The sequence below is a fragment of the Oreochromis niloticus genome, linkage group LG4 (genome assembly GCF_001858045.2).
Source record: "Oreochromis niloticus isolate F11D_XX linkage group LG4, O_niloticus_UMD_NMBU, whole genome shotgun sequence".
NCBI lineage: Eukaryota > Metazoa > Chordata > Actinopteri > Cichliformes > Cichlidae > Oreochromis > Oreochromis niloticus.
The window spans coordinates 32,479,639-32,618,547 of NC_031969.2; the positions used below are offsets into that span (position 1 = coordinate 32,479,639).

General features: G+C 42.5%; 11 protein-coding genes across 20 annotated transcripts; 6 read left to right on the forward strand and 5 right to left on the reverse strand.

Moving 5' to 3' along the window:
* Positions 1 to 15,429: 15,429 nt before the first annotated feature.
* Positions 15,430 to 24,781, reverse strand: si:ch211-76l23.4 (probable basic-leucine zipper transcription factor H). 5 transcript variants are annotated; one of them, XM_013269827.3, is made up of 5 exons: positions 24,649 to 24,781; positions 23,903 to 24,073; positions 18,394 to 18,525; positions 17,941 to 18,070; positions 15,430 to 16,811 (listed from the first exon to the last, which is right to left on the reverse strand). In XM_013269827.3, the coding sequence occupies exons 3-5, from the start codon at positions 18,509 to 18,511 to the stop codon at positions 16,523 to 16,525; spliced, it is 537 nt and encodes a 178-aa protein (XP_013125281.1). In that variant the 5' UTR covers positions 18,512 to 18,525; positions 23,903 to 24,073; positions 24,649 to 24,781; the 3' UTR covers positions 15,430 to 16,522. The 5 variants fall into 5 exon arrangements, with proteins under 5 accessions (XP_013125281.1, XP_013125279.1, XP_013125278.2 ...); XM_013269825.3 differs by lacking the exons at positions 23,903 to 24,073; positions 24,649 to 24,781 and adding an exon at positions 23,689 to 23,831; XM_013269824.3 differs by lacking the exons at positions 23,903 to 24,073; positions 24,649 to 24,781 and adding an exon at positions 23,669 to 23,831 and having other exon boundaries at positions 18,394 to 18,549.
* Positions 24,715 to 44,454, forward strand: ift70 (intraflagellar transport 70). Of its 2 annotated transcripts, XM_005469093.4 has the most exons (20): positions 24,715 to 24,857; positions 25,215 to 25,280; positions 26,024 to 26,233; positions 28,754 to 28,810; positions 28,940 to 29,075; positions 29,600 to 29,704; positions 29,798 to 29,926; positions 33,422 to 33,471; positions 34,915 to 35,067; positions 36,480 to 36,545; positions 36,679 to 36,732; positions 38,489 to 38,554; positions 38,812 to 38,888; positions 38,999 to 39,206; positions 39,312 to 39,359; positions 40,098 to 40,169; positions 41,017 to 41,120; positions 41,366 to 41,444; positions 43,163 to 43,292; positions 43,918 to 44,454. In XM_005469093.4, the coding sequence occupies exons 1-20, from the start codon at positions 24,810 to 24,812 to the stop codon at positions 44,052 to 44,054; spliced, it is 1,995 nt and encodes a 664-aa protein (XP_005469150.1). In that variant the 5' UTR covers positions 24,715 to 24,809; the 3' UTR covers positions 44,055 to 44,454. The 2 variants fall into 2 exon arrangements, with proteins under 2 accessions (XP_005469150.1, XP_003442525.1); XM_003442477.5 differs by lacking the exon at positions 39,312 to 39,359.
* lg4h16orf89 (linkage group 4 C16orf89 homolog) lies at positions 44,230 to 52,859 on the reverse strand. Its single transcript, XM_005469092.3, has 8 exons — positions 52,585 to 52,859; positions 50,540 to 50,692; positions 49,808 to 49,958; positions 49,402 to 49,519; positions 48,598 to 48,757; positions 48,121 to 48,225; positions 47,121 to 47,210; positions 44,230 to 45,864 (listed from the first exon to the last, which is right to left on the reverse strand). Exons 1-8 carry the CDS (start codon positions 52,763 to 52,765, stop codon positions 45,761 to 45,763), a joined length of 1,062 nt encoding a protein of 353 aa, XP_005469149.1. The 5' UTR covers positions 52,766 to 52,859; the 3' UTR covers positions 44,230 to 45,760.
* Positions 52,860 to 54,277: 1,418 nt separating this feature from the next.
* alg1 (ALG1 chitobiosyldiphosphodolichol beta-mannosyltransferase) lies at positions 54,278 to 60,695 on the forward strand. Its single transcript, XM_005469095.3, has 13 exons — positions 54,278 to 54,614; positions 56,071 to 56,148; positions 56,239 to 56,342; positions 56,634 to 56,782; positions 56,952 to 57,041; positions 57,526 to 57,639; positions 57,868 to 57,977; positions 58,663 to 58,701; positions 58,786 to 58,845; positions 58,952 to 59,062; positions 59,167 to 59,281; positions 59,437 to 59,512; positions 60,176 to 60,695. Exons 1-13 carry the CDS (start codon positions 54,323 to 54,325, stop codon positions 60,308 to 60,310), a joined length of 1,473 nt encoding a protein of 490 aa, XP_005469152.1. The 5' UTR covers positions 54,278 to 54,322; the 3' UTR covers positions 60,311 to 60,695.
* Positions 60,185 to 63,307, reverse strand: eef2kmt (eukaryotic elongation factor 2 lysine methyltransferase). 2 transcript variants are annotated; one of them, XR_002061797.2, is made up of 8 exons: positions 63,140 to 63,307; positions 62,703 to 62,765; positions 62,543 to 62,623; positions 62,319 to 62,420; positions 62,011 to 62,144; positions 61,689 to 61,933; positions 61,417 to 61,595; positions 60,185 to 60,860 (listed from the first exon to the last, which is right to left on the reverse strand). XR_002061797.2 is itself a non-coding variant. In XM_003442474.5 (8 exons), exons 1-8 carry the CDS (start codon positions 63,245 to 63,247, stop codon positions 60,760 to 60,762), a joined length of 984 nt encoding a protein of 327 aa, XP_003442522.1. In that variant the 5' UTR covers positions 63,248 to 63,305; the 3' UTR covers positions 60,185 to 60,759. The 2 variants fall into 2 exon arrangements, 1 of the variants encoding a protein (XP_003442522.1); XM_003442474.5 differs by having other exon boundaries at positions 61,417 to 61,566; positions 63,140 to 63,305.
* Positions 63,308 to 64,178: 871 nt separating this feature from the next.
* On the forward strand, positions 64,179 to 77,609 carry pigq (phosphatidylinositol glycan anchor biosynthesis, class Q). 2 transcript variants are annotated; one of them, XM_025906470.1, is made up of 14 exons: positions 64,179 to 64,258; positions 66,094 to 66,284; positions 66,475 to 66,661; positions 67,035 to 67,198; positions 67,331 to 67,527; positions 68,607 to 68,738; positions 68,845 to 68,965; positions 69,760 to 69,886; positions 70,011 to 70,164; positions 73,338 to 73,449; positions 74,232 to 74,312; positions 74,982 to 75,096; positions 75,191 to 75,252; positions 76,191 to 77,609. In XM_025906470.1, exons 2-14 carry the CDS (start codon positions 66,132 to 66,134, stop codon positions 76,341 to 76,343), a joined length of 1,758 nt encoding a protein of 585 aa, XP_025762255.1. In that variant the 5' UTR covers positions 64,179 to 64,258; positions 66,094 to 66,131; the 3' UTR covers positions 76,344 to 77,609. The 2 variants fall into 2 exon arrangements, with proteins under 2 accessions (XP_025762255.1, XP_003442626.1); XM_003442578.4 differs by lacking the exon at positions 64,179 to 64,258 and adding an exon at positions 65,008 to 65,136.
* Positions 77,610 to 80,437: 2,828 nt separating this feature from the next.
* Positions 80,438 to 106,134, forward strand: rab40c (RAB40c, member RAS oncogene family). Of its 2 annotated transcripts, XM_003442576.5 has the most exons (7): positions 80,439 to 80,749; positions 81,492 to 81,673; positions 91,417 to 91,477; positions 95,157 to 95,217; positions 95,291 to 95,368; positions 99,121 to 99,343; positions 100,088 to 106,134. In XM_003442576.5, exons 2-7 carry the CDS (start codon positions 81,532 to 81,534, stop codon positions 100,360 to 100,362), a joined length of 840 nt encoding a protein of 279 aa, XP_003442624.1. In that variant the 5' UTR covers positions 80,439 to 80,749; positions 81,492 to 81,531; the 3' UTR covers positions 100,363 to 106,134. The 2 variants fall into 2 exon arrangements, with proteins under 2 accessions (XP_025762256.1, XP_003442624.1); XM_025906471.1 differs by having other exon boundaries at positions 80,438 to 81,673.
* A 1,314-nt stretch (positions 106,135 to 107,448) lies between these two features.
* LOC102077529 (gastrula zinc finger protein XlCGF57.1) lies at positions 107,449 to 112,787 on the forward strand. The gene is made up of 2 exons (XM_005469097.4): positions 107,449 to 107,917; positions 109,875 to 112,787. Exons 1-2 carry the CDS (start codon positions 107,722 to 107,724, stop codon positions 111,374 to 111,376), a joined length of 1,698 nt encoding a protein of 565 aa, XP_005469154.1. The 5' UTR covers positions 107,449 to 107,721; the 3' UTR covers positions 111,377 to 112,787.
* Positions 112,788 to 115,904: 3,117 nt separating this feature from the next.
* Positions 115,905 to 121,298, forward strand: LOC100704144 (dynein light chain 1, axonemal). 2 transcript variants are annotated; one of them, XM_005469098.4, is made up of 8 exons: positions 115,905 to 115,980; positions 116,414 to 116,452; positions 117,057 to 117,166; positions 117,354 to 117,409; positions 117,511 to 117,566; positions 118,183 to 118,309; positions 119,896 to 120,036; positions 120,115 to 121,298. In XM_005469098.4, exons 1-8 carry the CDS (start codon positions 115,978 to 115,980, stop codon positions 120,162 to 120,164), a joined length of 582 nt encoding a protein of 193 aa, XP_005469155.1. In that variant the 5' UTR covers positions 115,905 to 115,977; the 3' UTR covers positions 120,165 to 121,298. The 2 variants fall into 2 exon arrangements, with proteins under 2 accessions (XP_005469155.1, XP_019213147.1); XM_019357602.1 differs by having other exon boundaries at positions 115,974 to 116,248.
* Positions 121,299 to 123,987: 2,689 nt separating this feature from the next.
* LOC109201766 (uncharacterized) lies at positions 123,988 to 136,493 on the reverse strand. The gene is made up of 6 exons (XM_025906661.1): positions 136,345 to 136,493; positions 133,833 to 134,346; positions 130,960 to 131,142; positions 130,789 to 130,872; positions 130,480 to 130,638; positions 123,988 to 124,604 (listed from the first exon to the last, which is right to left on the reverse strand). Exons 2-6 carry the CDS (start codon positions 134,313 to 134,315, stop codon positions 124,116 to 124,118), a joined length of 1,398 nt encoding a protein of 465 aa, XP_025762446.1. The 5' UTR covers positions 134,316 to 134,346; positions 136,345 to 136,493; the 3' UTR covers positions 123,988 to 124,115.
* On the reverse strand, positions 130,299 to 132,411 carry LOC109201877 (uncharacterized). The gene is made up of 3 exons (XM_019357600.2): positions 131,697 to 132,411; positions 131,270 to 131,552; positions 130,299 to 131,142 (listed from the first exon to the last, which is right to left on the reverse strand). The coding sequence occupies exons 1-3, from the start codon at positions 132,032 to 132,034 to the stop codon at positions 130,471 to 130,473; spliced, it is 1,293 nt and encodes a 430-aa protein (XP_019213145.2). The 5' UTR covers positions 132,035 to 132,411; the 3' UTR covers positions 130,299 to 130,470.
* Positions 136,494 to 138,909: the final 2,416 nt, after the last annotated feature.

Consider the following 138,909-nt stretch of genomic DNA (forward strand, 5'->3'; position numbering starts at 1 on the left):
TCGAGAAAATGGAGCCGCCACCGTCTCGGGCTCCTAATCAACCTAACCAGCCTGTCTGTGTGGCCAATTTGGCTTCTGAAGGGTCTCTGCATCCTGCGCATTGTTGTCCTCCAGATTTCCTGCGACAGATACGCCACCCCGCTGAAAGACAGCCTGCGACCTGCTGTCACCGAGGCCACTGTAAATGTCAGCACAGCCGTCAAGGGCCAAAGATCCCAATGGGAAACACATGACATACGCCTTCTCTATTCCCCTTCTCTGTTTTTGGGCTAGCATTTTAAGGTGTCTGCCGTTGAAAAGAGGCTCCTCGGTGCTCTTGGCCTTTACCGCTCTCATCTGACATTTCTCCTGAGTGTCCTGTGAAAGGCGTCCTGTGTGTTTAGCATTTAGAGACCGGCCTGTCAATTCATAAAACGCTTTGGGAGGAAAATTAAAACTGCGTGAAGTGTTGTTTCAACTCTGATCATGAAATCCATGATTACAATCCCAAATTCATCCAGGGTCAGTTTTTCTCAGAGCACTCAGAGAGCCCCAAAGGGCCAAGGCTATACTAACCTTAAAGCATTACATACTGAAATGGTGTGTTATATCTTTGCCTGTGTGATTGGAGCAGAACTGGCTGAAATCTTTGGCTTCTATAAGCTGCAAAACTTTACATTTTAAGATGTAGATGAATGATGTTCATGAATGTTGTGTAATTTTGTGACGACGTATTGAAAAGATAAAGTGTGTCGTACAGCTCCCTCCAGGACTTTTTGTGTGATATGTTATTTGATGTGGTTTCTTTTTTCTAGGTCAACTTTGACCTTGGGAGCTAAAAATGACAGTAAAGGTCAAACGCTTAGCCAACCTAGGCTCTCATGTCCCTGAAGGCCTGGTATGTTGTTGTGAGGTTTTAAGAAGAAAATCAATAAAATATTGCAGGTAATAGTGTGACCTTTAGTGTCACCTTGACCTTATTCCCACCAAAATTAAACCTGTTAGAAACCTGTGGATTCTTCCAAAGCTGTAGCTTCAATAATCTGACCTGTTGCCTTTTAGTTTTTTCAGCTTCAATTTCCAATAAAAATTAATCTTTTAATCTTTTAATGAGCATTTCTTTTTAAAAACTCTTTATACGCTCCACCTTCTTAAGATCAGCTATCTGTTGGTTGTAAAGACATAACGATTTAAGGACTGAAGAAAAATGTTCCATGGAGACCAAACTGGTTTTGCATCAGGCTGTAAAATGTTTATTTCTGCTGTAAAGTTTGACATTTTAACTTTTCACTTTAGGAGCCAGCATCGAGTGGATGTGGAACAAGGTTTTTGGTACTTTTTTGGCACTGGCTTTGTTTTTCTGCAGCTTGAGGAACACAAACAATACGACTGTTTAGTTGGAGGATAACAGCAACAGTTTTCCAGCAAAGATACTTAAACTGTAAGATAAACAAAAACATCTGAATATGGATAATAAGGCACAAGTAAACTCAATCAAGACAAAAATCAAGTGTCTGAAAGGGAAACGGGGATGAAAGTGAGGACCGAATCCTACATAAGGACCTAACCTGTTTGTTTTGATCCCTTTTAGTTTACTTCCTCTTTTATTTACGTTAGTTTTCTTATATATAGACTGAATGCACATGAGGGATAATAAGGCACAGGTGAAGTCAGTCATGACACGAGAGATCTGAAGGGTGATTAAAAAAAGACTGAGGGGGAACACAAAGTAGGACCCAGGTAAGGTAAAAAACACAGATTGCTACATGAAATAAACTATAAATATTGAACACAGACAGGAAAACATGACTGGCTCCTTTCATATTACCCAGTTGGAGTCATTTAATCAGGTGGAAAAGGTTGACTAAGGATGAACCGAGCCGTGTACAGCATCTCTCACACTCTGGTTTGTCTGCTTGTTTTCCACGACTACGATTTATTTGGCCTGATGGTGTGCCAGCTCCTTTACCAGTTTAAAAATGAAAGTGAGCCATTAGGAGGTCTGATGTGCTGCAACACCTTCTGCTGTTTGTGACTCAAATCAGAAAAGTCTGCAGAGTCTCCAAACAAATTAACAAGATGCTCCCCGATTCCAGCTGTTTCCTGCTTTGTTTCCAAACAAAATCCGTCTTTGTGTTTGTGTGAACTGAGTGCAGCGACCTAACACACACACACACACACACACACACACACACACACACACACACTAGTTGGCTGAGGAGCCTGGGGCATCTGGGACTTGGATTAGAAGCCATGACAGGGGGATGGAGGAGGGATTACTCTGCCTGCCTCATTTCAGCTTTCCTGCCTCAGTTTGTTTGCGTTAGCGTGAAGAAGAAGAAAAAAGATGTAATGAGTCTGAGAGTGCTGCTCTGCTACTAGAAGACGACAAGCAAACAAAGACAGAAGTGTATATGATCAGCCAGGGAAACAGCACAGTCTCTAAATCTCCTGACAGCTGTTGGAAAGTGTTCACAAACCAGAAAGTTTGGATATTGTGTTTTAATTATTCCCTTTATTAGGCACACCTTGGAAGTCCCAGGTCAGACCCCCTTTTGAGTTGCCTTAATTTTCCATGACTCAGATTCAATAAGGTGCTGGAAATGTTCCTCAGAGATTTCGTCCATATTGACATCACCGCATCACTCAGATGGTACAGATTTATCAGCTGCATGTTCACGAGCACGACCAATAAAATCACAATCATCACAACCTGACAGGATGGTATCCAATGTTTGGTGAAGCAATATTTCAACATCGAGCATCTGATGTAAATGATGGCAGGGTCCTAACAGTGGCATCATGGTTAGGACATTATTAAGACCAATAAACCTAATGATGACATTTATGCAAAGGGGAAGATGCAAGACCAGTTACCAATATCCATCCATCCATCCATCCTTATGGTGATGGATGGGAGGCTGGATGGACATGATCTCATCAGTCCTTCAGTCAAATGAGCGGATAAAAACACTTGCACTTGGAAATTAAAAATCAAGTTGAGGGATCGCCATTTTGACACGCTGGTTGAGATTTTGTGATTTTACAAGTACAACAGGATATAACAGGTCCATAGACAAGACTGTGATCTTAAATTGGAGATAACTCAAATATAAATAAAGTAAGATATTGGGGTTTTTTCCTATGGACCTGTTCTCTCAACTTTTTGATCAGACCTTGTATGATATTCTGTGCACATTCAGACAGTCCACTGTAATCCTGAGCTTAACCATCTTACTTCAGTGTGGCAGGAAACTGATTGGGTCTTAATAAGTGAGAAGACTGAAAACTGGCAGATTTCAGACTTCTGACTCAGATGAAACTAAAGTTGTGTGAAAAAACTTTTCACAGGACTTTTTCCAGACAGTCAGCTTGGGGTCTGGACACCTTGACTCTCTTCTTTTTCAGCCGTTCTGTTTTAGATTTTCTGCTGAGCTCAGGATCTTTGTCCTGTTGATGTTTTGGTTTGCTTTAAGCTCTAGCTGTAGGACAGACGGCCTGACTCTCGAACACTTACTTTGGTATAAAGACAAGTTCAGTGACTGCAAGGTGCCCAAATCATTGTCCCTCCACCTCCGTGCCCACGGCTGGTCTGAGGTGTTTGTGCTGACATGCTGTATTCAGTTTTGTGCATTATGGACAAACATCTGCTCAACAAGTCTTGTGCTTTGTTCAGCTTTTTAAACCTGGGTCATGCTGCCATGTTCTTTTTACATAGAAGAGACTTTCTCCTGCAACCCTTCCAAACAAACCAAACTGCAGTATTTTTCTAACAACGTTGTCATGAACTTTAACCTTTAACCTGCTAACTGAGGCCTGTAGAGTCTGAGACGGAGCGCTCTGACCTTGGGCTGAATTTGCTGGGACTCCCGCTCCTGGGAAGACTGTGGCATTGAGTTAAGACCTGAATACTCCGGACCAGCAAACTGACAACATTTCTGCTTTTATAGAGGTGCTCACACTTGTTAAAGATCACTTGATCATCTGCACAGAGTCTTTTTATTTGACTGTAACAGTTTAGACAAACGCACCTTTGTTTCACCATATTCTCTAATTCATGCAACTTTCTGACTTTACAAAGTCCTGAACCGTTCTGGCATCATTTTTAACACCTCAGCTTAAAATTATTAATTCCAACTATTAGTGGTCTATTCAGACTCTGATAATCCTTTCTGCTTTGTAGGTTAGCTTATTGATCTATTCCATTACTCGGTATGGATCATCAGGGGGTCCGAAAACATTAAAATGTTTGCAAAGTCTTTGCACACATTTTTTTAAAATCTCATCTTCAGAAATGCATTTTTCACTTTCAGTCTGCTTTCAGCAAATATTGAATGAATCTCATTTCACTCACTTTGTTAGGTTTAATAAAGCCGGCTGTTATTACTGTGTTTCACTGTTTAATCAAGCAGCAGAGATTTCTCTTTTTTTCTCTAAGAAAACGTGAAAGTTAATATTTGCAAATGTTTCATTATAACAGCTACAGTCCTTTAGGATACTTCAGTTCTGCAATTTTGTGAGTAATAAATAAAAAAAGAGGGTGAGGCTGTTTGAATCAGGCTCCTGTTCATCATTTAATTACTTTCCAGTCTGGTGAATAAATATTTTGCCCGGTGCCTACGGGGCATGAGCGGCTGGGGATGCGTTTCCTGATCAGAAAAGTAGTCACTGTCTTGGAGAACTTGGATTTAGGTTCTTTCTGCAGTTACTAACATTTCACTTTTATAAATGTTGCAGCAAATATGCCACTTTATTTCACAGGCAGCACTTTGAGTCCCTCTGAGTTACCTTTCAGAACAAAATAAAATCAATCAGTTCTTTTATTTTTTGTTACAAAAACTGAGGTTGTTCATCTTTCACTGTGGGTTTTATTGTTCGGATGTTATTGCTTCTTTTTGGTGAGAGCTTCCCAGCATAGTAACGCAAAGAAAGCCTATGAGGGATCACATCGGACGCTTGTATCTGTGAATTCAGACAGTAAAGATAACTGCAGATCAGCACCTGCTAAATAATGAAATCAGAGCAGGATTTCTGTGTCTGCAGATGAGACTTTGGAGGCTTTACAAGCAGCAGTAGTAATGGATATGTGGTGTCCTGTCATTTGAGACATCCCATTCAAAATGTTGAATGGGAACACAAAGCTAATACATAAACGAGTGAATATTTAAATGAATATCTGTTAAAAGAGGGAAAAGAACACCAAAGTGACTTAAACTACAGTGTTTATTAAAAATAGTAATAACTGACCACATTTTTTAGGGTTAAATTAAACTAGTGGACAGTAATGCGGTGCTGGCCGGACAGTCGGTAGAGTATTTCATTCGTTTATTGAGCGAAAGCTGTTAGATTCTCACCGAGTGCGGTGAATTTAAATGAACCCTCCTCTGCTGCCTTTGATGCTGTGCAGCGTCTGCTTCTAAAGTGAAAAGACAGCAGAGCAAGAAAGTTCAGGGAAAGAGAAAGACACTCCGGCGCTCAATGGAAGCAGCCTGATTAGAAAAGATCAGAGAAAGGAGTCACTGACATGTAAATGATTAGAGTGGGTGTGGTAGCTCACAAAGTTCAGCTGTTTCAGCGGCGAAGTTTAGAGATCAGCAGAGATGGTTAAGCAGCTATACGACATTCAGTTTCAACCTAGCATGATTAAAAGCAGGAGCGTGGGTAAAAGCTGGCTTTGAGTGTGTCTACTCGACGCCTCTGACATCTAAAGGGTGCTCTAAAAAGTGTGTTTGCCATCAATGTGATTACGAAATTAAAGTGAGGCACACAGGGGTCTGGGCTTTTTGAGGGAAAAACTGTGACGTGTTATAATATAAATAATGTTGAATTAAACAACAAAATTCAGTTTAAGCTTTTGTTCTAATTATTACAAGTATTAGATTGGATAGCCATAGTTTGTTTTTATGTGAAATCAGAGCTACTGGGACACTCCCACCTGGAGGGCAAAACCAGTACTGCTGTCCTTACCCTCCAGTCATCCTTTGAACATCTTTTAACTTATTAAAAGGTAAAACCATCACTGCCTGAACACGCTGTCCCTCAGGGGCCTGTTCTAGGTCCTCTTTTATTTTCATTGCACTGTGGCAGCACGGTGACATGGTGGTTAGCACTGTTACCGCACAGCAAGAAGGAGTTCAATTCCACCACCCCGTGTTTGCGTTGTTGCGGGTCCGAAATTGAGGACGAGAGTAAAACAACGATGGTCCAGAAGAGGTCGGTCAAACAATTGATTTTAATGAATACACGCAGCGTGGGGAGACGTACACTGGAAAACATCAGTTGTAAATCCCCGTCCAAAAATACACTTCAGATTGCCTTTATAACATCAGGGTATTATGACGCCCCCTCTTGCGTTTACAAGCACATAATTTGCATCTTAAGAACATTCTTTGCCTCTTCTACAGACAATAATCAATTTTAAGAGATAAATGCAGGCACAGAAGTTCCCCTTTCTGGCATCCATCCAAATATGGTGATGAGGTCCCCATGGACTTGTCCTCTCCTGTCACCTGTTGTCAAGTAAACTCTAGTGCAATATATTGCTGAATACATTCAGGCCTTTGCTCAGCTACTATTTTACTGTAACAATATACTCAGCATATAAGCTTTTAAGATTATAGATTTAACGCAACGATTTAAAGTGATTATAACTGCACCTGTAATAAACATGTTAATATTTGATTATGATAACCCCTGTAATACAAATTATAACATAATGCCAGCAACTTCAATAAATGCTTGGATGAAATGATAATTAATGCAATAATAAAGATGATGAATAAAGATTATGTGAAATAATCCCTGTAATTCTACAGCGTGGGTTCCCTCTGGTACTCCGGCTTCTTCCCACAGTCCAAAGACATACAGTTAGTGGGGATAGGTTAATTGGTTAATCTAAATTGTTCATAGGTGTGAATGTGAGCATGAATGGTTGTCTGTCTCTGTGTGTTAGACTGGCGACCTGTCCAGGGTGCACCCTGCCTCTCGCCCAATGACAGCTAGGATAGGTTCCAGCAACCCTGAAAAGGATAAATGGATGGATATATTATATACCACATATTATAGTTTCCTTGGTTAGTAACTGCTTTTGATGTCTTGTAATGATGTGTTACTGCACACGATTCACATATTTGTGTTTATTTGCCTGTACTCTGCTATATTTTTCTTTATTCGTTAGGTTTGTTGTAATTTCTGCTGCTCCCTCTGTGCAGACGACATCCAGCTATTCTAAGCCCCAACACGTGTCTAAATTATAGATGTGATGGAAACTCTAAGTGTTGACACATCTGTCAAAGTGGTCACATCCCCAATTTTAAGCCTCAGCATAATCCAAATTGATGGCTTGTAAAGAAATTCAAACCCATGCAGTTTTAGGACAAAAAGTAACAATAGAGACCAAAAACGTTTTTGCGTCAGGTTTTAAACGTGTTTATTTCTGATGTAAAGTCTGACATTTTTTGGGAGTCCATGGGAATGACTCACTGCTGGAGCCTTAAGTGGACATTAGAGGAACAGCAGTTTTCTTGCTTACCAGGGGAACAAAAGTCTTAATAAAAAAGATGGTTGTGCGTTTTCATAACTGTTGATTAGTGACTGACGTGAGGCCGGACTCTAGTTATGAACGTGAAGAGCATCTGATGAGCTGATAATTCAAAAGAAAGCAGAATCAGGGTTACCCAGTTTATTAACCTTCTTTCTTCCATTCAGATTTCGCATACACACACGAGGGAGTTTGTAAAGCAACTGATACAGATTAATATCTTAAAATTAAGGGGAGGAGGCAGCTCATCACATCCTTCACCCCCAGGGGCCTTGGGAGGTTTGCCCTCTAATTTGAATGTTGTCTAAAGCTGCAGACTCTCTGTCAGTCTGATATTGCCTCTCGCTGTGGAGGGCGAAGCATCAGAACGGTCACTGCAGAAATAAAACAAAGTGGCAGCCGCCCTTTTTCCTGACTTTAATTTATTCATGCAACGCTTTGCTTGAATTGAACCTTTCAGAAACCCAGCGCACTTTAGGAAAAATGACATCTGTGTCTAATATTACATCCCGCTGCATGGCGTAGACGGCCCTCACTGCTGACTAATCGACCTCCGGTGCAATGTTCCCCCGCCAGAGTTTATGAGCGTTCATTCTCATCTTTCACTTGCTTTTTTCAGTTAAGTCACACCACAAGCTGTTGAGAAAATTCACCATTGAGCTATATGTAATAAAAGTCTGTTTACTTTATTGGCTAAGGGATCTCTTCTTAAATCCAGAAAATGATGTAAACGGCCCCAGGAGGTCACGTCACCAGGGAAAAATGATGCAATCATCCCATCTCCTGCAGGACAGGTAAGACTGAAAGCATGCTGGTGTTTTACAGCCAGCCGTTCAAATGCTGCATATATCATCAGTGCAAAAGAAATTCAAGTGCCCGAGCATGTACGACTACACAAACAGGTAGGTTTTTGAAGTGCAGATTTTTAGTTTAAATTTTTTATGAAAGAAGAAATTGTGAGTGCGTCATTGCAGCCGATGCAGTTTGAGATACGAGAGACCGATAAGAGCTAACGGGGTGTGAAGAGCCAGCACAAGCCAAAAGCAGCTACGTGGACATGGTGAAAGTTTTATTTGTAGAATTATGAAAATGTGGTTCATATGATCAATAACAGCTTTGTTGTCATGCTGTAAGGCTACTGGGTTAATGGTAAAGATATTAGAGGACACAGAAAAGTCTAACATCACTGTAGTGCACCTCGACGCTGTGAAAGCTACGAGTCCTTTGGAAAACATTTTACCAAGAGAAGCAAAAACATTTACTTGAAAAAAACATCACACTGAGATTTTTAGGTGGAATTCGTCTTAAAATCATCTCTATGGAAGTTATGAAGTCGCAGTGGTCATCACTCTGGGGCTGGTTGTCTCAAAATCCACCTGTCCTGTCACAACGATAAGATCAGGTAAATCAGGTATTATATATAAATGCCCCTCTCGCCCCTGCAGTCTTTATCCTTCAAGCTCGGGTCCTCTACCAGAGACCTGGGAGCTTGAGGGCCTGTTGGAGTATCTTTGCTGTTCCCAGGACTGCGCTCTTCTGGACAGAGATCTCCGATGTTGTTCCCGGGATCTGCTGGAGCCACTCGCCTAGCTTGGGGGTCAGTGCACCTAGTGCTCTGATTACCACGGGGACCACCGTTACCTTCATCCTCCACATCTTTCTCCATATTTCTCCAGCTTCTCGTGTTTCTTCTTCCTGATGTTGCTTTTATTCAGTCTGGCTACATCTATCACTACGGCCGGCTTCCTCTGCTTGTCCACATCACCTCACCTTAGCTCAGTCATTCTACACCACCTTAGGGGGCATCTCCCCTTTTGACCTTGGGGCTTCCAGGCCATATTCGGCACAGATGTTTCTGTACACTATGCTGGACACTTCTTATGGCGTTCCATGTTTGCCCTGCCTGCTAACATCTTGCTGTTACATGCTGGATTGTCTCAGGGGCATCTTTACACAACCACTGGTAGGATTTCTGGATGTCAGCCACCTCTGCCCGTGGTACATACCATGCAGGGGCCTGTCCTTCCATGATGGCTCCTCCTCTTTCTTGGCTTTCTGCTGTCTGAGGTATTCACTGAGCACATGGTCAGTAGTGGCCATCTTCCTGATACACTCATGTATGTTTGTTGTCTCGACCTGGACCATGGTTGTGACACTCACTACTCCTCTGCCTCCTTCCTTCTGCCTAGCGTACACTCTCAGGGTGCTCTGCTGGAATAAATCCTTTAATTTTCTCCTTTTTTAAAGCTATGGTAGTTTTTACACTGATACTACCTGCTGGTGCGCAATTGCAGCTTAACAAGCCACGGAGGGATCTGGGTAGATTTGGAACAGGACCAGGATCACCCCCCAGGCAGTGTCATCTCTACTTTTACAGGCGAGCAAGCGCTGACAGTGAAAGCTCATTTCTGCTGCACCATAGACTGTTTCAAGTAGCACAAAAAAATCAGAGGGGAGATTTCCCCCGAGCAAAATCCTTCATGTTCCTGAGTCTTGTTTGTTGTTTTCTGCCAGTGTTTTGGACTTCTTTGCTGTTGAACGTTGTTACGGGTTTTTGTAGTCTCTCCCTTTTTCAGGATTGTTTTTAATGTTATGTTTCACCGAGTAATTAAAGTACCTTTTTATCCCTTTACTGCCCTGCCAGTCCTTCTGTGTTTTATCTGCACCTGGGTCCACTTTATTTGTTTCATTGCACACGCGACAAAAACACTAGCATGCCAAGTAAAACGACTGTAATATAATGAAAATGACTACAAAGAGAAACAAAAATACCACAAACGGATGCAAAAGACATATTTTGTCAGAATGCAGAGATGACACGCTCTGCTGCTCACGTTCAGCAGCCGACTCCAGGTGACGACTGAAGGCTCGTGGCTGATTTAAGAGGATGCACTCTTCTCAGATGGAGGTGATGCCTCACTCTGACCTCAACATTAAGTCAAGGCCGGACTGAGAGATGAGCTGTAAAATCAATAGTCACATCTGATTCAGAGAGATTTGTGACGCACAGTAAAATGTGACTGCCTTTCAAATGAGGTGTCAAAGGTCAAAGTGCATTTACAGCAGCAGAGAGGAAAAGGATAAAGAGGATTTCCTGCTCTGAGCTGGATGAAAATAATAATAAGAAAAACAAAAATCACGTTTTATCCTTGCAGATGTCTCAGGAGAAAGTTTCAGTGAGAGCGATGATTTTCCTTCAGCCATACTGACACCAGTGCAGTGTGTCGCTGACACCATAAGGCATGAAATGTGGTATTGATCTGGAGCTTCTTTGACACTGAATTATATGTAGGACAGCTGAAGAGCTGCAGCCAGTCAATCCACTCATGAACTGATCAAGTGAAGCAAAGCAATAACTCCGTGTGACCACGAATTACAGCATGAAAGTGAGTGCTGGGCTGGAGTTTTTCTTTCCAGCACCTGCTCTCATGTTGTATTCATCAGCTGATTCACTCGGTTCAGCCAGCTGTCAGCGAAGCGAGTGAATCTGGAGTTCAGGGCTTTTCTTTGGAGCCGCCTCAAAACAGGAAATCCCAGCGTGTTTGTTTTATATCGATCCAAACATAAAATCATTTCAATTAATGCACAATTACGGTGAGCTTAATTATTTCTACATGTTATTCCTGTGAGATGATTTGCAAATTCTGAACACACTTTAATGACCACCACATAAATCACTGTGATTTTTGCTTTCCACAATAATCAGCAAACGCTTTCTGCTTTTCATAGATTTTGAATTTGGGTTTTTATAGAGACCTGGAATCTAAATGTGCTTCTTCTAAAAACACTTTGGGCCAGCTTATGTTTTAAATGTGTTATATGATAAAACAGTTGTGCACAATATTAACTGGTGGTTCTAAGTTTACTGCAGGTGTGCAGGGTCGTCTGTGTTGGCCTCTCGCCCTATGGCAGCTGCACATCAGTCATGACCAGTGTTGGTCAAGTTACTTGAAAATAGTAATTAATTACTAATTACTGATTACTTCTCCAAGAAGTAATCCAGTTACTTTACTGATAACACTTAAACCTATGTTCTGCATATTCCAGCAGATAAAATAAAATATTGTTTTGTGTTTACACTCATTCAAATAGATGAAAGTAAAACACAGCAGAAAATTAATAAAATCAAAGATTCAGCAGCTCTGAGTCCTGTCGCTCTTAAATCTATTGTCACCTGTTTCGCAGGAGTGGGGCGGGTGGAGGTTTGCCCACAGCGGTCGTGTCATTGGGAGGATCCGGGGGTTTCTCTGTGAGTGTCACATTCCCGTGGCGGCGTGCTCGCTGCTCAAAGTTGAAGTTTAATTCTTTGCTGTAGAAAGAAGTTTTCTTCCCACGCAGAGTGAACAGCAGACGCTGATGTTTTTGTCACTTTTTACAGAATCAAACTCAAAGTAATGTGATTACTTCCACGCTTTAAACGCTGCATGGTCGTACTCTCTCCATCACTCCATGTTATCCACGGTTGATCTGCACACGTCTGTTGCTGCCACAGACATCGCACACACTCGTACATCATTGTCATGAGACACTCTCACAAACAAAATCACGGTTTAATAATGCGAAAGTAATGGTAATCTAATTACTTTTTTGCAATCTTAATCTCTTACTTTACTCGTTACTTGAAAAAAGTAATTGGATTACATTAACCCATCTCTGGTCATGACTGAAACATTACTGTCATCAGTATATGAGCTACCTGGTTATTCTTTACCTCTATGAAAGGACTGCTACAATGACCTCTGACCTCTGTGCTGAGTCTGGGGGATTTCCTTCCTCCTCTCTTCGTTTCTTTCCCTGCTCGTTTTTTCTGCTTGGTTTCCTGTCGTTATATAAGTTGGTGATGTTGCCACAGCAGAGAATCTCCTTCCAAAACTCATCACTGCTTGTGGTGTTTTCATCTACAGATTTGAGCACTTCTACACGATGCTGCCACATTATGAGCTCATCAGTGCCGTGGCCGGACGGGCCAACAAGTACTCGGTTAAATTTAAGCATTTTAATGTTTTCTCACTCTGGGACATCAAACCCTGTGTGTCATAATTGCACACAAAGCTCTGAGCTAAGACTTCAGTGTGTACAGATACACAGTAAACAGAAATACAGAAACCTTAAATGACATTCTGCTATTTAACCCGAGTGCCAAAAGGCTTTCTGCAGGTTCTTATTTATCTTCTACTAGAATGGAGCATTTCAGCTATTTTCATAAGCAGCAAAGAGGACACGGAGTCAAAGGAAGTATTATAAGAGCGCTAAAACATTCATTTGTAAGTGCTGCAGTTTATATTTTATGTTCTAAGTGGCTGACAGCCACCACAGTTGTGTCACCCTTTAATGTTCCTTTCACACAGTTTCACCTCCTCTGTTGCCTCCCTGTGTGATGCTTCCCACATCGTCTCCTGCAGTGAATCAGAATTGAGAGCAACCACAGATTACACACAGTATGTTATAGTACGTGGGATTACTGAAGCCTCTCTCCGTGGCTCTGATGTAATGCATATGTGGGTCACGGCTCAGAGACCCAGTTACAGCCGAGTTTTAGTGTTTTGTTGCAAACACTTTTGAACTGAAGCCTCTGATGGATTACACTTCATGGCCTCAGATGTTTAAATTTTAAGTTAGGTGGGAGTTTGGAAAGACTAAAACAGCAATGAGAATACAGAAGACTGTCCTGCACTGTTATACTGCACTGTTGCATGTACTGTATGTCATATATGTTACACAGCAGCTGCATTTTTACAGTTTACACACTGTTTACATGAACGTATAAGTATAATGAACCTGATGCATGGTGTGTAGCTTAGTAACAGCTGGCATTAATTCTATTTTTAAGCTAAGCTTGTGTTGCTCAATAAAAGAGACATTTCACAGGAACTCTGTCAAAGGTAAAATCATAAAAACATGTAATTTAAAAGTAAATTATATTATATTATCATTATAAGCCAGACAAATCAAAACTTTTCAAATAGCCAAATTAAGATTGCATTCAATTAAAATTGTTACAAAAATTCTGAAGAAACAAACATATTAATAAAATAAAATAGAATTCTATCAAATTAAAATACCGTACACAATATAAAGCAGATATGTAGATCTAACTACGAAGACTGACCCTGATGAAGACTTCAATACACGTCAGTCTGTTCTGCTTGTTTAATTGCTCCTAAAATTAAATATTTTATGGTTTTACCTTTAACAGGGTGCCTGGTGGAAAAGCCTTAGAGCCTCCACTTTAATCTTTATGGAACCAGCTTCCAGTTTGGATTCAGGAGACAGACACTATCTCTACTTTCAAGATTAGGCTTCAAACTTTCCTTTTTGCTAAAGCATATAGTTAGGGCTGGACCAGGTGACCCTGAATCCTCCCTTAGTTATGCTGCAATAGGTGTAGGCTGCCGGGGATTCCCATGATGCACTGGGTGTTTCCTCTTCACTCACTGTATGTTTAAACACCTCTCTGCACTGAATCATCCTTGTTATTAATCTCTGTCTCTCTTCCACAGCATGTCTTTATCCTGTCTTCCTTCTCTCACTCCAAACAGTCGCAGCAGATAGCCCCGCCCCTTCCTGCGCCTGGTTCTGCTGGAGGTTTCTTCCTGTTAAAAGGGAGTTTTTCCTTCCCACTGTCGCCAAAGTGCTTGCTCATAGGGGGTCATATGATTGTTGTTTGTTTCTCTGTATCTATTATTGTAGGGTCTATAAAGCGCCTTGAGGCAACTGTTGTTGTGATTTCACGCTGTATAAATAAAATTGAATTGAACTGAATCTTTTATTTGTTTGCTCATGTTGGACGCTGGGAGTGAGCGCGGTCCAGACATCTTTTAGATTTTAACAGAAAATGCTCTTTTAGAAATCAGTCTAAAGGCTGTTAGAGGCAACTGAGAGATTTGAAAAACACTTAAATTCTTTTAAAGTTGCGATAAAGTCCTTTTAAACATCAGACTTGAAAAGTATGTAAAATATATATTTTAAAAAGTTACTTAACACATATTTAAGCATTTACGTGTCCTACCCAAACAGTTTTCTCTGCAGGGCATCACAAACAGGTTTGAGATCCACACGAAGGTTGGAGTTTTCTGCACCACATAAAGCTGCCATGATGTTGTTCACTCAAAAGCAAGGCAGAGATAGACGCCAACAGGTAATAAGAGAGAAAACACACTGAAAACAACCAGTCGCAAAACAACCCAAAAGATCACACTGTCACATTCTGAAAGCTGCTCTTTGAAAGCAAAGGCATAAAGATTTTCTTTGACTGCTGATGTGTGGCGACAGCTAAGATAACAGCCTTATCTGAGGTAACGTAGCAGCCGCCCTACGACCCAGAAATATTTTAAACTACCAGCAAAACCCATCTGACTGGCAGTTCTTTGTTTTGCATGTTTGTGCTGTTTAGAAGGATAGGGTAAACATGCACATATTAACATACGTATGCTACCATCAGTATTATAAGATAAATTAGCAGTGCCTTCATATTTTCTGAAATGTTGCTGAAGTTCATGGTTTTCTGTCTTCCAGCTGCTTCCACGCAGTGTCGGCTCTGTGACCTCAGCTCCTTGTTGCTCCTCCCACTGTGGAAAACTCAAAGAACCTTCTCCGTCCTCGTCATTTGTACCATTGTGTCATTTTACAACAAAACAGCTTTCTAATGTCTACATGGAACTTTTAAACCCCAAAAAGACTGTCTCTGTACAGTCCATGCATACATCTCAGGCTTGCAGAACCGTCCCCATAATGCATTGCGTTAGTGACGTCACAATGACCAGTTCTATTCAAACTTCACTGATTCTTTGCTTTAAGACTATTACAGGAAATCTACTGTCATGCAGTTAAGACCAAAGCTTTATTCTGAGCTTTGCTCCTCGGATCAAACTAACCTCGTTTCTAAAGAAGTCCACAGCAGAACTCTCGACTGAATGCAATAAGTGAGTTTATTTGCAGGTTATACAATGCAGCAATAGGCACAAACCAGTAAGCATGTTTGTACAATAAGCAAGCAGAGTGCAGACAGAGCAAGGCTTGAATAAGGCAGCCTTATCTTGATGATTTTGGGGGGGTTAGACTTTTGTTTCCAATCGTTGATGATATTTTAGTAAAATGCTAAAATTCCTGAGTATTCAGTTTATTCATTCAAACCTGATCCTAACCTGTGCAGAACAGGTTAGGCACAGACATGGGCTGATACTCGGAGTTGCTCCGGATCTGAAAACAGGAATTTTAGGAGGGTTCTTTATCATGGCAAGAAAGGACAGTCGTTATCAATACAAAATAAAAAGTGGAAGGTGTTGTTGTGATGTTCTCAAAGACAAAAACTGATCTAGATCCAGGTATCCTTCTGGATCTCGAGATTCTGCTTTCAGGTGAGCTTTGCTTTTTCTTTCATTTTAAAAATAATCTACACAAAGAAAACCTCCACCACCTGCAAGCAACCGTTACTTTCACTGTCATCAGGTCAGGCCATTGTGTTCTTTTATAATGTGTTTGAAAACAGCCCATTTTTGTTCTTTAGACACCAGAATAACACGTGAAGAAGCAGCTATCTGGTCATCTATTTGAGTTTTGCTTTAATTTGACATGTGAGCTCTGCTTGGCTTTGAGGAAATTAGAAAACTGACAGGTATAATGGAGGTGAGCAGAAAGCTCCAGGCCGAGGGCTCCGGGGACTCTAAAGGGGTTAATACACCCATGCAGGTGAGATCTCACCTGATGATAAAGATGATAAAGAGGTTCTGAATAAAATAAAATTTAAAAATCAGTGCATAGAGCACATTTGTTTAGTTTCTCTGTCGACTAATTGCATTGATTAGCGAATAATGGCTGATTTGGCATTTTTCTGAATTTTAAAATGAGAGTGAGAGATGTTGGATCTCCCTATAAAAAGCTGAGCTATGCAGAAGCTCATAATATTGTATACCCTGCTAAAAAGAATAAAGGAAGATTAGCTTCAGACACAATCAGCCTGAGAAGCAAACGTCAGAGAGGAAAAGCCTCGTTGTAGCCGTCTGGTTAGGACGAGGCGGGGGCCTTTTTCCTCATCACCCGCCTCTGTCTGACGACTGGAGCCCCAGCAGCGCCAGTGTTGGGGTTGGTGCTGGTGCTGGTGTTAGGGTTCGGGTTGGTGTTGGCGTTGGTGTTGGTGCTGGCGCTGGAGCTGGAGCTGGTTGCGCGGCTGGTTTTGACCTCATCAATGAAAGTTTCTATGGCGGTGAACTTATCGGTCAGATCGCCCAGACGAGTCTTGAGGGCGTTGAACTCTTTGAAGAGGTCGTCTAAGGCCTCAGACAGCGGCTGGATCCTGAACACAGTGAAGACAATTCAAATCAAACACACAAGCAAAGCTTTAGTTTCCTCTTCATCCTGTGCTGTTCGCCACACACATAACTTTCACTTTTTGCTGTTCGAATGATCCGTTTGACTCACTAAAAGTCTTTTTTGGTCACGCATGTGATCCTCGCTGCAGTTAGTGTCCCTGTCCTAGTTTAAAAGTCTTTTTCTTGCAGGTTTTACCTGACGTGTAATTTATGTTCATGTCTAGTTACCCAGAAATATAGGCTACAAAATCTTCTTTCTTTATACTCCTGTTGCAAACTGCACCCTCTCTTCTCTCATTGTGGGTGGGTGTGTTCCTTAATGTAGACATTTGTAAACCATGTATGAAAGTGACCAACAGTCCAAGATCAATAACAACATCACAACATCAAACTGTGGGTTAAAGTAAGATGACAAACACGGCATCAAACCATAAAAAACTGAACTGAAAGAATTTATGTAAGAAAAATGAGAATTTGAGAGAGAAACATGCAGCTGTGCTTATGTAAGTTCTGGACCACAGTCTCGTCTGCTGAGCTGCGGTGAGCGGCAGGAAGCTGCAGAGTTCCCCTCTGGAAAACTGGAGCTCGTTTCGGTCAGTTTCTATTTTGATGTTTAAATTGCAGTTTGAGCTGCAGCTTCCTCTGACGACATCGGCCGCAGAGCGTACCCAGTAAACCCCCCGACTTCATTTTCAGCCCGACGGCTAAACCACATTCCTGTGGTGCCTCTCAGAGACTGTTTCACCTCACTGACGGGGAAGAGTTCGTTCGTTCGTTTTACACTCTTCTGTTACTGTCATGGATTTATGCAGTGAGAAAAGATCTAAATATATGCTTTCTATTTCAGCCTCTGTTTGTCTTGATGACAGCTTTGCACACAGTTGTCAGTGTACCGGCCAGCTTCATGAGCTCGTGCTGGATTTCTGGACTTCTTTGTGCACCTATCAGCTGTGCAAATGGCAAAATTCAGCTACTGCATTAGTCGTATTATGGCAGGAACACTCAGCTAAAAGGAACACAGTAGATCTGAACTGTAAGGCACGTCAGAGGTTTGTTTGTGTGCCGTGGGATTTTGTGACATCATAAACGAATAAATGAGACCCTCTCTCATACCTGGCGTAGTCCGGCAGGAGAGACTGGTGGTCATTCTGCAGGAGCCCTTTCATCTGGCTGATGATGTCGAACCGCCAGTTGTCCAGAACCTCGGTCAGGTTGGCCACATTGCGCATGTTCACCCTGTCAGCTGGGACAGAAAGTCACAGCACACACTTCACTGTTAATTTTCAGCCATCTTCACTTTCTAACGATTAGTGAGAACACACCATAATAAGCCCCAGAGGTCCTGTTTACTGCAAAATAAATTCAGATTCAAGGAAACTCCTTTTTGAGCCTCTTAAAGGAATATTTCATATTTTAAGACACAAGCTTGGAACCTGCATTTACTGATTTAACAGGCAGGATTTCTCTGAGCAGTGTGATCTTTCACCTCTAGCTTTGACCTCATCATGATGGGCCCTGAACTTGACCTTTGACCCAGAGTAAACAGAGAGTAATCTGGGTGCTCACAGCCTTCCTTGTAGTTCCATTCGTCGGTGGCTTTGGACGCCGGGCGTCGCCTCTGGGCCAGCACCGTCACGGCAGAGACAGTCAGTACCAGCAGCAGCACGCTCAGCTTGGAGGCCATGATCGCACTCGCACCTGCAGGCAGAAGCAGCAGATGATCTGATGATGAAGAAGAGTAATTTCAGTCCATCTCAGTCCCACTTTGATCCCTCAATTTTAACATTATCACCCTGTTAAATCGATGAATAACTGTTGTCCACCCCAGCGCAGAGGTTGAAACATATTTAACCCAAAACATGATGGTTACATAAATCCAACCAAGTTAAAATGGAAATACTGAACAGATCTCAGCCCTCTGTAGTCTCATCAGCGTTGCCATCATTAGAAGCATCCTGTCTCAGAGACTAGCACACTGATCTGTTACTGCGAGGTTGGTCTCTTTACAATCACGCCACGAAAAGTCTTCAGTTTTACGGTATTAGCTTCTTTCTCAATAAGTGAATTTAAAGTCCTTCTCCAACACACCGTCTTGAATAATCAGGCCCCGTGTGGTCTTAAAGACCTCGTTCTACCATCTTATCCTAACAGAGCACTTGAAGCTGAACTGGGGCCAGAGCCTCCAGCTGGGTGAAATTTCTGATCAGACAGTTCTGATAAACATGCTGGTTGTCTTGTGCGAACTTGTTTTTATCATCTGTTGAACACCTCAGTTGTTCGTCAGTCCTCTGCCTGAGCACATCCTCTCTTATAAACAGTGTAGGAAGTGACTGCGAGGCTTCTCACAGGTCCTCTCAGAGGTCCCACTGTGACACTGTCCTCTTTACTCCGGCTCTACATAAAGTTTAGGGTTCAATTTAAAAATCTGGTGATCACACACAGAGTTATTGATGACGAGAACTTCTACAGCCATAAATAAGTCCTGGATCTCTGAGGTCAGCTGATCAGTGCTGGTTAAGGACAAAAGCAGACGTGCGTTTGAGGTTGTGGAACTGTTGTTACACTTTCAGAAAAACACTTTTAGTTTTTTAACCTTTTTTTATCTCATAAAACATTTTTTTAATTTTGCTCCTGTAAAGCAGTTTATTTACATATAAACTTTAAACTTTTGGGCCCAGTAGGCAGACACACTCTCTACTTTTAAGATTGGACTTTCTTTTTAGATAAAGCATACAGTTAGAGCTGGATCACGTAACCCTGACTTTGCCCTAATTATGTTTTTCATGTCCCTCTTATTAGCATGTTTTTTTCTACAGATATGTAGACATATGAAAAGTTACTGTTTATCATTAACTGACTGGAGCCTTTCTCTGTGGCGTTGTTGTTGCCTGTATGCTTTCAGAATCAGAATACTTTATTGATCCCAGAGGAAATTATGCTTTTTATGGGTTCTCCTGGGACACTGGTTCCTGCCCAGTCAAAAAACATCCATGTTAGGGTTAACTGGTGATTCTAAGCTAGCTGTTAGTGTGAATAAGAGTGTGAATGATTACCTGTCTCTCTGAGTTGGCCCTGTGATAGATTGGCGACTTGTCCCAGCTGCTCTCTGTTACTATAAAGCTTTAAATGCCACTCTGTTCCTCTAGAATAAACAGTTGCGTTACTTTTCATTAGTTCCTAACATATAAATACAGTGCTCAAACAGAGGATTCGGTATCCTCTAAACATTCACTTTCAGAGATTTCCCACCTACTTTGGCCCCTGTATATTGCCTTAGAGGGTTTTTTTACAACTATAGTTCGTTTACTCTGGTCCAAATCAGTTGATCAGTTTGTAAACTGTTTTTCCTGATTTTGTTTCTTTTCACACAGAAAAATCCAAGCGAACTCCAATCGAGCCAAAATGCATCCCTACAAACCACGTATCGAATCTTCAGTCTGCTGATTGGCCAGATGTGTCTGAGGCGGGAGCAACAAAAGTCAATACAGGAAGAAGATGCTGCACTCTCAAATGTTGGAGAGCACAGAGAATTAACATTCATTTCACGGATAGTTGCCACCCCTTACAGTTCAGATCGAAGTCAGATCACTTTCACACGTTAAACAAACCATCTCCTCCAAAGCGTTTCAGTGCAGTTGTGTTGCTCCATTCACACCTGCACAAATAAACAGGTGTGAACAGGCTAAACACAGCAGGTCTCCCTCAGAACAGAAGCCCCGCCCACATTCTGTTTATGAGGAGCAGCTAATCAAAAGAAAGCTGGCTTAAAGGGGGAGGAGCTAAAACTGGGTCAGACAGAGGATGAAGTGAGGGGCCCCAGTACGAGATAAAGAAGGATTATTTTGAACTGTGACTCATGCAAAGCTGCTCTAAAAATTGAAAATGAGAAGAACGGGTCCTTTCGAATCTTCCCCTTGTGTTTCTTTGTCTTATTTAAATCATTTAAATGTTGACATGTGTCCCACTTGTCTCTTTTAATCCTTGTTTATTGCCTGCCTTGCTTTGCTTATTTGCTGGCTTTACATGCAGACACTGCTTTTTTTTTACACCTCGTTTTTTATTGAGCACTTTAAATAATTTTGCTGTGTAAATATTGATTCTTTGACTGGGTGATTGATTGATTTAGAAATAATTGGCAACAATAGTTTAACGAAGGCACTCTAGCAATTTAATTGAATCACCAGCAAACCACCAACGGCTCAGCATCACACCCAAACGACTCAGACATGTCGATAGGTTTGGTTGTTTGCATGACATTAAAATAATTGAATCGTATATTCAAGCTGCTTCTTTGTGCTCAGCCTTATGAAATGCAGATTGCCTCCTGCTGAACTGCACAATATCTGTCTGGAAACATTGCTCTGTACAGCTGAAGCGAATTTGCTCTAGAGATTTGATTATTCCTCAGCACTGTGTAAGGCCTTGTGTGGCTTTACTACCACTGTGGCTATCAGTCCTAATAAAGCAGAGAAAGGAAATCTAACTTCTGGGTGTACAAACTTCTAAGTCTTACGGGCTTGTCAGGGGTGGAACATAGGAAGAAGCCCCAGGGCGATAAACTCTCAGCTCCTGCAGTCAGCTCGCATTAAAAAGCGAGTCCGAGCCCGAGTCAGAGTGCCGATGCACAAACCATACCTGACAGAGCGACTTAGAGGAGAGCTGCAGAGACACGCCGAGTAGAGACTACCTCAGCAGCTTTGTGTTTGTCCCGCACATGCCTGCAAAAATACACAGAGGCAGCAGCAGACTATACAGCCGGTCTTCCTGCACACGTGTGTTTAAACAGAAATAAACCTGCCGTTAAGCTCAAAGTGAAGCGGACGGGGCTTGAAGCCATTTCAAGGATAATTCTGGTTCATTTCAACCAGCGATGTTTTCCATTGCTGCCTCTGTTTTGGCTCTCTCTGAGAAGACCTGTTGGATAACAAAGTTTTTTTGTTTTACAGCTGTAGTTGTCTTTTGAAAATACGTGTCTGTACTTATCATTTGAGTCTCTTTTGAATCATTCATAAACATAGCATCCCGGGGAGTTCGTAGTCAAGCAATAACTTCTAGTGCTGAAAAATGATCAAGTGCCAAGAAACTGCAGTTCCTCCCACGTTCACCAGGGGCTCCAGCAGTGAGTCAGTCCCCATAGACTCCCATGTAAACATGTTTACAGTCTGATACAGAAACTGCTGTTCTGAGCGAACTGAAGTGGTTTTCATGTCTTCTTCATGAGGCTGTGGGACAGGAAGCTTTACTGTTTACTTTACCGCTTTGTGCACAAAATTACCAGATGAATGATTTTCTGCAGCATTAATTTGTGTTATTTGCAACAGTTTTGCATTTTACGGTTAGAATTTTTAATTTCAGTCTAATTTTTATAAATTTTTTTTCATTTTAATTTTTATACGTAACCTGTAAAATGTTCCCTTTTTGGCTGAGCATCATCAGAGCTTGAAGCAGAAACCTTAACAGACAAAGCTGATAACTGTTCTCTCCAGCAGGAGTTTTGGTTTTAGAAAGACCGGCTCTGTTGAACTTCTGATGACCTGTTAAACAAACTACGTTTGTGCCTTTGGAGCATTTTTAATGAAATAACCTGAACAATAATATGGCTGCTGTCTGAGCTCCAGTTTTGGTGAAATCCTAGGATTTTATTTGGATGATGTTAGCATTTATTAACAGCTATCTGTGTCTGTGTGATGCTCCCATACAAATTATAAATACTTCTTATATGTACAGTCTGTGGATCCATCCTTTACATACAGTCTGTGCACAAAAAGCAAAAAGTTTCCAAATTGTTAAAATTAGAGGGCAGACCAATTTTTCTTGACCATCAACAGTAATGAGCGATTCTAGTCTCACGTTTCAGGTTTTCAGAATGGATCGCAAAACTATCCCATCAGTTTAAAATCACTGGTTTTTGGACTGTCGAAGGAAACCAGAGGCCCTAGAGTAACTCCACACAAACTCCAAATAAAGGCAACATACTCTGCACATATTATACATAATCATAAAAATCACCAGCAGGACTCATAATTAATGGCCTGTTGTTGAGCGATGCCAAAATATGCTTTCCAAAACCTTTATTGATTTTTGTACTTGCACATTGGAGCACCATCCAGCGATAATAAGAAGAACTGCATCTTTAAATAAACTCTGTGTCATCAGAGGGGAAAAAACACTTATATAACCAATGTTTTTATTAACTATGACCCAGTCTTTCTCCATCTTTGAGCTGCCCAATCATAGCCACACAGACTGAGTGCCTTCAGTACAACAGTTCCTTAAGTTACCTTGAAATTTCTCTGAAGGTCTACCAGATTATTTTCATGCAAACCCATCACTTACTTAGGACTCAAACATATCCTTAAACCAATGGAACACACTTGACCACCCATAGTGAAAGTATACACACTCCCACAGGATCCAAAGAAGATAAACAACACACACAAACAAACACATCTTTTTGCCTTCGTCTCTGCTGCAGTTTTTCTCCTCAACATCATTTTAACCCACCAAAATCTCATCAGCTCCAACCAGTCTCAATCTGGGAACCATGAAATAAGTTTGGCCTCGCAGTGAAGAAAGTCACATGGAAACATTCCCAACAGTTTTTCAATATTAAAACGGCAGATGCCAGATTTATGTACATGCTCTGCATTAATAAAGAACCTCAGTCAGGTGCATCTCAAGTATGCATTAGACTTATGGAGCTCGAGCTTTCATGCAGCACAAATACAATAAGTGTTTTCTTGCCAAGCAAAGTAGCAATGCAACAGTTTTTAACAAAATAACGCTGAACCAGCAAGCTATAAAATAAATGTCAGTTAATGATGGATATTTCTGCACATACCTGCTAATGTTAATATGTACCTGTTGTTTTGCAGCTCCTCTGCTGCAGATCTTTTCACTCGTCCCAACAGAAGTGAGTGACAGGCATGCAAGAAGTGCAGAAAGTACCAGAAGGAGAGAACGCGAGCATAAAACACACCCCTGCTACACACAAGCATGCATGCACATGCATATAAACACTAAAAAAAAAACTCTTCACGTTCTGAAACTCTCTCACACACAGTCAGCATCAAACCTTTCCTCCGTCATTATGGAGGCCCGGTGGTCAGCACACTGTGGTTTGGGTTTGAGGCGACACTCCAGGTTTCATCTGTTTTAGCCACTGTTTGGTGAGTATATTTCCTTCTCCTGAATCCTTCAGCTATGAGATCATCTGTGGATTTTACCAGCCTGTGCTTGTGCTTTGCTGCAGGATAAGAAGGAAAGAGAAAAACAGAGAGAGTTTAAGAGAGACAAAACTAGAGACATTAAGTTATAAACGTGTAGAAGAACAGCCCTACAAAGCACAGGCCCAGGAGCACAAAGGAACAGAGATCCCTGGTCAGTGATGATTTCTTGCTGATAAGGAAATCACAAAGAGACAAAACACCAACAGATAGATAGAAAATTTAAAAGTGAAGCAAAATAAAACAAAAGTTATAAAACAAAAGTTACAAAACCAAGTTAAACAAAGAAAAAAGACATTCAAAATTCTTTAAAAGAGATTTAAAGAAACTCATAAAGAGAAGAAAGTAATTAAAGACAAACAAATAAAAAACACACAAAAAACACATGCAAAACCAATGCAAGCGTGAAGACAATGACTGCAAAGTCACACTAAAGACCACAAAGAGACTCAAATCTATTAACGAAGAAGAAACTTAAAGACAGTAGGAAAGTTTTATATTTTCTACGGGACGGTGACTGTCTTTGTCCAACAAGTAAATAAAGGTTCTAGAAAAAAAATAAGTTCAAACTGTAAGGTGATTGGTTGTTACATACGCCAGGCAAACGTCCCTTTCCGCTCTCCTCCGTTGCTAAGTAACAGCTCCTATGCTCTCCGTGCTTCGGAAAGCACAGCTAGCTAAATGCTGCGACCCAGATTTTGAGAAAACCCGAAGCCACAAGTAGTGTGTGTTTGATGAGAGTGCAGATTTGAAGCAATGACCGCTATAAAAGACGGAGAGTACACGGCTACGATCTACAAACTGGTGAGAATATAGCCAATTAGTTAGGGTTCTTAGCTTGTTGAGCTAGCAGCTACACAGCGTGAACCAAACTCCATTCACAAATCGTTTATTTTAGTGTCTCATCCTTAATGAAGTACTTATACAAGACTAATTATATTTTTCTAGAATTGAGATGCAATTTCCGTAAATTCGGCTTAAGTTTAAACTCATAACAAACATACAGAAAATGTCAACTGCAGTGTTTGAAGGTTTGTAACGGTAGTTAATCTTTGAAGTTCTCATCACTATAGTCCCTGTAATTTACTACAAGTGATTGGATAAAGGGAACGAGCGTTAATCAGTCAAGCTGTTCACAATAAATATGTGTCTGCGTTGTAGATTAAAGATGGTCAGTATGTGGATGCCATTCACATCCTGAACGGGCAGCTCCAAAAACACACCAAGGTAAGTCTGCCAATCTTCAAGGGGAGAAAGGAGCTATGCAACCCGTGATGTAAGACTTATAGAAACAGTAATCCTCTCTCTCTTCCTGTCTCTACTCAACAGTGCACACACAGAGCTCTGAAACATTACAACTTGATTTTCTTGTTTGTTTGTTACATGGGCTTTTTTTGGTGTGAAAAGCTATTGCATACATGTTTGTCCAAATACAGCAATTAATGGGGCTCATTTTCAAGACTTCTTTGTTGGATCCATACGATTAATTTTATTATAGTGTCTTGTCATTGATCTGAATTGCTTTACTGTTACTGTGATTACTATATTACTTTGGGTAGTAAATTATTAGCTCCCTCATCTGAGACACTGCTAATTTGTTCTGCTCTCAGTACGTTACTTTGATTATGACTGAAATTAACTGGCTACATCTTTCTTTTTAAATTAGCACATTGTCAGTGCATTTTTGCATACTGCACCTCGGTAAATCTGGCGCACTTTCAGTTGTAGGGATTACTGAACTGCTGCGAGACATCATTTCAGCTTTGTTCTTTCTTAATTTTTATTTATTGAGATCTTAAAACGGAAACAATTTTTAAAATACAGCAAAGAAAATCTTAAAATGCAGCAGGAACCCTGGTGGGCTGAGGATGTCTGCATTTTGTGCTCAGACATCCTCAGGTGAGGTGTGTGTTTTTCTCTACAGATGTGCCTCAGCTGGTCACTCTCTCTTCCTTTCACCTGTGTCTTAGTCCAGGGCGGCGCTGTCTCTGCTTGGTTTCTGCTACTATCACATCCAGGACTTCACCAACGCCGCCGAGTGCTACGAACAGCTCACGCAGCTGCACCCGGAGGTGGAGGAGTACAAAGTGTACTACGCCCAGTCCCTGTACAAAGCTGGTGCTTATCCCGAGGCCACCAAGGCTTCATTTGCACTCGACAACCCCAGCAGCCAAACCAAGGTACAACACACACACACACTGAGCCCAGCTGTGTGTGCATGTGTGTGTCATTTAAATAAATAAACGAAGAGCTGGAAGTGTTGTGGTCCAGGTGTTTCATCATTGCATCAAATTTGGCAGTTTATGAACAATTCCACTTTATTTGTATAGAATTTTTTTAACACCATCTGTTAGACGATCTCCATCACGAGGAGCATTTGTTCACCAGACGTGTTCTAGCGAATGCATATGGCCCATAAATGCACAATAAATGAACAAAGGCAACCAAAAATGTTTGTACTTCAGCAACAAGGGCCACACTTTTTATCAAAGTTACAACAAGGTGGCCTGTGCATCAGAGTCAACCCTCTGAACCCCCAAACCAGGAAAAGTGTCATATTTTTACAAAAAAATCACAAAAATAACACCATCAGAGCCAGAAGGTGAAACAGATGTAACAAGAAGCACTCGCAGCGCACAAACCTCCATCAAGGCAGCTCACTCTCTGGGTAATATTTACTCTGAAGAGAATACTGCTGTGTTTTCTATAGATACATTTTATATTCTTTGTTCTTTTAAATCTACTTTAAGAACTTAAAGACTTTAGGAAGTTTGTAGTGCAGTAAAAATTAGATACAGGTATCATGAAAGACGTTTACCTTGATTACACAAAAGAACTCGGTAATGAATTATAGGCACAGATTTGTAAATAACTGGAAATTAATTACTTGAGCTTATTGTGTAATATTGCTACAGTAATATAACTCTGTGTTCCTAACAGCTCGTTCTCTTTCTCCTGACAATACTTTATTTAAAGATATATCACATTGGGGTCAATTTGACAGGAACGCAGATGTGAAATGTAAAAGTGAGGTCAAAGGTCAACCGTGACCTGATGTTTGGATGCAAACTCTAATGTGATATTTAGAATCCTCGTACACCAGAATCATTTCCTAACTGTTACCAATACAAACAAAGGAAGTAGAATTGTAAGCATAATTCTGCAGATAAAAGAGATTTGACAAGTTTGACCATGAAAATGAGGTCAGAGGTCCAAAGTAACGTGATATTTAGAATCCCCACATATCATTCCCTAAATGTCTTTATGTTGTCAGTACGAACAATGGCAATGAGAAACATGGAATTACTTTGACTTTTGGATCCAACTTTTGACCTTGAAGAAAAGGTCAGAGGTCAGATGTGATATTATGTTTATAATGATATTAGACCAATAAATCATGAAGTTGACCTTGACAACCTCGGTGGGTGTAAGCCAAATTTTAATGGATTGTTAACATGACTCCACTTTACACCCATACAAAGTTTTATTAGAATCTACTCAAAAGCTTTCGTGTTTACAGACGGATGCAAATGCTACCAAAAACATAACCTCATTGGCTATTCCGTCATAGATTTTTAACTTTGCAAAGGTCTAATGGAGGGAAAACGGAGCTAAAATGACATTATCTAATTAAATCAAATTCAAAATTTGGTCTGAAGAGATAGTTAGCCTGCTCCCTCCATCTTCCTCCAGGAGATAGTTGAAGAGTCAGTGATAAAGCAGGTTCTGAAATCACCAAATATATACACCACAAGGGTCAACGCCCTCATTGTACCTTCAGTGGCTCTAATATGCTGTTGAAAAGGTGCAGGGTAACAACTTGTAAGTTAATCAGTGCAAATTTTCTTTAGCACCATTATAAATCATTGAATGATAATAAGTCAAGCTACGAGTGTGTGTTTGTGTGTATGAATTTAAAACAGCATCATAAATGCTGTTTTATGTGGCGCGTCTTCCTCACTTGTCCAAGACAAACTTCTGTCAAGGCAGAGAAGGCTAATCTATAATCTATGCCTAATAATGTGGCATTTTGTGAAAATTAATTTAGTCAGCGTGTCACTTTTAAAGCAAAAATAAATTGTTTTCACTAACCAGTCCTGAGAAGCTAAGACTGAGTCGGCTAGGAGCCGTAGTCACGTAACAACAATTCAGCCATTTGTTGGGGCTGAATCTTTTTTTTTATTCCCACACATACTCCCAAATATATTTGACAGGCACAGAAATTATAAGTTTAAATTTGTAAATTTGCAAGAAAAAATCTCCTGATCTCCTATTTGTAAAAAAACCTAAAACCTACAAGAAAAAATTGGAAACATTTATGATGAAAGCTGGTGACAAATTTTCATGTATTTAACTGTAACTGGGTTAGATTTCTCTTGTAAATTTACAAATTTACAACATAAATTTTTGCCGTCCTGTTATGTGAATTATTTTTATTCTGATGGCCCACTCTATCCTCTCTTCCTTTCTACCTGCCTGTGGCCGGTTTGTGACATTATACCTTCAGTGGAGCTAATGCACGATTGTAAAAATTCGAGCAGAGTAAAAATATCATCTAGAGTCTTTGGATGACAGCTTTCATTACAGATTACACTTTGTACTGGCTCTTAATTTTTTTTGGCCCCATATTAAAATTAGCACTTGGCTGCAGTTGCCGTGTCCCTGTTTTACCTTCGGTTTATTGTCTCTCTCTGGCACAGATGGTCAAGCTGCAGGCCTGCATCAAATATTGTGAGGAAGATTATTCCGCTGCCAAGGTGAGGAGCTTTAACACGTCATCTGTTAACACACGATACCATTTCTGTTCAGTATAGCATCAGATTAATCCTTATTATGCGCAGCCAGACACGCCTTCATTAGCGTCACTTTCTGCTGTGTTTTTGTAGTCGCTGTTGGAGCAGCTGCCGCCGGACGACCCGGACTACGTCTACAATATGGGCTGTTTGCTTTACCAGGACGGCAAGTATGAGGAGGCCTGCAGGAAGTTCATGTCCGCCATGCAAGTGCTGGGATACGTGCCAGGTGATCAGTTAAAAAGTTAATGCACTGATCTGAAATCAAAATACAATTTATTTACTGTCACTGGATTGTTTCTGGAAACCCAAAAATATTCACCCGTAACAGCCAATAAGACGACGCTGTCTAAACGCTGGAAGGACGTTCCAGTAACATATCTTCATCTGCTCCGTGCTCAGACTCTATAAAAAAGCATGTTGACCCAAACAGCTCCTCCTGCAGAAATAATCTTGTCCTTCATTTCTTATCGGGAGAATCCACAGTCTGTGGGAGAATATCGGCTGTCTCTGGGTTTTTGTAATCAACTCCTCACTATTTTTTACAGTGGAAAGGGTTTATTTTTCAGGTTAACCGAAAATATTTGCAGATGAGATGAGTTTCTATTTCTGTTAAACAAAAAGAACCAGAACAGAAACAGGACATGACTTGAATTCATCCTAAATTTAAATAAAATTGATTGGGATAAAATGATTGTATATGAAAAGTACACCTCTGGGTTTTTTGTGTCATTTTTTTCTCTTATTTTTCAGCGTTGTCCTACAACATCGCCCTGACTTATTACAGCCTGAAGAACCACAATCAGGCCCTCAAGTATATCGGGGAGATCATAGACCGTGGAATCAAGGAACATCCAGGTAAAAATAGCTGTGATTTTCTCCTCTTTTAGATATTTATTATTTTTAGATCATGTTTTTGATCAGTATGAGGGGTTTTTTTCTGCATACCAGAGCTGAGTGTTGGAATGACGACCGAAGGCATCGACATCCACAGCGTGGGAAACACGCTGGTCCTGCATCAGTCGGCCCTGATCGAAGCCTTTAACCTCAAAGCTGCAATCAATTATGAGCTGAAGAACTGTAAGAACCTCCATTTGTTTCCAACACGTCACTTAGGGAGGTAGTGAGGTGGCAGACGAGCCCGCGTAAAAAACAATATTGATGACAACTGTGGCTGTAAAGTGAACCACAGTCGGTATTCAGACACCAACCACACAAAAGCTGAGGAACATCACAAACCTATCCATGCTGTGTAACCACAGCTTGTTGGCCAATCATAGCTATCTAAATCCTCTGTGAAGACACATGGGTGTGCTGAGAGCTGGTCTTTGGTTTCTGACTAACCTGACGTTAGCGGCTGTTTCTCACTGTTTATGTTATAAAGGATGGACGTGGGTCCTGGGTCTGATAAGAAAAGCCATCATAACAGCTCCTTATTTATTATTGATTCAAATGAGCCAGACTTGTATATTCTCCAGCTTTCTGAAGGTCTTTCAAAGTTCTTATTTGGACAAGAAACAGGAAATGCAGCAAAGATAAGTGTCTGACTGGCAATAGTTTGATTTACTGCCAATGCAGTAAAAGCATAAATGGATAGAAACCATCGGTCATGGATTGGCCTCCCAGGAGCCCGAACCTCAACATTATTGATGCAGAGAATGAAACAAAGAAGAGCTTTGAATGTCCTTCAAAAGCCCTGGAGAATCCTTCCTGAACACCAAGAGAAGAAAGAAACTACAGACGGTTTCCTAAGAGAGTTCAGACTTTCAAGCTCTTCAGAGGTGTACAAACTCTGTTTTTGCTGGAAACACTGGATTTCTGTGTGTCTGCATGTCTTTCAATAAATTGTTGCATCTACTTCCCATTTTCTTTGCAAGATATAAAAAAAATGAGGGGTGGCTCAAAACTTTTGCACATTACTGTAACTTAGTTTACATTTAGCTAAAAAGAATTTTCTTACATGAAAACTTTCCCTAAAGCTGGAGTTTGTAGAGCGTTGGTGTTTTACGAGGGCTGGATGCCTCGACGATATTCAGAGTCACTGCTTCCAGCAGCCATTTGTGGTGTAGCAACAAAAATAGAAAAAAATTATATATTTACCCTGTAGCCTAAAAATATTTTTGCATAGGCCGCAATTATCAAGAAGAGGTCTGTAAAACTGTTTATGCTCGCTGTGGTTTCACATGTGTAAAACCTCACCAGTGCAGAGAAAACAGGGTCTACGACAAGAAACAGATCCAGAAGTCTTCCACTGAGGTGAGTCTGGTGGCCAGTGCTCCTTAATGTTTTACACCTTAAGACATTTTGTGAAAGATGCAACATGTCAACATTCATCAAAAAATACTCTGCAAAGCAATGACTAAATGACAACTGCACACCATATTCTGCTATTCAGAGGATCTGTAATAACATTAACAGAGCTCAAAGTGCAGTTTCAGTCTGTCTGTTAAGCATCAGGTACTACTGTAAGCAAGCTAATGCAAAACTTATGCATGTGATTAAACACACTGAAAAAGCCTTTGAAGAAGGAGCATGTACACTTTTACATTCAATGCTAAAAGTGAGCGTTTAACTTTGTTGGCCAAAAAGGTTAGAACCGAGGGACTCGAACCATAAACCTGTCAGTGTTGATGACCTGGGTCTTTTTCAGTCCTTTGAATTTTTAACTGATGAACGTGTTGGGACTGTGTGTTTTCTTACTTGGCTGCAGGCTCAGTGCTTGCGTCCTAAACCAGGTCACAGCCGTAAAACTTTTCCCTGTTCATAAGAGGAACAGAAACCGATAGAAAGAGATGAAAATCGTCTGCAAGAGAACTTGCAAAGCTTCCTTTAATCTTCAAAAGCAGGGTTGTCGTCCTTTCTTTCTCCACCCTCTGACACATTATCAGACCAAAGCTTTAAAGAACAGTGATCAGAGGACGACATGCAGGAAGGAAGCCCACATCAAACGGCCGGCTCTGTCAGACGGACGGAGAGCCGCGTCACCTGCTGCATGAAACGGATGGAAAGATGAGGTGCTGAACCCAGGCTGCAGGGATGAGCTCAGAAAATTTTTTAGGGGACATCCTGAGCATGTTTTGGCTATTAGACATTTCTTATTAACCTCATCAACACCATTGGTGGTGATTTGATCTCAGGGTCCTGCTGTGTGCGTGTTGAAGTGTGCTTCAGGAAGATATGAACCCCAAATAAGAGCCACCACGTCACCGGAAAACCACTGTGAGAGAGGGTTAGGGTTAGGGTAAACACTCCTAGTTTCAGAAACTAGACGTTACCCTTTAAAACAACTTGCTTAAAGACATGTCAGCCTTACAGGTTTTTGTTAAAAGATTTCCAGCTGGGAGTGCCAAACAGGAGAAAATCATTTTAAAGGGGTAGGTAGAACCTAACACTAAGCCCTCTGGAGGTCAAAAGGCATCACTGGTTACGACAGGAACAAATGTTTTATGGCATAGAAATCATTGGCTTGCCTGGATTCAGACCTCACATTACCTCTCAACCTCTGCACGTCTCAGGTCACCTGATGGGAGGCAACAGTTGCTGTCAAGCTGAGAACGACTGTCAGACAGATTTGTGAAGCTTTGCCAGCAATTTCTGACTGATTGCCAAAATGTTGCAATCGTTATGAGTCAGTCTGCACCGATGAGCGTGACTCGTCTCTTTGAGACAGGAGACTGAAAGCAAGGATGGAGACTGCCTCTGACTTGCATGCAGCGACTACGTCACTATTTGTGTTTCAGATCTATGAGGTTCAGGCTGGACTCTGAGTGTAAGCAGTCAGTGTGAATTTCTGTGTTGACAGTACACGTTTTGTGATTTTTGCTGATTTATCACAGTTAATCACCATATTGTCACAAACAGACTGCAAGTAATTGCCACCCGGACCCCATTCAGTCACAGACTGGTAGCACTGTTTCCGTCTTATTGCCGTTTTACCACCAAACTTGCTCTGAAGTAGCCAACTGCCTGCGAGTGGTCAAAGACCTGTCTGTTCAGGTTTGCAGGGTCAATAATGTTGATCAGTCTCCAGCCACTGTTTTATCTAGTGTGACTGCAGGAAAGCATGTCTTAGGCATGTTTGGGGGTTACTTATGGAAATTAAATGATAATTCAGACTAATGTTTTTGTGACGCCCCCGATGTAGACGGTGGTCTGGAGAGCTCTGCAGAGGACCAGTGCAATACTTTTAGTCCAGTAAGAAGTGATCAGAACTTTGTTTTTTCAGAAAAAACACTTTTTGTAGAAAAGGTGTAAATGCTTTGTGGCATATGTTACAGTTTTGATTTTATTAGATATTGAGCGTTAAATGACAGGTAGGTAAGGAGAGAGAGTGAGGATGAAAATCAGCTTTGCTCATGTTTGAGGAATTGACTCAGTACATCTGAAAACAGTTCCACGGGGCGCCTGCAGATGATGATTATCGATTTTCCTTATGAAGTTGTCAAGACTGCTCTGTTTAAGTTTCCCAGGTTCATAAAGTTCATCTCTCAAAGAGAAATTTCTCAGAGAAAATCCTCTATGTGCACTGAAACGACCTGTTTTCTTCTCTGTTGTGTTCCATGTGGATTCCTGCAGTGAAAACAGCTCAGGAGGCTCTGACGGACATGCCCCCGAGATCGGATGAGGTAAGGACCTGAAACTGTTTGCACAATCATGTTTGGAGGTCCCCATGAACACAAATTCATTACTGTTAGGGTGAAGACTTCAGTTGGGGTTATAGGCACGTAGGGATTATAAAGGAAGGAAGGAAATGAATGTTTCTGTGTTGTTATTCAGTAGTTGTCTGAATTAAGGCTGCCTGGGCTCGCTGAGCCTGACAGCCTGTAGATAACAGAGATTAATTCAAGATTAGAATGGAGACGTGGGTGTGAAGGCTTACATGGAGGTAATGATGGTATTTTTATCATCCTAAGATGACTTCATTAAAATTAATGTACAGATGGGACACTGTCCTTGGTCCAGCCTGTCACTGCCTCTGAGTCATGGCTTATGAGAGAACAACTAGTGCCCCCTAGTGGAAATCCATGCAAAGTGCACTGAGTCGGAAACACTAGGAAGTGAAGTTTTACCCAAATTTTTTAAGCCTGAAATTAATGGGACCACAACAGCAACACTCAAACGAAATGGATCCAGAGTGTATAAAATACAAAGTATCTATTTTATTTATTCTAGTCATTTAGATGATTTAAAGTGTTTGTTTTTTGTGAATTAAGTAATCGGTGGAACAAAACGTAAACACCATCTTTTTACAGTTTATGACTATAGACAACCACTCATTTGGGGGGGGGGGGGGGCTCATCTTTTCTCTAACCTGTGCCTCCTTGTCTCCTCTGTCCTCCTGACTGTAACCTGCAACTCAGTCTCAGTATGCCAGTTTGAAAGATGTCTCTGTTCCTAATATGACAAAGGGAGAATCAGGGTGCTCATCCTCCTTAATCCCTCCCACCTGAGATGTGAGCAGAGGAGGTGAGGAGGAGATTTGAGGAGAGAGGAGACGAGACAAACACCGTCTAACAAAATGAGCCATCCTCGACTCTGAGCATCATTTTAAATGATGTCAATTAAATATGATGTTTGACACCGCATCATCATAAACTGTTCTGTTGTAGCCACAGCAGTTTTTCATGATCTCAGGTGTAATGGTGCTCGTGACATTTTTATAGTCTCGGCCACTTTTAATTAAATTCACCACGAGGAGCAAAGTGACCGTTTTCAGACCTGGTGTTTTTGCTCATACACAGAAACAATGAAGGAGAAAAAGCTTCATCATCGTTAAAAACTGAAACAAGAATTTAAACAGGCTGTTCAAAGAGTCCTTCTCCCTGCATGGTTTGTACCTCCAGCTGTGCCTCTTTTTTTATACACTAACAATAAAAAGGAACAAAATGAACAACTGAAAACTCACAAACGATGAAAGTTTGTATTTCTGTTGAAGTCTGTACAACTTGTCTTTTATCTGGTTCATTATAAAAGCAATCAGCCCCACTTCAATTCGAAAAAGTGCAGTTATTCTTGTTCACTCAGTGCACATTATGTACTTCATATCCTATATTATGTGTATTTTTCAGGAACTGGACCCAGTGACACTCCACAACCAGGCTCTGTTGAACATGGACACGAAGCCGTCGGAGGGCTTCGAGAAGCTGGCCTTCCTCCTGCAGCAGCCCTCCTTCCCCCCCGTCACCTTTGGAAACCTGCTGCTGCTCTACTGCAAACACGAGGTACGCAGCAGTATTTTATCTGAAGGAGACCAACTACAGCAGCAAAGACTCACACTGACCTGCTAAACCTCAGGTCAAATATGCTTTTCTTGATTTTCTGTCATTTATCTCATGTTCCAGTGGTGGATGTTCATATTAAACATAAGCAAAGTTTCTGATAAAGTCAGTGTAGCGTATGTACAAGTACTCACTGTGGGCCAGAAGCTCAGGCTGCTTTAAACACTCAGTTTTTGTTTCTACTCTTGGCCCTGTGACAGTATATTTCCTTACTATGATCATCACACGCAGCTGCTGTTATAACCTGGTGTTTCTGAGGGTCAGTCAATCAGAAGCAGGTTGTCTTAAATGGCACTAAAAACAGCTTGTGTTTCAGAGAGATGATGAGCTAAGAGGCTCAGTAAAAGGTACATTTTAATAAAAACAAAAATATGTGCATGGAAATTAGAACAATAGGATCCTGGTAATTGTTCCTGTTGCTGTAGCAAACCTGCTGAAGGCTTTTATTCTGCTATAGAAACACATCAATATGAAACGTGCTGTGTTTAGCACTATTTGGACTTTCAGACAGGCTCTTGCTGTGATCCAGCAAACAGTGTGGAAAATAATTTGTCCCACTCCAGCGTGGCTTTAAAGGCTCGTAACAGCTCAGATTAGTTCAGGTAATTAGGTAACTGAAACAAGCAGTTTTAGTTTACAAAAGTTCAGAAAAAAAAACATTTTAAAAAACGTCCACATGGCCAAACAACGCAGGAATCTCAGAAACACGAAGGAGCACGAGGAGGGAAACCAGGTGGAATAACCAAAAACTGAGAAGAAGAAGACACAGCTGAAAATTATCGGGGTGTGGCAAAAAGTTACAGAGGAAGGGAAACAGACAACGACAGGAAGTAGCTGCTGCAGATTACCAAAATAAGACAGAAAGTAACAACAAAGATAATAAATCTCAAGAGAAATTAACCAAGAGAAATCTTTCACAAAAGCATCTGCCAGTTTAAATAAGGAGATGATGAAAGTTTCTGACTTTAAGCATCGATACACAGATCTACTGCTCCAAGACAACAGTTTTACAATTAATGTCTAATTGTAAAATTTCTTTTTCCTCCGTAAATTAAAATTTTCCATTCAGTTAGTTTTAATTGGCAGCCCTATAAACTCTAAACAGCTCCTCTCCCTGACTGCGCTCACGCTGACCTCATTATTCAGAGATTTATTGTGCTGTTCTCCATAAACACCACGACGCCTCTCTGTAGCATGTCAGCAGTTTCCACCAGTGAGCATCCACGCAGGGAGTAACACTGTTTGCAAAGGGATTTGGACTCGTGTGGTGTGAGTTCCAGTGGAAAGAGCTGAAAACAAAGAGCTGCAAGTCTTTCATTAAGATGGCATTAACTTCTCTGCTGGACTTCTCACAGTACTTTGACCTGGCAGCTGATGTCCTGGCAGAAAACGCACATCTCACCTACAAGTTCCTCTCCCCGGTGAGTAACGAGTATCCACAAGAGACCAGCCAGTTGATTTTATTCTAATTAGCACATCTGGTGTAGTGTGGTCTGCACAAATATGACTAGTAATAACAAAAACAATCGTCATCTGTTTCTTTTTCTTTTTCAGTACATGTACGAGTTTCTTGATGCTTTGTTGACCTGCCAGACGGCACCAGAGGAGGTACGGCATAAAACACCTGACACCTTATTAATAGGAAGCTATTTTTAATGCTCTGTATAAAATAAACCAACTGTCCACATGATATGAAACTTTCAGGGCCAAAAAATATATTTAAGCTCTGTTAAAACTCTTCTCATTGTAGAGTTGGATGTCTTGAGACCACTTTTACATGGTCTTGGTCTTGTCTTGGTCTTGCTGTCTCGGTCTTGCTGTCTCAGATCAACATAGTGGTCGGGAGATTTGGAGTCAACAGTATCCATGACACACAACGTAACGTTCAATAATGTGTCATGCGCAAAGCATCAGCTCTAAGAGCCGTGCTTAGAGAGCGCTTTGTAATGAATCAGAAGTGTCGACTCCCATTGAGCGAGAGCCGGCTCATCACTTAATTTCCTTTGGCTGCTCAGCTCTCACACAGTGGCTCAGCTGTGCTCCAATCCCTCCATATTGTGGCCAATCACATGCAAGGATATAGGATAATATCATTATGTGAAAAACAGAGAGGGTGATGGACGCGACAGTCAAGTGGAGCGTGCGTCTGTCCTCTCAGTACGTGAGTCAGACAGTAGACAGCGGTGAGGAGGGCTGTGCGAGTGCATCGCAAAAACACATAAATATGCCTGACACCCGTAAACGAGGCAGCATCTGGCTGCAGTTTAAAGACTTTTTTTGTCTCGGTCTCGTCTCGACTTTGTCTTGGTCTTGACTCGGTCTGTCTTGGTCTTGGTCTTGGTCTTGGTCTTGGTCTTGTCTTGGTCTCGATACCCTCTGGTCTTGTATTGTCTTGGTCTTGGTTTAGGCGGTCTTGTCTACAAGTCTGTCTCATTGAAATGTCGACTTCCAGCTTGCACTTGGATTCATGTGCAAGATTTTTTTGAGTCTCTTTTTAATGACTGTAAATGAAACAGATTGTTTTGGTGAAGTGGTTGAAATGAGAATTAGCACCTTTACACCTGAGCTGGAAAACAAAGAGAGTGCAAACTCCAGGACGGGGAATGAGTTTCAGTTATGTGAGGGTGTTGTTCACAAGTGAGGTGAAAGGTCAGAGAGGAGACTGACAGATGGACCAATGAGGACGCTGTAGCGGTCCGTTATGGTAAAGAGGAACTGTTTATGGCTCAGTCTACATTCCCTCACCACGAGCTCGGCGTTTTGACTGAAGGCAGCATTGAAGATACATCAGCTTCCTCTGAGGGGTTTCTCGACTCAGCCATAGATGGGATGAGGATATCGGTCATTCAGTTGAGCTGCTGCTCCACATCGAAAGGAGTCAGTCAGGTGATTCAGGCCTCTGACTAGGATAACTCCTGGACCCTTTCTAGGTGCTTCAGGGATATCTAACTGGGAGGAGACCCTAGAGCAGAACCAGGACACTCTAGAGAGGTTTTGTAATTTGGCTGGTTTAGGAACACTTAACCAGCCTCCTAGAAGAACTGGAGGAGGTGGCTGGGAGGGGGAGGTCTTAACACCTATGCTTAGACTGCTGCTGCCACAACCCAGACCTGGACAATCGGCAGAGAATGTATAAAAGGATGAAATTACAAAATAATACTCGTTAGTGCGAGTCCTAGAAACATGAACCATAAATTTCTCAATCTGGAAAGAGTACATTAACCTGCTGAGCTAACCAGTCAACACTGTGAATGAAACACAACTAATGCTGTGGATGACAGTTGGCTGGAAAAGACAGTTTGATGGTTCAGCATCAGATTTGTTTTTGTGTCCGTCATGTTTCATTACCTGCATTCTTTTTCAGGCTTTCAGGAAGTTTGAAGAGATGAACGGAAAACTGGCGGAACAGCTACGCAAGCTAACAAAGCAGGTTGTTTACCTCACGCTTCTCTTTCTGTCTTACTGCACACAGCATTTTCACACTGCCTGTATTTTATTTTGTGGGGTTATATATCAGACATGCTTTTGCTATAGGAGTGGCGCTGTGGGTTAAGTCAGAACCATGAAAAGTGGTTTGGAGGCTGGTTGCAAAGGAGCTTGCAGGATTGCAGCTGATCTTGACGATTTCTTGCAGGACAGGATTGAATACAAATAAAATGTCTGTGTGAATCACTCATCTTCTTCAAGCTGCAGGAAACCAGGCTGGCTCGAGATGAGGAACTGCAGAAGAAAGCTGTGCAGGACTTCGAACTGATGCAGGAAAAGTGAGGACACGCAAACATAAACACACTAAGTCATGTTTTCATTTCCTCAATGGAAACAAAGCAAAGTCAGTAACAGAGGATTACTTTTTGATTGGCCGCATCTCTCACAGGTACATCGTGGTCCTCATGGCTCAGGCTAAGATCTACTGGAACCGCGAGAACTTCCAGATGGTGGAGAAGATTTTCCGGAAGTCGGTGGAGTACTGCAACGATAACGACACCTGGAAGCTGAACGTGGCTCATGTGCTCTTCATGCAGAACAAGTACAAGGAGGCTATCGGCTTCTACGAGCCCATCGTCAAGAAGCACTACGACAATGTGAGTGCTTTAGGGCGGATTATTACCTGCCTGTTCACCTGTGGGCACCAAATGATGACAGTGTGACGTCAGCGCTAAAAGCTGACAGTGTGCCTTTTTGTCCAGGTGGAGCAGTGTAACATACAGGAGTGTCCCTGCAAGTGCAAACCATCGGTAAACAAAAAACAGACCAAACACCTGTTTCTCTGCCTCTGCAGTTTCTATCTGTGCATGAATCTGCTGTTTAGTATGATGGTTTGCAGTGGTGTTTCTGATGTTGTACAACTTCAGATAGTCACATGGCTGAAGGTCTGGAGTGTTTAACAGAGCACACTAACACTGGGGAATAAAGAGGTTTTTAGGGTGTTTTCACACCTGTGCTTTTTAGTCCGTTCAATTCAAACTCTTGTTCGTTTTGGTGCGGTTGGTTTGTGCAGGTGTGAACGCAGTAATTGCACCAGTGTTGACCAAAGAGCATTTGTTTTATGGTGTGAACATGATCCAACCTCGATCTGAGCCAAAACTAGCTGTACATTGTAGGTTTTAGCTAAAAACTTCTCCATGCTCCGTTCAGTAGTCCAGAGCAAAGCACCTTCTTCCTGTATTTACTTTTGTTTCTCTCACCTCAGACACATCTGGCCAATCAGTAGACTGAACATTCTCATGTGGTTTGTAGTGACGCAAGAAAAGAAACCAAACCCTGAAAAAAAGCTACAAGTTTACCAACCCAGCTGATTCGGACCAGAGTAAACGGACTATAGCTGTGAAAACACCCGCAGTTTTCTTATATGTTCCAGTTCAGATTTAAACTCACATCAGTGGGATAATTTAAAGGTTCTGCTGCTGACTGAAAAGATTTCCTGTGAAATCAGTGGTCGAGCCTCTGATCCATGTTTGTGTTTGCTTCTGTAGATCCTGAACGTGAGCGCCGTGGTCCTAGCCAACCTGTGCGTGTCCTACATCATGACGAGCCAAAACGAAGAGGTAACGTACAGACAGGGTCACTGTCAGCCCAAAGCTGTTTCTATATGATTTCTATCCAGAAGAACACGTTTATAACACATATGAAAGAAATGAAACTTACAAAAAGCATTGCTTTAAAAAGCAGAGACACTCAGATGAGACAAAAGAGGTCAAAACTTCCATTAGAAATAGTAATGTCTATGAAATAAATTAATTACCCTATTCCAGTTTAATGTCCCTTCCCACTGTAGAGAAAAACGATGAAGCAGCATTTATATGCTGATAGAAGACTGAATTAATGTCCACTGGGATGTCCTCCTAAAGAGAGAGGGAGCACAGAGTCTGCATAAAACTGAAGCATATCTGTTCAGACACATGCACACATATAGTTATTGTACTCATCCTGTGTGATGGCCACTGTCACTGTTGATTCTTTGTTATATAGTAAAGCCACAGCAGAAACTATTTTATCTCCAGACTGATGGTGATAGAATAAACAAAAAGCCGGGCATGGAAACATGTTGAAATCCAGCAGTGCTGTTAGACTGCCTGAACGTTCAGAGCTCCAGCTCCAGCCTTTCCCTGCTGGGAGTCTGATCAGGTCCCTGTGTGAGACTTTCATCCAAACTCTAGCTTCACTATCCAGGATGGATGACTTTTTTGGGGGGAGCTTTTAGCCTTTGTTGTGATTAAAGGCTCATTATTATGACGGACAGTCTGAGAGTAGACAGGTAAGGTGTAAGGAAGAGCAGCAAATGGCCCAGGCCAGAATCGAGTATCTGCAATAGCAGGACAGCATCTCTCGGCTAACACAGTCTTCTAACTTCTCTGACTCTGATGAGCTCTGCATGTCGTCCCGGTTTAACAGGCTGAAGAGCTGATGAGGAAGATTGAGAAAGAAGAGGAGCAGATCTCCTACGACGACCCCGACAAAAAGGTCTTTCACCTCTGCATCGTCAACCTGGTCATCGGGTGAGTCCCACACTCGGATCCTGATTACACAGGAAGAGCTTTATGGGGACAGTCAGCAGGTATTTACTGTATTCTTCAGTTGCAATGAAAGGGCGTTACTATGCAATCAGAAATCAGTCCTAAGTATTTTATTTTGTATCATTTCTGATGTGAAGGTTAGAGAGGAAGAAGAAAAAAGTCCTGCTATCATCAGTAAGATCATCTCTGTGAAACCTTTTTTTGCACACTTGTGTTTTGTCTTTCAGGACGCTGTACTGTGCAAAGGGAAACTACGACTTTGGTATCTCCCGTGTCATCAAGAGCCTGGAGCCTTACAACAAGAAGGTCAGACATTTTTCCACCGATTGTATCAGTCAGATACAAAAGATCACAGAGTCCTTTGGGTCACCAAGGCAGACCCCAACGTCATCTCCTACTGCCCAGTTTAATGCCCCTGATGTTTGACTGGCTCCCAGTGCCTACAGCTAAGAAAAGAAAATCAAGCAGGTCACCCTGGTGATCCTCACACTGTGAATACAACACTCAGAAGATTTTGGCTTAGTCCAGCTGCAAGATTCCAGTACTTTTGTAATCACGATGATGATTCAACCGAGCGATCAGCTTCAGTGAGAGAAGAGGGGCCGACTGTGCTTCCGCTCAGGAACACTTTAAGTCCCCCTCCGCAGTCCTGCTTCTTGGACTGCAGCTGATTGGCCATCTGTTGGGAGAGTGAGCCTCCAATCAGAGCCTGGTGTTGGTGTAAGGGCTGGGGCTCTGACTGAACTTTCAGATTAGTAACGACGGGCTCATCTGAGTAAATCAGTGCTGGATGGCATTGTTCTTACAGATGGATGAAAAAAAAAAAGAAAACTAAAATCTTGTTTCTTGATGATTTTTCCTTTTCCCACACAAAAACGAGCAGGGCTCGTACAGACCACGTACTTCTGTGTCATTTAACACTGGAAGGACACACAGCAAAATAAACAGAGTGCAAGCCTTTAATGGCTTTGATGGAAAAACACAGCCACAGTGAGCATGCTTGGTGGCCCGGGCCCAAACCAGCCCCACCTTTCTGTGAACCCACCAGCTGCAGGAGGAGCAGCAGGAGGCACAGGAACAAACAAGCTTCATGGAGGTTTTTTAATATGCTTAACACCCGGACAGTCTTCTTCGCTTCCATGTCCACGTTCATGGTTATAGATTAGAGACTCATGCATGTAGTTTTAGATTAAGACTTAAAAAGAGAACCATGCACATGCACAGTTTTATCAAAAGCAGTCCTATGAACATTTCATCCTTCATGGTTTAGTTTTATTCATAAATCTGCAGCTTCTGTGAAATCTGACTCCACTTACAGCTTGTTTGTACAGTCTGATGAAATCTAACCATGCTTTAGCTTAATTTAATATTAAATGGAGATAATCCCAATTGCAGTGTTCGGATTTTGTGTCCAAAGATTAAAAAATATCTGAACAACAAATAGTCCTGCAGGACTCTGTTTCCGAGCACCTTCTCCGAGGCCGAGCTGCTTTTTTTGGGAACCTTTTGATCCCGTTCAGTCACAACATCAGCAGAGTCCAGCTGCAGCTGAGTCCACTAAAATCCAGCTGAGAACACAAGCCGTCATCCTGAGCATCTCGTCTCTCATCCCCTCCAACAATCACCATCCAGTCACATCCACAGTAAAAGCAGAGAGCACTACAGGAATGTGAAACCTGGCACGATGCACGCCGGCTTCTCGTCTCTGGTTACTTAATTTTAATTTATTTATTTAAAAGGGACAGTGCAGTTTAACATAGTTCAAGTGCAAGACATGAGACTGATGTACCGCACATAGGTTTATAGCTACTGCTAATTTTCAACAATTGTCCCTTGTTGGGCTTACAGTCTAAATAAATACATATTACAAATCATTCACTTCAAATCATTTTATACAGGAAACCGTCCTGTGTGGTTAAACTGTCATGACTACAGCTTACAATCTTCACTAAACAAATACTGCTGGCAGGAGCTGAGACGTTCAGTCTGGTTATATGTTGTTCATCTGTTTTGTTTATGTGTAGCTGGGAACGGACACATGGTTCTACGCCAAGCGCTGTTTCCTGTCCCTGCTGGAGAACATGTCCAAACACATGGTCATGCTGAGGGACACCGTGGTACAGGAGTGCATTCAGTTCCTGGAGCACTGCGAGGGTGAGCAGCCGTCACAAACACGCCTGCAGAAATATCTCGAGAACACACCAGTGTGACGACACACTTAATGGGTTTACTCTGTTTTTTCAGATTAAAATGTTCGTGTACAGGTTCCAGTTTTTAGTGATTGTTAAAGTTTTGGTGATAGCTTAGTATCTTTAGACTCTTCACACAGTTGGAAACTGACCACAGCTCCAGTCCTCTTCAGCTCTGAGAAAGCAACATGGTGGCAACTTAAACTGCTAATGTTGATGCTTAGGGTTATAAAAAGTCCAGAAGTCAGCAGGTGCTCCATTCAGCCACCTGCTGATATGAGCCTCTGACGTTTATCCAAAACACACTTTTTGAAGTTTTCCTGAGTGAATTATCAGGAATCGGATCACATTCAGGGTGTCACTGCTTGTTTCTGGTCCTCTGCGTCACAGACATTTAACTGCTGCACATTATTCAAACTGTGATCGATCCATCACAGTCACGCTGGGACTTTAGGTTGTTTAGCTGGAGTGTAAAATTGTTTGCAGTGTTTCCATTTTAAATGTTCATGTTGATACTTCCTGTACTGTGGTAAAAAAGTAATTTTGTACTCCGAATGCTCTGACCGACTGTTTTCTTCGCTTTCCTGCAGTTTACGGGAAGGAGGTGCCGGCCATCATCGAGCAGCCTCTGGAGGAGGTCCGCATTCACATCGGCAAGAACACCGTCACCTACGAGGCTCGGCTTCTCAAGGCCCTGTTCTATGAGGTGATTGGTTGGAACAAGTGACATCACAAAGGTGTTACCGGCTGAGTTATGACAGTTTAATAAGTTCCACAGAAACTTGGTTTAAAAGACGGTCAGAACACAGTGACGTGTTTCTGTGGAGCCTTCGTCTGGCTTCTCTGCGCTGGGACGTGATCTCAGTGAGCAGATCTGATATAATCACAGTTAATGGACTGCATTTATCATCACTATGAACACAACGGTTTGTAGAACAGACCTTAGTTTTATTGGTTATGTTTATTTCACTAACATAAACATACATGATGACAGTAATGTAAGTTCATCTCCATGCATTGGGTTCATGCAGGTCCTCTGCAGCCGGTGCTCCCGACTCTGTTTGTCGATTAAATACGTGTGAAAAACAATATGATTTAAAGTAAATAAAGATATTTTTAGAACTAAATCTCAAGCTTTCCACCAGGAAAACAACCTGGGCGGACTCTGATGTTTTTTCTTAAAGTAAATGTAAATATGTGATTTAAATAGAGATGCTCCAATCAGCGTTTTTAGCTTTATATAGACTTTAAAAAACATCCTGCAGATTCGAACATCAAAGATCCTCGAATCTCTGACCACACCACGCTGCGTCCTCTGTGTTTTTCACTCACTGCAACTACAAGTTTCTCCTAAAGAGGCTACAGCAAAGAAAAAACACTGTTTTGTGGCCACAATGTCGCTGATGCACAGGGGTTAGAGTGGGATTTGGCTGGTGGAGGGGTATATTTCCTGGGTCTTTACCGTACAATATAAAGCGCCTCTTGTTGTGATTTGGCCCTATAAATTTATATATATAAAACTGCATTGAATTAAATTAATTCAATGCAAAAAAATAATTAAACTCACCACTTCATAACTCAGGGCAAACCTTTGGGCTCTTTTGTATAAAAACTTTTAGCTGTGTATTTTCAGTTCCCAAACTCTGAACATAAAACATAAAGACAAAGCATTTTTTTCCTGCTGTGCTCTCAGCTGAAAACATCGGGACCAGCTCTGCCCTCGTCACCGTTACAGCTCAGTGTGGGACTTACAATATCAGCACTGTAAATTTCAGACAGCACTTTCTGTGGACTCCCCTCCTGTAGTGATGGCTAAATGCTGAAGTATTAAGATTCCAGTCCTATTGTGTGCATGAACTCTGACACAAATGGAAGGATTGAAGGCTCAGAGCGCTCGCAGCCGTGTGTCACCTTCTGATCGGTTGAGGTGGGAGCAGCTGGAAGCAAAGCCGATCTGCATTAAAAATGAACTCACTTGATATTAAAAGCTGCCGATCAGATGTAATCACTCATTAACTGGAGGTGGGCTTTCAGGATCCCCGTGGCCCACTTTAACCCCTGGAGCCAGAAAATATTTTGTGATGACCTTGAAAAGTCTAATGAATCCAAATCTCATCCTCCAAAACCCTCATTTACATTTTACCATGGTCCTACTCATCGAGTACGCCATCCTTTTTTATGATTGGAGCATCACTACTGTTTAGGTTTGATAATAATAATAGTAAAAAATCAGCTTTATTGTTATAGTCACAAAATCCAACATGACTGAAAATAAAGCTTTAGTTTCCACATCCCAGCTTTGCATTAGGCGTTTTCATCATGTTAACACTACGTTCTTAAAGCAACATGTGGTGTGGAGAGTCTGCCTCATTTCACCAATGACGAAAGTCTCTACCTGATGATCTACAGTGTTTTGTCTCGTGTGTGCGCCCCTCAGGAGAGCGGCCTCTTCGTAATGTCCTGTTCTGTCAGGTAGTAGTTCAGGTATCCTCCCAGAGCACCGACCGCCACCGCCGTCATGTGACTGGAACAGCCGTCTGGCAGATGAAAAATAACAGAGTTTATTAGACAATAACAAAACCCCCAAACTAAATCAGATGAAGTACTTTTCAAATTTTCAGCATATGAGCTCCAAGAGCTCTGCATCCAACTGCATTTTTAATCTGACCTCCGCTGAATTCACAACAGCAACGTTGTTCAGATTTCCTCCAAACCTACAAAACGAAGCTGAGAAACTGTTTCCTGTAACAAGCTTCTTTAGCCACAGTGGCTGAAGATGAGCTGATGTGATTGTTACGATCCTGTCATGGTTCTGGGTCATTTGATCCAGCTCTGAGTTTATTGTGTTTTTGTGATTCCTGAGATGTTATGATTGAGTTTTCTATCGTTTAGTATTGCGTTTAGTCCTTTCCATGTCACTGAGTTATTGCTCATTTCTGGTTTATGTTCTCTGGTCTGTCAAGTCCCTTTTGTGCCTTTGTCGTCTTGTCTCCTGTGAGAATCTGTCTTGTCGTCTGTGTTTGCGTTTCGGTGTCTATCGCTCCCTCGCCCTCTGTGTATGTCTTAGTCGGGTCGTTGTTTTTCGTCTCCCTTCCACATGTTCCCCTCCTTGTGTTTCACTCCACGTCTCCCCTGTCAGTCGTGTGCGTCCATGTTTGTTGTCCCCAGCCTGTCTTGTCTCTCGCCCTCTCGGTGTCTCTCACTTCCTCTCTCTCTCCCTCCATGTCTCATCTCCGTTAACTGTTTGTGTCTCGTCCCATTGTCTCCCTAGTCTGTCTTGGTCCCATGTGCGTTCCTTCCTCCCAGCCCGTGTCATGCTGCATGTTTTAGTCTGCGTCTTAGTGTGTTTCCTGTTTTATTTTGACAGTTTGCTTTCCTGTGTTCAGTGTGTTCAGGTTTGCTTCCTCCCTGTCTCGTCACGCCTAATTCGTCCCAGCTGTGTTCCCCGTGTGTTTCTGCTTCTCCTAATCACCCTCGTGTGTGTGTGTGTGCATATATATTGTGTCAGGTTCCTCTAGTCTCTTGTCCAGTTATTCCTCTTCTCTTTCCATGTCCAAGTTCTTAGTTTCATGTTCGTGGTTCATGTTTAAGGTTCCCTGTGTTTAGTTTTCCCAGTTAGTCTAGCTAGTTTAGTTCTATCTCCGTTCGCCTTTTGCTTCTGTTTTTGTGCAGCCTATGAATAAAGTGGCTCGTTTTTTGTTAAGTCTGCATTTGGGACCGCCTCATCATCACTTCACACGTTCTGCAGCTGCAGGCCATGAAAGATCCTCAGCTGAGAAAAATTTAAACGGACCTGGAAGTATCTTCTCCCTCCTCTTCACTCTCCTGTGAGGCTGCAGCTGTTCCAGCAGCTCGTCTCCAATGATCTGTGAGATGATGCTCTCTGAGGAGAACAACAGAGAATGAACTGCCCATCCATCCGTTCACAATCACTGCCCAGAAATCAGTAATTTACTACAGATAAATACAGATAATTGATTCTTATGTAATCCACATCAGTAATTAGGAGGTGATTTTTTTTTTAAACTAATTTCTTTCAAAATACATCAAATGGCAAATGGGTTAATACATCAGTACAGTGCATATAAAAAGTTTATTATTCATTGTATTTAAATAGATATTTAAATATATTTATTATGTATCTTATTACATAATTACTACTTGCTGAACTTAAGTGATTTAATGGTTCAGGGCAGCTGAAATATGGTGTTCCTCAAGGAAGTATTCTAGGTCTTCTTCAGTTTTTATTATGCATACTCTTGGGCAGCATTATTATTCACCAGCATGTAAAATTATCAGTGGTATGCAGATGACAACATGAAATCCCAGATCCCTGACTACCACTTCACACATTATTTTTATTAAAAGTTTTCATGAAAAACAAGCAAAAAATTCTATTTGCAGTCTTTGTTTCCTGGTCTGTCCAAAGAAATCAAGAAATAAATAATAAAAAAAATTTTAGAAACTGTATTTCTGGAGTGCTGAAATATGCTTCTATAACAAATTATTGTAATTCGTCAATTGCTTTATTTCTCAAGAAATCTGCAGGTAATTCAGATCCCGTGCAGGTTTTTCACTGATATAACATCAGACAGAGATCCACTCACCCCATTACTTGTATGAATGCACAGTCAACACATAAAAAACCTGCATATTCTTGCATCAGTGGCCATCTTTGTTTCATTAAGACCTCTAAGATACACCGTTGCTATATTTCTGAGGTCTGACATATTTGGTCTTTTTGACTAAGAACATACATTTCAGCAGACTGTAGCAGGTTTTATGGTACTCACTGTCTCTCCCAAAGCAGCCCACCTCCTCGTCCTGCAGCCTCAGAATGTGCTGCAGCCAGTCGGCTTTGTGGAAGTCAGAGAATCCAGACAGTCCACAAATCAGGACTGCCAACACAGAGAGGAAACTCAGAAACAAATTTATTTACAGTTGACTGCTCATGATTTATAATCATCAAATGTTTAAGAAATGTAAATATTTTTAGTTTATCTCTTCCAAAAGGAGACATCAATATTTGACAATATGGTTTTCACATAACCATATATAACCATATCATCACCGTTTTCGATCATTTTTATGAGTTTATCATAATTAGTCATTTATATTTATAAATTAATTAATTTTTGAGCTTTTTTGAAAGCATGAAAATATAAAAATATGAGTAAAGACATTTTTTTAAATATGGGAATTCACTTTGCTTCATGATGCTTAAATTGCGTGCTGGAATAACAATGGATCAGGAAAATGTCGATACTCACTGTTTTCGATGAAGATGTCGACCATCTGTTCAGTCAGACCGTTTTTGATGTCCTGGTTGGTCTTCATCATGTTGGAGCAGAAGATCCTCTGGTAGTTCTGTTCAGTCATGTTTGCTCTGGATGCTCGTGTGTCACCTTTCAGCAGATTAGTGCAGCCTTTCTGAAATGGAAATACCAAACGGTCAAACTGTGAAGCTCATAAATTCCCCTCATACTGAAATCTGTAATGGTCCTCGCTACTTTAGATAATCAAATATTTCTAACAGTAGTTTTGCCACCTGCGGTGTTCCCCAAGGCTCTGTCTTAGGCTCTCTACTGGTCTCCCTTTAAGAGAGCTTTTTATTGATTGGCTGCCCATTATAAACAGAATATTTTGAAGAGCGGGTGGGTGGGGCTTCTGTGCTCACAGCTATGGCTCTACAGCCCAGTGTTTAGAGCAGTCTACAGCCTGAGCTTTTGGCTCAGTATTTTACTGGGAAAAACATACAAATGTAAAGACTCTTAATGAAAATTCTTAATGAAAATGTAATGAGTCTTACCAGGAAGTAAAAGATTTAAAATACAGTTTGGGCAGCGATAGGCAGCATTTATCTGGTATTTTGATTTAAACCAGAGGTTCTGCAGATTGAGCCGATATGCAAACTCCACACAGGAGGATCATATCTGGATTTGAGCCCCTCCTTCTGTGAGGCTTCCTAAAATGAGGTCGTTTCTTTCTCCAAAATGCTTTCCATTTGTGAGTGTTACACACATCTATGGGTCTTTGAATGGTTTTACATGTTGTTTCCATCTTTGTTTGCTCACCATTTTTCCGATCATGAAGTAGAGAAGCTGGTGGGACAGAGAGTAGTGTGGACACCCAAAACGAGTCATGGTGTCCCGGCAGGGCTTGGTGACGATGCATGGCGTCCCATTCATCTTCCTGTCCGAACACACACACACGTCTCAGGCAGGTGAGTGTCCTCACCTCAGCTAACAGGTGTTATTACCTTCATACATAATTGCACAGCAGTGAAAAACAATCCAAACTACTGGCAGTTACAGTGAGATAAAGAACCTTATTTTTAGTGTAAATCAGCATATTTAAAGTTAAAAAACAGGCTGAGGCCAGTGAGTAATTGGCACAGTCCAACAACCCAAATGTAGGGGAACCAGCACAGTAAAGAGCCTCTGAAGCCGGACTCTTTGGGGTGTTGGTGTGGGTTCATACCAGGTTCCCAGCAGCAGGGTCAGACATTTGTCACTGAGCTGCTCGTCGTAACACTCAGTTGTCATGGTGGAGGGATAAACCAGGCTGGGATCTGTGGTGTACCATTCCTGAGGAATCAGCCAGAAACTCCACGACAACAGGGGCTCGAACTCTTGAGAGGAGAATGCAAGAAACGCACAACTGTTAAAATCTGCCAGGATCTCAACAAACCTCACCTGCACGTCTGTGCAGCACCTGTCTGCTCATTTCTCTCAAGTCAGATATTTAAATAATGTAATTAAACCTTAATCAACACATCGTGATGATTAAAAACATAATTAAATACAAATCTAACTCAAAAAACAGCCCCTATAAGTTCAAACAGTCTTTAAATAAGCTCCTCCTCTTTCAGCAAACACCTACAGAAGATGTCACAGCAGTGAAACTGAAATTTGTCTCTTAGCCTTCTGACTGTTTGTTGTGTCTGTTCTCGATGTTGTGTTCACTCACCTGTAGTGTGTTTCAGTGTCACTTTTGAAAAACAACTTTTTAACATCACTGACACTTTTACCTTCATAAATATGAGGTGTGATAATAAAAAATAAATATCTGAGACTGCCCTGAGCCTTTTCATGTTTTAATATCTGAAAAAATTTCTTCCACATAAAGACCATAACAGCTCCAAGAATTAACCACTAAATGGATCAGCATTGTACCTGCAGACTTTTGGGACATGGAGTCTGAAAGTCTCACCTCTGTAGTATTTTGGGTCGTCCTGTTCCAGTGCAGCGTTAGCCTTCTCCAGACTTTGGTCGAGACGTCTGACCAGAGCGACGGCGGTGGTTCTCTGAGCCCAGCTGACCGGGTCGGTGTGAGGCCACGTCCGGACCGCCTCCTTCAGCTCAGCTGAGACAAGAACAGGAAGAAAGAGTTCATTCGTAAAATAAAAGAATCACTTGAATATTTTTATTTGTCTGAAAGGATATAAGTGTACTTTTATTATGGTTTTAATTTCCTCTGCCTGTGTCCTCCGGTGGATGGACCCTCTTTCGGTTTACTTCCTGTTTTATTTTGAAAGGTAGGCCCTTATTTGGTTTTCTGCTCTGTTACTATCTTCCTTTGTTCTTTTTCATGCCCTCCCGTTTGTCTTTGTGTTTTCCCTCTTTTGGCTTACTTCCTGTTTTATTTCAAAGGTGAGCTCTTCAGTGTTTTTACTTCAGCCTCAGTCACACACACCTGCAGACCAGCCAGCAGCCTTCTGGTCTCAATATTACCTGACCGGCTGGGTCTAGGTGAAATCAGCTGCATATGCAAAGAGGTCAGCTGCACAGAAGCCTCTGTGTGACTGCTTTGGTTGCCAACAGGTTTGCAGGTGTAGCTCCTGTGTGACATCATGTCCATCTCTCTAAATCTGGAGCGGGCTGAGTTTGTCAATTCTGACTTACATCCACCGAGGTCTTCAAGGTCAGCTTCATGATTGATTGATGGAAAACTGACAAAAAGCCTTATAAGTTAGAAACTGTGATTCTCACAAGACTGCGGTGTATTGTCAACATACAGAAAATATAAAGGTTCAAATTATGTCACTTCACGGACACAGTCTGTGTCTAAAATGAGAAAAGCAAGCAGATGTTGAATACTGAGCTGTTACTTTCTGCTGTTTTCTGTTTCATAAAGAGCAGAGCAGCTGTTGCACATCTGCATTTATGAGAAAAGATAATAAAGCATGAAGATGATCTCTGCTGGACAAACTGTGAGAGCTCTGTGTGGAAACACGGCCTCACATTAAAGTCAGTTCACTTTCCTGGTGAGAAAACAAACCACGGCAGAAACGATTTAGCCAAACGTGGCCGGCGCAGCTTCAGTCAGTGTTGTGTCATTTAGCGAGCTTTAATCTGCACCTTTTTAATAATGTTACACATGGAAGACCCTGACTCGTCTGCAGACACTCGCGGACTGCTCGCTGAGAGGTGGTGAGACCTGAAAACAGTGTGACGCAAACCAAAACAAAGACCGTTTGTCTTCAAAGTTGCTGAAACCAACAAGATTTAAATGCTTGTCACTGTGGAGCGGACTAAAATATCAGAGCCACAGCTCAAACTGTCACACGCTTCCTTTTTATTTGTCCTTACAGCATCAAATGTTCACATTAAAAAAATGTGTAACGTGACCTACTGTAAGCGACTTTACAGTTTAATGCTGCGCAGATTGCTGCCCCTCAGCAGGCACCCAGAAGCTGGCCACTCAGAATATTAAATGCTGTGAGGAAATACTGACCATCATTTTATCCTCTGTGCTCTGAATACACATGATAGACAGGATCGCAGACTTCCCACTTCAGCTCTTTAAGAAGCTACGGCCACAAAATCAAAGTTTTGGGGGGGATACACTTTTTATTCTGGAAATGTTCATCATTTGTTTTTGGACAGAAGGGTTAACAAAATAGATTTACTTTATTTTTAGATTGCTTTGGGGTTTCCATTGTCATAAAAACAAATGTCAGAGCAGTAGCTGTACTGGCAGCCCTGTACTTTACTGTATTTTACTGTAAAATAAAACGCAGATCAGTGAAAAGTCTGAGAGTGAAGCAGAAAATGTGTCACTTTCAGGCACTGCGAGACAAAAACCTCTGAGTCGACATTGAGGTTAAAAGCATTTCAGTTTAAAAGCTTTTGCATATTTGTATAACCTGTCTGATCTGCACCTGCATCTCAAATCAGTGAGTTTCACCAAAACAAGCAAACAATAAACAGCTGTTATTCTCCAGATGTTTTCCTGCAGCTGGTAAACAGTCCTACCCTGCAGTATGACGAACCCCACCACTCCGTCCAGGTTGATGTGCTCATGCTGCCGCTCCAGGAAGGACACTCCGCGGGAGAGGCTGCTCAGGATGTCATCGATCACCTCCGCCCGAGAGCCGCACACTGCGGCAAACAGAGCCAGCGCTGCGGCCAGCCGGAGCACCGAAACCCGCATCATCCGGTCTGAGGTTCGGGACAGCTTCAGTCTAGCAGGGAGACCGAGAGAGGCGGAGGAGGACAGCCTGTATCCGCTTTAACACGGGGGGAGGAAAGTCAAGGGCTCAGCATGGGGGGGGGGTATCCATGACGTCAGAGGGGCTATCATCACGAAATTACATTTTATTTTTATTGCCTTTAATTTGAATTATTATTAGAATGAAAATAATACAGCAAGAAAACCTCACCTTACCTCCTAAGAGGATTTAAAGTGATGTGCAGTGAAAACATTTACACATTTATTTAACCGAATCCAAAAAACAAAATTACATTTAAAAAAAAAAGTCAGTTCGTGGCCTGAAAGATGCAACGCATGAAAAACAAAAGCTCTTCAAAAAGTGGAAAATGTACACAGAATAAATAACATATTTCCTTGCAGTTTCCTACAGTGAGGTGAACTTTGTGCAGGATTTTCCAGTGGGGCAGCGCAGGGAGCCACAATATTTGACCACAAAAGGTTAGTATAGAAGATCAGTCTGATTTTAAAATTATTAAGCGGACGAAGTAACAATACGTAAAATAATTTGTCAATAATTTCCTTACAGTGTAAATGTTTTTGTAAATACAACGTACAAAGAAAAATTAGAAATATGAAGGCAGTTTTCTTATTTCAGTAATGTTTAATTTTTTGGTTCTTTTGTTTCTGTTTGTTTGTTTTTGTTTATGTGTGCAGGGCAATTCCAGGATTTTATTTTCAATACATGAAGTCAGGCTATTTCATTAGAAAATACAGTGTGGACAGCACTAGTACAATTTTCAGGCTCATTTACAAATTGATGAATATGTATATGTTATTATTTAGATTTTTTTTTTAAACAATATTGTTTATAATATAATAATGCATAAATTTTATGAATATATTTTCTGGAAGGCATACATATATTACATATTGATGTCACGCATTCTTATACATGTATATGTATATAATATAATTTCCTCAGGGATTAAGAAAGTATTGCACTTACTGCTCTTGCACTTCTGATTAGATGCAAACTGTATTTCGTTACATTGTATTTATACATATGTAATGACAGTGAAGTATAATCCTGAATCCTATTGTGATTGTGATGTGTATATATTATATCCTTCTGTTTCTAAATGAAGAATAGAAACTAAAATATCCTAAAGGGAGATTGGTTAATACAAATTAGATTTTCACATTTGAAAACCACAAAACTTCAGAACGAATGTTTAATTGTGCAAATATATTCACAAAAATCTGCTCAGGCAAACTTTTTATTCTTTGTTCCAAAATGTGTGTGAAAAGATGTTTCTGAGATTTTTCTTTTTAAAAAAAATAAAATGTACATGTGCTACCAAAGCCCTACTTTTAAATTTTTTCTTTGTGATTTTTTAATATAATCTTTTGATAACAATAGAAGTTAACACATGCTTTGACAACTAAGAGTGAAAGTTGCTGGTTTGCACATGAACGCGTCACAATATGATGCGCGGTTCCTTTAAATATCAAGCCCCGCCCATTTGTGATGAGCCGCGTCATCACAAATCTCAAACAAACATGGCGCCGCGCAGCTCCTGCAGGGCTCTCCTGGCAGTTTCCCTGCTGGTTTTGGCGCTTTTAGCGGGACTTTTTGCGGCACACTCGGCTGTGCGGTGGCCCGCGGTGTCTCTGGCGATCGCTGCCGCGCTGCTGCCGCTGTGGGGCCGCAGCCTGCGGCGGCGGGACGAGGGGACCTCCCGGCGGGTCTGCGTGCTGGTGCTGGGGGACATCGGGCGCAGTCCTCGGATGCAGTATCACGCTTTATCCCTGAGTAAACACGGGTACCATGTGACCTTCGTGGGGTTTTCAGGTGAGACTGAAGCTTCCTGTTACACATTCATTCACCTGTTTTCCACCTGCCGCTGAGATCAAACAGTCAGTGTTCAGGTATTTGTCGATACCAGCGTTAAATTAACAAGCTGTAGTATGAGGACAGAGAGACAGTGGGGAGGTGGGTTTAAGGTGGAGGTCAGACTACATCAGGGATCGACCCTGAGCCCACTCTGGTCAGCAGACAGATGGGGTTAGGCAGGAGTCTCTGTGGACTCTGTTTGCAGGTGACACTGTGATTTGTAGTGTGAGTAGGGAGCAGGTGGAGGTATGATCTGGAGAGAAGAACAATGAAAGTTGGTACAATCAGGACAGAATACATGTGTGTGTGTGTGAGTGAGAGAGAGACATGTTGACAGGTGGACATGGGAGGAGAGAAGCCAGTGCAGGTGGATGAGTTTAAATACTTGGGGTCAGTCATCCAAACAGTGCACAAGAGGAGGTGAAGAAGAACGTGCAGGCAGGGCGGCGTGGGTGGAGACAAGGATTAGAAATGAGTCCATCAGAGGGACATCTCAGAGTCAGAGAGGCTGTGGTGTGCAGAGGAGGGAGGGCAGATATACTGACAAAGGATGATGAAGATGGAGCTGCCAGCCAGGAGGAGAAGAGGAAGACCTCTGAGGATATTTATGGATGTAGTGAAGGAGGGCTGGAGTGGCAGAGGAGGTGCATACCTCACCTAATGTTTGGAATTTTGGGGGAAACAAACACTGAAGCATCCACATCTAATTGGAGCTGTTGAAGCTGTATAGTGAGGTGGTTCACTGTGCCGCTTGATGAGTGTGAGTTTATTTTAAACAGCATTTGCTCCTGAAACATGTGCTGCAACTTCTACACCTCCATCAATACTGCAGCGCTCTGTCTGTAGGATTTATAAGGAGTAGTATTTTAAAGAAGCAGTGTTTACATGTTGTTACAAATCAAAAATTTAAAGAAAAGAATATTTGATCCAAATATAAAACTGATGCTTTCAGCGGGTCGAGATAAAACAAACTTTAGATAAAGAAAAAGACGTGACTGTAAAGTATATGCAAAAAAAAACCAGAATGCAAAATGACCACAGACAGAAAACACCTCAAAATTCTGCCAGAGACACAAAACAGGTCGCTGTAAGTGATCCGAGATGTAGTGTTTTAAAGAAGTAATATCATGTACTCTATTAAAATTTCTAAAACTAAAACCTAAACTCGGTGCAGCAATTGAGCCGAGTTAATTTCAGCTGTGCGTTATAAATATACACATGATCTGATAGAAAAAAAATACCTTTTATTTCTACAAAACCAAAAGAGTTTCAGACAAACAGTCGGTCATTCTGAGAAACAAAAAATGAAATGTGAACTTTGGACTAAAAACAATCAGGAAGTTATTTCATCGTGTCTGGAAAATTCCCGTGTCGGCTGTGAAAGTGAAGGATTTTTGCTGTGATTGTTTTCCAGAAACCAAACCTCATGGAGACGTGCTGAGTGAGGAGAAGATCACCATAGTGCCCATCGCAGAGGTGAAAGGTGTCCGAGGTACATTTACGTCTGCGCTTAAAAAACAAAGAAACAGGATGTGGTTTTTTTACTGTTTGTTTTTTAAGGAATCCGTTTCCTGTTTTGCAGTCGGACCAAAAGTGGTCACGTATGTGACGAAGGTGATGGTTCAGTCCCTGCAGCTGCTGCGTGTCCTGCTGACGATGGAGCTGCAGGAGCATGTTCTGATGCAGGTGTGTTACCTGTGTGACTCTCAGAGGGGCAACAATAACTCACGTACAGACATAAACTTTGTCACACTAGTTCATCTATTCTTCTTTTTTATTTGTTTAAATTAACACAAAAATCCTCATTTTGACTAAAAAAAAGTTTATTTTGAGAGTTAAATGAACTTTTTTTTTTTTAGAGGAAAATCCTGATGAAAGAGTCCAAAGCAGGCACGATAAAGAAGTCTTCCGTTATAAATACTTTGATTCCTTGCAGACGTCACTCTGTTAACATCAACGACTGCCTTTGTTTCCCAGAATCCTCCTGGGCTGCCCAGCATCGCAGTGACCTGGTTCGTGTGTTTGCTGCGTGGCAGCAGATTCATCATCGACTGGCACAACTACGGCTACACCATCATGGCGCTGAGCCACGGCCCGGCGCACCCCGTGGTCCGACTAGCAAAGTGGTGAGTACCGCTGAGAGGCTGAAGGTGGCGCTCTGCAGGCTTTTTGGTGCCCAGATCCTCAGGACCGTGATCAAAATACTTCATGTCAACTTGAGCCGAACTTAAATCCTGATCCGAGGCGTTTCTGTCTCTGTCGTCTCTGACGAGCGTTTTCATTCTCGTCTTTCAGGTACGAACACTTCTTCGGTCCTCTGGCGTCTCACAACCTGTGCGTCACCAACGCCATGAAGGACGACTTGCAGAAAAACTGGAGCATCAAGTATGACTTCCTCTTTCTATTGTCTGCATGCCTGTTTTTCATTCACGGGCAGAAAATCTGACTGATTTTTGAAATTTGAGATTGAATTCTCACAACACACCAATAAAAACATGCAGACGTGTTACTTTACAATAAAGTTGATGAAGAAAATACACAGACTGAAACAAAGGCCAGATGTCTCACTAGCGGCCTCTGGAGGCCGTGATGTTTGTGACACCTGAGGAGAGACAGAAGGAGCAGAGTTAAAGGAGATGCTGCTCCAGGTCTGGGGACAACATGTTCATGTAACTCGTACATGTTTCCTGCTCTGCTGTGGGACCGTCCGGTGATTCCTCCTCTGTGAAGCTCCTGATGTTCATGTTTGTGTTTCACTGCAGGGCCGAGTTTTTAATGCAGTTAATAGAAACCAGTAAACTAATCGCAGTGACGCTGCTCTCACTCTGGATCGCAGCGCGACATTTTACTGTTGGCTTGACGTTTGCAGGGCGACGACTCTGTACGACCGGCCGGCCTCCGTCTTCAGAGAGACTCCGCTGAGGCTGCAGCACGAGCTCTTCGTGAGGCTCGCCGCCGTTTATCCTCAGTTCAGACACACGGGGTGAGTGATGACGCTGTCGGGGGGCGGTTCTTGTGAAACACTGTCGATCGCCCACAAAACCCCAAAACTTCCTGTTTTGGGGTTTTACGTGTGTGTAATTGTAGAGCTGCAGAGTTTTCCTGTCGGCTTTTCCTCGGTTGTTCATGGCATGAGCAGAAAAATATGGATTTTATTTTCATAGAGAAAAACACATCAGACCTTACAGTGCTCACCTACCTACTCTCTCAGGTCTGAGGAGGCGGAGAGGACCATCTTCTCAGTTCGTGACCTCGCTGACAGCACCGTGACCTTGAGGGCGGAGCGACCGGCGCTGCTGCTCAGCAGCACCAGCTGGACAGGTCGGAGAAAGAGACGCTTCTCCCGATTTAAGAACGAAAACCACGGCTGGCTCTTGGTGTTTTCTGATTGGAAACCGATTTTTTGTTTTGCGTTTGCTGTTCGAACATTTCCGATGAAGTCGTTCATCTCAGGAGTTCAAATATTCTTTTGTTTTTAATTTCGTAACCTTTTACTTTCCTTCAGCGGCTCACACACACAGGCAGCTTCACTGCAGGGTCTTTAATCATATTTTAATGATCAGGAATAAATCGTCTGAATTTATAGAAACAAAACAGAAGTTACTGTTTGGAGGTCGTGACCTCCGCTCCAGCGGCGTCCTCGGCCCGTTCAGGATTTACAGGAAAGGATTTTGGGAGCGACGGTTTAACTTTAAGTCCTGCTGAGAATCTCGGGGTAAAGAGATCTCAGTGTGAAAATAAAGGTAATAATAATAAATCCTGCTGTCAAAGATGAAATTTGAGTTTTTTTCTTGGGAAAAGGGAATTAAACTCCCGGCGTTCCTCGTCATTGACGCAAACACGATGCGGGGAATATCGGGATGTGCGAGGACGCTCACTGAAGGTTTCTGTTTGCAGCTTCTGTTGCAAACAGAATGTAAAATTTTCCAAATTCAGCCAGTTTCACTTTATTTATTTTGCACCTTCAGCTGCAAACACTGATTCAGGATATTTTTTTTCTCTGCAGAGGACGAAGATTTCTCCATCCTGCTGACGGCCCTCGAAGGTGCGACCTGCTGTTTCAGAAACTAAAGTTTAAAAAAATCCATGAAACGTGTTTCCTCACCTGTCGCCTGTTTGTTCCCACCAGAGTACGAAGGTTTCATAAAGGGAGGAGCTTCCTTACCACCTTTACTCTGCGTGATCACAGGTAGTCCAGCTCGCTCCTTACAGATTAGAACCTCCAGTAATTTTGAGTTTTCCTTTATTCAGAAAACGTTTCCGCTCACTCTGTGTGTTTTTGTGCGTTTGTGCAGGTAAGGGTCCTCAGAAGGAACACTACATGAAGCTCATCGACTCCCTGCACCTGGAGCACGTGAAGATCTGCACCCCCTGGCTGGAGGCTGAAGATTACCCTCTGCTTTTAGGTATTTTAGTATTTATTTTGTCTGTTCGACCAGTTTAGTCTCACTCGTGTTTGCGCACAAAGGTTTAGCAGGTCGTTGGAGGAGTTTTCTTCTCTGTCGTCCAGGCTCAGCAGATCTGGGTGTTTGTCTCCACAAGTCGTCCAGCGGTCTGGATCTGCCCATGAAGGTGGTGGACATGTTTGGCTGCTGCCTCCCCGTCTGCGCCATCCACTTCAACTGGTGAGCTGACCTCTTAACCCTGCATGCTTTCTAGTGGCCAGGAGGGGGCGACTCCTCTGGCTGCAAAGGAAAATGCTCATCAGTGACCTCTGTAAATACCTCCCTCTCTGAGACTGTGCTTCCTAAATCTGACTCTGCGGTCTCTTTTTCACCAGTTTGGATGAGCTGGTGAAGCACGAGGAGAACGGGCTGATCTTCAAAGACTCTGCAGAGCTCGCCGAGCAGCTGAAGGTGAGAGACGCCTGTAAACCAGTCACATGATCAGGAGAAAGATTCAGGCAGAACCTCATATGAACTCTGATATCTACCAACAGTTATGCTTCTCTGAAAGTGAACACGATTGATTTAAGAATAGACTGTATATAAAAGATGGTTTTGTGGGTTCTGAAGTGTGAGTCAAGTGGCCATATCTGTGATGAGAGGGTGACACAGGCGGCTGTAGCTGCTAGCTGTCTGCTGGGCTTCACCTCAGCTAACTGGAGTCCCTGAACTGGACCTCTGGACCGTGTTTGTGCTGTTGGAGCATTTTTAATAACATCATGTGACCAATAACATGGCTGCTGTGAGGCGACTGTACTAACAGACTGTCCAAGAAATCTGAGCCACAGTTTTGTGAGTGAAATTCTAGGATTTTAATAGTTAATAGCTAATTATTTATATAGCATGGTAGCTAGCTAGCATTAGCTGATACCTTAGCACTCCACCTTCTCTCTTCTAGCCTCAAAAAAACCAAACGGGGTGATCGACACGCTCAGAATGAGGCTTCAGAGCCCAAATAAGAAACAAGTGATATAGCAGCAGTTATTTCCATCTTTTACTTACAGTCTCTGATTAGGAGTCACCACCTTTCAGAAATTGAACCTTCTCATAAATGCTGAACGTTTATGTTTCCAGGCTCTCCTGTCAGATTTTCCCAGTTCAGACGGCAAACTGGGAACCTTCAGGAGGAACCTCCGCGCCAGCAGGGGACAGTGCTGGGATGACAACTGGGACCAGAACGTCCTTCCTCTAATCACTGCTCCGAGATAACTTTGGCTGTATTTAGAGAGCTAGACAGTGCTGCTGTTTTAAAACCATTTCTTTTATTCATGAAAGTCTCGCTTTCTAAGCCCTACTGGGCACGTGCAGTAGACATCACCATGGAAACAAGCCTTTTTTTCCTCGTATGCCGGGTGAGCACTTTTCATGGAATAAAGTAGGCCCAGCCTTTGAGTCCAGTATCCAGTGAATGCCTGGATGATATGAGCTCCAGTTACAGCAGAGTGAGAGCGCAAAGGACCAAAACTGTTTGCTTGGGTGTTTTATGATAAATGTACATTTAAAATTTAAATGGATCAGCGGGTGAAAAGACCGAAGTCTTCTGAGGTCTTCTTTTTATTCCTGACGTTTTTCCTTCTTCACTTGAATGTACAAAGGAAGTTGTCATGACGATGGAGATGTACATTTGTAAATAAAATCTTTATCATGCTCCCCCCGTGTCATCTGCACAGTTTGATGAGCTCTATAGCCGACTGTCTGTTATAAGGAAACACATGGTTGACAGGTCCTGGGATCACTTCATGGCCGACTCCTTCAGTTTCTGCCAAAACAAACAAACAAATAATGACTTTATTCAAGATGCTTTATACAAACCAAGGTCCTGCACTCTGTATAAAATCATCTTCATAGTTCCCCAAGCACGCCTCAAAAACAACTATTATTATTTATTCCCACTGTAACCAGGAAGTATCCAGGATCAAATCTGGCCAGATTTCTCTCTGCAGGCTCGTTTTGTCCACACTGGAACGTCTGAGTGTTTACTGTGAGCTGTCCCAGTTTCTTTTTGCTTCATTTTCTTTCATGAATTGTGGACACTGTGCACAGCTGGTTAAAGAACTACTTACTACAGCAAACCACAGTATTTTTCCCCGTGTGATGTTTACTGTTCATTTCAGGCAGCAAACACGTTTTTGTGTGTGACGCTGATGAAACTCCGCCGCCAGACTCGAGCGTGAGGTCGATAACGTGACGTTAGCATGAGCCAAAGAGGCACAGCAGAACGTTAGGTTTAAGTAAACCAGACTCTGATCAGCTTTAAGTCTGAATTAATCTGAACTATCTTCAGCACAGCCTCCTCCTCCTCAGCGTTGTCTTACCAAGCTGCTGTTTGAAGCCGCCGTACGTCTCCAGGTTCCTTATCGTGGAGCAGACGAAGACCTGAGGGAGAACCTCAGCAGACGAACACCTCATGACAATGGACAGCAGCTTCGCCAGACTTCCTGCAATGTCAGGGTCGTACACCACGTCTGCACCACGACAAACAAACAACAGGAATCTGAGAAAGCAGAGTGTCAAGAGCTCCATAAAAGCTGGAACAGACTGAGGTGTGTGAATGTGTGTCCACGCCATCTCGCTCCATAAATCTGACCTGCGGCGATGATGATGTCAGCCCCAATCTCCCTCAGCTCTTCCTCTGAGGTTGCCGTCCAGTCCAGCTTCTCCACGCTGACCGCTGGGGTCGTCTGCTCGCTCAGCCCGTTCAGCTGGACGTTGTCTCTGAGTTTCTGCAGCACTCTGCAGTGACAGTCACTGAAGATGAATCGCTTTGGGCTGCACGACCGACAGACGGCGATACCCGTCAACCCCGCGCCGCTGCCCAGCTCCAGCACCGTCCTGAAGGAGGAGGAGAAAATTTAAAAGCTGCAGAGGCTCCACCTGGAGGGCGACAACCTGCAGATCCTTCAGCTTACCTGCCAGCAAAGACCTGCTGGTTCTCCAGAGCCCACTCCGCCAGGTAAAGAGCCGCCTCCCACGTCACCAGCCCGGTGGTCCCCTCTGAGATCAGAGCAATGTTCTCCATCAAGCTCACAGCGCCACCAGCAGGCTGCGGGACACAAACATGGCTGCACTTCAAATTAAGACTCCAGCAAGCAACAGCTGGCAAAAGTAGGGCCGGGCGATTCAGACCAAAAATTAGATCTTGATATTTTTATGGCACAAAACAAATAATTTGATATAAAGGTGACAGTGACGCTGAGGGTTTTCCTGTGTGCAGTACCAGCAGGTAGCTCTTGTAGCACTCCGTGGTCTCCTCAGTGCCCACCACCTCAGCCAGAGCATCATACAGCTCATCCAGAGGTTCACAGCCTGAAGCTTCCAGCTGTGGAGGAAGAAACCAGGAAGCACACAGCCGGGTTTTACTCTGTGATCGAGTATTTCAACATCTTTCTGTCCAGAGGGAAAAAAACTCAACTAATAATCTGAGAGTTAACCTCTCCTTACCCGTCTGATGAGCTCGGAGAGAAACAGCCTCCTGTATCTGACTGAAGGTGCAAACTTCCGGCACAGGGGATGAAGACACGTCTGTAAAAACACGTGACTGTTCATTACACTAACGAAGCTGAGCTGTTTTAGGATTACAGCACGATGGAGGAACACTCACCTGTTTCAGCACCTGTGAAATGAGCTCTGATGACCCGCTGCTCTGAAGGTCTTTTTCTACAAACTGTAAGCAGATAAAAGTTATACAGAGGACATTACAGAGGTTTAAGTCACATTTTAAGTTCAATTCAAGTCATTCACATAGAGCCAAATCACAAAACACACGCCTCAAGGAGCTTAATATTATAAGGCAGACCCTACAATAACCCCAACAATCAGACGACCCCCATGAGCAAGCACTGGGCGACAGTGGAAAGGAAAAAATGTCCTTTAAAGGGAAGAAATCTCCGGCAGAACCAGGCTCAGCCGAATTATTCAGGGGGGTCCCCTGACTGATTTCATTGCTTTACTCGTGTTTTACAGGCAGCGGGTTTGTGGCCAGCTTTGGTGCTCTAATGCGCAGATTTCTGAATGAAGTTCGGCCAGTCTCATACTCACAGTCCAGGGAAACGAAGGCAGCCGACTCATAGCGAAAAACGACACCTGGAACTCCTTTAAAACCTCTCTAACTGAACCCTGCACTGAGGACTGCTCTGAAAGCGCCATCTTACACGTGTATTTGTTTACTTCCTATTTACCCATAATCCTGCGCGACCGTCTCTCGCTAGAGCCTCTGGGTAGTGAAGTTTATCTGTAGGTTTGAGCATAGTCTACCTTTTTTAAAGCTACAGAGAGCTAAGTGCATGTGTGTAAAACATACATGACATATTACACACTTCTTTTAAATTATTGTATATTTTTATTAGTGAACATTTTTTTATTTAAATGTAATGTTTTGTATTAATTGGAACTTACCTTCATTTTGAACCAGAGTGTGTGTTTTTTCTGGGGCTTTTCTTAACCTTTTTATACAGTTTCTGTTGCTCTCTGTGTGTTTTCCTTTTCCTTTTAGTTTGGAGGGTCTTTGGACATCATCACCATCAGAGATGCTGGAGTGCTCTGATTATGGTCTCATCATATTTTAGCTAAAAGGTTCAGGATTCAAGTCCAGCAAATGTGTTTTTCTACTTTTAAGGTCAAAATTAAAGGTTGCCATTCCTGTGGCTCTCCTCTGTATCATGAGATCAAACCTCCAGACAACCCACTTCTCCCGCAGGTAATCTTGTGCTTTAAAGATCTTCTGTGTAAGAGTTTTCTGAATTAAAATCATGTATACTTTTGTTTTAAGGAGGTTTTGTCTGTTTTGTTCGTATGCATGTTTTGTAACCTCAGAGTAAATTTCTGATCCATCAGAGCTGCTGGAGAGCTCAGCTGGTTCTGTCTGTCAGTGGATTTTAACACTGAGGCTCAAGGTTCAAGTCCAGCTGCAGTTCTTATTGAATTGAATCTTTCCTTTATGCCAGCTTCAGCAGCTCGGTGAGATGAATAAAAGGTCATTTTCATTTAGGAACCTGTGATATCTGCTGATATCTGAGAAGCTTTCAGTCAGATCTGCTGCTGTGGCCTTGAATCTTCCCGCTCTTTTCTTGCTGTGTCACTGCAGCCGCAGATAAAATCTCTTCAGTTGGACCAACTGTGCATTCACAGCAGCAGCTCCAGCACACTGAGCATTTACTGGTGAGTATGAGCTGATTATTTTTAAACATCAGTTTGATCATTTCACTTGGTTTTCTTAACAGAAAAAAAGAATCTAAGAGAAACTAACGATTTTGATTATTTGTGGATTTTTTTGAATCTCACTGTTGGGTCTATACAAGTTTTCCTTCCAAGCAAATTATAAATGTTGTTATAATATTATAATACATTATTATTATTTTAAAAAAGAATACATGAAGACAATGAATATAGAATGCTTTTCATAGAGGAAATAACCGTATAAATTAATTTTAAAAGGATTAGCAGAAACACGAATTACTGTTTTCAAAATCAGAGGAGCGTCTTGTGACCAATGCTGAGGCCTGTTAACGTGGTAAAATGTAATTTTAAAGCATACATTATAAATTCAGCGTAAACTGGAATTATTAGTAGGAAGAACTACATGTTGACTTTAACTGATTATTTTATTGTTCTGTGATGTTTTGGTTTGAAAGGTTTTCCCTGATGGATCAATACCTTCATTCAGACATTACAATTCAGAAAATCCAGATCAAACTATTATCAGCATAACAAGAAAACAACAAGAAATGTAAACTAATAGAGTGACTTTTCAAAATAACATTAACAATTCCCTTTCAAATTAATGCAAGACCACTGTTTAAGGAAGTTGTTAAAATATAAATTTAAAATATGAATTAAAAAAAACTTTGAAATATGTGAGACTTTTAATTGTTTCGAAAATTGAAATCTAATCGCAGTAAGAGGAACACAGCACAGTCATTAACGCGTGTTTCTCTCCGGAGCGTTTTATCGCACGGACTGTCAACAACTAAGATGGCTCCGGCGGCTCGTACGTAGCTGCAGAGGGAAGGTGAACTCTTGTTTTCGTGTTAAAGAAGGTAAAGGGTGCATTTTTAACACTCATGTCTCGTCTCCGCGGTGATGTTAGCCAGTTTGATGTTTCCGCTGTTTCTTCGAGCTTCAGTTCATTGATTTTAAAACACTTTTAACGAAAAATAATGAAAAATGCGAAGAACTTTGAGGTGGTTGTCAGTTTGGGGACACAATAAAGCAGCAGTGTGGGGTGTCACTCTTCTCTTTGACGTGTTGGGTAATTTCTTTATGCTCCCGCGGTTACTCTATATAACACTGCAGATAAAACTGCAGCTGACCGGCTTCGTGGTCTCGGAAATCAATGGCATTCCTGCCCCGGGGCTTCCTGTGGTGCTCCAATCTGATTTCTGATTGAAGGGCAAAAAACGAGGACAGCCGTCTCTAACCCTGTTCCGTTCTGTCGCCAAACTTCATTAAAAAATGGAAAATTGAGTGGTTTTCCTGCGGTAGCGCTTATACTGGAAAAGCAGGGATATTTTTCATTAAGAAAAACAACCTCTTTGTCTCCTCGGCAGGTATTTCGTGCTTGATTACTGTTTCTCTTGTGTATATACACACATGCAGACTGTTTCGCACACATGGATTAGACCTGTTCCTAAATGAAGAGAAGTATTCCGTGAAGGTGTCCCACTGAAAACAGGTCCAGGCTTAATCCATGTTTTTTAAAAGCTTTTTCCTCGATGCTTTACTTTTACCGCCATCTTTGATGTTGTAAAATGTTCACATAAATTGTATTTCAGAATTCTTTGATTTCCAAGTTTGACTTTTGTAATATATCTGCTGCTGGCAGTGAGTTTTCCAGTGTTAGACGAGTGTCTCAAACTGAGGTGTGGACACCAATGAGGGACCTGCACGCACTAATCAGCACGCGTATCTGTGATGAAGGATTTCTCCGTCAGGGCGGTAACTGTAAACTTGTAACTGAAGTTAAAGTTTACCTCTGCTTGTTTTATTTCCCTCAGATCATTAGAGCTGCTGGACTCTGAGCCACAGTGCAGTCATGGTGCTGAAGATTTTCTTCCCACAGTGCTGTAACCGGGCGGAGAGCGGGCTGCTGGTGGGCCGCTGGATCTCTGGTCATGACTCAGCCGTGGTGCTGGCGGTCATTCACTACCCCTTCATACCCGGGCAGGTCAAACAGTACATCCAGCAGGTTGGTGATTATAAAGAGGGAGCTGAGTCTTTGTAGGGCACTAGTTGTCCAGTAGGTGTCACCTTTGTGTTTCGAATGAAACACAATGCAGAGGAAAACTTTTAGTTGGATTGCAGATGATCAGATTAATCCATTCAGCAACGTGAGCCAGACTTCAGTCCCTCATCCTTCCTCTGTGTTCGTCTCTAAGATGCAGGCCCAGAGCGGGGTGGAGCTGACGGTACTCGGCTCCTGGAGTTTACCTAAAGAGGGTCAGGAGAGCATGGAGAGCTTCCTCAGGGACCTCAGCACCATCTTCCCCCAGCAGCGCTGGCTCCAAGTCAGTCGCCAAATGGGAAAGATGGGCTTCATCTGTGAGGTCGTCAACCGGAACCAAAGTAAGATCCTCAGACTGGAATCTGCTTCCTCCTTGGATTTTTCTTTTCCACATTTTTTTTATTTTGGACTGTGCTAGAGTAGCTTTGCATGATTCTCAGCTCAAAATAATCCTCATTTATCTTAAACAGGGCATCGGTACAGCTTAGCAATTCATCCTGTCTGAACTAAGCGGCTTTAGCTCCTCCCATTCTTTTAAGCCTGAAATGATAGTTCTCCTTTTTCACAGCTGTCTTTCATTTATTTATTTATCTCATTTATTTATCTAAGAGTTTGTCTCTGTTTTTAATTTTTTTTTTTTTTTTTTTTAAATAAAATGTCCTTTATTTAATTTGAAAGTTGCATTTCCTGTGCTCTGATTTTAATAACTTTCAGATGGGCAAGAAACTCAGCAGGAAGCAAAAAAGCAAAATGAGGAGGAGGAGGAGAAGGTGATCTTTGTCCACTATGAGCAGAGGAAGGTGATGCTGTCGCAGCTCCACCCCACTGAGAGCGGAGATCCTGACCCCAACACCGAGCCGTCGTCTGAGCTGAAACAGGTAGAGAGGAGAAAAAAGCTGTGATGTGTCCATGTTGGTGCAAAGCTCTCAAATCAGCTCCACCAACATGCGTCCAATCCCTGATGTGGGCAGCTGGTGATCTCTCACATGCTGCTGCTCTTCCTGTTGCAGGTGTTCCAGACGGTGGCACGCAGCCAGCCTCTGTTCTTCCTGGATCGCTATGACGACGGGCCGCTGAAGTCGACTCACTGGCAGTCTGAAGGCCGGGAGGCCAGCATCATCGTGGAGCTGCTTAAACAGGCCTCAGTGCCGCTGTGCATGCTCATCAGCTGGCTGCTCGCCTTGTGGACGTGGATCTGTAACATCCGGTAAGAGGAAGGAAGCTACAGCTGAGAGATTTTATATACTGATCAATCAGCTGATTGATTTATCGTAGATTGCCCTCCCCCAGCTGGAAACGGCACAAAACATCCAGTTAATTCATGACGAATAAACCACAAACTAATCCTGCCGCGCCTTCTTTCACCGTTTGTTTCTGCACGAGATGATTCTTGTTCAGTGGTTTCGACTTTGCGTGTTTTAATTTCAGTGAGTTTATGCATTTTAAAACCTTCACATAGAATAAAAAAAAAAACTCATTTCAAGCAATCTGCTCAAGTCCTGTTTGTGCAAAAGACTAAAATGCCTCTAAAAAATCAAAGCATGGATTAAGTTCGAGGTAGTTACACTTTTATTAGATCTGAGCATTTGGGTGTGTTAATCTGTTAATAAAGACTGATGGAAAAGCTTAAAAAAGCTGTATAGTGAAAACAAGTAATAGAGAGTCTCAGATTTTTTTATTTCTACCGTTTATCCAAGACGAGGCTAACAAATGGAAATCTAAGAGATGCACAGGCCTCCCTCTGCACCTCCTCCAGCTCTTCTGAGAGGAGCTTTAAGATCCTTCCAAGCTAGCAGAGAGAGATAATCTATCGAGCAGCTTCTGGCTCTGCTGCAGGACCTCACCCACTTTGATATGCCCAAAATGCCGCAGCTTTGAGGCAGCCAGGAGGCATCCCAGTCAGATGCTGAGCCACCCCAGCTGGCTCCTTTTAATGTGGAGGTGCAGCATCATTACGCACGTTTCTGCTGCTTGTATCCTCAGACTCACTCTGTTGGTCTCATGGTCATAGGTGAAGTAGGAACGTAGCTCAGCCGGTGAATCGACAGCTTTGCTTTCAAACTCGGTTCTCTGTTCACCACAACTGACTTGTATTACTCCACAGACTTGGAGTAATGCAAAGCTGATTTTTAACCTGGATAAAAATTATTGTTTGAATTGAAGAAGCAACTGTACTCTTCCTGCTTCATTCTTTCTCTTGCTCTTATTTATTAGTCCAACATTTATTGTAAGAAAAGTCCCAACCGCAGCTGTAAAGCTCTAAGCTGTCTCTTCTGTTTCATGCAGGATCTTCAGTCTTTACCCGCTGCGCTTCCTGTCCAGTAAACTGTCCACATGTGTCCAGATCAGCTACAGGACTGAACACATGAGGACGCTGAGCTCGCCCAAACCAGCCGCCGGGCACAAGCAGTTCATGAGGTGGGCGTCTGGTGAAGAAATGGAGCTTCACCTGGTTTGTAGTGAAACTGTTGCTGAAACAGAGCCGGCTGTAACGCCGCGTCTCCGGTTTGATGTCTGTCTGCAGGAAAGGCAACATCCTGGTGTCCTTCCTGGTGGACGTGGGGCTCGGCATCCTGCTCATGTCGTGGCTCTACAGAGACGACCACATCGCCACGCTGGCTAACATGCTGATGCCTGCAGCTGATGTAAGTTATTGCTCTGTGGAGATGTTTGCTGTGTGCAAGTGCGAGGGACCAAATTTCAGGAGCTGAGTAATCCTGGAGCTGAATGAATGTCCTCGATTCGCCGACTCGTCGTTGTTTTACAGGTTCATGGTCGTGTCTTTGATGTAGAATCGCCATCATGAGATATGAGCTTGGTTTTGTTTTTGCAGTTCACTTTTGGACTTTTCATAAAAAAGCAGCTCTGCATGATTCATTGTTTAAAAAAAGGATCCATGTGTACTTCATCCTGGCCTTCATGCAGCCCTCCTGTCTCACACAAGCTGTTTTAGTTCATGTCTCTTTAAAACGCCAACTTTCTTCTGATTGGCCAACTTCCAGAAGCCTGCTGAGGGGCACAGCCCAATGACCTGTGCTGCCTGCACTTGTCTCCAGTAGGAGACAATCGGGAGAGCATAATCAGACATTACTGCTGCTTCATCCAGGAGACAAAAAGCAGTTTAGAGGATTCTGCGTGCTGGATCGGAAAATCGTGAAAAAGTTTAGTTTTAATAATTTCAGCTTGATGCTTTATAGAAACTCCAGGTTTGAAAAGAAAAACAGTCTCTTGACAAGTGAACAAATGATGCTCGGAAGTATGTTTGGATCATGTTGTGGAAACAGCCTGAAGGTACAAAAACTCTTCATGTTATAAATTTAGAAACTTCAGCGCCCTGCGCAGCGCCGACAGACCTCATTAAGTCGCTAATAACCGACTGGATTTGGTGTAATTTCAGCTTCTGTTCTTCTGTCATTAAACTCCTGCGGTTCCTCCTCAGCATGTGGCTAAAGAGCTGGAGGAGCTGCTGCAGTGGCTGATGGGAGCTCCAGCCGGGCTGAAGATGAACCGAGCCCTGGACCAGGTTCTGGGCCGCTTCTTCCTGTACCACATACACCTCTGGATCAGTGAGTATCAGGAGGTTTTCTGCATTGTTGAGATTTCCTTTCATTTTCTTTAAATCTTTTTCACACAAAACTGATTCAGAAGCTTGTGCTGACTCTCACTGTGATACATCGCCTCTCCATCCAGGCTACATCCACCTGATGTCTCCATTCATTGAGGGGATCCTGTGGTACGGAGGTCTGTCAGTCTGCCTCGGCCTGACCTTTGCCCTCTCGCTGCTGTCAGACATGGTGGCCCTACTCACCTTCCACATCTACTGCTTTTACGTCTACGGAGCCAGGTATGTCTTAGAAACGCCCAGCTTTTACTCTTCTGTTTGGGCTGGGCAGGAAAAGCAACAAGGCCTGGAGCATGAGGCCAACAGATGTGCACAGTGTCTGTGTGAAGGTGAAGCTGCTGATTTCTTCAAGCTGTGAGGACAGATCGAAGAATGAGATTGTGGGTGGAAGCGGTGGAAACGAGTGTCAGGGTTGGAGAGCGAGGATGATGAGGAGCTGGATCATTCAGGAAGGGAAGCTGATGCTCCTCCACATCAAAAGGAACCATTTGAGGTGGTTCGGGATCTGACCTGGACACCTCTGAGGTGAAGTGTTTTGGAAAGTGTTAATGGGAGGAAGCCCTGGGACAGACCCAGGACTCTCCGGAGAGATTAGTCTTCTCTGCTGGGTTTGAGGACGAGCCTGCCTCTGGACCTGGATGAGTGGACTGTTAAGGACTTTTTTTAGTTTTCATCTCACCACCTTATTGAATAAGCACACGGTAAAGCTTTGTGTGAGGAGGTACTTCTGATAACCTGCAGGGGGCAGTGCTTTCAAATCTGTTCCTTCCTCTGTGCGTCCAGAAAAAAACTTCTTGGTAGAAAATGGCCCAAAAATGAGAATTTATTAATAATCAAATAATCGCCTTTATGACTGGACTGAGGTGATGGAGGCCAAATTGGTGGGTTTTAAGATCATATTTGGGACGTTTGCTAAAAGCAGTTCATTCAAAAAGAAACTATTTAAAATCTTACACATAAAAACTTTTACACAGGCAGTAAATTTACTATAAAATACCTTTTGGACAATCGTAAAAACTGAAAGATGAAGATGAGAACGTCATAATTCATTTCTGCAGCCGCTCATAAAAGAACCAAATCTGACTTGCAGGATGTTTTGTTTGACGTCATGGTTACATAACAGGGTTGGACATTTGGAAGAGCCTCGCCTCAGCTGGTGCACGCTCTGCTCTGCAGCACTGTTTGCTTTAGGTGTTCACACTCACACTGTGCTGCTGAACATTGTTGACTGTGAGAAGATGGTGCTAAGTGTGAGAGAGAGATGAAGGTGAAACGTGACCCTTCAGTGTGAACGTGCCATCAGAAATGGTCAGTGGAAGGGCGGCCGTCAAGAAGCCATTCCTAAGGAAAACTGTGAGGAAAGGCTGAGGTACGAGAACTAGACTGAAAATCTGTGACACGGGGCATCAGTGATGGACATGTGGGCTGCAGTTTAACCAGCGGTGTTGACGACACACCTGTGGGACACCATGAGTCGTGGATCAGCCTCCCCAGAGCCGGACCTCAGATTTACTGAAGCAGTGTGGGATCGTCCTGACAGAGAACAGAACAAAAGGCAGAAACATCCAAAGAGCTTTGAACGTCCTCCACGAAGCCTGGAGAACTATTCCTGAGGATACTTACACTAGTGACAGAAAGCTTCCTCAGAGTTCAGGCTGTGATGAAGATTAAAGGTGGTCATAATAATAAATATTGACTTATTCTGTTTAATTTTGCCTTTTATTCTTTATTTCTGTGTTTGCACACGTTTCAGTAAATCCCTGCAACTGTTTCACATTTTACTAACAAATATAAAGAAATGGTGTCTTAAGATTTTTAAACGACACTTTGTTGCAAAATGTTCTAATATAATCAATTAATTGGTTTTCAGATGAATTTATTGTCTTTGAACAAAGTGCAATGAAACTCGCACACTCCCCTAAAAAGGCAACAAGAAAGGAAGCGAGAATAAGGAATACAAATGTATCCTCAGAAAATATACAAGCAGTTACATATGCACATGCACATATATGCACATGAATAAATAAAATATATACAGCAGAGAAGAACAAAGGAAAGTGAAATGTATTATCAGGGACGAGTTCTTGGTTCTGTTGGTGTTTCTTATCAGGCAGCGGTGGCTCTAAATGTCCTCCAGGAAGGGTCGTGGGAACCTGGTGATGGTTTCTGTGGTGCTGCTGGAGCAGCAGTGGGAGGACGGGCTGTGTTTTTGTTTGAGAACCCTGAAGAAGTAGAGTCTGCTGGGCCTTCTTCATGTGTGTGGGTGCACAGGTGCTGAGGGCCCTTTGCATGCAGGCCCCAAATATTTGGATCAGATTTAGGGCATCCATACTTTCATGATGAGTTTTTTGGTTCTGGAAGATTTTAGGTTAATTCAAGTTCATTTCTAGGTACTGCCCTGGCAGCCTTTAGTTAGAACTTTTTACCATTTAAAAGTGACAGCGTGCTTGCATCCCTGTAACACCAGACTACAGATGAACCGGTGACTCCGTCATACGTCCTCTCAGGCTGCTGCTGTCAAACTCAAACTAAGCAAACATCTGGTTTGGAGATGACTCATGTTTCCAATATTTTGTGCACAACCGTGTAAAACTGAAACTTCTGCAGCAGGAAATGTTGCTACCCTCAGTAGGTTAGCCAGTAACTGCACTACTAATGAGTATTTCTTCTTAATCTTTAACCTGAAGACGTGTTCAGCTGCAGAAACAACACGTCATCGCTGCTAAATCCTGTTTGAGGATTAAAAGATGAGCTCGATGACATTTAAATCTTCATTTTCTTAAATCTTGGTTCTGTTCAGTCAGCTCTCAGGTACACTCGCCTGCTTTGGCTTTACCAGGAGAAATGAGGTCTGTTAGTGTGACGGGAGTCTGAGCGCTGTCATGAAGTCGGAGGATTGACTAAATTATGTATTTGCTCTAAAGATAGCTGTGCCTCGTCCCGTGGTGCACAGTGAAATATTACCCATTTTCCTCCTCACATATTTATGCTCCGCCGGCTCTTCGCTTTGAGAGCTTTTTGTCGGAGTTTTTTTTTTTTTATTATTAAATCTGCGCGCCCGGGTCTAAAAATATCTCCTGCCGTGAACACAGCTCGGCTCTGCAGAGGATAAAAGTCGAAGAAGCTGCGCTGTGCTTCAAAAGGAAAGCTTCTCTGTCTCTCTTGGTCTTTATCAGACAGACTGAGTGTGTCATTAATGACTGCTCCTATTACAGCTCACGGTGCTTTTTCTGTGACTACACTTGAAATGATTTGTCAGTGCTGCTGCTCATAAAGCTGGTGGTTTACCAGCTGAACAGGCCTCTGCAGAGCTGTGCTATGAAACCTGTCTTTGTGTCAGATATCTACCTTTTTCTTTTAAGCAGTCGCCCATCAGCTGTTTGTGTCTCTGTCAGGCTGTACTGTCTGAAGATCTATGGGCTCTCGTCGCTCTGGAGGCTCTTCAGAGGGAAGAAGTGGAACGTCCTGCGGCAGAGAGTGGACTCCTGCTCCTACGACGTGGACCAGGTAACCCACAGTTTGAGTCTCATCTCATCAAACGCCTGTGAGAATAAACTGGTAGAGATCCATGAATTCAACATCTATATTTGTAGACACATCCTTCAAATCTGATTTAAAAACTGCTTTAAAAAAAATGGTACATTTATCCCAAAATGAGGATTCTGAAGCGTTTTTCCTGACTATATGTTTATCTGAGCACCACTGACATCAGTTTTATTTATACAGCTCCATTTCACAACAACACTTTATAAGACAAAGAACCTTAAATATTGGTGAGAAAACGCCGTCAATCAGACGATCCCGTGTGAGAGGCGCTTGGCGAGGGTGGGAAAGAAAAACTCCCTTTTAACAGGAAGAACCTCCAGCAGAACCAGGATCAGGGAGGCAAATAAATAAAAGAAAGATTTGTCACCACTTCGAGAACAGTGAATGCATCGTCTCTGGCAGTATCACATCGGGGTTTTGCACTTATTCCTGATTTTGCTTGTTCTGTGCTCGACTCTGGTTGGCGTGAAATGTTCTGAATAAACAAATGTAATTTCATTTATTTGGTTGCGTATCAATTTTCTACTGTGAGGGACGTTTGTCAGCGATTAGCTGCTGAGACTGATCTGAAACCTCATCACAAACCCAAACCAACTCCAGAGATTGTTTACATTCATTTAAAAACTGAATTATCGTGAGGGAGAGGAGGCATCAGGAGCCTCAGACTCTCACCATCATCTTCATCGATTCTTAGAGATGCAGAGAATTTTCTCTGAGTGTTGTTGTGTTTGTGCTACTTCCAGCTCTTCATCGGGACGCTGCTCTTCACCATCCTGCTGTTCCTGCTGCCCACCACCGCCCTCTACTACCTGGTCTTCACTCTGGTACGCCTGAAGTCATGCCGGTGAAATCACCAACCAGCTGCTGGTCCTTAAAATCTAAAAAACTTTGAAGTCAATTTCCTGAAAATAAGACTGACGAGATCAGTGCTGTCGAGCTCAGTTTCATAAAAACAGACACACGGTTTATGTGTATGTTTGAATGTAATTAAAATGTGTCTCATGCAGTTTTTTCATTGCTATTTTATTGCTCAGACTGTCAAAAAATGTTTATTAGACTTTTTAACATTTATTCAAGTCAAATCATGCTGAATCGTGATTTCAGTTCTGTATTTTTTTTAAAAGTCTTTAATCTAGAGCAGCGTAATACTGTGGAGCCAAAAACAAGTGATTGTTAGAATGTTTTTCATTTCTTTTCATGAACTTTCTGTCTTTGTGTTGCAGTTTGTGATCCAATCTTCAGTAAATTCTCACGGCTGCAGTTTCCTGTGTTTAAAAACCGACCAGCTTTTTTGAATCCACTGTGGGCGTGTCGGTGTAAATTAATCACACATGAAATGAAAGTGTGATGTTCACCTGTGAACTGGGAACGCATCCAAAATATTAATTACCAGACGAAAGTCTGACGAGTCTGTGCTCAGATTTTAACCCAAAAAAAAAATCTGCAGTAGGGTGCGTTTGTTTTTGACTCCTGGGTCTCGTTGTGTCGTGCAGCTCCGGCTCGTGGTGGTGCTGTTCCAGGGCATCCTCCACCTCAGCGTGGACTTCATCAACTCCTTCCCGCTGTTTGCCATGGGCCTCCGCATCTTCAGACCCTACAGACTGGCAGGTACGCTTTACTGAAACGTCTTCATAAAGCCTTTAAATGACAGCGTGGGGGAAGTGTGCGGGTTTTCATCGTGAGGCTTTGTGCACGTTTTCAGAAGGTGTAAAGTTCCAGGTGCTGTGTGACGAGCCGGGCACCGCCCTTCACCTGCTGATGGAGGTAAGAGGTCACACTGTGCTTCATTGTCTCACCGCACAGATTTAAACATGGAGGCACCTCATTGGCTGCTACAAGGAAGCCTCATCATGTTCAAATGATCACAGCTGGATGAAATTTACATGATTATCCAGCTGTTTGCTTGTTTTAAATGCTAAATACTCAGTTTGTTACATTTTGATGTCAAAATATTTTTCTTGACTGCACAGCGACTTTATTATTGGTCGCATTAAAAATGCACCAAAAGGCTCCAGCAGGACGCAATCTAGTAAAAGCTGAGGTAAACTATTGACTTCCTCTAAAAAAACAGGAAGAGGAAGACGGGGATATAAACACACATGACAGGTGAGAACAATCTGAGCGAGGCGGACAATCAAAAAAAAGGAAGTAAAATTAACACAAGACATTGAATAAAATCTAAAACAGGAAATAAACAGAAGACAGCCAACACTGGAGAAAACTCTAACATGATCCTCATGACCTCGCTGGAGGGCGAGCAGCAGCAGAGCCTGACGGATGGTCCTGAGGAGACGTCTGACAGGTTTGGTGCAGGAACAGGTGCTGAGGTCACATCTGGTGGTCGAGGAACAGGAAAACTCAGATTTGGCACGCCGCTGTGATCCAGGAACTCAGGAGGGGAAATATCAGATGAAGCTCAATAAAAAATAAAAGAACCAAAAACTTAAAGACTACAACACTTAAGTAAATAAAACTGACACTTAATGAGACGGTTAACATGTTTATATCTGCTGTAAAGTTTAAACGTGGGAGTCCACGGGGACCGACTCACTGCTGGAGCCTCTAGTGGACTTTATAGGAACTGCAGGTTTATTTGTTTTTTTTAATTTGTGCCTTACTTCCTACTGCAGCATGCTAATAATGTGTCATCAGTGTCTGCTCCTCCTGGCAGTAAGTCATTATTTTGATGCTTTCTTCCTCAGATTAACCCTCTGAAGTGCAGCACTGTGGTGCAGACGTACCGCACCCCAACGTACAGCTGCTACCCCAGAGACTCATGGGCCGCTCTGGTCAAGAAGCTGTTTGTCGGGGAGCTGATTTATCCCTGGAGACACAAAAGCACCAAGGCTGACTGAGAGAGAGCCAGAAATGCGATGGAGGAAGACGAGAGACGAGGGAGCGGAGGAAAGGGAAGACACTGAATAAATAAAGAGATGGAAACGGACGGAAACAGACAGATGACCTTCGGGAGAAGCTTTTATATTTGATGGGAAGAGCGTCACAGAGAGCATCGCCTGAAGCTGCCGACTCATCTACAGCTTTCTGCTCAGCCTGAAGGTGGATGATGAATATTTGAGCTCACACGGATACCAGAAACAGGACAACCAGCAAATAGTCACGTCCTGCTGGTGCTGGTTTAAGAGCTGTGGACATAAAAACACTCGAGGAAGCTCTTTCAGAGTAAAATTAAACTAAAATGATCGTTCCTTTGACTTTACAGATTTACATTTTTATTTGTCATTATAAAAGACTTTATGTTAAAGAAAGAGAAACAAACCTGGACCAAAACAACTCCAGCACGAGCTGTGGTCAACCATAAAAAGTAAAAAACACGTCTAATTCTCTCTTTGATTTTTATACAGTCATTTAAAATAAAGTATCCCCCCAACTGTAGATCCACTTCAGCAGCAACTAAACATGAAGAAACTTAAATTAAATCTGTTCTTTCATCAGTCTCACATCGCTGTGGAGGACTTCTGGCAGTCTGTGTTAAACGCGCTGTGCTCGACAGACGGCCACCCTGTGCGCCACAGCTGCCCTGCTTAATCCACCAGCATGCACCAAGTCTTTAATCAAAGTCACGTTTTTAATGAGAAAATATGAATATTGTTTTCTTGTTTTTATGGTGAGTGGTATATTTGTAAAGCACCTTAAAGGAGCTTTTTAAGAATGACCTGTTCTTGTTGTTTTGTGTTAACGTGAGTGAAAACTGTGGAGCCGTGAACTGTTCGCCTTCAGTGCCGGCACACAAACTCAGTCAAATGACTCTTTATATTAACCAACTCTGTGTTATTAGATGTGGGTGTTTATGCACCAACTGCACTGAATATGTGAATAGCTGGAATCTTTAATCCTTTATATAAGTTTAAATAATTGTAACCAGAAAAAATGATTTTTTTTTAAATGTAATATCTTTTACATGTGTCTGTTTTTAATGTCAAAGAGATTTAGTTTAAGTGAGCTAATTAATGTTCTTCTTCCACTCACTGATTCTGCACGTCTGTTACAGCCGTGAAGTCTGATTTATGTCTTTCGTTTTAAATGTGATGTGCCTGTTTTGTTATGTCTGATCAAACCTTTTGACTAAATTTGTTTTTCATTAAACGTTGGGGAAAATCCAGGATTCTGAGCACGTTCTTCCTCCTCTGGTGTTCATGCTGAGTCAGGCGGAACATCTCAACATATTTTTATTGTTTTCAAACAACTGCTTGTAAAGTTTAAAAAAACAAAAAAGTGACACAAAATATTATATCATTACATACAGTATATATGAGTGGCAACAAACAGCAGACAGACTTTATACTAATGAATGTTAATTCAGCTGACATCGTAAATGCGGCACGTACTGATGACGCAGTCACTGCTGCTGTGCTTAAAACAAAGGACATTATTGTTGAGGTAAAGAGACAGTTTTTTTTAAATTGATTTCCATTAGAACGATTATGCTGAAGTTTGACATGGATACACACGCTGGTTATTTTCTATCAGGTACTCGAAATTTCTTCGATTGTTGTATTTTGAACATGTAAAAATAATCGAACACAAAAAGAGGAAAAAAGCACAAACAAAATAATTAAATAATAGTAATGATGTTGATGCTAATGATGATAAGCATAATAATATTAACAACATTAAAAAAGAAGTAAGAAGAAGCATTAGCTTATTTAATTATGTCCCTTTTCCACTATTTAATGACTAATAATCGTCACTTTTTCTTCCTGTTTATTCCCCATCATATCATAAATACTAGCTTACAATTTGCATTTGGTTTTAGAACCCCACTAACACACCAATAGTTATACATATTTACAGATATATACACAAACTTATACACACATACAGTGTGTAAATGATAAGTAGTAACATCCAGTCCTCTTTGTGCTTTACAAAAATCATATTTTTCAACCACTTTTTATGCAGAGTGATTCTGGGACGTTGCTTCGGTGCATCACTCAGCCTCACAGCTTCAGTTCACACACAGAGGCAAAAACCTTTTTACTGTTGTGCGGATACAGGGATGTCTTAAATTTAACTTATAATTTGTGCTGTGGGAAAAATGAACCAGATCAGTGAATTTTAGTGGTTTTGATTCTAAGAACATTTGGGTTTGTACGACCTCCGTATCCAGTATTATGCATTATCATTGTGATGTTCATTTTGTAAACTGTGGCCCCATTAGAGTGAAAAAGTATGATAAAGCAGAGTATCCTTTACTGTTTGTGGGGGAAAACACCCTGTAAATGACCTGAAGCTTTTCAGAATAAAAGCACAGCTGTTGAAGACACGTAGAAGACTGCGCAGTCTGTGTTTATTTCCACTGCATGAAAAGTATGAATATGATCCATCACAGATGTAAATACACTTTAATCTCTATTTTATCATAAATTGCCTCATTCAAGCTGTTGCTGCCAGAACACTTCATTAATTTTGCGTGTAGGTGTTCTTCCTCAGGAGGCTGAGGCGAGAGATGAGTCATGGTGCTATAAAAACAGGCCTGACACACATAATCAAACACACTCTCAGCCCACTACTGTACATCACATTTCATAATATTATTCCTACCGTGGTTACACAACATGAATAATATACTGGGAAATGGTCCAAATGTATTTTGCTCCCCTACGACAGTGAAAACTGAAATATGATCAGTAACAGGGCAGATTATGACACTCTCCACAAACATTTCCCTTTCAGTTGTTATTATTTTAAATACTCTTGTTTGCATGAAATAAAAAAGCTGCATGTTTTATGAACAGTCCAGCATTTCAGGAAGTTTTGTCTGATGAGTCACATGAAAGATTTGATGCAGTTTTTCATCTCTTTTAATCTGAGTTTAGCCTGTTTTGTCTGGCCATAATCAGAGATTAAACTGAGCCGATTGTCTTTTTTCATACAGACTGGAAGAAGGCAAACGGGATTTCCCCAAATCCCCCCATAAAAATGATCTTTACCAAAATATACGGAGGCCCTAAAGTGCCGATCAAATGTCTAATGAATAAAAAAACAGAAAAATTTGAATTTTGGTGCATAAACCCAGCAACACGTGGCAGAATTACAACACATGTTATTAAATGCAGCAAGATGAACATTAAATATAAGTTACCGTATTAATTTTCCTATTTATTTACTTTGGTGTTTTTTTATTCATTTATCTATTTATTTCCTATTTAACCCTATTGATTTATTGGTTTTTCTATTCTACGTAACAAAGCACAATAAATAGACAACAGAGAATAAATAATATAATAGTTTAAATATCTAGTAGTAGTGTCTGTTCTTATCAGACACATTTCACTGTGTGTTGTACTTGACTAACTATGCATGTAACAAATAAAGAATCTTGAATCTATATAATATTCCACCTTCCACTTTGTAAAAAAAAAAATACTTTCTATTAAATATATCTTATATATCTTTTCTTTATAGTTTTCGTACATGCTGAACTGAATAAACAAAGAAATAAGTGAATAAGTAAATGAAGAGAAAATATGAATACATAAATAGGTAAATGGTATGCTGTTATTTATGCATTCATATATTTGTTTATATATTTTTTCACTCTTTAACCTAATTTCGTTCATATTCATTTTCTTATTTATTCTTCATACTGCCATCTACACACGGAAAAGAACACAGAAGTATACCATTTATGCTTATATTTATTTCTCATCCTTCTTCCCCCTCTGATTGTTTCCTCGGTTATGTTTCTGTGTTTTTCTCACTGATGGGGCGCAGCTTTGATTTGATCCAGTTTATCCCACGTGATGAGAATTTTCTGCCTTTGTTCTGTTTACACTCACAGAGAAATGAATCATCTTTGTTGTGCACATTCTCCCTCAGCGCCATCTGCGCGGTGTTGACACCACGCTTTGATGGGTATTTCCATTGTCCAATGGAAGCCGTGGCTCATGTCCCCGTGGACCCAATGGGCGGGGCGACGTTGTAGGTGGGCGGGGACAGCAGAGAGCAGGGATCTGTCAGCGCTGAGCTCGGTCAGTCGTGCTGTATCCGCCGAGCAACAGTGAGGGTCTTCATGTGTGATTATGACTGAGGATAATGGAGAAAAATGGAAACGGCACGGACTGAGATCACTCATAGAGATTTGGACTGGACGTAGATGCTCCGCGGCCTGTTGATTCCGCTACAGATGTGGGAATTTTCTGGATTACAGTGAAGTTACTGGAATCTTTGTCATCTCGGTCTGAAGAAAGACATCCAGGCGGCCTGAAATCACTCAGACTCCCGCTGAAGCCCAGCCGCGGTTAGCTGCCTGTTACGAAGCAATATCGTTGTTTTATTCTGTAGAAAGTTATTCAATAAGATAAACCTGTGCATGGCTAAAATTAGCGGTTTGGTGTCGTTATATAATTACTGTTTTAGCTGTCTGGGATAGCAGCAGCAGGGATAATAGCTAAGCTAGCTAGCGGGGCTGGGGCTAGCCTGTTGTTAGCCGGAAAGCTGCGCTGAAATGACAACAAAAAGACACCCTCCAGGTTTGGGAGTTTGATACATGTATCATAAAATAGATCTGCTTTAAATTTAGGTAACAGCTGCCAGACTTAGTTTAAAGTAAGTGCAGACAGTAATCATATTTTCTTGCAACTACAACAATCATTCCACAGCTCCAGTTACACTTTAAATATGTGCTTTAATCTTTAATCTCGCAAAGATAAGAAAAGTCTTTTGGTCTTTTTTAAAACATCATTTTAAGTTGTCAGTGCCAGTTTTTCCTCGCTCCCAAAACTATTATTGCTCTTATCTTTAACAATGTTTTACTTTCCACAACCACATTTTTGGCAGCCAAACAGGACATTCCTCTGAGACTGTGACCCCCTTTTTTCCCATTTTTTTTTCTTTGCCTGAAATTAAACTACCTACAGTTTAGAAGACTGTTAACAGGCAAAACAAAGACTCCCAGACCCGCATACGGGACGTTCATGGCATAACAGACTGTGTATCAGGGAATAGCAACGCATAAGGGTGCTGTTTGGTTTCCCCTTCAGCTTCTTGGAGACTACTCCCTCGACCTCCATGTGAGACAGGATGGGCAGCCAGGGCAGCCCAGTGAAAAGCTACGACTACCTGCTGAAGTTCCTCCTGGTAGGCGACAGCGACGTGGGGAAAGGCGAGATCCTGGACAGCCTGCAGGATGGATCTGCAGAGTCCCCTTACGCTTACAGTAGTGGTGAGTCACTCCCACCTCAGCTGATCGGGCTCCTGCTGGCTCATCACTGAAGTCCTGAACATACAAGCTGCGCACGCCACCACCGCTGCTGCTGTGGAGAGCGTACAATGACACATTCACATACACTGAACTTCACAACACAGCAGTGAGTCAGGCGGTCATGGATGTGTGTGTGCATTGTTGTTGCACATAGTGGATAAACAATGCTTTCTCTGATGTCAGTATAAAAACAGGTTATTATTCAGCGAGCGTAGTTCCTCTTCTTATTCCTAAACACCTTCAGCGGTGGCCAACTGTGGGGGGGAAAAAAACAGACCAGGCCATGTTTTAGTTTAGCAACATCAGCTGTTTTTGAGCTGCTGTGGAGGTACAGATGGAGGTCAGAAGGTCTCACCTTCAGTGTAGGAGTTCAGAGAGGTGTAACTGAAACAAATGTCCCTCTAATAGACTGATCTCTGATCAAATAACTGCTGTTCCAGAAGTGTAAAACAGACTAAACATGAAAACATTTTTATGACTCGGTCATCACCAACCGCATACATGCAAATTCCTGAGACAGTGGGAAGCATTTTCAGCCGTGACTTTGCTGCACAGCTTCATCCGATGGCGTTAGTAAAATATAACTGAGCAGGTTTCGTGTATAAAATGTATTCTTAACTCTCTGTTGCTCTAAGAGCATACTGTCAGACAAGTCAATGGAAACCAGGAGTCTTTAAACAGAAACTCACAGAACGTAACCTGGGATGAAGCTGAGGTCATGACAGTGGCGTTGTGAGCCTGTTATACTCACCTTTGTCATCCTCGTCACTGCCATTTTGGCCATTCGTGCAACTTTCACATTTTGTACCCTTCGACGCATGCTTCGTGTGGTGAAGACAGGTGTGTTTAAAAGTGTGTTGGTTTTTGCCGTGAGTTTAATCATATTTAATAACAGAAGCACGGATCATACAGAGGTGGATGTTGCAATAGGTGAGACTTTTCGGGGAAAACTGATTTCTTTGTCCTGGTTTCGACTCCTCGTATAGCAGCGCTGATGTCAAGGTTTTGTCTGAGTGGCGATACCTGTCATTCAAAAGAATAGTGCAGCTAGTACTTGTGCCATCAGTGCTGTGGTGATGTCACACGACCAATGTGGTGAGTATAATGGGCCATTTAAGCCTCAGTTAGAGTTCCTGCGTTGTGAGTCCATTACGGGCTGCTAAAGTCTGAGTGACGTAAATTTCATCATCAGACGGTGACTGTGCGCGTGGCTGGCTGTTATTTGTGGCCGCGCAGACTTGTCCTTTGAGATTTACATTACAGTTCACCAACTATTCACATGACCCAACCGGTGGTCTTTAACAAGTATAACGGGAAGGAGCGCTCAGCCGTCGGGCCTCCAGCTGTACATCTGTAATCACGGTATTATACTTGTTGTGGATTTGGACGTGGACAGCTGAGGGCCGAGCAGTCATTCCTGTTATCCGTCTTTGAAGAGCGCCACCTGGGGCTTATGCATAGTTGGTGCACTGATCCAATTTTTCCTGTTTCCAATACAATGCCAGTGCCTTTGCTTCAGTATCTGCAGACACCAACTCAATACCAGGGTACATTCAATCAGCTGGTATTTCACAGTCAGAAGAAGAAGAAAATGGGAATCATGTTTTTGTCATTAGAGTCAACTTGATGTTTATTAATGAAATAATTGATAACAAGTAAAGTGAAAAATGCACTCATCTCCTCAGTGTGAGAGTATCCCTGTTGTTATTTATGGCCTCATTAGTTTCACTGCTCTCAGTCTCACTGCGAGTGCACCTCCTCGCACACAGAGTGGAGCAGATGGAGACTGGAGGAGTAAACTAGTATGAATCCAGCTGACGACAGCGTGTTCTGTTAACATTGGTGCTATAAAAGCTTTAAACCACCTTTAAAAAAGTGCCAAACTTTTACATAAAAGGCTTAATATTTAAAAAAAATCACGACCATCAAAATGCTTTAAAGCTTCAGGTGGAAACGAACATTAATTATGACTAATTACCCGGTGAGACCGCGTCTCCGGCACTGTGTCAGTCTGTTAGTCCAGCTTCAACTTTTCATTTACCTTCCAGTTCTTTGTTCCTCGCACTAAACCCGCCGTCACTTTCGAAGATAAGGAGGAAGAGAATGAGCCGGCCTGCAAGCAGCAGCGGTGATGCTGTCAAGTGAACCAGTCCATCATAATAACAACACAATGGAGTGCTGAGCCTGGTCGAGTCCTTTGGGGATATTTCATTGTTGTGCACTGAAAGAAGAAAGGTTTAAGAGCCTCATTTTTCTAACTGATGCACTGAGATGTCTTTTCAATCAGCTTTTTTTAATTGTCTTCTCTGCTAAAGCCTGCTGTTATCAGATGGCTGCCATGAAGCATATCTCAGATCAGGGGAAATTATTTGAAATCCTCTTAGAAATTATTAATGCACAGCAGCTGTGCCGCTCACAAGAACTAACGTCAGCCATGTTTTGCTTCTCTTTATTGCCTCAAAGTGAAATAATTTTAAAATGTCATTAATTACCCGACACAGCTCCAGCCTGTAAAGCAGACTCGCTGAGACCGTGTTCCAGCAGTCTGATCATCAGGTTAACCCGTCGAGCTGCGACCGTGCTTCTGAGGCTCCTAAACGCTGGAACAGCCTCCTCCTTCTGGCTGGTCGGCTTAAACGCAGTTCTTCCAGCATCACTGGGATATAGTTCAAAGAAATTAGACTAATGACATCCAGCAAGGATGGAAGTCATTTTGATGAATAACAAGATTTACTTCATTTATCCCCAGATGTTTGGAAATTCCCAGATCTGGTTTTAATGTGCTCATCACTGTTGTGACCTTCTGCTTTGTTTGAACTAGAATAAGTTTTAAAAAAAAAAAAGGTTAAACCCTAATTCCTTATTATTCCTTGTTATCATTCAGTTTATAAGGATTGTTTGTAGAGACCCTCAGCATGAACACATTCATAGATTTGTGAACTCCAGTTATCCTCATCAGAGAAAAAGGTTGAGGTATGGATGAAACGGTGGATTTGTGAAGTGTTCGATCTATAATTGGTTTGATAATGGAAACAGTCGCCGCCTTCTCGTGCATCGCAGACATGTCTTTGCATCTTCTGCGAGGCGTTTGATGCTGCTGATGGACGTCTGATTTGTGATCAATAAAGCACACAAACTCTAATGACAGAGCAGGAAATGTGACAGACCGGTCTATCCAGCTGGCACCCCCAAACTCGACAGCCAGCTAATCACAGCCTGAGGACAGCGTTATCCAATCAAAATCTGTCCTTCTGTCCTGATTTTCCCTTCTGAAATATTCAGGGTCCTCGCAGGCACTCTAGCCTGCCTTTGCCAGAGGGATGGAAATCAATAGCAGCGCTTCCGTCGGCACAAACATCCCCATCAAAGCTGCGATCCACTCTGCACTCCATATTTAATGAAGCTCTTTGAATTCTTTTGATCTTCCTCTCATCAAATGGGGCTGCTTCCTCTTTTACAGACTGTTTAGGAGCTGGCCTGACAGCAGGGCAGCAACAAACATTTGATTTATCATCTGATCGGCTGACAACAATCCTGAGTGGATTTTTTGTTTTGTTTTGTTTTTTAAATGCAGAAACTGCTTCCTTCTCTAAGAAGTCGGTCCAAAACCTCAAAGCTGTTTCCTCTCTGATGGTGTTCATGACCAAATGATTAGTCATCAATCAGAGAAGTAATCAGTAGATGCATCAGTAATGAAATCGAAGCCTGTTAACATCATCATTAGAAGAACCTCTGAGTCACTGATGGCTTTGTGATGAGAAACAGTTATGATATATACCAGGGTAGGTGTCTGTTTTTCAGTCCATGCTGCTGGCTTGGTGGTCCTCCGTGTTAGTTAATTAATTAGTTCCTAGTCCTGTAATAGGACGGGCATCGAGGGCAGTTCTGATCTGTAAGATGGAGAGAATCTCCAACTAGCAGGTGGAGAACTGGTTTATGTGCTGCTACACCGAGCTCACACAGAGCCAGCAGAGCAGACACCACCAGCTTCAGTCCACAGTGGACAGTGGAGTTTGTGTTGTTGTTGTTTCTGGGAAACTTGTGTTTTTCAAACTGGCTGAAAGTGAAGGGATCAAGTCGAGGAGAGGACCTCCGTCACAGCCAGGGTTTTATCACATACAGCTGTTGCAGTGAAACATTTAATTTGGCTTAGAGAGGCTTAAGTGTACCCATCACCAAACACACACACGAACTGAGGGAGGGTCTCTGTGATGCTGCTGAGTGCCAACAGGCAGCTTCGTCCTGTGGCACGATTCCTCAGATGATGGCGGGAGCGGGTCCCTGCTGGGAGATGCAGTATTTATGATCACACACTGATGGTGTAAAAAGGAAGAAGATAGAACTTTTCATCTAAAAGAAAATAAAATACAAAAAAAGTTTCAGGTGAAAGCCACTAATGGACTGCACAGCTGGACCATCAGTGTTTTTCCTGCAGTATGGTCAGTGCTGGTAATGTGATATGTCTGCAGGCGGTTTTATAAATGACAGATGGGAGTGCGCATTAAACTGAAATATGATGCATCAAACTGCATTTTCATTGTGTTGGACTTGTGAATGAGACAGAAGCAGTCTCTGCAGCATGTTGGCTTGTGTTTAGTTTCTGGTGGAAAGAGTTTAACTGCGCAGCGCTTTTAGATGACACACTCTAATTTGAGACCATGTCAAAGCCTCTTCGACGCAGTCTGAGCAAAAGCTGAAAGCCTGAAGCTTCACACATCTCTCCCACAAAGTGAGTCCGTTCCCAGAATAGAAGCCGTTTTCAGCTGAGACATTAGAGGAGCTATTGATTATCTGGGATGTCCTAAGTGCGCCCTGGATATGAGAGGAAAGGAAGCGCTCGCTCCGAAGCCCTGCACTCGCTCTGATTCAATTAGGCCAGCCTGAGCTCAGCACTTTAGCCCGGCAGCAGCTTGATGCTGCCAGGAAAATTGGAAGATCTTGGTAATGTGGTCAGCCAGCAGCTGCTAACTGCCGGAGGCTGATGCAGTAACATTTGATAGAGCTATTGTCTTTTTCATTAATGTTAATAATGGCTGTGGATTGAAGATTCGCTGAGCTTTGGCTTAAAGGGCAGCGAGGAAAAGTGAAACTGTGGGAATTTAACGCAGGACTTGTCTGCGTGAATACTTTTTACATGTTTCTGTGGTTCAGTGAAGAACATTCATGAGAATTTTATAAGTTTCAAGGAGTTTTACTGAGAAACAAAGAGTCCGTATTTACAGTGTTCGCCCTTCTTATCAGAGCTCCAGGCTGATCCGTTTGTGTGCTTCTGCTTTTTAAAGGCTGCACATACCAAACACAAATAACTTCTTCCAGGAGCAGTTTGGTGGCAGACTCTGTGTTTTTCAGCGTAATGAAGTGAGAACTTTGATTATCAAATAAACCTTATAGCTCCACAGTCAGGAAACATCCCTGATCTTAATCCAGTCCAGAGTCTGTGGTCAGTCTTTAATCAGGATCATTTTAAACTGTGAATCATGCAAAGCTGGTCTAATTAGACTCCAGGATAAAAACACAAAAACCATTTAGTGACACAAGAACCTGTTGAGCAAAAAGATAAACATCTTATCAGAGGTGAGAAACGGATTATTCAGTGGCTCACCTGTGTGGCTCACCTGTGTGGCTCACCTGTGAGGCCTCAGGTGGTAGCAGGCTCAGTGCAAACCTCAGGAACATGTCCAGACGCGGCGCGGTGGGGTGGCAGGTGTAGCGGTCTGACAGGTTTGTCAGAGCAGAGCTGAACAACAAGGACAGAACAGAACGAGCTGTTAGCTGCATGTGGCGCCACGCCACAGGCCGCCTCCATCACGATGGCTAAACGGTAAATACGGCGTGTAAAGGCTCGTTACAGGTCACACGCGAAAGGTTGTCACGGCACATTGTGATGGATGGATGAAGGTGTAATGGCTAAAACGTAAACTCACCTGAAGGATCAGGTGAAGCTTTCAGTCTCTACGTTCATGGTTTTATTGACTTTTTTGATCCTCTTAGCAGCAAAGCATTAAACTGCCACCTGATTATATTACTGTTATAATGAATCGTGAATCGCTACCTTATCGTGGTGGAGGGGTTTGTGTGTCACAGGGATCCCAGGGGCTATGTTGTCTGGGGGCTTTTGCCCCCTGGTAGGGTCTCCCATGGCAAATTGGTCCTGGGTGAGGGACCAGACAAAGAGCGATTCAGAAGACCCGTATGAAAAGAACATCGAGGGAACAGTTTACCCTGCCCGGGATAGGGTTACCGGGGCCCCGCCCTGGAGCCAGGCCCGGGGAGGGTGCCCGAGGGCGAGCGTCTGGTGGCCGGGCCTTAGTCCATGGGGCCCGGCCGGGCACAGCCCGAAGAGGAGACATGGGCCCATCCTCCCGCAGGCCCACCACCCGCAGGAGGCGCCATAGGGGTCGGGTGCATTGTGTGTCGGGCGGCGGCCAGGAGCGGAGGCCCTGGCGGACCGATCCCCGGCTGCCAAGACTGGCAATAGGGACATGGAATGTCACCTCTCTGGTGGGGAAGGAGCCTGAGTTAGTGCGTGAGGTTGAGAAGTACCGGCTAGATATAGTCGGGCTCACCTCTACGCATGGCTTGGGCTCTGGAACTAGTCTCCTGGAGAGGGGCTGGACTCTGTCTCAGTCTGGAGTTGCCCCTGGTGAGAGGCGGCGGGCTGGGGTGGGTATTCTAATATCCCCCCGGCTTGCTGCCGGTACGTTGGGGTTTTTCCCGGTGGATGAGAGGGTTTGTTCCCTGCGCCTCAGGGTCGGGGAACGGGTCCTGACTGTCATCTGCGCTTATGCGCCGAGTGGCAGTTCAGAGTACCCAGCCTTCTTAGAGTCCCTGGGGGGGGTGCTGGAAGGTGCCCCACCTGGAGACTCTGTTGTCCTACTGGGAGACTTCAATGCTCACGTGGGTAACGACAGCGAGACCTGGAGGGGCGTGATTGGGAGGAACGGCCTCCCTGATCTGAACCCGAGTGGTGTTTTGTTATTGGACTTCTGTGCAAATCACAGTTTGGCCATAACGAACACCTTGTTCGAACATAAGAGTGTCCATAAGTGCACGTGGCACCAGGATGCTCTAGGCCGCAGGTCGATGATCGATTTTGTAATCGTATCACCAGACCTGCGACCATATGTTCTGGACACTCGGGTAAAGAGAGGGGCTGAGCTGTCAACTGATCACCACCTGGTGGTGAGTTGGATCAGGTGGCGGGGGAGGACGCTGGACAGACCCGGTGCACCTAAACGCGTAGTGAGGGTGTGCTGGGAACGTCTAGCAGAGGCCCCAGTCCGCGAGATCTTCAACGCACACCTCCGGCAGAGCTTCAACAACATTCCGAGGGAGACTGGGGACATTGAGTCCGAATGGACCATGTTCAGCGTCTCCATTGCCGAAGCTGCTGCATTGAGCTGCGGCCGCAAGGTGGTTGGTGCCTGCCGTGGTGGTAATCCCCGAACCAAATGGTGGACACCAGAGGTGAAGGGAGCCACGAGGCTGAAGAAGGAGTCCTATCGGGCTTGGTTAGCCTGTGGGACTCCAGAGGCAGCTGACAGGTATCGACAGGCCAAGCGGAATGCGGCTCGGGCAGTGGCTGAAGCAAAAACTCGGGTGTGGGAGGAGTTCGGAGAGGCCATGGAAAAAGACTTTCGGACTGCCTCGAAGAGATTCTGGCAAACCGTCAGGCGTCTCAGGAGGGGAAAGCGGTGCTCTACCTGCACTGTGTATAGTGCTGGCGGTGCGCTGCTGACGTCGACTGAGAAAATTGTCAGACGGTGGAAGGAATACTTCGAGGACCTCCTTAATCCCACTGACACGTCTTCCGAGGAGGAAGCAGAGTCTGGGGATGAGGGGAATGACCCGCCAATTTCTGGGGTCGAGGTCACTGAGGCAGTTAAACAACTCCTCGGTGGCAGAGCCCCTGGTGTTGATGAGGTCCGCCCCGAGTTCCTGAAGGCTCTGGACGTTGTAGGGCTGTCCTGGTTGACACGCCTCTACAATGTTGCGTGGAGATCAGGGGCAGTACCCCTGGACTGGCAGACCGGGGTGGTGGTCCCCATCTTTAAGAAGGGAGACCGGAGGGTGTGTTCCAACTACAGGGGGATCACACTCCTCAGCCTCCCTGGGAAAGTCTATGCCAGGGTGCTGGAAAGGAGAGTTCGTCCTTTAGTCGAACCTCGGATACAGGAGGAACAATGCGGTTTTCGTCCTGGTCGCGGAACACTGGACCAGCTCTTTATCCTCTCGAGGATACTTGAGGGTGCATGGGAGTTTGCCCAACCAGTCTACATGTGTTTTGTGGACTTGGAGAAGGCATTCGACCGTGTCCCTCGGGGTGTCCTGTGGGAGGTGTTGCGGGAGTATGGGGTGTCTGGCCCATTGCTACGGGCCATTCGATCCCTATACAACCGTTGTAAGAGTTTGGTTCGCATTGCCGGCAATAAGTCGGACTCGTTTCCGGTGGGTGATGGGCTCCGCCAGGGCTGCCCTTTATCACCGATTCTGTTCATAATTTTTATGGACAGGATTTCTAGGCGCAGCCAAGTGGCGGGGGGCTTTCACTTCGGTGGCCTCAGAATCTCATCTCTGCTTTTTGCGGATGATGTGGTTCTGATGGCTTCATCGGGTGGGGCCTCCAGCTCGCACTGGAACGGTTCGCAGCCGAGTGTGAAGCAGCGGGAATGAGGATCAGCACCTCCAAATCTGAGGCCATGGTTCTCAGCCGGAAAAGGGTGGAGTGCCCACTCCGGGTCAGGGATGAGTTCCTGCCCCAAGTGGAGGAGTTTAAGTATCTCGGGGTCTTGTTCGCGAGTGATGGGAGAAGGGAGCCGGAGATCGACAGACGGATTGGTGCTGCGGCTGCAGTGATGCGGACGCTGCACCGGTCCGTCGTGGTGAAGAGGGAGCTGAGTGTAAAAGCGAAGCTCTCAATTTACCGGTCGATCTACGTCCCGACCCTCACCTATGGCCACGAGCTGTGGGTAGTGACCGAAAGAACGAGATCGCGGATACAAGCGGCAGAAATGAGCTTCCTCCGAAGGGTGGCTGGCCTCTCCCTTAGAGATAGGGTGAGAAGTTCGGCCATCCGGGAGGGGCTCAGAGTAGAGCCGCTGCTCCTCCACATCGAAAGGAGCCAGTTGAGGTGGTTCGGGCATCTGACAAGGATGCCCCTGGGCGCCTCCTGGGTGAGGTGTTCCGGGCATGTCCCACCGGGAGGAGGCCCCGGGGCAGACCCAGGACGCGCTGGAGAGATTATATCTCTCGGCTGGCCTGGGAACGCCTTGGTGTTCCCCCGGATGAGCTGGAGGAGGTGGCTGGGGAGAGGGAGGTCTGGGCTTCTCTGCTTAGGCTGCTGCCCCCGCGACCCGACCTCGGATAAAGCGGATGAGGATGGATGGATGGATGGATGATTTATTTAGGAGTTGATATTTGCTGTTATGCAACTGAAGCCACAAAAGTAGATGTTATGAAACACACTGTTTAGATATACAATCAGAGCAGTGAAAGAGCGGCGTTGTTTGTTATCATTCCTAAACGCGTGGTTGGGACATTTTTAAAGAACGTCACGGTCGTCTGCGTCGTGTTTCAAGTGTTCATGGTGATGATGAGTCACTTCCTCCAGCCTCTCTCTGACTGAGTACTGTACTTGATTGATTTTTATCATTCTCTGTGCTTCTATCTCCCTAATTCCTGTCTCTCTCTCGCTTCTTGTCCAGGTATCGACTACAAAACCACCACTATTCTCTTGGACGGCAGGAGAGTGAAGCTGGAGCTGTGGTAAGGACGCAGTTTTATTTTTTTATTTTTTCTTGCATCCACTCTAAAATCCTGCAGTATGTGTCTGTGGCCTGAAGCCAGAGTTTGGTCACATTAAAGCAGAAATGGGGCATGCCTTTGGTTTAGGCAGAGCGAGGAATGGGAAAAGTTTTTATTGATAGCTTTTTTTTTCTTCCCTTCCTAATTCTGTTTTCTGTGTTTGGAAAAACAGCAGGCCTGCACAGGATTTCAGCTTGAACAGTTTTATTATCTCTGAGTCTGAACACAGAGTTGGAGGGAAAAAAGAGAAGAAGGCATGCATGTGACTCAGTTACTTCTGTTTATGTAGCACATTTAAAAGCAACAGGAGATGAGCCAAAGTGAGGCGAGCGAAGGCAGATTAACATTTAAGGGAAACACATGAATTTAAAAACCACATAAAGATGAACAAATAGAAGAAGAATATATTAAACAGATTAAGTTTAAACTGGAGTAAAAACAGACTGCAATGACGGGTCTGAAAGTAAAGACTCTAAATTTACAACAGCAGACAACGCTGAGCCCAGTCTAAGGGACGAGGCCAAACATCATCTGTACAAACTGTGAGTCATCTGTGGCACTCCACACCACGCAAAACATCACACGCTGTGTGGCTAGCATCATCACGCCTGTGCAGAGAGTGGGTCAGTAATAACTGGACTGGATTACAGCCTCTGTGTCAAAGTACTGCAGAAACACACCTCGTTTTGTTTACAACGGCACAGAATCTGGCAGACCGCAGAGAACGGGTGAATAGGTGCTAACATGAAGCTGCACAATCACACTAAAGCCAATGAATAGCTAGCAGCCTCCAGAGAGAGACGTTTTAGGAGGAAACCAGCTCGTATGAACTCCCATACAGGTGAAGTCATTTCCTGAGGAGGAAGTAAACAGCACGTCCACCTGCCAATAGATAGTCCAGTAGATGCTTCTGAAGATAAAGAGGAATCTCACTGCAATGAAGACAGCCTTTACTGGCATTACAGTCAGATTTGTTTCCCACACTGAGTTTTTTCTTAACATCTTCCGTGTCTCAGCCTTTCTGTCACCTGCCCGTACTTTCAGCTCACAGCTTTCATAACTGCCATGAGTTTAAAGCTGCAAGGTGCACGTGCTGTCATGTCGGTGAAGTAATCCTGCATCCGTGCAGTCGCAGCAGATTCACGTATTTGTCTGTGAAGACACTGCAGTGCTAGGCGAGGCCTGTTTGGTGGAAGTAGGAATTCAAGGAATTCGACTCCTGAGGGGGGAACCAACGCCTCGTCTTCTGTGTGAAGAAAGTTTGAAGGCAGCTGCGTGATGCAGGATCTTCTTTATTTTGCTGCCTCAGTCTCGCCTCCTCTCCTCGCTGTTTTACAGTGTCAATATCACCTTCTTCCTCTCGTTCACGCTCTTTTTTTTTTTTTTTTCCTTCATCCTCTGCTTCCTTTTTGTTTCTGTGTGGTTGGAAAACAGCTTCTCGGATTATTATTACCATCTAATCCACAATAAGACCAAAAGGACAACATGAAATTGTTCCACCTAACAAGAGTTTGTTATTCTGAGCCACGAGGCTCCATGTTGTCCATTGTTTACATGTCCCTTCATTAGTTTACTGTGACTCAAGCCCACATACGCCGTCCTGGTGCCACGAATGCTCACCGGAGCACCAGACGTGGATTAATCTGCTGCTGAAAATAGTCCAACATGCATTGGGAAAACCATCAGCATGCAGCTGTTTTATAAACATTTAGGAATTTTAAAAATACTTCAGTAAGGATGCGGTTCATTAAGTCGGAGGTGTGCAGGCTTAAAGAAGCCAGAAAATGTTTGTCTCTTCTGGTATGCTGCACAACAGATGATCCTCCCAGACGACAGCGCGTGTAGATGAACTGATGCTGCTTGGAAAAGTGGAGCAGCTGGTTTTTAAACCTGAAAAAAGAGATTTTATTCTCATTCTGTGTGTCAATCTGGTTTGCATAAATCTGTCCCTCATGAGTTCTCTGGTCTGTACAGCTCTCTGTGAAACCACAGGCTGAGCTCACGTCTGACCTGCAAAGTATCTGAATAAATAAGTTACCGTGTTGAAGAATGAACCAGTCAGAACTATAAAGTGATTTTGATTTTGAGCCAAACCCACAGCCTGCACTGATTATATGTAATTTAAACTGCCTTGAGACTATTGTTATCTTGTGCCCACGGCTCAGACGTCCTTATATTTACCATATTTCAAGTCTGTGTGCATGCAGTTGTAGGAATGTGCAGTCCTGCTGCCGCTCGCTGTAGTAGGAACTACCTCACGGACACTTTTCACACGGTGGTGGGTTGGAAATGCAACGTGTGAGATGCAGTGAACTTCACAGGTGTAGATGCAACCAAAGACCCAGTCTGACCACAAACTGTGTATAAACACGGTGAAGCCCCCACCATCATCGTCGTTACTTTTATTTATTTATTGGACCCATGTTTAGATGACAGGGAGCCGTAAATGCACTGATAGTTTTGTTATGCTTTTCTACTTTTACTGCTTCTGCACTACAAGCCACGTTCAAGAGCTCACACACACCTTAGTGCAGCGCTTTCTTCTCTGCTTTTAAGAGCCTGTTCTGTGTCACTCACACTTCAAATCGGTGCATCAGGAGCAATTTAGGATTGATCATCGTCTGTATGAGGACGGAGAGAGCTGGAGGTTGGATCTGACCTTCCTGCCGGCAGTGGCTCATTGAGCCGTCTGTTAGCACAGTACAGCCATGTTATTTGTTAGATAATGAGTATAGTTTAACCAGGTGGATTCATCCACAGGGTAATTGTTATTGGAGCATTAAATTTGCTTCTGATTTCCAGCTGAAGTTTGGGAGCTGTTTTATAATGCGTCCCTATGGAAGTTTTGTTGGGCACGCTCTCCATTCTAGGGGCGGTATTTGTGTCCCAACAGTAACTCCTTTCTAACATCAGGTGAAAGAGGAGAAAAATGCCCTCCGGGTCGATGTGTGATGGGTCTGGGCGTGAAACAATGGGAAAGACATTTTTTTTCCCAGAGTAATCTCCAGGCAGAGAACTTGGAGTGGATGTCATCGCTCTGGAATGCAGAGTGAATGGAAAACTCAAATCTTCACAAAACTTAAAGTGCAATTGTGAAAAAGCCTTGAGAGATGTCCAAACACCATCAGGAGTCCAGAGCTCTGTGACCCATTTAAACTTCGGTGCTCTCAGAAGTACTTTACCAGGAAACCATCAAAGTAGGCGGGACCTTTCACTCTCAAAGATGGTTTCAAAATCACGTTAGTGGTGGGAAAAAGTGCAGTCATTTACAAATTTTATAAAAAACACTAAAATCACTCACTACCAAAGACCAAAGCACTCTTATCTTTGATCAAGTTGCACATTTTGATATGAATTTGTGGCATTTGCGACAGATCATGGAGGTTTGGTCAGAGCGCGAGCAGGCTGAAAGTGTTGTGGATAGATGGATGAAGGGATTGAGTTGCATGTTTTCGCCTCAGTTTGGAGGACTGCTGCTGGCTCTGCTGAACCTGAAACCCCCAAAAAGAAGTCGGCTCAGATTTTCGTCCTGTTGGCTGAAACCTGCTGCTTTTTGTGCTGTTTACCCCGAAAACAGAAGAGGGATTTATCTTCTTGCAGCTGCACAGATCTGAGTGTTTAATGTGCTGCTTTTCCTCAGGGACACCTCGGGACAGGGGAGGTTCTGCACAATCTTTCGCTCGTACTCCCGCGGAGCTCAGGTGAGGAGCAAACAGCTGCATTCATTTAAATGCTGCTGGAGTTTGTATGCTGACATCGTTTGTCTCTCTTCAGGGGATCCTGCTGGTGTATGACATCACCAACAGGTGGTCCTTCGACGGCATCGACAGGTGGATCAGAGAGATCGATGAGGTGAGTCTTTGAGAGTCTGGCTTTGTTTCTAATGAATCCAGTGTGACCACGTGACCCACACCTGAATTATTCTCTGCATTAGCATAAAGATCCAGATTCTGGACACACGTTGAGTCTGGTTTCCTTTCTACATCATGTCCTGCTGTGTTTAAAACTATTATTTAGTTTTAATTTATGCTCTTACTTTGATTTCAGATGTAAACAGGTGAGTTATAACACACACACACACACACACACACACACACACACACACACACCCCCCGTACTGTTGTTGTGAAGGAGAAATTATCTGTAGAGACCAAAACCGTTTCTGTGTCAGGCTGTAAACATGTTTATTTCTGTCGGGAGTCTCTGGGGACTGACTAACTGCTGGAGCCTCTGCTGGACGTTAGAGGAACTGCAGCTTTTCTTGGACTCTAGAAACGAGTCCCTTATAGAGATTCCTATAAACAAGCCGTAACACAAACCAGTGAATATCAGAGGAAAAAGGATACAAAATAATATGTGAACATCTAAACATGTATTCAGGCAAATCTGGTGCAATATTTGTTGCAGAAAATCGGTGATCAAATATTTGACTGTAATCAGTTTACAGCCAGCAAACTGTCATCAGTTTTCATCTGTTTATGTTTCACCTTCCAGAGATTCTTGAGTCGACTATCTCGTTTTTATTTCTGTCCTTAAAAGTGTTCAGTTGTGTGGAGGTGGAGCAGGAAAGGCCAAACAGGAACACACATTCCAAAGGCCAAAAATACCGACACACACGCACACTAACAAAGCGGACATCCTCTTTGTTTCCAAGTCATCAGGAAGGACACACACATACAAAGGCTGTATTAAGTAACTCACTGCTTACTCATATATGTTTTCTTAGTGTCAAATTTGAAGTGTAAGATTAAACCAATCTAAGATCATCCCTGAAAGATAAAATATAATCCTGCAGGAAAAAAAGAGGAAAGAAAAAACTAACAGTAACACAGCAAAGTGTGCAGGGATGATGATGCAGGAGGTAATGATAGACGCTCAGCTTTAAAAAGAAGTTTTAAAATATTCAGATTTTCTGAAAGTCTGCAGTGCGTCTAATGCAAGTCCTGAAATCCCCAAATCTCAACTCTGGAGAGGGAAAAGTTAGCGTGATGCCTACAGCTACCAGAGTATTTAAAAAAAGCAGAGTTAAAATAAAATTCTAGACCAATCAGCTCCTGTGCTGTGTGTATATGAAACGTCTGGATATGAAAAACAAAAACAAGCTTCTGTTCTGGTTCAGTCAGTCAGCATTTCCTGTTTGAAGCTTTAAATACTTCTATACCTCAATCCGTGCATATTAAAGACAGTAAATACGTTTAACAGTTCATTTGAGTGCCGTTTGAGTCTTATTGGCACCAAAAAGCACCGGGTCTAATGAAATAGCTCGGCCAAAGGAGGAACCCTTTAAATTTTGGCCGTGTTCATGTTCTTAAGAACTGCACAACAGATGCTGCCACATAATTAAACAGTCTAAACATGTTTTTTCTTAATCCTCTGCTGTGCTTTTGTCTGCCTGTAACAATATTGTCATTTCATCTCATTTTTCCTTTTTGAAAAACTGATCTCAGATTAGAGGTAATAATAACTCACATTTTTGCTCTCCTTCTTCTCCTGTTGATTAATGAGAACCGTTCTGGTCAAATAACCACATCAATGAAATTTAATTCCTGCTGCTGTGTGACTGCTGTGAGGATTTATTAAATTACACACTTCATGATTTGCACAGCCAGCAGAAAATCTGTGAATTACATTCAGCAGCGAGACGAGACACGATCAGCCTGTGAGGGTGAATCTGATGCATCTGTCACTAAATGTGGTTAAAGAGTGGAGAAAAGTCCCAGAAGGTTTCAATTTGATTGTATTTGCAACGACAGGGCAAAATGAGATAATCTCACAATGGTAAAGAGTCCTGCTAAAAATTCCTGGCTCCACATGGTTATCACTCCTGAGTTAATTGTAAAATTTTCAAGCATAATGTTTTGAGCTGTCCAGCTAACAGAAACTAAACCAATCACCACCTCTTTCTTCTTTTTCTTAGAAGTAGTATTCTTTATTTTAACAGGTCAGTTTTGGGATCTAATTTTAAGGGACACAGACACTTAAGAAAAGGATGTGCAAAAGGGGAAGACAAATACATGTTCCAGTGAAATCAAGTGTAGCTTCATAGTGTTTTTGTAGCTCACTTATAGGTGTCAAAGTATTTAAATCCAGTTTTCAGTGTGAGTAGAAGGTCCAACTAATGTTAGAAGTGTCCTGTTACCCGACAGTGTTATTATATTTAAATGTAACAGGGGCTCAGATGTAAGATGAAGTAGAGTCTTATAAATAAACATCATGCAGTGCTGCTAAGCAGGACCATCTGGCTTCTTCATATACTGTACAGTAATAAATGAGGGAAGATTCACCTGTGATAAAACATCACACAGTGATACTTCACTTCACTACATACTTCACCCGTTGCCTACTGGTGGTGGTCAGAGGGCCCGGTGGCGCCAGTGTCCGGCAGCCTCGCCTCTGTCAGTGCGCCCCAGGGTGGCTGTGGCTACGATGTAGCTTGCCATCACCAGTGTGTGAATGTGTGTGTGAATGGGTGAATGACTGGTGAAAGCACTTTGGGGTCCTTAGGGACTAGTAAAGCGCTATATAAATACAGGCCATTTACCATTACTTGAAATAACGAGGCTTCAGGTTGAGGGGGAGGCACGCATATAAATAATATCACCATCACACAGAAATTTGTAGACGTGCCAAACATGAATATAAACATCATCGCCACAATCAAGTCCAGATAAATTTTAGATTGTGGAATGATCTTACAACCCCAAAAAAGGGAAAAATAATTTATTCCTTCAGCAAAATCCAATTTTAGTCTTCAGTTTTCTTGGTAGGTGTTCCATGTGAGTCAGTTTGGTATCGACTGAGTCCAAGGTCTTTACACCAATCAAATTTTTACATTTTAATACCATGAAGGGTTTGAGTATAGACCAAAGTATGGTTTTTGGTGACCTCACCAATAACATGTGATTAGTTTTATCGTAGTTTAGAACACATTTACATTTGCTGAAATATTTCTTAAATTTATCAGCAGGCTGTAGTTTTGCAGTCGTCAGGATAAGGGAAGATCCAGTGGCATGTAACGTAGTGTCATCTGCGTAAAAATGTGCATTACAATTTTTGAGTCAAAGATGTAATAGTGTTTATAGTAAACAAAAGAGGTCCAAGAATACTTCCCTGTGGAACACCTGTACTAATGATGTCCATCCAGAGTCTGAAGTAGTTATAGAAGTTTTATATATGTGAACAGCTGAGTACTTTTAAATAATATGGTAAATAAAAGAGGACCAAGAATAGATCCCTGTGGAACACCTGTACCAAAGGTAGATGACCTCATTGGAGGTTGTCTGAGTGTGAAAAGTCAACAGAAACTCTGAGAAGAAACAGATTAGTGGTGACGGCCGCTGTAGTCATGTTTCATTCAGTTTGTCAGAATAGATTGGGATGAATTAGAGAGAGGTACGTGCTGCATGTGCCTGTGCCTGTTGAATTAATAACAAACCTTCATCAGTCACTTGAATGTAACATCTCTTATTCACTACATTTCTCTTAACTTGCAAAACCCCTTTTTACTTTTCAGGAACTTAAAGTTGCAAAAAGCACCAATAATCCAATTCAAACATCATCTCACAGCAGTGGGTAACTGTCTTTTTTTTTTTTCTTTCTCCCAGCATGCCCCAGGCGTGCCTCGGATCCTCGTGGGTAACCGTCTACATCTGGCATTCAAGCGGCAAGTTCCCACCGAGCAGGCGAGGGCGTACGCCGAGAAGAATGGCATGACCTTCTTTGAAGTGAGCCCGCTGTGCAACTTCAACGTCATTGAGTCGTTCACAGAGTTGTCGCGCATCGTCCTCATGAGGCACGGCATGGAGAAGTTCTGGAGGCCCAACAGAGGTGGGTGGATGTGGAGCTGGGGGCACCAAAGTGAGCAAAAATGGGTTGTTAAACTGCACTCTGCTGGATTTTCACTACCCCCGAGAGCAAGAGAAAATGAGTCTGTGAAGCACTGTGGAGCCCAGTCAGCAGATGGATGTCATATCGCCACACAAACTTTCTCAAACTAATTAATTTGAGCTCATTCCTGTCATCTCTCTGTCTCCTTCGTGTGTAATTACAGTTTAAAGCAGTGGGAAGTGATGTCCTGCACGTCCTTTGAGACTTTATAGAGAACAGAGTCAGGCTCAGTGTGCTGAAACTCGCCTCCTCTTTCAGTCTGAGCTTCCTCCAGTGTGTCAGAGAAGCAGCTCGAGCTGTCTGAGCTGTGCTCCTCGAAGCAGCTTCAGATCTCCTGCTTTTCTGAAATTTTTCTTTTCTTTATGGACAGTTTTATTCAGAGGAACGTTCTGTTCCTGTTGGATTAAAGCAGATGGAATCACTAAGCTTACAGCAGCTCCTGTAACCTCAGCAAACTGCTGCTATGAGAAAGACAGACAAAAGTCACTCGAGTCCTTCATGTAGAAATCAGTCCTCAGTTTATTTGAGGCGATAAGAGTCGAAAGAGGTCTAATTTCCTTTAGTTTTGTTACAGTCTGTTCATAAATTGGTAATAAAAAGCATTTATCTAAAATCTGACATTAACATTTTTCCCTTAACGGATGTTTGACGTTAACCTCGTCTCTGTCACCTCCCTCTCTGCAGTCTTCAGCCTCCAGGACCTCTGCTGCAGAGCCATCGTGTCCTGCACGCCGGTCCACCTGATCGATAAGCTCCCGCTGCCCGTCGCAATCAAGTCCCACCTCAAGTCCTTTTCCATGGCCAACGGAATGAATGCCGTCATGATGCACGGACGCTCCTACTCGCTGGCCAACCCAGCCGGCGGCTCCAAAGGCAACAGCCTGAAACGCTCCAAGTCTATCCGTCCGCCGCAGAGTCCGCCGCAAAACTGCACCCGCAGCAACTGTAAGATCTCCTAACAAGCGCCGCTCCCCGGATCGCAGCTTGGAGCGGGCGTGGGATCAGGAGACAGATGTGCAGGGTTTCGTTAGCTGGAGGAAATCCCTGAACCCGAAGAGCAGGAATGATGGATAAAGGGATGAATGAGCGCTACCTCCCACCTACACGAGGTCATGTTTCAAGTGTTTAATGTTCTTTCCAGGTGAAGGGGGAGGGGTTCGAATGGTGCCTCAGGAAATTTAGAGAGTGACTACAAATGTTTTGACCTTATTTACACTAAAACAAGAGAAAAAGACTCCAGAAACTCTCCTCCCTGCTGGAGAGGCTACTACATGAACAGAGATCCCTCACCAACACATATTTAGTTACTCTACATGATGCACGCCGCTCAGTGTCTGTGCATCGCCGCAGCCTTCACTTTCACACCTTTCCTGTTTCCTTTTTTTCTGTCCACACATCCGTTATTTTTTGTTCTGTGACTGATAAGCTAACCATCAAAACACTAGAAATAATCAGTCGCTTTTTGTCAGCGCACGTGTGTTTTAAAGTGATTTTATATTATAAATCCACAGAGGTTTAGAGGCCCCCCCCCCCCAAAATACCCCTGGAGGACCCGGCCTGAGCCGAGTCCAGACTTGTTAGTGTGCCTTGAGCCCAAGTGAACAAGCATGCAGCAGATAGATCGCTAAAAGCACGACAGTAACCATGAATTAGAAAATCCACAGAGGTTCAGTTTCCTATTTTTAGTTTGCAGTCCCTTCATCTTCTGATGGACTCCATTTGTCGCTTAAATGCAGCCAAATGTGACGAATTATACTGAGGAATTTATTTTAAACACGCTTTTTATATACATTTTTTTTAAGGAAAATGTTTGTTGTTCAATATTTCACATGTGACAGTCAGCCAATCAAATGTACAAACCCAAACTGAACTTTTCAGACGGGGTGGAAACGTGCTTGGGACTATTTTCAGTGGAGGAGTGATCTACATTTGGTGTTCTGGTGTGAAGTGTGGTTATGTGTCAGTGGTGCATCTGTTTTCTTTTTCACCCGAGAGCTTCAGCGACTTGATTTTTTCCCCACTCCTTCCTCTCATCATGCTTTTCAGATTTCACGCCTCACCTGTCGTGTCACACCTTTATAACTCCGCAGAGTCACGTCTGCGCTCACCTGCTGCTTCTCTGACAACGTGCCACCGATCCAGACTCGCCTCAAAGTGATGCTCCACCCAAACTCTCTGAATGAGCGTGTTGGTAACGGAGCAGTTAGTGACACTGCTGCAGTCCATTAATCCATGTGTTGGTTTCACAGAAAACATCAACATACGATAACTTCAGTACATTTAATGAAGCCTTCACATTCTGAATGTTTTCAGAGTTATCGGATCTTGAAGTTCATCAGGGTGGATTAAGAACATTATACATGTGCCTCCTCACACTCGTGCACAAACTGTGATGCTTGCAGTGGGTTTAAAACCGATTAGTTTGCATTTTTTAACAGAGCTTCAACATCTTTTTAAGCCCTGGAAATTTCACATGGATATCTGTTAGCTGTGAGGGATCAAAAAATGCAGAATAACTGCAAATTTGGACCCATTCCCATGTAATTAGAGGGCCTGTAACTATGAAGATATTCATGTGTGATGGTAAAATTTTGCTTGGCTTCATTAAATAAACTAAAGTTATTGAACATAAAAAATTCAGCTGATTCTGAGAGACCCACAGACGAGGGACCGAGTGATTTCTTTTATTAAGTAATGCTGCTTTTCTGGGGTTTTCATTGCATTTTAAACAGATTATCTGTGGTTTTTCGCTCTTTTATGACTGAATCATCAGCTGAAGCTCTAAATTGAGCACAAAGAACATAAAGCAGTTCATTAGACCATTAGTAGAAGTGAAGCAAATATATGGTGTCACCCTAATGGCTGCAGTCAGTGTCACAGTTGATCACTGAGTAATAAAACCCAAATCACACTGACTTTGCTGAAACATGTTCCAGCTGTCATTGAATTTCTCGGATTTTCACTGCAAAAAGTTCAAATTGAATTAACTTAAAGTCACAGAAGACAAAGAAAACCGGCCAATCGTGCAGATTTGAAAACTGCAAACTGTTAATTAGGAGCCAGAAGTAGCAGAGAGGAAATCTCGACAGTGTTTTTGTGCGCTCAGATCTGAATGCGTGAGCAGAGAGCCTCAGCACGCAGCTTTTCTTTGAAGTTTTCCACATGGACGCAGTTTCCCAACACGGCGCTGAAGTGTCAGCGTGCTGTTCCAGATTAAAATGATCATATTTACTGTGATGAAGCGTGGCTCTGTCTGCCGCCGTGAAACTGAAACGGTCATGAAGCTCTGCTGCGACATAATTGGCTCAGATGTTTCTGTTTTGGTTGCTGATTGGTGGTTTTGGTGGATCGGCGATCACTCGGGCTTCGCTGAGTGTCGCACCCGCTCTTTGTGTAACGTGTTTGGTTTTATTTTCACAGTTTTCAGGAGTTTAACCCGAGCACAGCTCCATCCGGTCACATCTTTAACCCACACAGTCCCCTCAGCTGTTAGCTTACTGCGCTCCTGTGACTCTGCTGCACGTCTGTCTGCTCATGTGTTTTCCATAAGTTTAATTCAGTTTCAGTCTTTGCCTGAGCTCTTGTGACTTTCTGAGAAGCTGTTCAGATGATGTGATAGTTGAAGTTCTGATGAGGGCAAACAGGAAACCAGTCACAGCGGCTGGTCAGGCTCGTGTTGAAGTGGAAACTTTCCAGTATTGATAGTAAACAGTGACCCGTGTGTATCGGACCGCTCTGAATGTCACTCGCTGTCTTTCATAACCAACTTCTCTTTAAGGCACACCAACTCTCAGAGCAAAATGTCAGGAACATTTTCACGCTTTAATCGACTCTTTTCACTTGTTGAGACGTCTCACAGACCAGAACATTAATCAGGAGATGTTAAAAATATAAAAAGTCTTTCTCTCAGTGGAAGCATAAATAGTTTCACTTCATTTCAGGATGCTTAACTTCCTTTTTTATGCTGTTTGCAATTTTTACTCTGTGATTTTCATCACATTTCAGAGAAAATCAATAATGTGTTTTAGATAAACTGCGACCAAATCAGTTTTCCGCCCACTCAGAGTCTCAATCTGCAGATAAAATCTCGCCTTCACTTCCGTCACAACTATAAGCTCCTTTCACCAGTGACAAAAACGACATTAGTTAATAATTTTGACCCAGAAGGAGTCGAAGTTAGAAGACGACCGCGGTGTCAAAATGTAGAAAAAAGCAGACGTGTGGCCGCGTATCCCACACGGTGACAGTTGGGATAACTTTAACTTTGCATGGCGTCATTAAATAAACCGTTCAGCAGAAATCAGCTGACTCTGAGGGGGTCAGGGGTCAGGTGGGAGTGAGCTGCAGGTCCTTTCAGAGGACTGAGGCATAGAGACGTGTGTTCAGGATGTCTGCTGTTGGTTTTCCTGATGTTTGATGTTTGAAATTAAAAAAAAAACAGCAGACTGTGCGTTTAAATGTGAACTCTTGATAATCGAATTAAGCTGCGACCACGAGGTTGGAATTAAATGACCGTCCGCCTCGTGTTTGCCGTCCGTGTTCCCGCCCTGCTCGTTCTCCTGTGAGCGCAGCGCAGCGTCGGCCTCCGTGTGCGAGCGGCCGCTCGTGTAGAAACGAGCCGGAACACGTGAACTCTTCCGAGTCGCTGCGTTTCAAACTCCTCCGACTGGATCTCCCACAGGAACCGAAGCAGCAGGTCTTCTTCTCTCTCTGCCTCTGATCTGCACCGCCGCCTCCGCACGCTGTCCCATGATTCATAGCTACTGAATAATAGATGCTCCTTTCATAGATCTCTGAAGAGCTTCATCTCCGTCTCTTTCTTCCTCTCTGCTCGCTGCGTGGTTTGTTTCCTCCTCAGTTTCTGCTTCTGCCTTCTTTTCCTTCGCCTTAAAATCCTGCAGATGATCGTTTTTTCTCCACGCTTCGTTCCAGGTTTTGTGGCGTCTCTTCAGGCGATCGGAGGGAGCGCCCTCTCCATCCGCTCGGCTTTGTTTTGTCTCCTTTCTCGCCTTTAATGATGCCCCCCACTGATCCAGAGTCAGATTATTCCTCCACCACACACATTAACTGTAGTTCCAGCAGCACCCTCAGGACCAGCCTAATGTTCTCTAAGAATAGCTAAACCATGAGATTAGTCTTGTTTATGGTGGTTTAATGTTCAGTGATCTCAGCACAGTAAACAGCATCTGTGCTCGGTCTCTCACTGAAAGTGTTTTAGTGCAAAGCTTCTAAAAATAGAAGCTCAATTGGGCTGAATGCTGCTCATCTAAAATAACGCACAAGTCACCTGAAAGGTCAAATAAGGAAGATTCAGAGTTTAAGTTCTCGATAAACTGCAGAGATATGAGTGGCTGATTAAAGGAGAAACATGGCGTAGATTTACAGCTGACCTGTTCAGCTCGTTTCCAGCTCCCTCAGAGCAGCTTTGCATGATTCACAGTTCAAAATAACCCTTCTTTATCTGAAACCAGGCCTCGGTGCAGCCCCTCAGCTCATCCTCTGCCTGAAACAGAGTAATTTAGGCTACCACGTGCAATCAGATGGTCCGAGATACAATATTAGGCATGTCCACTCTCTGTGAATTAAGACGATTCATCTTAAATGTTTTCGTGTTTTCAGTCCTAAAGATTTCGACATACCCCATATTTCATGCAGGATTGTAAACTACACTTAAAGCACTCTGCATGTTTCTGTTATAATGCCAGACTTCTATATTAAACATGTCTATTGGTTCTAATAATGAGGCAACGATATGTAAATGTAACCCCTTTAAGTCGAAGTTCAGCCTCTTTCTGCTGTGATTAAGGTTTAGAGAAGCAGATTTCCTCATACAGTCCTTTCTGCAGACAGCACAGCTCAGAAATACCCAAAACTGCCTCTCAGCAGTCGTCCAGACTTTAGCCAGTCAGAAGAAGGTTCAGGAAGGTGGGGCCTTTAAGCAACGGGAGGAAAGTCAGCTTGTTTGACAGAAAGGCCGGGCGGCGATAAATAAGGTCTTTCCTGATCTGCGAGTCATGCGGCGCTGCTCTGATGGAGTCCCAGAATGAAAATGCATGTAAATAATTGGAGGAACTTTTACGTTTGAACTCAGAGCACAGCTGAATAAAAGGAAATCAGCAGTGATGATCACATGGTTTTTAGTAAATGTGCAGAAACACTCTCGTAGTCACAACAACAGCAGGAAGTGAAGAACATGTCCTCCTGATGAGGAGCGTGTGAGCGTGGTTCAGCATTTTTCTTTTCCTGCAGTTTTCACACGTATTTTAAACGTTTGTTACGGAAGTTCAAGAATGGGGAAAAAAGCTCTCACACCATCAGGTTTCATCTCTTTGCCAACATTTTTAGGTTTTTATCTTCTCCCACTCTGAGGCTTTTATTTGCCTAACATCAGCACAATAAACCTCGTGTGTTGTTATTTGTTCATCCAACCACAGTTTTTTATTTGCATAACCACAGAAACATTCACAGAGGATTGTGGGAATGTTTGTAACAACGAAGAAAAATGACCAGTAGAACACTACTCCTGTCTTTTTGGCTGAAGCTGCTGAACGAGTGTGTGTGTGTGTGTGTGTGTGTGTTTGTGAATGTGTGTGTGAGTGTGAGAGAGAGGTAATGATCTTTAAACATCAAGCTGAACATTTTTCTTTCTTGTTTTTAAATTATTGATTGTACAGTTTAAGGCGATGTGTATGAAGATTTTTCACAATAAAAGTATTGAATGTTGACGTCAACCTGTCTCAGGATTTTGTTTATTTTACAGCCCAAAAGAATAAACACCTCAAAAAAATAATTATAAATCATTTCATGCACATAAAACATGAGCACAGTCCTTGAATCAGTATTTTATTAGAGAAGGCTGCCATCTAGTGGAAGTTTGTTGCCTTAGTTTGAAAAGAAGTCCAACCAGAAGTATTTAGAGTGCAGTTGGGAGTATTTTACAAGAATAAAATCATTTAGATTATATTTATCTGTATGGTAAGATTGATTGATTCATTTAAAAAAAATTATGTTCAGAGGTGATTCAGAATGATTTCAGAATAAAGTAGATAAAACGTCTCAGTTTACTGTATGAAAGTCTGTGGTCTAAAATTCAAGTGCAATCTTCCAAAATGTAGTATTTACTTTTTGGGTTAATTAAAATGTGTTTTTCATACATGGATCTACTTTTTAATTTAGTTTTAGTTCACTAAGTGGTATATATATATGTATATGTATATATATATATATATGTATATGTATATATATATGTATATATATATGTATATATATATGTATATATATATACATACATACACATATATATATATATATATATATATATATATATATATATATATATATATATATATATATATATGTGCATTAGAGAGAGAGAGGGAGCGACCAGCGCCGATCTGGTCCCAGTCCAGTCCTGTTGGACTAAAAACGAATAAAGAGAGGCACGCAATTGAAAACTCCTCGAATCACCTCCTGGCAAAACACTGCCACCTGGTGGCACTTGCAGCTAAAACATGTAGAGGGTAATTACGAAAAGTACCCGTAAAGGGGAAAATTTACCTTTTAAAATAGGTTATATAACGTGATTTAAAGGGTAATCTTGGTTCCTACCTGCTAATGGTTATGTTGGGAATGCTTTGGAGTTTTCCAAGCTCTGATGTGTGTCAGAAAGAAGTGAGCTCCCTGTTCTGTCATTTTGGTGTTTATCATAAAAACAAACTTAATTTACCTGTGCAAAATCCAACTAAAACCTTCACCATCAGGGGCAGCACTTTTTTCATGTTTCCAGGTGTGTGCTGCTGTTGACTTTTAGAGATGAATAGTGTACTTCTTTTTCCCCACGGTAGATATTAGTAAGCACATAAAGTGACTGACAGGACTTAAAACTAGTCCTACCTCAAACTTTATAACCCCGTATTCTCAAATTAAAAAACAAAAAGCGCAAACAAAAATAATGGAATTAATACATTTCAACGAGTAAACTCACTCTTTTCTGTTTATCCACCACAAATAAACAAGTAATAAATTTATCGTATATTTTTTTCCGCTTTTTATTAGCAAATTTCCCACTAATCCGATGATACCCAGACCCGATGATGTCTGCTTTTATGCAATAATCTCAGCATTTCAACAGCTATCAACTTGAAGCTCTTATTTTGAAAAGAAGCCCAGCTAACCGGAACTCTTCCGGTCAGACGAACATAAGCGCCATCTTGACAGTAGTCCTTTAGCACATTGTGCTGCTGTTTTCTTTTCAGAAATCAGCGTCTGAAAACAGAAAGCTCTTGTTTCCACGTCTCTGGCTCTTCGGGTTCTCGGTCATGTCCAGCATCCAGCTGCTCAGAGTGCTCGTTAACGAGCGGCTGGCCGCGGCCGCCGACGACATCTTGGAGGCGGTGAAGAAGACCATCGCGGGCTATGAGGAGGAGATCCTGCTCTCCAAACGGGAGATCCGCCGCCAGCGACGGATGCTGCAGAGAGAGTCCAGATCAGAGACGTACGCCGGCAAACACTCAGGTCTGTGAGCTGCCGGCGTGTCTTCAGCCCTTCAGGTTGTCCGCTAACAGGCCGCACTGGAAACAGGCCCGTCTGGGGCAGCATGTCTGCCCAGTGGTACCCCATTCAAATATCTGCAGATTTAACGTTTCCCATTTAAAAGCAAAAGTCCCAACCTCACTGAAAACACATTCCTTAATTTCAAAATATGCTTTTAAATTCGGCATAAGAGTTATTCACCAAGCTGCCTCACACTATGAGCAATAGAAACTTTAAATGACTGATTGAAAGGTGACCGTCAGGGCGCCGAACTTTTCGAAATAAATCGTTTCCGCCTCTGAATTCAAAGATGTTCACCTGACAAAGTCTGAAAGCCTATTTCTGACTAGCGTGACTTACTTTGTTATTCAATTAACTGCTTTAAGTTTAGATTAACAAACTTTTTTGTCATTTCAACAGTTCAAAAGACAGTGTTTGCTCATTAAATTCAGGTATACCTGACAACTCAATATAGATATATCTATGTATTTGTTTGTTACCCAAGCATGACATTTAAACCCGACATGTGATTCACCAAGCTGCTCTACAGTCTGAGAAAAATGAACTTTTATGGGCTGGTTTTCACTAAAAGGCTGCTGCTGGGACACCAAACTCCACAGACACATTTAGTAAGACAATTTTATTTCTCCACATGCAAACATTACAGTGATGTGCACAAGTCTTGAGCAACACCAATGTTCTTTGTATTGAAACATTTTCAAGCAGTCTGTGTAGGTTCTCAGTCAGGGAGTGAAGGTTTCACAGTGGTTTTACCTGAAACCTCTGCTAAAAATATCCCACGCTTTTGTTCACACCTTGACTCATATGATCGGGCACGTGATTAATAACCAAAACTCTTAAGGGACAACTCCCACTAGGCCTTAAATACCTGGGCCTCTCCACCATTTGGTTTTAGAACTGAAGAAACGTCTTGCATAAGGGGTGAAACGTCTTAAAAACACTTAAACAAGTTAGTCGCTTTCTATCCAAGCTCCTTAGAATGTGCAAGTGGTGTTCAGGAATAGCTCTGCAGGGTTCTTGAAGGACATTCAAAGATCTTCCTTGGATATTTCTGACTCTTGTTCTGTTTTCTGTCGGGATGATCCATGACTGATCATAACTTTAACACTTCTTGAGGCAACTGTTGTTGTGATTTGGCGCCATATAAATAAAAGTGAATTAAGCTAAACTTAAAACTACCAAGTGTAACCTAACTTTAAGTAGGGCTTAAAAGCTGAATATTAATACAAAGAGAGGGAACTTCAACAGTCAGACAATCCCCTGTGAGGTGACCTTGGCAAGGATGGGAAGGAAGAAATCCCTTTTAACAGGAAGCGACCTCCAGCAGAACCAGGATAAGGGGGAAGACAGCATAGAGAGATCTAAAACCTAAGCACTCATGTGCCCTGAGGTCTAGTGTATTATTGTGAAGTTTGAAGACGATCCATAAAAAACTGGGTAATATGAAGTTTTTACTGATTTTCACATTTGGTGCGACTTTGACCAAATTTTCACCAAAACTAAATCAGCTTGAGCCGTTATTGGTATCAACAATCACACAAAGTTAGAAAATGATATGTTCAAACTCTGGATGCTAGATTACTAACAGACAGACAAACAGACCTGATTACAGACTCCTCCCCTCCAGGGGGCGGGGACTATGCATAACAAATATTAGGGGAAATCTGTTCATTCTTCCTGTGTCTGGAAGACAAAATATCAGTTGTCTGATTTTTTTTGTTTTAAATATCAGTCTTGAAACATTTGATGAATACTTCTGTTTATTTGTCAAATTTGCAGATCAGATTAAATTTTTTTTTTTTCTCAGATGTAGCCCTCAGTTATTTGTGGTGGTATCTGGAGTATAGTTTGTATCATGGCTCTTGATGACATCACTGTTTTCTGAAAGTTTTATCTGTTTTTTTTTTTTTCTCTGCAGACCAGCCACAGCTCACGCTGACTGTCTGGGACGAGGACTTCCCCGAGGATCAGCAGCAGGCAGAGGAGCAGTGTGAGCTGGAGTGGAGCCCCGGTCAAGACTTGGAGAATGAAGAATCTCTACAGACGGACAAGAAGCAGGAGGAGGACGAGGAGCAGCCACAGCACCCGCTTCAGGAGCTGAGGGAGGAGGAAGAGCAGGCGCTGCAAGAGGTTGAAGGGGAGGAGAATAGCGCCATCGGATTCATCTTCAAGCATCAGCCCAGCTCTCCGAGCACTAAAGGAGGTGGTGGCGATCCTCTACCCAGCACGTCCACAGAACAGGAGCAGGCGCAGGAGGAAGTGACTGTGGAGGACAATGACGAGGCCTCCTCCAGCTCCTCGACTGTCAACAGCGATGATGAGTGGAGGGCCAGCATGGATTCTCAGAGCGACGACAGCGACAGAAGCCACGAGTGGAAGCCGAAGAAGAAGAAGGGGCCTCGTGTACCGATGGCGCCGACACTGCACCTGGCTAAAAAACTCAAATCCAGAATCTGCTGTAAAGTGTGCGGGAAAGGCTTCCACGCCAACATCTCTTTGGTGAACCACATGGAGATTCACCCCAAGGACATCTGTGGCGTGTGCGGGGAACATTTCGACAGCGAGGAGAGCTTTCAGAGTCACGTGAAAACCCACGTGAAAGCGGAGATCTGCAGCGTCTGTGGGAAGTGTTTCGGGACATCGAGCAACCTGGAGACGCACATGAGGATCCACACGGGGGAGAAACCGTTCCTGTGCAGCGAGTGCGGGAAATCCTTCAACTGCCGTCACAACATGATGCGACACATCAGGATACACACAGGGGAAAAACCGTACACCTGCACCATCTGTGGGAAATGCTTCAATGACTACTCGACTCTGAAGCGCCATCTGCTGGTTCATATCCGCAAGAAAACCCGCAATCCAGAAAACTCATCAGTTAATGATGACGGCGACAAGGAGCTCAAGACATCGCAGTCAAAAAAGTCCCGGGCTATATGCGAAGTATGCGGGAAAATGTTCCACTCGGTGGTTTCTCTGGTGAATCACGCCAAAAGTCATGCCACGGATGTCTGCGGCGTTTGCGGGATGAATTTCGATTCTGAGGAAAACTTGAAAAGTCACCTGAAGACTCACAAAAGTGGGAAGGTCTGCGAAGTGTGCGGTAAGTGTTTCGACGGGCACGGAAACCTGGAGATGCACATGAGGATTCACACCGGGGAGAAACCGTTTCTGTGCAACGAGTGCGGGAAATCCTTCAACTGCAGACACAACATGCTGCGGCACATCAGGACGCACACGGGGGAGAAGCCGTTTCTGTGCAACGTTTGCGGCCGAGGCTTCAGCGACCAAACGAGCCTGAAGCAGCACAGCAGCACGCACACGGGAGTCAAACCGTACCGCTGCGAGGTCTGCGGGAAAGGCTTCCACCGAAAGACGTACGTGAGACTGCACATGAAGAGCCACACGTCTGGGAAGTGACTGCTGTGTAAATAAAGATTTTGGAAATGAAGATGTTTTTGAAGTTTATTATGAAAAACTGACAGAATTTATATCGTCTTCATGCATCATTGGTCCTGAATATAGTGTTGGAAGGAAAATATCCAAAGGTGGCTTATTGTTCCAAAAATAAGGCTGCTGTGGCTCCATACGTTTCAGTAATATTGAGCTCGGCGTGACTCACAGTGAAGGTAAAGACTAAAGGACGACCCACACTGCACCAAAGAAAGGCAGAGAACACATTTCTGACTAGTCTGATGTTTCTAAGGGACAATTTGAATTATTAGATTTTTTTTTTAACCTCTGGCACAGCTTTGTTTTCTTTTTAATCACTTAAAGCCCGAAATATGAAATAATATTAAGTGCCAGAAAATTCAGTTTTTTTGAAAACAGACAGTCTATCGTACCATCTGAGAAATTTGTTTAAAAAATTAACTACATTTTTATTTCCGTTTATGACTTTTAATTTGTATCTTATTTGTTACATCTGGGGGGAAAAAAATCACACTGGTGATGTAGAAGTCTCAAAAACTGACAAAAACCATCAAATATAATACACTAGACATTAAGGGGTTAAAGCCATATTTGGTTATAGCAGCCATAATAGATTCATCAGATTCATATTTCTGTTGACTCCACTAGAGTAGCTCCTGGAGTCTAAGAGAGAGAGAGGGGGAAATGTTTTCTTTATCTCATCCTGTGTTTGCAGCCCTTCAGTCCTCTCAGCTCCTGTCTCCTTAAGTGCCCACTTGATTCTGATTGGCCATCTTCCAGAAGCTTCCGGAGGGGCAACACTCAGTTTTTGTTTGGTGGTGCTTTCTTCTTAGGAGACGTCAGATTCAATGGAAGCTTGTTTACGACACTGAAAAAACAAATTTACCACCCAAAATTCTGCACGACGCACCTGAAACTTCCCAGAAAGCTGATTTTCTTCTGGACGAAGTGTTTTCATCGTGAGAACCGAGCTCACGGCTCACTGTGAGCTGAGACTGAAGAGTCACTTGGATGAAACGCTTTGAACACAATCAACTTTGAGATTTTTTTACCTGGATGATTTAGCGTGCATCAAAACGCATCTCACACGTCTGAGAAAATAACTTGAAATTTTGAATTAGGTGTAAATGGCAGTGGCAAAGAAGTTAATGTTTTTGTTTGTTTGTTTTTCAGGGAGGAAACAAACTTTAAAAATCAAATCCAGCTTTTTAGTTTACACACCAAAGAAGAAATTCTGGGAGTTACACCGAACAGCCCCCATAACATGTTTAACAGCTGAAAGCTTTGTTTCATTAAATGCTTTTCTGTCATTATTCCAACTTCACCCACAAATAGGTCGAGCATCAAACACTAACATCCTTAACATCCTGCTTTAACGCTATCGCAGAATATAACATAAGTTTGCTCTCAGACTTTTTATCCTATTACACGTGTGGGGCCACCTGGTCTAACTTTGTACTTCAAGCCCCAAACAAACGACTACAATGTAACGTTTTATTGTTTAGTACACATGCAGGCGGTTACATGATGTAAATCTGTGTACTTCATATGCAGTCACATCGTGCCTCTGACAGACTGATAATGTGCAGCAGTTTGGAGTCATGACTTCAGATATACAGTTAATGTCGAGCTGCTAACTCGAGTTGGTCAAAGCTGTTTGCTGAGAGATGCCTTCTGTATTTTGATGGAGACTAATTTTTAGATTTTGTTGGGGTTTTTTAATCTTTTGCTCAAACTTTCTTAATAAACTCTGAATCAACTTTGGTTGTTTCTTTGCTTATTTCTCCACAGTGCACAGATGACCAAAGAACTACAGGGAGTTTAAAATGTGATTAAAACCAGTATTTTTTTTTAATTGGGCTCATTTATGTTACGAATTACTTGGCAATGTGGTTCGCACTTTTGCCTCACAGCAAGAAGACCCTGGGTTAGTGGGGGTAGGTTGCCCCAAGGTGGAGCAGGAGGTGGGGTGCATCTTGATAAGTGGAAGAGGATGGATGGAGAATTACAGCGGCCTTCTTTATTCTGCTGAGCTTGGCTGGTTAGCTTTTAGCAAAAGGGATACATTTCAAAAAAATGGTGAGAAGGTTTTAAAGAACAACAAAGACATTTTCACAAGATACTGTGGTCTTATCTTGTATTTGATCATATGAAATAAAGATAATAGTAATTAATGTTACACTAACAGCAGTAACAACTGACCATTTAGTTGTGAATTATTGGGTCAGTAAAACATCACCCTCTGTTTTTTTCACAGATTGCAATGTGTGATGTATTCTTATTATTATTATTAAAATTAATTTTATGATCATTATATAACGTCACAGAAAGAAGACCAGTATACTTTCCAGTGAAACAGACGCTCATATTTCAATGGAAGCATTTAAATATATGAAATAAAGGCTGCTTTACCAGATAAAACTCGTTTGCTTTAAAATCAGGCCATAGCACTGCTAAGCTAGGCTAGTAAGCTTTTAGCTGTACTGAATAAAGAACCTATAACATATATATAAAACATATAAGTAAACATTAACACACTCAGCTAAACTCTCTTTTGTATATGTTTATTTAAAAATTATTTTATTTTCTTTAATCCCAATTATTCTTTATTTTTATGAACTGGTAAATCCCCCAAAAGCTTACATCCATCTCTAACAAGCTAAACTAACTACAAACAAACTCTTACTGGTAGCTTTCGTGTTCATGTTAATTGTGTAAATGCTGTGAGGCACTCACACTGTTGAGTTCCTGTTTCTCTTTATTCTTTATTATTCTAGTTTGATTTGAATTTAATTAGATTTTATATGTAATGACTTAACTGGCACACTGTAAATGAACAAAAATAGCAATTACTGCTACTTCATTAATCTAGCCTAGTTAGCTTTTAAGGATTTAAACACATTTGGAGGTTCTTAAGTAAACTGCATAATATTGTGTGTCATCATAGTAATACTGCAGTTATATTTTATGCCAGTCTTTGGAATAAAAGGTATACGCCCACACCTATACAGGTATTTTGGTAAGCTTTGGGTTTTGGCATCTTGAATCTCTGAAAATGGAGCATTTGAAAAACTCCTGCTAAAGAGAACAGCCTAACAAACTCAGTTTGTTTCATTTTGATGTGGATGGACATATTTTGCAAACTAAATTTGAAAAAAAAAAATATCCTACGTACATGCAGATGTAGCTCTCGTGTTTTTAGAGGACTGCTCAGTTTTTCAGATTTCTGCTTGTTAGATGAGACGATGATGACACAGAATCCAAACAATGGGAACAACAATAGAAATCAAAGCAGTGAAGCAAAAACGCACAAACTTCATCACTGGTGACTCATGTGTCACATTTGACTTGTTGTTCTGGTAGATTTGAGAAGTCGAGGTTTAAAAACAACGAGGTTTATGTGTCATCAGTTAATTCAGCCGCTTCCTTTTTAACTTCATGCATCTTTAGTTGATTTGTCATCTCCGCTTCCAACGCTCGTCTCATCAGGCTGAAACATGATTCTTTTTTTTCTGTTTTCACATCGAGTTCATCTCTACAGTCAGGACTGCAGGTCCTGTGAAGGAGGTAAAAACACAAACCTTACAGGTGCCTTTTAATCCTGCATGAGGTCAGAGTTTGATTCAAATAAGACTGATAACGGGTAACGTGGGTCTCTTTAATCAATATCCTTGGTGTCTTGTCAGCTATTTATTTTTTAAAAAGCATTTCAGAAATCCATGACTGATGGTTTTCTAATGTGTGTTTTATATTTTATAGGATTTTACTGCATTGGTGTCATTGTCTGAAAAATGAAGCTGTTAGCAATCAGATGCTTCCCAGATGACACTGCATGATTGATCAAAATGAACTTTTCTGTGTTCCATCCATTTTGAAAAGATCTCCAACACCACCCACTACAGTTTAGCTCTAAACCACGACAGAGCCTCCACTGTGTTTTAAATATGGATGTAGACCCTCACTTGTCATACCTCTCTCCTGACCTCCTCTGTACATACTGACAAATTGAACCAAACATTTCCCTCTTTCCCTTCCTTCATGGATCAGCTGAATGTCCAGATGCAATTCTCATATCGTTTGTCAGGATCTGGATTTTTTTCCTGTTTCTTAAGGGCATGACTTTCATATGCTGTTCTTCTGCTGTAGATAGTTTGTTATAGGCCTGACACTTTATCTTTTTCCTTCTACTTGTCCAGCTTACCCAATTTTTTTAAGAACATACTGCACACCAAACTGAGATAAGCCACGTTTTTGGCTTTGGGATTTACCTTTTTGAGGCAAAAATACTATTTATACCTGTAAAACTGTCATCTTTGGCAAGTTCAACTAAAGAAATGGGAACAAATGAACTGTCCTTTTATGCTAGAGTGATTTATATTATCACTATTAGTACTATTACTGCTACAGTCTTGAATAGTATAATCTTGAATAACAATCCTTTGATTTTATCAGGTCAACAACGACATGTAGCACATTAATTTTATTTCTTTCTAGTTAAATTTTGCCTCTAATACGGATCAAGTACAGTGCGCATGCGCAGCTGGTCACCGTCAGTACCATAGCAACAGCAGCGGACATCAGACGCGAACATGGTGAGTGTTTGTGTTTTCGGCTAGTTTTGTAGCTATTTGCTGTTTTTGAGCTGCTGTTTGAGTGATGGTGCCTCTAAAAACTGATAGAAGCTCGGAGTCACTTTATGTCTGAGCGTTTTACCGGCCCGAAAACACGAAGCAGCGCCACATCCTTCGGCTAACACGGGCTAACTTTAATTAGCTCCTTAGCTCGTTAAGTAGCCGGATAACAGCAGCAGAATCCTGAAGGAGAAGCTGGATTAATCTCTGCTTCGGCTGTGTGTGAAGAGTCAGCATCAAACCCAGCATTAAAAATGTATAGTGAACTATTATTATTATTGATATTAAGATGGTTCTTATTGTTATGTTAGCCCAAACCAGAATGTTTGTTTGTGTTATCATCACACTTTAACCCAGACATGTTTCTGATTGGTCTAAATGTTGATGTTTCCAGGCAAAAGCAATGACTGTGAAAGACGCGCTGGCCAAATGGGTGAGACACTCACACACACACACACACACACACACTCTCTCACTCACTCAGCCAATCAATCAATCATAATACAGTGGACTAAATCAAACAAAGGATGTAACTCAAACAAAACATCACATAAAACACATGGAAAAATAATTTCCTTCAGAGAGACAGCAGTGTACTATGAAACAGGCTTTGAGACTTATTAAGAAAACTTTAGTCTTATATCACCATGGTTACCAGTGCTGCAGACCTTAACCTGCTTCCCAGCAGCCCTAGTCCAAGATCAGGCATGAAATCACTGCCTATCAGACCAATCAGAGTTCTGAAAAATAATGTCAACATTCTGAGTTCAGAATGCAGATAGTCCAAAGATTTAAAGGTCTTTATGAGCATTATTCTTTTCTGTCCACCTGAAGCTCATCACTGATTCACATGCCAAGATATTTACACTGCTACACAAAATAGTTTACCACGACAGGAGAGACAGTCATAGGATTCATCTTGAAGTCCACAATCAGCTCTGCAGATTCAGACACCTTAATGTCCAAGAACGACACCACCCAGACTCACATGTTGGCTGCCACAGTGTGTACATGTTTGTGACTGTGTGTGTGTGCAGGAGGAGAAGTCAGGCGAGAAACGGAGCGAGGCAAAAGCCATCAAGCTGTATGGTCAGATTCCTCCTATAGAGAAGATGGACGCATCGCTCTCCACGCTGACAAACTGCGAGTGAGTGCTGCAGATGGGACGCTGTCTCATAAAGTCAGAAGTACTTCACTTATTTGTGGTAAACTGTGAGGGTCAGCAGAACAGGAGGACACCCAGAAACAGCCTTAAAAACAGTAGCACAGGCAGGTTTGGGCCAAACACTCATCCTTCAAATCCATCACGTGTTGTTGTGTCGCTTTCTCTACAGGAAACTGTCTCTGTCCACAAACTGCATCGAGAAGATAACAAACCTCAACGGCCTGAGTGAGTGCTGACTACACACACACACACACACACACACACACACACACACTCTGACCACAGATGGAAACGTGTTGTTGTAATGTGATGTGTGGTCCTTTCAGAGAACCTGAAGATTTTGTCTTTAGGAAGGAACAACATCAAGTCGCTCGCAGGGCTGGTGAGTCACACGGGACACTGAGGCGTCCTGGGGACGTGGGTGAGACAAAAAATGCACGGCCACAAGTTAAGACACATGATAACTGAATTGTTGCCAGGTCTAAAGTTTCCAAGCACTTTAGATTTGTCAAAACACGAGCACCAATACAAAATGTTCTCCTTTATCTTTTCATACCTGTGTCATAAAAAGAATATTACCACCAGAAACTCTGTATTTATCCAAACGTTATTAACATGACAGCGTCAACATGTGACCTGAAACCTACGACACAGGTTCAACAGATCGAGGATATCTTTCTGTTTTCTGACCTCACTTAACCCAACATCATCATCAGCAACCTGGCAAGAGGTCACATGAATAATAAGATAATGAGATGATTCTTCATCACAAATTTGGGAAATTCTTTTGTTACATTCATAATCATAACAATCATAATAAAAGTAATAGTAATAATAAAAACCAAGTTTTTAAAAAAAAAAATTCCAGGACTGGTTGTAGGCTGAAGTTTAGTTTCATGCATCTGGATCCATTTTTTGTGAATTATTTTACATTGTGTGTGTGTGTGTGTGTGTGTGTGTGTGTGTGTGTGTGTGTGTGTTTGTGCGTGTGTGAGCAGGAGGCTGTAGGTGACACACTGGAGGAGTTGTGGATCTCTTATAACCAGATAGAGAAGCTGAAGGGAATCCAGTGCCTGAAGAACCTGAAAGTCCTCTACATGTCCAACAACCTGGTCAAAGACTGGGGTAAGCAGGGTTAGAGCAGGTGTGGTGATGCTTGCTAAGGAATAAGAACACAAAAACATCCCGCGGTCCTTTTTCCTTCATCGCTGTGACGGGTTCATGGTGCAGATGTAAAGTTGCTGTTGCTGCACCTTTAGCTAGCTACAGAAGAGGAGCGAGCATGAATGGAGTAATATTTATATAAGTGTCAGGTGATTTCAAATGCAGCTTTTCAAACAGCTCGACAATAATCACACACACACACTTTGTCTGCAGTTTGAGAGCTAAATGAACAGTTGCTTTGTTTTCCAGGGAGAGAAAAAATGTAAATGTGTGAGATAGATGGAGGAAGATGAAAGAGGACAGGAGAGGCAGATAAGAGACTATTTTTACACTAAGGACTGCTAGATCTTACATGTAATGGCCTCATTCATTTTACTTTAGTTTATAAATCAAATGAGAAACATTATGTTTCTCTGAATTGTGTTTTTGTTAAATTTCTTGCAAAACAAACTCGTTTTACTGATTTTCTGGATGAACATACAGTCAGTTTAGTGCAGACCGAACTGGTTAGTTTGCAGTGATGTGATAAAGTTTACAGGAATCAGAATCAGCATACTTTATTAATCGCTAGGGAAATTATGTGGGTTACAGTTGCTTCAGTACAGTAACATTAACAAAAACAGGCTAGACTATTTAACAATACAATATGTTAAGATATAAGGAATAACACAATATATACAAATCCCCAAATAATAGATATCCAGGGTTGGCAGATGTGATTATAAATAAATATCACGAAAATTGATAGCAACATTACCGAGTGAGAAAGAGCGTGTGGGAAAAGGATGTAACTATTGCAGTGTTTACAGTGTATTACATGGAGGAGTTGTACAGGGAGATGGGCACAGGCAGGAATGATTTTGATTTTGGTGACCTCAGTCTTGCACTGTGGTGAATTATTGTTACATGAGTTTATATTTAAGGTGTTACTGATTAGGTTCACTGACTGAAATCTGCCTTTCGTACAAGTTGTATAGTGTTTATAGCATCCAGAGGCTTTCACAGCAGCAAAAACAAATCAAAATACTCCTTCATAGTATTCGAGCATTACTCATAAAGTAAAACTTCTATCATTTTGCCTCTGTGAAACACCCAGAGCATGGCACATTGCTGTGCAATCGCATTAAAACTCTATCGTATTATTAATAACACAGTGTGTTTGGTAACCATTGAGCTCCAGGCCTTCCTGTTTGCTCACCAGCAGGCTGATCTGATTCTGGACGCTCCCTCGGTCAGACAGACTCCTCCTCCATGCTGGACTGCAGCTGGTGATGACAGTCGTGGTCCTCTAAAGTGGGATTTATAATCGAGCAGAGCGCTATCAGCTGTAGAACAACATGGAGGACAGTCGGCTGATATTTACTCAAGTCCATGTTTTAAGATTTACTAACGTATCTATAGAGCGCCGGTGCCCCTGCTGTCTGTTCTACTGTGAAAGTTTTCTTTAGGTGAAATTATTTTTTATTTTTCTTGAATCCAACATTGTTTTTTAACTTGTTGATTTGTGAAGTTGCTGTGGTGAATGTTGTGTTTCGTGTGTGTTGCAGGAGAGTTTGTGAGGCTGGCGGAGCTGCCGTGCCTCGTTGACCTCGTGTTTGTCGGAAATCCTCTGGAGGAGAAACACTCGGCCGAGGGGACGTGGATGGATGAGGCCACGAAGAGACTCCCTAATCTGAAGAAATTAGACGGTACGAGTGTTTCAGAGCGGAACAGATCATAGTGCCGAGCTGCTGCCCGCAACTGATCTCTTCTTCTGCATTTTTCAGGAACTCCGGTCATCAAGCAGGAAGTGGATGAAGGAGAAGGAGAGAGCTGAGAGGCGTGAGCCCTCTGTTTCCTCAGTCTTCCTCCTTTTTTTGAGTTTTCTGTGGTTTGTTACGGTGCTTTCCTTTATATGAACCATTTTTTATGACAGCACAGACTTTGTTGTAGATCAACAAGCACAAGAATGTTTGTTTTAGAGTTTTTAAAAGCTAATTTCCTAAAAGCTGTTTACAGCCTTTTACTGACTGACTGGGAAGGATTTTAAAGCTAATTGTTGTTAACTGTGATGGTACAAGAGCATCAAATCCTCCGTGTTCTCAGACTGTTAGCATCACACCAGGTGTTTCTGGCTGTAAATACTGAACTCTGTGTTCCTTCTGTGACATTTACAACACGTTCACATCACACTGGACTAAAACCAGCTTTATAAAGTAGACACTACATCAGACGAGGAAAACTACTGCTCAGCAGTGGTGTCAGCAGCTGTTTGAGTAATAATAGAAGAAGACTAAACACTGGAAGAGTCACTAATGGTTAAATAGTTAACACCACTCTTTAACGAGTGCTGCTGGACTCCAGCCTTTCGAGGCTGAAAACTGGAGCTGTAGTTCCTCTAATGTCCACCAGAGGCTGACTCCAAACCTGCCGCCTGCCTTTCATTGGTTACTGTATGTGACCTGTAAATGACCCCTTTAGTGCCTGAGCTTAACCACTTCTGAAACTGCCACCCCTACAACCCGCTAGCGTTGAGGTCATAGGTCTAAAAACGACTCACAGGGTTGATCGTGCATCAGAGGATGTTGATGTGGGAGTGTGAGGCTGGGCCAGGTGAGGCTCCGCCCACTGGCTCTGGAGTGAGCAACCTCTCAAATGTGTCAATCACAATCCAGCCAATAGTGGCGTCCTGCTGTGCACTGATATCAGCTGACCTCTCAGAAGGTGAGCTGATGGGAAACAAAGGGAATATCTTTGTTTACGCTCTGCTGCTGCCTCAGATCAGCCTCCTCTGCTCGGTGTGTGTCCACCGCAGAGGCTGCAAAGCTTCAACAGTCAAATCTGAAGAAGAAGAAGGTGTTTCCTGCTCGTTTATCCACCACTGTCTCTGTAACCTCATGTGTTTTAAGTTATTTCATGTTTGTACAGTATTATGGTCCTTGGAATGATTTAATAAATATTGTTGATGTAACATGTCTTTACTCACAGCAGACAACAAACCAACACCCAGAACATACCCAGTGCCCTGCATCACCGATCAGCCTGTTAGTGGTGCTGTTTTATCGTTTCTGACTGCATCGTGAGCTCCTCTTCTCATCAACCGTGATCAAAGTTACTCAGACCGTTCACTGGCAAACTGACAGCTTTAGGTTTAATGTCTGATTTTACTCATTTGGACTTAAACTTCAGCTCCAACATGCAGAAATGCTCAGGCTGCGGTGCATGTGTGAAAGGTGTTTTATATGAATCCAATCAAATCATGAGAGGCTGTCACAGCAGCATAAACACATAGAAATACTAATTTTGTAGTATTCGAGCATTACTCACAAAGCATACAGGCACTGAGGCAAATAATGCAACAATTATGAAGTGCAAAGCTGGATTTATGAAGTCAGCTCAGAGACTTTGGGTTGTGAAACCACCTCACAGATGGTGATCACTGACTACCTCTTCATTTCACGCTCTTATGAGCAGTGGCATCTTTCAGGGTGAGTCACAGCCTGCAAAACTGGCATCAAAAAGGCATTAACTGTTAATAACACTGGCAGCTACACCCACTTTATAAACAAGAACGCATGAAGTGAAAGTTTATCCACCACAGATCAAACTGCAGGTGCTGCTAGCGTCCACATGCAACTGAAGTCAGGGATTTGTTTAAACAGTGTGAGGTGTGGTCTGTGTTCAACAGCAGATGTGTTTACAGATATTTAAAGGATGGATGAACAGCCTCCCATCAGAAGTCTCATAAACACTGCTCAGCTTTTAAGTCACTGATGAAGTCCTGTCTGCTACATAAAGCTGCTTCTTTGTCTTGGGAAGATTATTATTGTTACTCATGATAGAGACTAAAGTGTGAGCACAGTGTGACCTGATGTAACCTGACGCCCTTGAAAAGCCACAGTGGAAGACTGGCTTGGATCATATCAGTGAAAACCAGTGTTTCATTGGTTTCTGTAGCTCAAGGATGAAGCTGCAGAATGTCCGGAAAGATAGGGAGTTAACGGATGTATCCTGGTTAAAAATAATTGGAGCTTTTCTCACAGTGTTACTGGTGCTGAGGTAACAGTGTCCAGATTAAGTATCTGGTTCTGTGTTTATGATATTCAGAGCTAATTAATTCAAGTCTTAATTTAAAAGTAGAAAATTACAGGTCCGCCAGGCCTTCATGTCTTTAAGACATACCTGTAGTTTAACCCATTCATTAGTTTCACTTGGCTTCATAGTATATCAATGGTGCTGTATAAAAATTCAATTGCTGAGACTTCATCCTGATTTTAGGTTTGACAGTATTTCTAAGAAATAATGGCTTAATATGAATTAAATATGTTGTGATCATTAGAAAGAATGAACATGATTTATTGATGAACAGAATTTAGATAGAGGTATGGTATAGATAGGGATTAGGGCAGGACCCCCCGGAGCCTAGACGCTGGTGGTGGTGATAAAGATGGACGCTTGAATTGAGCCTGAGTGTTGAGAGGCAGTGATGGGGAGGAGGTGGCTTGCAAAACGGCAACTGCAAAGGCGAATGACAGATGCGCTGTGAGATTTAAAGTATGCGGTATAAATGCTGATTGGTTAGAATGCTGATGTCTAGTCCAATCACCTTCTGGGAATCACGTAGGAATGTGGGCGTCATGTGAAGCTCAAATTTAGCTGGCAGCAGGCAAGTGAAAGATAGAGAACTGGAAGTCCTATTTGGCTCTCGGAGGAGGCGGATGCATCTTTCACCCTCTCCCTCCCTTATCTTCCTTGCTGCTGCTTCTATGTCTTTTGTTAAGTCTCGTCTAACTCTAACCATCAGAGTCTCTCAGTCCTGTTCTCTAAACCTAAAGAATTATGGATTTGATCAACTGGTCCCATAATGAAATTGACACCTTCCTGGGCTTCAGAGAGCCTGATTGTCCTGCGGAGACGTTTGCTGCCGGATACTCGATGGTCGGTTGCGTCATGTGTCTTGTGACACTCTCGACGGAGGACATTGAACGACATCTACCAATTAGGAACCACGATAAAAGAGTTCTGGCTGATTGGAGCTGCTCGGACCTGGCTTATTGAAGATCAAGAAGCAGCTACAGCTGTTCAAAATCCCATAAGGCTGGCCGACATTATAGACGATGGGCAGGGCTGTGAGTAAGACTGTGTTTATTGAACGTAATATGGATAAGATCTTGGAGAAGAACAACGGGAATTGAGAGAATTGGTGACCAGTGACGGACATTAGACCAACTGTAAAAATTGGATGCAGTTGTTCGCACTAAACCCAAACATTCACCATCTTCACTCATGCGGCTATCCCACTGGCACCAGCTGAAGGCCTGCCAAGGTCGAAGCTGACTGGAACAACAAAATTCTCCATGATAACAGGATTGTTGTCAGAACTAACTGTCCCTCCTTCAAGGCCACCTGGGTCCACTGGAGAGTGTTGACCCTCGCTTAACCTGACGTGGTGACACTTTCTCTCAGCTGATCTGTCTTCCCAGTGTGATCTTTGTGTATTGTATGTATAGTCGGCGAGGTCTGTCATCTCGGTTGTGGGCAACTGCAACTGACAAATAAAGGCTATCTCATCTCATCTCATCTCATCTCATGTGGCATGTCCCACTCCTGAAATTCAGATAAATTATCTTCAATTGTGTTGAACATACACAGACAGCAACTGGCTTTAATGACACGTTTATTCTTCAGGTTACATTGACACAGTTACAGAAGAATATGTCATTTATTTTATCCAAACATATAAAAATACATTTGAATATAAAAAATAATCAGAAACTGCTCCTGAAGTTTACCTATAGCCCCAAGCACCAAATCCAGCGCCCTGGACAGGTTGTGGTTCAATAGTGCGAATGATTGTGATTCGATTCGGATCCCAGACACAATTCTCCTCTAAGCCACTTGGCACCATCCCACAGTTGGGTGGCACCCAGGCGGTGTCGTACCCATAGTCATGCCAGCTTGTCCGATATGGGTGCCTCTGATGGTTGATGGCGATCACCTTTCCCACCTTGACCTTTACCTTAATAACAACCCTGTCATGCTCAGGGTGATTGATGGGATAACGGCTTGCTTTCTGTAGGTCTCTGCTGAGGTACACGCCCCGACCGAGCATCCCTTCCGCAGACTGACGGAAGCCTGTCATCAGAATGCTTCTAGCATTCGCACTGGTGGTGCCATGGTACATGACGTAGGTTTTACCATCTCTTGGTCCTTCACGGTCCACTCGAACCACACCTGGAGGCAGAAAGTCATCTTCAGCCCACTGGAAGCTCATTTTTCAGATGTTGGCGTGAGTGTCTGTACAGGAAATGATGAGAACACCACAGCATTAAGAACAAAAACACTGAACTATAAAAAAAAGTTACTCATATTTGTTGGGGCGCTATTAGATTTGGGTGACTCAAAGTATTTTATAGTATTATTAACATTACTGTATATAAAATAACAATGGTTCATCCTAAATGCTTTCCAGTCCAGGCAGGTGTTTTTATTTGTGTTGCATCAGATCAGATAAAGTGTCTTTAGCACACAAAGGACTCGATGGACACAGCTTGCAGTTTTGCAAATGTTCATTTCCAGTGCTTCCAGACGCTTTTTTTCCTACAACTTTCCAGCAGCCACCTTTCAGCTCTGCACACCACACTGCTCTCTCTCTGGTCCCCGGCAGCTAACGAAATAGGGAAGGCAAGGATTGTGTGATGGATAACAGCTGTGCCAGCCAGCCTTGCCTGGCATTGCGACAGACCACATGCCACTACAGTTGCATATGAGAATGAGTTTAATAATGTGTTGGGGGTGTTACATGCAAATTGGCAGTTGTGATTATCAGCAAGTGGAAAAATAAATAAATACATTTTCTGCTGGATTTTTTTCCAGATCTCAGTCTTTAAAACACTCCCAGGAGTTGCAAGTGTTTGGCCTCACAGATGAGGAGCTTTTAGTGACTTAAGTTCATTGTTTTTAATAGAAACATTAATAATTAAATAAAAATAGTATAAGTTTGAATTTGATCACACTCCATGTAGCTGTCCAAGCCTGGTGACAATGTTCTGCTTAATGTTCACATTTCTTTCAGGAATGATCACCTCACTGAAAAGCTGTTTGCCATTAAGTACATTTTAAATCCATCTCAGTTTGTATTAAATCACATTTTCGTGCAGCTTCTAGCTGGACTTTCACACAGTTGAAAGGTTGATCATTTATTCCTGATAAAACTGACATAAATCTGCTTTTATCAGTCAGGAAGTTCACAGCTGAGTCTAAATATGTCCTCATACACGCAGTACTGACAACGTTTACTGTAAAAATTCAGATTTTTTAAGGAAAAAAGAAGAAAAGTGTGTTTGCTGAGTCCACGTACCTCTCTGCAGGTTGATCCAAGAATGGAGTCTGTGTCTCACTTTGCTTCTTTTAACGACTTTTTCAGCCGTCAGGAGGAAATACCATAAAGAGGCATCCTTCTTTCAGTTTCGTTTCACGTGCTGTCAAGTCCTTTGCTTTAGATTTTAGGCAATATGTAATGGGTGTGGTCAGTGTGAGTTAAGTTTCACTCCTGCCATCCAGCAGCACACAGATCGGGGACTTTTCCTGGCAGAACAGTAATTTTGGTACTTTCCAGTTTTTCACCATGAAAGATTTAAGGTTTTAAAGGAAATTGGTCTCTTTTTTATTTATAATTTTATGCTCTTGCTGAGATGCAGATGAGCTCTACAGCAGGTTATCAAAAGACAAAAGGAAACGTGTTACAGGAAATTCCAGTCCACTTGTTTTCCTGCAGTTAATTTGTTCATCGTTGTGTTGCTTTACAGCTTTTTCTGGTCACTGAGCATTGTTTTTAAAATATATTTTAAATTGTTTTGTGTGCACAGACATGTAAAAGGTGACCTAACACAGACTAGGAGCACAGTTTGTGTATTATTTTCTGTCTTTTTGTACTTCGGTATCTTTGGTCCTTTTTAGTCTAAATGTCGTCTTTTTATGCCTTGGTGGCTTTTAAATAAATATTTTGCTCATCTTTGTGTTTATGTTAGGTTGTGTTGGGAACTGGGAGCTGATCTAAAGTGAGGGGGAGGAGCTAGAAACACACCTGTGTGTTGTTTTGTTTCCCAGGAAAAAAGCCACCTTTAGCTTGTCACACCTGTGTTAAATCCATGTTTCACTTTTATTTCTCCTTTGCAGATTCCTTTGTTTTTCACTTTTAGTCAGACTGGATGGTGTCGGTTAAGATTGGCAGACACAGCTGAAAGCTTCATGTTTTTTTATTTTTATCAAGAGTTTCAAGAAAGTTCTGTGTGTGACAGTGTTGACAACAACACTTATGGTTTAGTGTCATTAAGCATGACAATAGCAGCAGGTATAAAGACACTCTGTCTAGTTGTCTTCACTGCATGCACTTCACACTGATGACCTGAAGGAAGCAGCTGAAAATCTCTAATAAAAAAATGGAAAACATGAATCTTAAAAACATAGAGACAAAAACACTTGATTATTTTCAGTTGGAGTTTGGCTTTACGATTTCAACATAAAGCCAAACTCCAACAGAAAATAATGATAATAATATAATAATAATACAATGCAAATCTCAATAAATACAACAACTGTCCCCCCAATTTTAAAATATCATAAGATGAATATATTCTATATATTATTTAACACAGTTGGGTAGATACCAATACTTCTATTTATGGCTAGAAGTATTGGTATCTTAATGCAGATAAAAATGAGACCTCTAAGTGGAGCCTCACTGGAGGCCAAGGTAATACCATCCAGTCAGTATCTGCTTAGACACCAGGTTTCTGAGGGTTATTCACAGGAAGTACAATAACAGTTAAATCAGAATTTAGAAGAATTTAGAAGGAGAAAACTAGTGGTCATCTAGGCCTTTAGGGGGCGACCATGGCTCAGGGGGTTGGGAAGCTCATCTGTAACCAGAAGGTTGCTGGTTCGATCCCCCTCTCTCTGTCCTGGTCATTGTAATAATGACCAGGACATTACAATGTTGGGTGGCTGTAGCTCAGGTGGCAGAGCAGGTGGCAGAAGGTTGGTGGTTCGATCCCAGGCTGCCTCCTGGCTGCATGCCAAATATCCTTGGGCAAGATACTAACCCCATGTTTGCCTACTGGTGGTGGTCAGAGGGCCCGGTGGCGCCAGTGTCTGGCAGCCTCGCCTCTGTCAGTGCGCTCCAGGGCAGCTGTGGCTGCAATGTAGCTTGCCATTACCAGTGTGTGAATGTGTGTGTGAATGGGTGAATGACTGAATGTAGTGTAAAGTGCTTTGGGGTCCTTAGGGACTAAGTAAAGTGCTATACAAATGCAGGCCATTTACCATTTACCATTGTGTCCTTGGGCAAGACACTTCACCTACCGCCTACTGATGGCCAGAGGGGCCGATGGCGCGATATGGCAGCCTCGCTTCTGTCAGTCTGCCCCAGGGCAGCTGTGGCTACAACTGTAGCTTGCCTCCACCAGTGTGTGAATGTGAGAGTGAATGAATAGTGGAATTGTAAAGCGCTTTGGGTGACTAGAAAAGCGCTATATAAATGCAATCCATTATTATTTATGTCTTTAAGACAGGCCTGGGTATGTCGTATGTATTATTGGAATAAGTAGCACCTATGTATGTATAAAATAAAAAGTACTGGTCCCAACCCAAGAACCATGTGCAACTCTGTGACTAAGTTTTGTGGGTGAAGAAGACAGACAAGAATATTTACATGAAAAATTACTAGAATCTACTAGAACCTATTAGAAATTATTCAAACAGGTGCATTGCATTTTCTTCAGTACCAACACCCATGGTACAAAGTACTAATACCAAGTACTCAACTGTCTGCAGAAAAATATTATGGTCACTGGTATTGAACGCTGCATAGCAGGACAGGTCCAGAGAGTGCACTGTCAGAGGCTTTAAGGGGGTCATTAGTAACCTTCACTAATGTTGTTTCTGTACGCTGATAAAATCACGACTGAAACTCTAGAAATAAACAATTCATCTGAAAGGGTCACAAAGCTGATTAGTCAATAAGCAGCTAACTGGACTTTAATTAGCACTTTATGTACACAGAACTATCTGTGAAAATCTAGACTTTGAAGAAAAAAGAAAAGCGTGTTTGCAGAGTTTACGTACCTCTCTCCAGGTTCATCTAAAAGTGCAGTCTGTGTCTCAATCTGTTTCATTTAAATAACATTTTCAGCCTTTAGGAGGAAGTACCAAAAATAGACATCCTTCTGTCAGCTGTTTCACATTCTGCACATTGTTACGTCCCTCACTTTAGATTGTAGATGATGTTATTTATTGGGTGTGGTCTGTATAGGAGTTTTTATAGGTTTCAGTCCTAAGAACCAACTGCACACCACCCAGGGCCTATCAGACAAAATGGGCTTACGAGAACTTTCTTTTCCTCCACAAAAGATTTATGATTAGCACAAATTTGCCTTTTCAAAATGTATATTTTTCTATAGGTCTGTAAGACGAATTACAGGCAGTCAGAAATATCAGAAGGAAATGTGCAAACGGGAAACACCTGTCAAACTACATTCCTACAAATATCAAAGTTTCCATTGCTCTGCTGCACCCTCTTTTACATTTTTCACCACATAAAGCATCTTATGGGAATATGGCTGACATACAGTTCAGTCCTGGACTTTTGGAAAATGGCACACTTTTGTAATTTTGCCTCTGTACACAACCACAATGGATTTCAAATCCAGTCAAAACTTTTTAAAATCAAGATCTGAGTAAAATTAAAGTGCAAACCTTCAGCTTCAATTCAAGCATTAATTACTTAGGAATGACAGATATTGTGGGGCCTCCCTGCTGCTGCCGATTCGGGGCAGTCTGCTTCTCTCCACCCCAGGGAAAAAGGGTAACACTACCTGGGTCTGGGTGCAGTTTCCCCCTCCAGGGGCAAGGGTACCTAGACCCGGTTCTTAGAGTACGCTTGGGGAGTGTGATTGTGTGTACAGCGTCTCTTTATGTCTGTCTCCACGTTGGGTGAGTGCTGAGTAATTGCATATGAGAGCATGAGGGTGGGAATGGATGTTTGTATCTGTGTGTGCCTGTATGTCTGTGTCTATATGTCAGGTCGGGTATCAGATGCCACCTCTCTAGGGACATCTCAGGCCGTCCAAGGTATGGAGGCCTATCTCCCCCCACCACTCCCCCTGCCAGTGGCAGACGCCCTCAGACATCGGTGCGTTGGTGGTTCTTTGTGTCTGGGGATGGGCGCCCAGGTACACACCGGCTCACTCCTGGTGGCTGCTTGTCGGGGCATGGAGCCTGGGGCTCGCTCGGGCCACTTCGGGGATGGGGTGCCCTCGGCCTCTCGACCTGGGGCTCGGTCACTCTGGCACAGCTGGCTGCCGGCGGAGCTCACGGGCACGTCACTGCAACCCCCCCTGGCTTCTGCTCCGCGGCTGTTGAGTGACCCCTCATCTGGGACTCTCCTCAGCTCTTTCTGGGATAGTGGCGCGGCTGCCCCTCTGTTGGTCTTCCTTGGTCTCTTGTGTTCTGAGGGCCTCTGGATGTCTGGAGTTTTGATCTCCTCCATACCTGCTTCATGCCCTGGAGGACGGGGCTGTGGCCCCCCACACCCTCTAGCAGATCGTTATATGAAGGAACCTTTTAAAAAAACAAGCGCGTTCATGCTCACAGGTGTACACACGGGTGCTCACACACACAAACTACACCCTTTTTGGCTCCTACCTCAAAGCACACTGTGCGCTGTCGATCTTACGTGCTGCACAATAATGTTTACAGTTTTTCTCGATTGCTAAAACACATTTCTTGAAACTACGCCTCATATCCGCGCAACAGTAAACACAAATCCATAACATCTCACTCAATTCCCCAAACATCCTATTTCCAGGTCAAAATGAAGCTCTACACCCAAAACTATTCACTCCTGCTGAAAAACCGAACTTTGCCCTCAGACATCAAACACAAGCCCTCAAAAACACACACTACAACAGAGTTTTGCACACTGGTACAATTAATTCAAAACAATAGTTCCAAAACAATTAGGTTGCTTATGGTTCTCCCCTTCAAAACCCTTGTCACATGATAAACACAAAAGACGCAACCAATGTATGTACAGTGGCACATTGTCATTCATGTACTATACAGTACAACACACACCAGAAACATTATCCCACCACAGCATCTTGTCTTTGGTCTGGGTCAGGCCAGAGAATCTCATCCACATCACAGGCTATATTGGCCCCAGCCAGGCAGCGGGGGTAAAATCCTCTTGCATGCCTGATCCACCCCTGGCATGCATCTACTGATATGTCTAGGCAGGCCTCTTCCATGGCCTGAAGGAGGTGAACACGGACATAAGGTTCTCGGTCATACACTTTCCACCGCCATGCCGAAAATAACTCCTCTATCGGGTTTAGAAAGGGGGAGTATGCAGGCAGAAAGATATTAGAAAACCTTGGGTTATTGGTAAACCAGTCACGAACCAGAGCAGCGCGATGGAAGCTGACGTTATCCCACACAACAACGTAGTGAGGCTGCTCTGGCTGTGCTGGTTCCCTGTAGTCCAGCTGGAACATATGTTGTCTTAAACCATCAAGAAAAGCAAGGAGAAGCATAGTGTTATAGGGTCCTAGTACGGCATGGCGGTGGAGTACCCCTCGTTGGCTGATGGCTGCGCACATAGTGACATTCCCCCCACGCTGACCAGGGACATTTACAATAGCCCGATGGCCAATTATGTTCCTCCCCCTTTTCCTTCTTTTGGTCAGGTTAAAACCTGCCTCATCCACAAAGATCATTTCATGGGGAACAGGCCGTCCTTCAATCTCAAAGATTCTCTGCAAAACACATAACACAGTAGAGTCAATCGGTACCCTGAACCAAAGTTCAAGAGTGCTGAGATGGCAGCATAAACTGCCATGCTGTGATGGTACACAATACCTTATACAGTATCAAAACTCATACCTGAACATATTCCACACGTTGGTTTTTCACTCTGTCAGAGTTTCGTTCGAAAGGGACTCGGTATGCCTGTTTCATCCGGAATTGATTCTTTCGGAGGATGCGGTCAATTGTGGAGAGGCTGATGGCATTTATGCCTCGAAAAAGATGATCATCCTCAATCACTCTCCTTTGAATCTCTTGCAGGCGGATTACATTATTTGCAATTACCATGTTTACAAGTTCCCTCTCTTGCTCCTCCGACAAAAGCCTTAACCTGCCTCCACCAGGTGGTCGTCTCTGTGTCCTACAAAAATAGAAGCACTCATTACTGTAACTGTCACACATTCATTTTACAGGAAAATAATGGAAACATACTGAAACTCAAGACACATAAATTCAGTAACTTAAACGTTACTGTACAAAGCAGTCTTACTGCAAGTACACCTACCTGTTTTCCTCCCTGAAGGTTCTGATGATGGAGGCAACAGTGAAGCAACTCAAATTTGGTTGTACTCGTTGCCCAGCCTCCCTCATAGTCATCCCATGGACAAGGACATGGTCAACTAAAGTGGCTCGAATTTCATCCGAGACTGACTGTCTTCGTGCCCTTGCTCTTCCCCTTCCTTGTCGCCGTCGTTCTCCACCTCCACCTCCTTCACCACCTCCTCCTCCTCTTCCACCACGTCCTCCTCTTTCACCATGTCCTCTTTCTCCACCACGTCCTCCTCCTTCACCACATCCTCTTTCTTCACCACGTCCTCTTCCTTTGCATCTCTTTGGATCCATTGTTTCAAACCTGAATGAGCTGACTTTGGCCCTTTTATCTATCCATCGCAGGTTCTGATTGGTGTGTGCTAAATTTTGACTCCTAGTGTTTCCACCTGGTTAATTGTGTGCTAATTGGGCTCAAGCTATGCTGACTTAAGTTAACATTATTGCATGCTAGTGCTTTCTACATGACTACATGGTGTAAGCACTGTAAAATGTAGGGATTTGTGTGTAGAGTTTTGCAGTACCAGTTCACCAAATTTGAGTCATGTGTCAAAGCAGGGAATAGTGTTTATAGTTCAGGGAAATGGGTGAGCTTTTTGACCAATAGCGTTTATGGTTTTGAAATTTTAGTTTAGAGGCCTGGTTATAGTGTTTAAGCAATCGAGAAAAACTGTAATCGATGTAATCAACTTAAATTTGATGCAGGGTGAAAAAAAATGCACAGAAATAAATTATTTTTCAAGAATAATTAAATAGATTCAACATCTTTCTTCAACAGAATTGCAGACTGCACAGATGGTACCTTCCCAAAGGATAAAGTACTATAGCTTACTAGGTTAGATTAGACTTAACAGTTACTATATACAGTAATGGACTTCTATGCATTTTACATCAGATTAAAACTTTGGGTGTAAGATTCAGATAATTATTTATTAAAAGCGAGACATTTTAAATGAGAATAAGAAAGAAAAGTATGTCTTTGTGCCCCCTTTTCCCTGTTCATGCCCTATCGGCCCCCCTGGCTAAACTTTGCTAGATCCGCCCCTGCACAGTTACCAGCCGTCAGCTACGTAGAAAAGGATCCTGGTGTAGAAAGTAATATTAAATACATTCTAACAACAGCTTATCAAGTTTAAAGGTGCTGCTGTTGTTCCGCCGCTGGTTTCCTCTTTCTGGTGCAAAGTGGGCCAAAAACAAACAAGAGAGACGGACTCCCGACAGGAAAGCCGATCAGCTGATCATTGATCAGTTTCATGATTGAAGTAGCACCAGCAGAGGGAGGGAGAGAGAGAGGCAGTCGCTCCATATATCGGTTGTTAAGCTTAACATGGGAACGCTTTACAAACATTCAGAGATGAACTTACACACTTGCTTCTCTCTGGGATAACTTCCTTGGAGATGAAATGCTGGTTTGGTAGCGAGGCTACAAATACACACAGCCGCTCTATCACGTGAGCACACTGCTCCGACGTGCTACGGTTATGAGCCGAGTTACGCCGTGTCGCAAGTTTTGTGAGCTGCTTTTTTGATATTTAATGGATCGGATTACATTTTTTATTTCTCGCCGATATCCGATCCAGTAATTTAGGTCAGTATCAGACCGATACCGATACGTAATATCGGATCGGTCCATCTCTAGTATATACACAGTATGGTGTCAGAGTAGGAAATGGACATCAGCCAAGACAGCTGTCAAACATCTGCTGACATCTTGTTGAATTGAGTTGTTTCAGCTTATATACTAATATTGTTTTATATTATATAAATATAACACAGGACTTAGTTACCTTTGTACAGTAGAAATGCTCTTCAAGAAGCTACTTTTACTTTCTTACTTTGAGTACATTTCAGAGCTGGTACGTTGTTAAAGTGATTTGATTTGATGTGTTTTCTGTGTTTTTTTATGCATAAACATATGGAATAATGAATGATTTACATATGAATACAAACACACCCACATAGTAAGTACTTTATTATGACACATTTATTTTTCAGGTTACACTGACATGGTTACAAAAATATGTCAATTTATGATTTCTTATCCAAATATATAAAAATACATTTGAATAATCAGAACCTGCTCCTGAGTTTACCTATAACCCCAGGCGCTGCCTCCAGCGCCCTGGACAGGTTTTGGTTTGATGATGTCAATGACTGTGATTCGCTTCGGATCCCAGACACAATCCTCCTCCAGGCCACTTCGTACCATCCCACAGTTGGGCGGCACCCAGGCGGTGTCATATCCGTGGTCATGCCAGGTCTTCTGAAGTGGGTGGTTCTGACGATCGATGGCTTTAACCCTTCCCACGTTGACCTTAACCCTAATGACAACCTTGTCATGCACAGGGTGTTTCATGGGATAGCGACTTGCTTTATCCAGGTCTCTGCTGAGGTAGACCCCTGGACCGAGCATCCCGTCCGAAGACCGGCAAAAACCTGAAGCCAAGATCGATCGAGCGTTCGCACTGGTGGTGCCGTGGTACATGGCATAGGTTTCACCATCTTCTGGCCCTTCATCGTCGACTCGAAATATCCCAGCAGGAAGACCGTCATCTTCAACCCACTCAAAGCTCATTTTTCAGATCCAGATGTTGGTGTCAGTGTCCCTGCAGGAGAAAAAGGGTTACTGACCTGAGGACATCAATGTAAATAAGACAAACAGATAAGATTAGCTATAAAATTAAGAATTTTCCTCAGTAAACGTCCAAGCAAATTTACCCCAGGTGACCCTACAGGCCTCAGTTAGCATGTTAAAGGTTAAAGTTCATGACAGTACAATTAGAAAAAGAGGAGAAAGCCTCTTCGCTCTAAAACAAACAACATTTATGTCTTTGGTTTTCAATATGTTGAGCTGGAGATCAGTGATCAGGGCTCAACAACAAATCCATGGCTGGTTTTGCTGCCGTGCAAAAGACCAACAATAACCGTCTTATTTGCATACTTTAAAATGGTTTTACTGTCAAATGTGCTCCGACACAGGTTTGTGTACAGAATCGCCAACAGCAGGGGACAGAACACACCCTTCTGGTGAACCAGTCGATGTCACAACCTGCTCAACAAAACCCTGTTTACTCGGACTCTCTGGGTCCTGTTAGGAAGTCATCCAGAAGGATTTTTACTCGAGTCCCACTGATCGAAAAGCCCGTGCATTAAAGGCTGTGGTTGAATCTTATCAAGTGCAGAATAAATGACAGTCTGACCTCTGACCCCTCAATGAGCTCCTGAATCATAGAGTGTAGTTAGATTTCCACACTGTACACTTTCACTTAATTTTCTGTTCGTCTGAGGATATATTTAAACATTTTAGAAACTGCTAAGAACCAAATTACTTTTTACTTTGATTAACTCAAAGTAAAAATACAAATAAATACATTTTTGCTATATTTGAAATTTAAAACAGTGTGACCTTAAAGTTGAGCAGCTGATACCAAAATACTGTAATGTTTTTATGGCAAAAATGTAAATATGATAGGTGTAAAAGACTGGGGACAATCATAAAGTTTCAAATGACAGTTTTCGAACACTGAACTCATTGAAAAGTTTGCCATTAGGTACAATTCACAAATCACATTTTTCTGCAGCTTCTCACTGGATCATTTAGTCCTGATAAAACTGACATAAATCCACTTTTATCAGTCAGGAAGTTTACAGCTGAGTCTAAATATGTCCTCATACACGCATCTCTCAAATTGGGGATTATCATTTCATTAAACAAATAATTAAAGAAATGAAATGAAATGATCATCAAGTGGACAGGGAGTGCTCTGCCGGGTGCTGGGTAGTTCTCGGGTGCCTGGGCTCCTGTTTCTGGGTCATACCGCTCTCTCCCACACACACAAGAATATTGTTGATTTATGTATGTGTGCATTTTCATGCTTTTGTGTTTCAGGTGTTTTGTCTTACAGGTGCAGCAGTTGGCAATGCATTGTGCATTTCTATTTGTGCTCTGTCCTTTTTATTATATTTTTTCTTATTTTCTCCCCTATTCCCCCTTTTTAATTTCTTCCTTTTCTTTGAACAGCAAAACCAACGGTGTGTTCAGATTATAATTCTGACTGCAAAAGCTGGCAGGCAGGACAGGATAAAATAAAAACAATCAAAAGATAAACCTTCCAAGGAGTTTCTTAGGTTTTTCCAAAGATGAGTGTCTGGCTTTAGAGGTCAGCAGCTCTTACTGACTTAATTTGACTGTTATTAATGGAAAAATGAACATTCAAAGAAAAATAAACATGTAATAGAATAAGTTTGAATTGGCTCGCTGTCCATGTAGCTGTGAAAACCTGATGACGATGTTCTGTTTAATGTTCATGTTTATTTCAGGAATCATCACCTCACTGAAAAGTTGTTTTGCAATAAGTACAGTTCAAAAATAACTCAGGTTTTCTGAATCACATTTTCCTGCAGCTTGTCGGTGGACTTTCACACAGTTGAAAAGTTCATCGTTTAGTCCTGATAAAACTGACATAAATCTGCTTTTATCAGTCAGGAAGTTCACAGCTGAGTCTAAATATGTCCTCATACACACAGTACTGACAACGTTTACTGTAAACATTCAGACTTTTTAAGGAAATAATAAGAAAAGTGTGTTTGCTGAGTCCACGTACCTCTCTGCAGGTTGGTCCAAAAATGGAGTCTGTGTCTCACTTTGCTTCTTTTAACGACTTTTTCAGCCGTCAGGAGGAAATACCATAAATAGACATCCTTCTTTCAGTTTCGTTTCACGTGCCGTTAAGTCCTTCACTTTAGGTTATAGGCAGTATGTACTGGGGTACTTAGTGTGAGTTAGGTTTCACTCCTGCCATCCAGCAGCACACAGATCAGGGACTTTTTGGCAGAACAGGAATTTTGGTACTTTCCAGTTTTTCACCATGAAACATTTAAGGTTTTAAAGGAAATTGGTCTCTTTGATATTTATAATTTTATCCTCTTGCTCAGATGCAGATGAGCTCTACAGCAGGTTATCAAAAGACTCAAAAGGAAACGTGTTACAGGAAATTCCAGTCCACTTGTTTTCCTGCTGTATTTGCAAAAGTTTCCATTGTCCTGCTGCAGACTGCTTATGTTTGCACAACATAAACCAGCTTACAGGGATAAGCTGACATATTTCCCATGATCACCGTGACTCTATGGATCAACATCATCACATTGATGTCCTTCTGTAGAGTGATGAGGGCTTGTGTGCAGAGACATCGACGTTGATCTCTTTGTGTTGTTTTATACGTCTCTTTTATCTTCCTGCAGTTAATTTGTTCATCGTTGTGTTGCTTTGTATCTTCTTGTGGTCACTGAGCATCTTTTTAAAACTATATTTTTTCATTGTTTTGTGTGCACAGACATGTAAAAGGTGACCTAACACAGACTATGAGCACAGTTTGTGTCATTCTTTTGTCTGTTTGATACCATTGTGTATTTCCTGACAGTCATTTTTCCCTCTTTGTTTTTTTAGTGTCGATATTTTTACATGTTTGCATGTTTTTAAAATTTTGTACCTTTGCGGTTGTGATATTTTCTTTCTTTTTGTACATCTTTGATCCTTTTGAATCTAACTGGTGTCACTTTATTGCTTTATTGTAATAACTGGAAAGCCTGGGTCAGCCTATGGAGCTGATAACAATGGTCAGTGGTAATTTTATTGTCCCCAATGGGAAATTGATTTGCAGCATGTCTACTCATCAAACAACTCAGACATTTAAGAAAAACGAACAGATAGAACAGCCCAAGTTTTATCAAGAGCTACAAGAAAGTGCTGTGTGCGACAGTGTTGGCAACAACCGTTATGGTTTAGTGTTATTAAGCACGATAATAGCAGCAGGTATAAAGACACTATGTCTCGTGGTTTTCTCTGCAGGCACGTCACACCGCTGACCTGAAGGAAGCAGCTGAAAATCTCTAAAGAGAGGGGTTTTTTTTTTTAATTTAACATGACAGAGGTCGCCTTCCTCAGCACCTGCCTGTTATAAAAGTCCAAAAGCTGGACCTGAGACCTCCCTGAAGTCTTACCAGCCACTTTAACCAGGTTACCCAGTCCAGTCTTATTGGTCAGTGTCATGGTCCCTGTGTCTCTCCAGCTCGCTCACTCTTGGCCACATGTTTTGATATTGTTTCTCTCTCTCTTTGTCTCCCCTGTCTTCTGTCTGTCTGGGCGGAGTTCATTACAGTTCCCACCCTTGGCCGGCACACCTGGACTGATCAACCAGCTGCTTGTTAACCTAGTTTCCTGACCACTTCTTAAGGCAGTGGCTCAGAGCTGGATATGAAATAGCTGGATGTATCTCCTGTATATGAAGAACCCCCCATATTAACTTTGAGGGTCCAGCAGTCAGTTCGTCAATTTTTATAAACTTTAGTGTCAATTCTTTATATTTTCCTTCATCCTGTACATTTCTTTTGGATACTTTTACTTTTTTTTTTTGCATATTTGTTTTTTGACTGTTATTTAAATGTTTTATGTTTTGGGTGTTTTTCACATTTTATTTTTTGAGTGTGTGTGTGTGTGTGTGGTGTGTGTGTGGTGTGTGTGTGTGTGTGTGTGTGGTGTGTGTGTGTGTGTGTGTTTGTGTGGTGTGTGTGTGTTTGTGTGGTGTGTGTGTGTGTTTGTGTTTGTGTGGTGTGTGTGTGTGTTTGTGTGGTGTGTGTTTGTGTTTGTGTGGTGTGTGTGTGTGTTTGTGTTTGTGTGGTGTGTGTGTGTGTGTGTGGTGTGTGTGTTTGTGTGGTGTGTGTTTGTGTGGTGTGTGTGTTTGTGTGGTGTGTGTGTGTGTGTTTGTGTGGTGTGTGTGTGTGTGTGTTTGTGTGGTGTGTGTGTGTGTTTGTGTGGTGTGTGTGTGTGTTTGTGTTTGTGTGGTGTGTGTGTGTGTTTGTGTTTGTGTGGTGTGTGTGTGTGTGTGTGGTGTGTGTGTTTGTGTGGTGTGTGTGTGTGTGTGTGTGTGGTGTGTGTGTGTGTGTTTGTGTGGTGTGTGTGTGTGTGTGTGTGGTGTGTGTGTGTGTGTGTTTGTGTGGTGTGTGTGTGTGTGTGTGTGTGGTGTGTGTGTGTGTGTGTGTGTGTGTGTGTGTGTGTGTGGTGTGTGTGTGTGTGTGTGTTTGTGTGGTGTGTGTGTGTGTTTGTGTGGTGTGTGTGTGTGTTTGTGTTTGTGTGGTGTGTGTGTGTGGTGTGTGTGTTTGTGTGGTGTGTG

Excerpts from the sequence above, each read along its gene's own strand:
- rab40c (XM_025906471.1), top strand. The coding sequence starts at position 81,532 with ATGGGCAGCCAGGGCAGCCCAGTGAAAAGCTACGACTACCTGCTGAAG. Across the intron at positions 91,478-95,156 it reads AGAGTGAAGCTGGAGCTGTG|GGACACCTCGGGACAGGGGA; the intron begins GTAAGGACGCAG and ends GCTTTTCCTCAG. Across the intron at positions 95,369-99,120 it reads GGATCAGAGAGATCGATGAG|CATGCCCCAGGCGTGCCTCG; the intron begins GTGAGTCTTTGA and ends TCTTTCTCCCAG.
- eef2kmt (XM_003442474.5), bottom strand. The coding sequence starts at position 63,247 with ATGGCGCTTTCAGAGCAGTCCTCAGTGCAGGGTTCAGTTAGAGAGGTT. Across the intron at positions 61,934-62,010 it reads CAGCAGGTCTTTGCTGGCAG|GACGGTGCTGGAGCTGGGCA; the intron begins GTAAGCTGAAGG and ends CTCCTCCTTCAG. Across the intron at positions 61,567-61,688 it reads TGACATCATCATCGCCGCAG|ACGTGGTGTACGACCCTGAC; the intron begins GTCAGATTTATG and ends GTCGTGGTGCAG.
- LOC109201877 (XM_019357600.2), bottom strand. The coding sequence starts at position 132,034 with ATGGATCCAAAGAGATGCAAAGGAAGAGGACGTGGTGAAGAAAGAGGA. Across the intron at positions 131,553-131,696 it reads ACCTTCAGGGAGGAAAACAG|GACACAGAGACGACCACCTG; the intron begins GTAGGTGTACTT and ends CTATTTTTGTAG. Across the intron at positions 131,143-131,269 it reads AACGTGTGGAATATGTTCAG|AGAATCTTTGAGATTGAAGG; the intron begins GTATGAGTTTTG and ends TGTGTTTTGCAG.
- LOC102077529 (XM_005469097.4), top strand. The coding sequence starts at position 107,722 with ATGTCCAGCATCCAGCTGCTCAGAGTGCTCGTTAACGAGCGGCTGGCC. Across the intron at positions 107,918-109,874 it reads GTACGCCGGCAAACACTCAG|ACCAGCCACAGCTCACGCTG; the intron begins GTCTGTGAGCTG and ends TTTTCTCTGCAG.
- LOC109201766 (XM_025906661.1), bottom strand. The coding sequence starts at position 134,315 with ATGAGCTTTGAGTGGGTTGAAGATGACGGTCTTCCTGCTGGGATATTT. Across the intron at positions 131,143-133,832 it reads GCAGCGCCTGGGGTTATAGG|AGAATCTTTGAGATTGAAGG; the intron begins TAAACTCAGGAG and ends TGTGTTTTGCAG. Across the intron at positions 130,873-130,959 it reads CAGCCATCAGCCAACGAGGG|CTGGACTACAGGGAACCAGC; the intron begins GTACTCCACCGC and ends CATATGTTCCAG.
- alg1 (XM_005469095.3), top strand. The coding sequence starts at position 54,323 with ATGGCGCCGCGCAGCTCCTGCAGGGCTCTCCTGGCAGTTTCCCTGCTG. Across the intron at positions 54,615-56,070 it reads GACCTTCGTGGGGTTTTCAG|AAACCAAACCTCATGGAGAC; the intron begins GTGAGACTGAAG and ends ATTGTTTTCCAG. Across the intron at positions 58,702-58,785 it reads CCTGCTGACGGCCCTCGAAG|AGTACGAAGGTTTCATAAAG; the intron begins GTGCGACCTGCT and ends TGTTCCCACCAG.
- si:ch211-76l23.4 (XM_013269824.3), bottom strand. The coding sequence starts at position 23,825 with ATGCTTGTGTGTAGCAGGGGTGTGTTTTATGCTCGCGTTCTCTCCTTC. Across the intron at positions 18,550-23,668 it reads GTACATATTAACATTAGCAG|ATCATCTGCTGCTTCTGCCT; the intron begins GTATGTGCAGAA and ends CTTCATCATCAG. Across the intron at positions 16,812-17,940 it reads CTCCTGCCGGACTACGCCAG|GATCCAGCCGCTGTCTGAGG; the intron begins GTATGAGAGAGG and ends CACTGTGTTCAG.
- lg4h16orf89 (XM_005469092.3), bottom strand. The coding sequence starts at position 52,765 with ATGATGCGGGTTTCGGTGCTCCGGCTGGCCGCAGCGCTGGCTCTGTTT. Across the intron at positions 50,693-52,584 it reads GGGGTTCGTCATACTGCAGG|CTGAGCTGAAGGAGGCGGTC; the intron begins GTAGGACTGTTT and ends TTCTTGTCTCAG. Across the intron at positions 49,520-49,807 it reads ACCCTGCTGCTGGGAACCTG|GAAGATGAATGGGACGCCAT; the intron begins GTATGAACCCAC and ends GTGTTCGGACAG.
- ift70 (XM_005469093.4), top strand. The coding sequence starts at position 24,810 with ATGACCGCTATAAAAGACGGAGAGTACACGGCTACGATCTACAAACTG. Across the intron at positions 28,811-28,939 it reads AAGATTATTCCGCTGCCAAG|TCGCTGTTGGAGCAGCTGCC; the intron begins GTGAGGAGCTTT and ends GTGTTTTTGTAG. Across the intron at positions 35,068-36,479 it reads TGCTCTACTGCAAACACGAG|TACTTTGACCTGGCAGCTGA; the intron begins GTACGCAGCAGT and ends GACTTCTCACAG.
- pigq (XM_025906470.1), top strand. The coding sequence starts at position 66,132 with ATGGTGCTGAAGATTTTCTTCCCACAGTGCTGTAACCGGGCGGAGAGC. Across the intron at positions 67,199-67,330 it reads CGTCGTCTGAGCTGAAACAG|GTGTTCCAGACGGTGGCACG; the intron begins GTAGAGAGGAGA and ends TTCCTGTTGCAG. Across the intron at positions 69,887-70,010 it reads CCACATACACCTCTGGATCA|GCTACATCCACCTGATGTCT; the intron begins GTGAGTATCAGG and ends CTCTCCATCCAG.
- LOC100704144 (XM_005469098.4), top strand. Across the intron at positions 116,453-117,056 it reads AAGACGCGCTGGCCAAATGG|GAGGAGAAGTCAGGCGAGAA; the intron begins GTGAGACACTCA and ends GTGTGTGTGCAG. Across the intron at positions 117,167-117,353 it reads TCCACGCTGACAAACTGCGA|GAAACTGTCTCTGTCCACAA; the intron begins GTGAGTGCTGCA and ends CTTTCTCTACAG.